This window comes from Chiloscyllium plagiosum, unplaced genomic scaffold (genome assembly GCF_037043375.1).
Source record: "Chiloscyllium plagiosum isolate Xiang-an unplaced genomic scaffold, Cpla_swu_hap1 HiC_scaffold_33, whole genome shotgun sequence".
Lineage (NCBI taxonomy): Eukaryota > Metazoa > Chordata > Chondrichthyes > Orectolobiformes > Hemiscylliidae > Chiloscyllium > Chiloscyllium plagiosum.
The window spans coordinates 11,229,031-11,369,456 of record NW_028270171.1 but is presented as its reverse complement, the minus strand read 5'-3'; the positions used below and the strand labels follow the sequence as shown (position 1 = coordinate 11,369,456).

General features: G+C 41.1%; 1 protein-coding gene across 1 annotated transcript; it reads left to right on the top strand.

The window, feature by feature from the left end:
- The first annotated feature begins 27,502 nt into the window (after positions 1 to 27,502).
- pold1 (polymerase (DNA directed), delta 1, catalytic subunit) lies at positions 27,503 to 137,390 on the top strand. The gene is made up of 27 exons (XM_043679658.2): positions 27,503 to 27,542; positions 33,252 to 33,453; positions 36,256 to 36,372; positions 42,331 to 42,471; positions 43,877 to 44,002; positions 46,889 to 47,057; positions 52,144 to 52,264; positions 56,365 to 56,494; positions 58,240 to 58,406; positions 62,577 to 62,681; positions 68,038 to 68,178; positions 69,843 to 69,953; positions 70,738 to 70,929; positions 72,343 to 72,431; positions 74,315 to 74,431; positions 75,318 to 75,431; positions 79,362 to 79,509; positions 100,452 to 100,547; positions 102,342 to 102,479; positions 106,235 to 106,410; positions 107,669 to 107,821; positions 113,355 to 113,457; positions 117,895 to 118,027; positions 118,751 to 118,864; positions 127,650 to 127,702; positions 129,700 to 129,797; positions 135,525 to 137,390. Exons 2-27 carry the CDS (start codon positions 33,258 to 33,260, stop codon positions 135,619 to 135,621), a joined length of 3,345 nt encoding a protein of 1,114 aa, XP_043535593.1. The 5' UTR covers positions 27,503 to 27,542; positions 33,252 to 33,257; the 3' UTR covers positions 135,622 to 137,390.
- The last annotated feature ends 3,036 nt before the right edge of the window (positions 137,391 to 140,426 follow it).

Here is a 140,426-nt window from a genome sequence, read left to right as displayed (position 1 = left end):
GTGTGAATAGCCTGACCATGTTCCTAGTTCATTGATTTGCATGTTTGTATGTAATCAGAAGGAACAATATACTTGCTGTAGAGGGAGTACACTGAAAGTTTACCAGACTGACTCCTGGGATGTTGGGATTGTCAACGAGGAGAGATTTCTGTTCGAGAGTTTAGAAGAATGAGACATGATTTCATTGAAATGTGGCCCCTAGCTGGGATGGGAGGCTGACTAGTAAGGGGAACAGTCTCAGAATAAAGAGTAAGCCACTTGTGGTTAGGGTGAGGAAGGACATTTTCACTCAGGGCAATGAATATTTGGAATTCTCCGTCTCCAGGAGCTGGGAAAGCTCAGTCATTTGTACAGCTTTCTAGATATTAAAGATATCAAGGGATATATGGTTAGTGTGGGAAAAATGGCATTGAGGCAGAAGATCAGTCATGATCTGGTTGAATGGCCTACTCCTGTGCCTTTTCCCCAACATTCTTAAACGTGTGATCTTTTATTAGATCGAGGTAAAGTTAAAGATTTTATTAATTCATCAAGGGATGTGGATGTGACTGGCTAGACCAGCATTTATTACCCATCTCTAATTGTCCAGAGGGTGATTGAGAGTCAACCACATTGTTGTGTGATCTGGAGTCACATGTAGGCCAGATCAGGTAAGGGTTAGTGAACCAGGTGGAGTCTTCCTGACAATTGACAATCATTTAATGGTCATCATTAGATTCCGAATTCTAGACATTCTTTGAATTCAAATTCTACCATCTGCTATGGCAGGATTCAATGCCAGATCTCCAGAATATCAGGGTCTCTGGGTTATAGTTAGCAATAATACCACTGGATTGTCACCTCCCCTGATATAACATATAATATTTGTTCAACATGCAAACTGAGAGAGTAGGAAAAATATCAGAAGAGAAGGTTTGTGATAATAACAGGACAAATTAAATTACACAAGTCTCAATAGTGCAGCTGGATAAGGTAAGACTCAAAATTTGATAAGCAGAGGAAAACAAGGAGGGCATCTGTACAAAATCCCGGAAGCATAACGCAGCAGGAAATCTTTCCTTTTCCAGTCAGCCATGCCCAGAATAAGACACAAACGCAGATAATAAATAAGGTCTGTCATAAGACAAGTAAATAAAAAGATGTAGTTAGATGAGAGGGGGTGTGAGTGTCAGCATGATTGATGTCTGAATGCAAGGTACAAGAAGTAGGAGGGACATTGGGGGGGGCGGGGGGGAGAGTAAAAACTCAATTAAAAAGAGGGCAAAGCACATGGTCCAAAATTATTGAACTCACTCTTGAGTTCAGAAGACTTTAACAAGCTGAGTTGAAAAGTGAATATTGAAAGAAACCTATGTCCCACTTGTAGTGCTTGTTTGAAATTTATTTAGGAAGATGTGGTCTCAAAGTGAGAGAGTTTTGCTGATCACTAGAAAGTGATGCCCTTGGACAGAGGTTGATCAAAGTCTTTTAGCATTTACTCCTTTCTTTCAGAAAGGTGAGCAGTTGCTCCCAACTAGAAAGGAAGAATTTGCAATTCGAAAGTACCCATCATCACCACTGGATTTCCTGAAGAGCTTCGACAGCCAGTTAGGACCTTTTTGAAGTGTAAACACTGTTACAGTTTAGGATAGCCAATTCATTTTGCATTGCATAAGCTCAACTGGAGCACTGTAGCCAGCCAAGGACAGAAAAGGCAGGCGGGAGCCTGGTGGAGAATTTGAAATAACAGGTGACACATGCAGACTGAATGAAGGTGTTCTCCCCATCTCTGACCTCGTGTGCAGCGAATGCAGCGTGCAAAACTGAAGGAAGTACAAGTAAATCACTTTGCTTGGAAGGATTGCTCAGGATGATGGATATTAACGAGCGAATAATGGAAAAGCTAGGGCAGGTATTGCATGTCTTGCCACACCTGCTAAATATGTAAAACATTTTCTGTTTATTTTTAATCCACTGAAGTATGTGCCTGGTACACTTTTAATGAATTGGAAATTTTCAGCCTTTACAACTCCGAAATGAGTCCATTAGGTTTTGGTTGAAGAGATCCTCTAAGTATTCCTTCTAATGAACACTGACTGCCTTTATGTCCTTGATCTGCATGATTGATAGAAACATGGAGAACAGGAGTAGGCCATTTGACCGTCTGAGCTTGCTACACCATTATGGTCATGGCTGGTCATCCAACTCAATAGCCTATTCCTGCTATCCTCCATCTCTTTTGATGCCTTTAGCCCCAAGTGCCTTGAAATCGTATAATGTTTTGGCCTCAACTGCTTTCTGTGGTAATGAATTCCACAGGTTCACTCACTCTGGGTGAAGAAATTTCTCCTCATCTGGTCCAAGTTACGTTTTACCAAAACCTCATTTAGCAGATGGAAGCCAGAGGTTAGTGCCATTGTATATCACCACTATCGCTCGCTGGATGGGAGTGGGGGTAACTTGCAATTTCCAGTTTATTACTTTCTGGCCTCTAGGAAATCCCAGGAATCATGTTGACCGATATTCCAACCCTCATTGACCACCTCTTTACGTTCTTATATTGCATAATTGGAAATATCCTCTGCATTCAGAAACCCATCTTACCCATTCTTGAAGGCATTAAGACCTTATTTATTATCTGCGTTTGTGTCTTATTCTGGGCATGGCTGACTGGAAAAGGAAAGATTTCCTGCTGCGTTATGCTTCCGGGATTTTGTACAGATGCCCTCCTTGTTTTCCTCTGCTTATCAAATTTTGAGTCTTACCTTATCCAGCTGCACAAAATGTTCTTTGTGTTTGTAAATGTTCTTTGTGTAGTCAAAATCCTATTATCTTGAAATCTAGGCTTACAAGTTCCAAAAGCCTTAAGCCTTTCTAATGACGAAGAATTCTAAAACTCAGTGTCAAACTGTGCAATCCCTGTTTGAATTTAGATCATAGATTCATCCAGCCCAGAAAAGGCTCTTCGGCTCATCAAGTCTACACTGACATAACTACCAATAAAGGCACACTAATTCTGATTTCCTGTCCTTGTCCTATAGGCTGAGGCACTTGAGGCTGTTTTCATTGGAGAAAAGAAGGTTTAGGGGTGACTTGATAGAGGTGTACAAGATGATTAGGGGTTTAGATAGGGTCGACAGTGAGAATCTTTTTCCACGTATGGAGTCAGCTATTACAAGGGGGCATAGCTTTAAATTAAGGGGGGGTAGGTATAGGACAGATGTTAGGGGTAGGTTCTTTACTCAGCGAGTCGTGAGTTCGTGGAATGCCCTGCCAGTAGCAGTGGTGGACTCTCCCTCATTATGGACATTTAAGCAGGCATTGGATAGGCATATGGAGGATAGTGGGCTAGTGTAGGTTAGGTGGGCTTGGATCGGCGCAACATCGAGGGCCGAAGGGCCTGTACTGCGCTGTATTCTTCTGTGTTCTATGTTCTATCATTGAATGTTATAATATTTGAAGTGCTCATGCAAATATTTTTCAAGGGTTTTGAGGTTTCAGGCCTCCACTACCTCCCCAGGCAGTGATTCCAAATTCCCACCACCCATTGGGTGTAAAGGCTTTTTTTCAAATTCCTTCTGAATCTCCTGCCCCGTAGCCTAAAACTGTGCCCTCTTATGATTGACCCCTCAACCAAAGGGAACAGCTGCTCTCTACTCATCCTGTTCATATCCCTCTTAATCTGATACACCTCAATCATGTCCCCCCTCAGTCTTCTCTACTGTAAAGAAAATAACCCAAGTCTATCTAGTCTCAACTTGTAGCTCAATTTCTCAATCCCACATAACATCCTGGCGAACCTCCTGTGTACCCCCTCTATTCTCCCTGTAGTGAGGCACACAGAACTCCAGATGGCCTGACTAATGCCCTGTACAACTCCATAATCTGGTGTGTGTGCTTTTTAACTGTATAACTCCAACATTACCTCCTTGCTCTTATACTGTAAGCTATGACTGATGAAAACAAGTGTCCTGTATGCCTTCTTAACTATCCTATTCACATGTTCTGCTGACTTCAGGGATCTGTGAATAATTACCCTGAGATTTCTCTCTTCCTCCTAATCTACCCAGTGATCTGCCATTTATTCAATAGTCCCTCATCTTGTTTCTTCTTCCAAAGTGCATCTTCTCGCATTTATCAGGGTTAGATATCATCTGCCACTGGTATGCCTATCTGATCAACCCATCTATTATTGCCTTGTAACCTACAACCATGCTATTAACCAATCTACTAATCTTGGTGCCATCTGTAAATTTGCTTAACATTCCCTCCCCTCTCCCCTCTCTGTATCATTTATGTATATAACAAACAATAAGGGTCCCAGTACTGATCCTTGTGGTACATTGCTGGACTTCAGACTCCAGTCACTCGAACAGCCTTCTACCACTAACCTTTGTGACCTAATACTAAGGCAGTTTCTAAACCATCTCACCAAGTTTCCCTGAATTCCATGTGCTTTAACCTTCTCAATCAATCTCTCATGTGGGATCTTCTCAAAGGCTTTGCTGAGATCCATATAAGCTACATCAACTGAACTTCCCTCATCTGTACACTTGATCACATTTTCAAAAAATTCTAACAAATTTGTTAGGCATGACCTCTGACAAAGTCATGCTGACTATCTTTAATTAACCCATGCCTTATCAAGTGGGTATTAATTCGCTCCTTCAGAATTTTCTCCGATAGTTTCCCAAGCACTGATGTGAGCCTCACCCGTCTATGATTTCCTGGTTCATCTCCATCATTCTTCTTAAATGGTGGATTCACATTAGCTGTCCTCCAGGCCTCTGGCACTTAGAGTCATAGAGATTTTCAACACGGAAACAGACTCTTCAGTCTAATTTGTCCATGCTGACCAGATATCCTAAAATTAATCTAATCTCGTTTGCCAACATTTGACCCATATCCCTCTTAAATCCTTTCAATTCGTATACCCATCCACTACTTGTGTAATAACAGACCATGGCCACAATTGTTGTCATCATTATTAGTCTTTAGATGACTATAATATAACTATTTTGACTTTCTAACTCTACGCCACCAGTAAATTTATTGAGACAAATTAGCTCATGGCTGGAATTGTTCTGGCTCCCTTCATAATTGTTCTTTCTAGACATAATTCTCAGAAGTGAGGAATGGGGGTGAGTTTGCCTTTAGTTATTCCATTCAGAATTTTTTTATGCGTGTGAAATGGAGAAATTGTGGTTGTATTACTGGAAGAAGGGAAATTCCCTCTGGGACCTGATCCAAAGGTTTTGTAATGAGAAATGTAAGCTTTAAGGAACAGCCAAGGGTTCCAGAGGATTCTGTCTCTTAGCCGGGTGCAAATGGTGTCAACGTAAATAAGAGTCAAGTGTTTGACATTAGAAGTTACCACTTCCCCGGCAACAGATTTTCTTTAGATAATTTTGCCACCCCCTGCTATCTCCCACCCCTCTGGCTGACTGCAATGTTTTTTAAGAATTGCTTTTACACAGCACCTTTAACAATCTCCGGCTTAGCTAATGCACTTTACAGCCAATAAAGTATTCTTGAAAAGTTGTAATTAGGACAGGTGGGAGCCAACTTATAGACAGCAAGATCCCACAAACCAGGAGCTGACGACAACCCAGGTAATCTTGTTCTCCAGTTTTGTTAATGTTGACCAGGCCAGCGAAGAGGACACAATTTCAAAATATTGACAATTGGATCTTTCATGCTTGTCTGAGAGGGCATATGGCTTTAATTAACTTTTCATCCAAAAGAATTCACAGTCTGAAAATATAGGGTAAGCCATTCAGGACTGAGATGAAGAATTTTTTCACTCAGAGTTGTGAACCTGTGGAATTTTCTATCACAGGAAGCTGTTGGGCCAATTTGTTAGATATATTCAAGAGAGAGCTGGACATGGCCCTTGCGGCTAAAGGGATCTGGGGAGAAAGGGGGAGTGGGATACTGACATTGCATGATCAGCCATAATCATACTGAATGGTGGTGCAGGCTCGAAGGACTGAATGGCCTACTCCACCTATTTCTATGCTTCTATGAAAGATGTGCTGAACTGGAGGTCAACCTCAAATATTCTGTCTAAAATTCCCTGCAAGGGATGTAACTAGCTGACTCAAAAGTGAGAGGGCTACCCCCTGAGTCACAGCTGACACCATTGCAATCATTGCACTCCCTGTCACTGTGAGCCAGTTGGCAGAGCATGTTGTCTTTGCACTTCGCAGCTTGAGCTGTGAGCTCCAGGGTTGATGTGATTCCCTGGGCTGCCCTCTGTCGCACTTCCCAACCACTACAGAAACTTGATGACTAGGTCATCAGGACTGTGCTCAACTTAGCTCCGCCTGCAACTTGTCTCTGTCACTTTGCAAAAGTGGGGAGGGAACGAGGAGGGCTGTCATCTGCACTACAGCCAGCAGCAGGGATCCGAGAAGGGATACTTACGGGATAGAGATTTGATTTGGATAACTGACCTTCCACACCCTCAGCCCCATTGTCCTCAAATAAACCATGACTTCAATGGAGCTGTCTATTGGACAAGGGGTTTTACATGTGGTAATACAGTTATAGAGAGTTACAGTAAAGAAAAATGCCCTTCAGCCCATTGTGCCCATTGCCGGCCAGAGACAACTGCTTAACTATTCTAATCCCATTTTCCACCATTTGGCCTGTGGCCTTGTAAGTCAAAAAGTGTGGCGCTGGAAAAGCGCAGCAGGTCAGGCAGCATCCAAGGAACAGGAGAATCGATGTTTCGAGTACTGCATTCCTGATGAAGGGCTTATGCCCCGAACATCGACTCTCCTGCTGCTCCTTGGCTGCTACCCTGACCTGCTGCGCTTTATGAGCGTCACACTTTTCGACTCTGATCTCCAACATCTGCAGCCTTCACTTTCTCCATTGTCTTGTAAGCCTTGGCATTGTAAATGTACATATAAATACTACTCAAATGTTATGACTGTGCTTCTGCCTCTACCAACTTGATGGGCAGTGAGTTCCAGATTCCCACCACTTTCTGGGTGATAAGGTTTCTCTTCACACCTAAACTGTCTGCCTCTTACCATAATTTCTGTGCCCTCTGGTCATTGAAAGAAATATTCATTTATTTGTCACATATCTAGAAGATAGTGAGAAATGTTTTGTCATTGCAATCCAGTGCTATTTTGAGTTACAATAAGGATAAAAAAGAAATTAGTTAAATAAGAGTTCATCTTCAGTTCAAATTGGGGTCTCAAGCACAGCTTCTGGGCTTCTGCACTGTCTCTGCAAGGTGTCCTGGTCCTCGAGTCCAGTTCTGTGAGCAGCAATGATGATGTGTTGCTCCAGGAGACCCAGGTTCTGCTGCCACCTCCACCTTGCTGACATTTACCAAGAGTCGAGGCTCTGGGCCTGCCACCACTAGGTGTCCCCACTCTGGGCACTGAGGCCACTAGGAGTCCAGACTCTGGGCCTAGCATTACTAGGAGAGCCTGGTCTGGGCCTACTGCTGCTGGGAGTCCAGACTCTGGGCACCGCCACCTGTGGATCCACGCTGCCAATGTTGCAGCCATTGCCCTGCCAATAGTGCTTCAGCCTTGAAGATAAAGAAAGAAGAGGAAAAGTACAAAGGGAAAACAATGCTGCTGGTCTGAAGTGGGCAAGCCCCAATGATCCTGAACAGTACCTACGAGGCTGGCACCATCTTGCAATGATTGCTTCATCAAAGGGAATAGTTTCTTCCTGTCTAACCTATCTATGCTGCTCCTAATTTTATACATCATGTCTGCTCTCAATCTCCTCTGTTCTAAGGAAAACAGCCCTGTCTGAAAACATGTGCACAAATTGCTGGAGAAACTCAGCACATCTGGCACCATCTGTGGAGAGAGAAACTGAGATAATGCTTCAGCTCCAGTGATCCTTCTTCAGAAATAGCTAGGAAAAGGTTGGTTTTTAAGCTTGAGTTGAGGTGGGGAGCTAGGGGACAGGTGAATGATGCTTGGAGATGGAGCCCAGAGAGAGAGAACAACAAATGGGCGGACAAGAAAAGGGTAAAGGTCAGCCTGGAGGTATCAATAGCTGCTAATGGGGACCATTAGTAGCTGACAATGAGTTGGTTGAGGTAGCAGCCCATGCGATGACAAGGTCTGGTGGGTAGGGATATGGGAGAAGGTGCTCATGCCCTAAACTTACTGAGCTGATAGAGCCCTGAAGGCTGCAGGGTCTCCAAGCGGAAATTGAGATGTGGTTACCTCTAGAACAGACTGATAAGATGCAGATTGGGTGGCTGCTTTGCAGAACGTTTATGTTCTGGCCACAAAAATGATTCTGAGATTCTAATTGCCAGCATATCAACACACCACCGTGTTCCCTGGCCAATATCTCTGTCTCGGGCTTGCTGCGATGCTTCACTGAAGCAGCTCATTTTGCGCTTGGGGATCCTGCAGCCTTCTGGACTCAAAATCAAATTCAATCATTTTAGGGCCTGAGCACCTTCTCCCATGTCCTTACCCTATGCCAGACATGAGATACAGTGAAAAGTATCTTATAGATAAATAAATAATTCCTTCAGTGGCTAGGGGTCACAGATTTATGTTAAGACGCAACAGTTTAGGTGTAGTGTGAGAAAATCGTGTCATGACATGGGCTGCAACCACAAATGACCCATTGTCAACTACTAATGGTTCCCATAGCAGCTATTGATTCTCCCAGGCTGACCTTTACTCATTCCTTTGTCAACTGTTTTTCTCTCTTCCTGGGCTCCATCTCCACCAATCATTTCTCTAGCAATTTCTGTTCTGGTTTCTGATTTCCAGCATCTGCAGTCCTTTATATTTGTTGGTTTTATTTGGGTTTCGGTTTTGCACAGTCTGCCTAATTCCTCTTCATAACTGAAACTGTCCAGCCAAGGTAGCATTCTGGTGAATCACATCTGCACCCTACCCAGTCCTGTCACATCCCTCCTATAATTTGGATTCTCGAACTGCACTCAGTACTCTAGCTGGGACCTAACCAATGTTGGGATTCAGCCTGTTTTTAAAAAAAAATTAGTCACTACAGTACAGAATCAAGCTATTTGGCCCATCGCACCAATCCAAAGAACATCTCACCCTGACTCACACCCACACCCTCATCCTATCCCTGTAACCCTGCATTCCCATGGTGAATCTACTTAGCCTACACATCCCTGGATGCTGTAACCAATTTAGCATGGCCAATCCACCTACAATGCACATCCTTGGACAGTGGGAGGAAACCAGAGCACCCAAAGGAAACTAATGTAGAGACGGGGAGAATGCATAAACATCACACAGATGGTGGAATCAAACCTCACCTGAGGGTGGAATCAAATCTGGATCCTTGGTGCTGTGAGGCAGCAGTGCTAACCACTGAACCAACATGTTTTGCAGTCCTGCACCACCATTTTGACTCCTCTGTTCATACTGGAATGCACTTGCCCTGAAGGTGTGAGGTGAAGGTGTGTAAGGGAAGAGTTAACTTTGTTTCTGCCATGCTTGGGCAGAGTGCCAAGGAGAAGGTGTGAGTTTACTGGTAAAGCAGAGAAGTTTCCGTAGCATGTGGGAACCTTGGCCAGGTGGGTATTAACTCTCACTGTAACTACTGGAATGTTTACTGAGGTAATGTGTCCCAATGCCAGTGATGGTTTAATTTTTTTTACTAGCATTTGATTTGCCTTCTATTCAACGGCAAATGAGCTATCTTATTTGTTCCCAACATTAGATTAATTTTGAAATCCTCTTTGAAAGTTTGTAGCAAATCCTCCGTCCCCGAAGCTATCTCCATAATTTGAGGAAGGATCTTTGGTAAAGGGGAGAGGAAAGGCCATTACAAGGTGAGAGGGAGGGAGTCACTAATGACTGACTTTCTGTCTGATGTTCTGTCACTTTGTCTCTGTCTCTGTCTCTCTCTCTCTCCAACAACTACATTCATGTTTATTACCAATACCACCACTTCAATGGCTTCTTACATCATGATACCATGACCAGTTTCCTCATCTTCCCTGCATTTCTTGTTCATGTCTACAAAAGCTGCAAGAACCTTGCTTAGCCAAATGTGAGGACTGGGACCCATCCATTGCTACTTTTTGAGTTCCTCTACCTGCCTCACTCATAATTGCACCCTCCTGTCTCTGACCATGGACCAAACCTGAAGTACCTAGCTGTAAGTGGTGTAACTCCTTCTTGCAACAAGTTGTCAAGATGCTTTTTCCCCACCCTGACATCACAGTATCTGAAGCTGGGACTCCAGCTCACAACTGTTCAGCTGCAGACAATTACTAAAGATGTGGTTGATTTGAATACACACTCGTGTCCACCAACACCCATGTGATGTAGCTACAACACATCACCTGCCTGGACATCTTTTATTGGGTTTAAGGTATCAAGAGACAACATATTCAATTTGTTGATATATTTTTGTCATGACTATTCATGCCATCAGTTTTATTTGCTTTAATTCACTTGGTATGAGAAGTCAATTGGAAAGTCCTTTAATCTGGGCAAGTCCCTCTGCTCAGGACTTATTGCCATGATCTCACTTGTTTAGACTGAACTTTTGGGACTTCTCCAAATTGAAAAACTGATCTGTATCCTGGAACCAGGGGAAGAACGCCAGTAATCCAATGTGGGTCAAAACACAGTGAGGTGGTAAGGAGCTGTTTTCTCAGATTTCTAGAAATGGTTATTAATAGACAATGGTTCCTTTTTAAAAGTGTGTAGTAGTCTTTTGTAGCCTTAGAAATCCAAAGTGAAAACTTGTTTTTATTCATTCACAGGATGAGGGCATCACTGGCTAGGCCAGCATTTATTGCCTATCAAAGAGGGTATTTAAGAGTCCGCCTTTGAGTCTGGAATCACATATCGACCAGACCAGCTAAGAATGGCAGTTTCCTTCCCTAAAGGGCATTATAGTGAACCAGATGAGTTTTTTTTCCCCCAACAATCGGCAATGGATTCATGGTCATCATTAGACTTTTAATTCGTGTTTTTTTTTAATTGAATTCTGATTCTGCCATTTGCCATGATAGTATTCGAACTCAGGTCCCTGGATTAAAGTTCAGTGATAATACCACTAGGCCATCACTTCCCCATTAATGTTGCCAATTGGGCAACAGTGCACAGCAAATTTGGAGATGACAAATGCTTTTGGCTCTTTATTAGCACAGTAGGTTAAAAAGTGAGATTGTTCCTCAGTTGGATTGGAAGAAAATAGCCTGTCATCTACAACATGTTTAGTATATCCACCCACATAATGGTAAACTGCAAAACAACTGGAAAAATAATCAAGAACAGAACCAATAAGCCGTACACATGATATAAAACAGAATATTGATGCATTTTTATGGTTGAATACATGTAAAGTTGGGTAACAAATACCTCAGAGTTGGATTATTGTGAAACAGATGTCCTTAAGTTGAGGGGAACAAGCAACAGAGGTTGGGGCTGGTGAGGAGGGGTGCAGGTGCTTTATGAGGATGAGACATTATAATTGCAGAAAGGAAGTTTTGATGTAGACTCATCTGCAAACTGTTATCATAGAACGGTTGCTTTTGGCCTGTTGTACATGTGTTAACTCTGTCAGACTAACTGTGCTAATTCCACACCCATGCTTTGTCTTCACATCTGCCTGCCAAGTACTTCCACATCAGATAATTACCCAATTCACGTCTGAATGCCTCAGTTGAAACTGCCTGCACCATACCTTTAGGCATCGTGTTCCAATACCTTTGTGAATTTTGAACACTTCTATCAAGTTTCTTCTTAACTTTCACTTTCATAAAGAGAATAACCCCAGCTTCTCCAACCTGCTTTGGGGACACAGAACTGGGGAGAGACACTTCAACTGCTTGAGTCTGTTCTGCCGTTCAGAGCAATTTAACCTGTACCTAAACTCCAAATAACCTTTTATTGAATAGATGTCTCCTCCTATAAATAGGGAAAAGTTGGATGATGTAAGGATTCATCTCACTAAGATGATGAAGTGGGCTACATGACAAAGAAGGAAAAAAAAGGAAGTTGGAGGAGAGGTAAAAGTCGAAGAAGAAAACAGAAGCTGCCTGGAACATAAAGAACATCTGCCATTTCTGTAAGAAGATTAAACATACCAGTGCTAAACTTTTTCTTAGTGATTCTTGCAATATGAAGGTGCTCGGTAGTACGGAACCGGAATATCACTAAAGAGGCATGTTGCCAGAGCTTTTCATTTTGTACTAATCAGAACAAACACAAGAATTCCAAATTTCAAAGCATCAGAGCAATTCTGTGGGGAAAAATGGTGCTGCTTGAAAAGTTGACTTTGTCAAGATGTTGACTGAAAGCAATAGGGGAATCTTTAGGCTCCCAAAGCTCCTGGGGATAGTCCTAAAAAGGCACATGGTTTGAACATATTCCTCTTACTAGCAAAGATTTGCCAATCCATTTCTCCTGCAGTATAAATTGTTATAATCTTTTGAAATTTGGCATTTTTGTATTTGTCCTGATCACTTCAAGACAAAAAAGTTTCAGGAATGTGTCTTTCTTGTTGTTAACAAACTTCAGATCTTAGGATATGAGCATCGCTGACGAAGCCAACAATTATTGACCATCCCTGGCTGTCCTGGGAACAGAAGGTCTTGGTAGACCAGCAATGAGTCAACCACGTTGCTGTGTGTAAAGTTACATACAGGACCAGAGCAGCTGAAGACAGCAAGTTGCCATCTCGAAAGAACATTCATAAACTAGGTATGTTATTGCGTCAATCTGTATATTTACGGTCATCATTAAAGATATTACCATGTACTTAACCTAATTTAAATAGCACAGTTACTGTGAAATTTGAATAATGTTGAGAGATCATTCACCCAAGCCTCCAGATGATTAAAATTCAAAAAAACCAAGGATGCTGGAAATCCAAAATTTCTGGAAATAAACAGCAGGTCTGGCAGCAACTGCAGAGAGAAAGCAGAGTTAACATGTTAGGTCCAGTGACTTTCCTTCAGAATTGAACCCGCCTTCAGCTCTGAAGTGGGGTCACTGGACCCAAAATGTTAACTCAGCTTTTTCTCCACAGATGCTTCCAGACCTCCAGCAATTTCTGATATTGCGTCCAGATTATTAGTCTGGTATCAGAGGTGCTATGTTATTGTACCTGGAGGCCACCTAGTTAACTCCTCCCTTTTGTTTAAAGTCGACTATCCCCACATAGTCCCAAACCCCACTCTTTTTCTTTTCTTCTAACCTACATATGAATGTGCTAATTATTCAGTTTTAAGGAAGTGTTGAAGTCAAAACATTAGTCTTCCTGTACTTTATGCTCCGTTCAGAAGAAAGGGAAACTTCCTCTTGAGTAGTCCTACAGGATTGGGATTGACTTGTTTCCATTCCAGTTCAATGGCTTCTGCCACAGCTGAAGAGTCCAATGCATGATCTGTAGATTCTGCCATTGCAAGGCAGGTGGTGTTTGAAGGATTGGATAGCCAGGTTGTTTGGCATTTTGCCCATTTTCTTTGTCACCTTGACTTTGCCTGTGCACCTTCTTGATGTGTTTGGTGTCTTCCTGAATCTTCTCAGTTTTCGCTGGCTCCGAGCCAGAGACAACTTCAAATCAAGTGGAAACGTTTGATCTCTTTTTAGGGATATTCTGAGGGCACCCTTAAAGCATTTCCATGGTCCTCCTGGAATTAGAGTCGAGAGTGTGTTGCTGGAAAAGTACAGCAGGTCAGACAGCATCCAAGGAGCAAGAGAATTGACATTTCAGGCATAAGCTCTTCATCAGGAATGAGGCTTGAGGGCCGGGAAGGCTGGGAGATAAATGGGAGGGCTCAGCCTCCCTGGCCCACAAGCCTCATCCCTGATGAAGGGCTTATGCCTGAAACATCAATTCTCCTGCTCCTTGGATGCTGCCTGACCTGCTACACTTTTCCAGCACCACACTCTCGACTCTGATCTCCAGCATCTGCAGTCCTCATTTTCTCCTCCTGGAATTATCCTGTGTTTGGGAATGTAGTATGAGGCATATAAATGATATAGGTTTCCTCTCCTCGAAGGAAGCTGGTTTTAAGTGATTAGAGCTTCAGTATTGGACATGGGATGCTGCTGTTGGACCCAGGGCTGTTGCATTTGGAAGACCTTGTCAATACATTATGACTGGTACTTCTCCACTACCACTACCTTTATATAGGATCTTCCATAGTCACTTGAGTTACTTTGAAATGTTGTCTCTATTATAATGTAGGAAACAAGTTAGCCAATTTGCACCTCAGCAAGCTCCCATAAAGCGATAATGAACAGATAATCTGTTTTCTTTGTTAATGCCGGTTAATAATATGACACTGGGGAGAACGTCCTGCCTGATTTTGAAATAGTTCAATTTTACACCCACCTATGAGGGCAGAAGTGACCTTGGTACAATATTACAGTTGAAAGACAGCACCCCTGTTAGGGCAGCACTCCCTCAGCACAGCATTAGTGAAAGAGCCAAGGTTTATTTTCCCTTGAATCTTTCGCTGGAGAGGACTGCAATTCGGCCAAGAACCCAACCTGCTGAATCACAAGTAACATCTCTATGCTTTCACTAACAGGCCTTGAAACTCTTCCTTCTCAGCAACCAATTCTCTGAACTCAGACTCTCGATTTCACAAGTGCAAACACCGCAATAATTCCCAGTTTTTCCTTTGGCAGGGGAGAAAAGTATAGGGTTTTTACTTTCAGTGGGAGAGCTTTCATTCGCGTTATGAATGGAGGACCAGCCCCAATTCCCGCAATGACTTTATGCTCTCGAGCAAAGACAAATACTTAGAAAATACAGAGCTAATAGAGCTGTAAAAGCAGTGGTGTAGTGGTAATGTCATTGGACCAATAATCCAGAACCCTAGGATGCTGGGGACATGGGTTTGAACTCTATCATGGTAGATGGTGAAAATTGAATTCTATAAAAACTGGCCTAAAAGTACATGTGAAAGCCCATTTGGTTCTTTTCCAGCCTTTAAGAAAGGAAATCTGCCTTCCTTAAGTAGCTGGCTTACATATGACACGAGTCCCATAGCAATGTTGAAATGGTCTGGCAAGCCACTCTTAACCTGGGCAATTAGCTGACCTAACCAATGACATCCACATCCCATAATTTTTTTTTTAATGGGGAAGAAATGCAAACAAAGGCTTAGAGGGTTAACTCCCGAGGGCAGGTTGCATTCATTTAGCTTGTATCTCCTTCATTTTAGCGTGTTGACAGTTGAGCTAAATAATTGCTTCAAATGATAAAAGGGTTTGATATAGATTAGGTAAAGTCAAAAGTTTGGAAAAGAAGAAGTAAAACATTAGGCCACACCGAGAGTATTGTGTGCAGTTCTGGAATCCGCATTACAGGAGGGATGTGATAATACTGGAGAGGGTAAAGAGAGGATTTACCAGGATGGTGCATGGGCTGGAGAGTTTTAGTTACAAAGAGAGATTGGATAGAATGAGGTGGTTTCCCTTGGAGCAGAGGATACTGGTGGAGGGGGGGGGGGGGGAGAGGTGGGAATCTTTGGGTCAAAGAGGTCTACAGCATGGGAACAGGCCCTTTGGCCTAACTTGCCCATGTTGCCAAGTTTTCACAATTTAACCAGTCCCATTTGCCTATATTTGATCCATATCTCTCTCTAACTGTATTATCCATGTATACTACTAAATGTTTCTTAATGATGAAATTGTAATTGTGGCCAACACTATCTCTCGCAGCCTGTTCCAGACACTCACCACCCTCTGTGTGAAAAAATTGTCTCTCTGGACTCTTTTGTATCACTCCCCTCTTTAAACTTATGCCCTTTACTTTTCGACTCTCCTACCATGGGGAAAAGCTGTCGGCTATCTACCTTATCAATGCCTTACATGATTTTATAGACCTCTATAAGGTCACCCCTTAGCTTCTTATACCCTAGGGGGGAAATGAAATCCCAACCTGTCCAACCTCACCTTATAACCCAAACCTTCCAGTCCAGGTAGCATTCTAGTAAATCTTCTCTGCACTTTTATTATAACCTTTCTGTAGCAGAGTGAGCAGAACTGCATGCAGTTCTCTTAAAAGTAGCCTTACCAACTGATTATAAAGCTGTAACAAGACATCCCAACTTCTATGCTCAGTGCTCTGACTGAAGAAAGCAAGCATGCTGTCAAACCCTTCTTCATCACCCTGTCCACCTGTGGCTGTAATGTCAAGGAGCTGTAAACCAGTAGCCTAGATCTATTTTATTTCTATAATAATCCCCAAGACTCTACCATTGATTGTCTAAGTCCTGCCCTGATATGTCGCACTGAAACTGGATTGAGATGTATAAAATAGAGTAGTGTGGATGGGGTGGACAGGAAGGAACTTCATCCCTCGTGAGAGGGATCAATGACCAGGGGGCATAGATTTGAGGTAAGGGGCAAGAGATTTAGAGGGGATATGAGGAAAAACCTATTCATCCAGAAGGTGGTGGGAATCTGGAGCTCACTGCCTATAAGGGTGGGAGAGGCAGAAACCCTCATCATGTTTACAAATTATTTAGATGGACACTTGAGATGCCAAGACATACAGGGTTGTGGGCCAAGTGCTGGAAAGTGGGATTAGCGTAGTTAAGTGGTTGTTGTTGACTGAGGCAGAAGTTGGGCTAAAGGGCCTTTGTTGGCATTGTCAACTTCTATGACTATATTTATCTGAGGGGGATGTACAGAATAAATGGGGTACAACATAATTGGAGTGAGACCATATGGGAGTCCCATATGGGACTCTAACCTCCAGCAGTGGGCCTTCAGTACAGAAACCTTGTACACTTTTGGAGAGACAGACAATGTTGCACCTTACCCAGGAGTGTCCCTTTTACAGTCAAAGTAGTGGACGAATCACCTTAAACTCAACAAATGAGTTTTCTAAAGCTTGGCATATGGATTTGCATTCACTAGATAAAATTAAATAATGCAGGTGTAAAATCAGGAGTAAAATCCAACCCCCCCCCAAAAAAAACAGTTATCAATCATCATTTAAAGCTGAGCCATATAAAACGGCATTAGGATACGTGACTAAGAGCCTAATGGATGAGGTAGATTTGAAAGAGAACCTTAAATAAGGATGGAAGCTTAGAGGGAATAGGGTCTGGCCATCCATGATGGGGTGATTAAAATTGGGGATGAGCAAGAGGCTGGAATCGGAGGAGCACAGAGAACTCTGAGGGTTTTTAGAAAAGAAAAGTTCTTTATTGGGACGAGGGCATTGCCAATTGCTAATGTTCTAGCTGAGTAGCTTGCCAAGCTTTCAGAGGACAGCTAAGAATTGAGAGTATTAGCTACAGAGTCTCATGTAAAGATGGCAAATTATAAAGGGTGTCAGTGAACCAGATGAGTTTTTGCAACAATCAATGATAGTCATCATAAATTGAATCCAAATTCTACCAGCTGCCAGTGTAGAATTTGAGCCCTTCTCTCAGAGCATTAGCTTTGACCGCTGAATTATTGGTCTAATGATATTACTGCTACTCCGCCAACTGGGACTGAAGGTGATTACAGAGGGGTGGGAAGAGTTGAGGTCAGGAAGGGATTCGAAATCAACGATGATCATTTTAACATTGAGGCATTACCAGAATGGGTGACAGTGCAGTGTAAGTCAGCGAATTCCAGAGGTATGGGTCAGCCGGGTATCAGAGTAGATTGGAGCTGAAAATGTGTTGCTGGAAAAGCGCAGCAGGTCAGGCAGCATCCAAGGAACAGGAGAATCGACATTTCGGGCATAAGCCCTTCTTCAGGAATGAGGAAAGTTTGTCCAGCAGGCTAAGATAAAAGGTAGGGAGGAGGGACTTGGGGGAGGGGCGTCGGAAATGTGATAGGTGGAAAGAGGTCAAGGTGAGGGTGATAGGTCAGACTGGGGTGGGGGCGGAGAGGTCGGGAAGAAGATTGCAGGTTAGGAAGGCGGTGCTGAATTCGATGGATTTGATTGAGACAGGGTGGGGGGAGGGGAAATGAGGAACCTGGTGAAATCCGAGAGTAGATTGTTGGTTTATTGAAATATCATCCTGGTAGCTGGTATTGAATTGTCATGTTACAGTAAAGCAGGTGGCTGTAATTCGTAACAGTCAATCATTAAAACAAAATTGTAGTGTAAAATAATAAAAGAATTGCCAGATTATAAACATTTAAATGCACAAATAATTACAAGTGCATTGTAAAATGCGCATCTCCTTAATTGACAAACAAAAATGAAAGGGCTCGTTCATTGATCATAAATTAGCGGGTTGACGTTTATGTATAATTTGAGTTTTGTGAAGTAGGGGATTGGGCTGTCTTGGAGTCTACACTTATTGTATCTTCTTGCAAAATTATGCCTTTTATCTTTCATTGATGAGGGCCAGGAACAGACAGCAGAGTTCTGGGTGACCTCAAGTCTGAATGGACACTTCTTATTGTCTAAATCAGCGGGACCAACAAATAATCCATTGTGAAACCTCTTCCAGAGAGGAAAGCAGACCGCACTGTTTTGGCTGTATTTGGCCAGGAGATGGAGCTTTCCCTTAAGCCATCTAGAATGCCTGCAGCTGCCACGCCTCCTTGAGCTTCATTTCGCAGTCAGCCGTTCAGCTGCTTCTTTGAAGCCTCAAACCCTGCGCAAACATCTGGGAAAACTTGTTTACAATTACTCAGAAATTTCCAACGGTTAGGATTTGAATAGCTGGGAGTGACAGGGACTTTCCAGAAATTCGAGTCTTGTGTTCCCAACCTACTCTTATTCAGCGAAGATTCCAGTCACAATTGTGAAATTAGTGACCTGAAGCAAAACAAAACTCAACGATGGCCAAGCTTTATCCTCCCCAGGGTCTCCTTCCTTCAACGTGTAGAGTGTCTGATAACTCTCTATTGGGTCCCTGAAAAGGAATCCAAGTCCTGTTCACTTTAGTCTTGAACTTGTTGACCTAAGTTGTTTTCTGATCTAGTAACGCCTAAATTTTAGTATTTTAATATGGTATTAGAATGTAGACATTTTCAATTCTCTCTATGTTGTGTAACCTTCTCCAGCCTCTCTGGGACCTCACTTGGCAATGCTGGCCACTTGCGCATCCTGCATCACCTTTCCTCCACCACTGACAGCTGTACGTTCAGCTATTTAGTCTCTAGGTCCCGGTGTGGTAGTGGCTATTCCATTAATAAAAAGTCACCATACAAATGCAAGTTGTTTTGTTTGTGTGACAAACGTACCTGAAATCTCTGTGGGGATCCCTAGCGGAATGCTCTGAATAAGCATTAACAGCATAAAGAAAGATAGTCCTGGTGACAGCATTGTTTTGTGTGTTCAATGAAGAGAGTGAGTCATAGCGGTCCTTTTCCCATCGACTGTAAATCTATTTATCTCTCAGTCAATGTTACTGATAAATCAAAAACCGAAAGAACTGCAGATGCTGTAAGTCAGAAACAAAAACAGAAGTAGCTGGAAAAGCTTAACCTGTCTGGCAGCAGAGTTCTGAGGAAGGGTCACCAGACCTGAAACGTTAACTTTGATTTCTCTTCACAGATGCTGCTAGACCCGCTGAGCTTTTTCAGCTCCTTCTGTTTTTGTCACTAAAAAAGCAGATTATCTGGTCGGGTTTGTGGGAGCTTGCTGTGCTGCCTCGTTTCCTCATTGTGACAAATAATCACAGTTCAAATCTTTTATTTTTGACAGTGATTGCTGAGATGCCCATTAACGATTGTTTGGGGGTCCAAACATGCATCCATTTTCAGTGCCATCTGTTGGCAGAGACAATCTTTTAGATTAGATTAGATGACTTTGAACCTGCACCACCATTCAATAAAACCACAGCTGATCTAATCTTTGCTTTAACTCCACATTATATCTGCTCTCCATAATCCTTGACTTGACCTATAGATTAAGAATCTGTTCTTCATAGTCATATTCAGTAAATCCTCATTCTGCCTGGAGTTGAGAATTTCAAATATTCTCCCTCTCCTCAATTGCCTCTTAAATTTGAAAACCAAGCCCATTGCATGAGGCATGTTCTTTGGGGGATCCAGAGGCAAATGAGGGAAATGATTTTTATCCTGTCGTGGGGCAAAGTGTGTAGGATCAGGGAGTCTGTCACTTAACCCCATCTGTGCCTCCAGTTGCTCCTAGACTGGGCAATGTGGGGACTTTCCCTTTCCCTTTCCCTTTCCCCCTTTTCCCCAGGGTCACCCTGATTGCCCAGTCAGGAACCTAGCTATCTGTCTTACTTTATATTTCTCTCTCTTTGTCTCTGTCTCTGTCTCTCTCAGCTCCCTTTCCATTCATTCACTCACTCCTTTTCTCCCTGATCTCCATCACCTGCATAAATACCACATTTTCCTAGCTGCCATTAGTTCTAAAGAAGGATCACTGAATGTAAGTTTGCTCATTGAGCTGGAAGGGGAAAGTGAGGGCTGCAGATGCTGGAGATCAGAGCTAAAAATGTGTTGCTGGAAAAGCGCAGCAGATCAGGCAGCATCCAAGGAGCAGGAGAATCGACGTTTCGGGCATAAGCCCTTCTTCAGGAATCACTTTCCTCATTTTACTGCTGGTCACACTTTCCTCATTTTATTCTTCCTGACCTCTCCGCCCCCACCCCACTCCAGCCTATCACCCTCACCTTGACCTCCCTCCACCTATCGCATTTCCAAAGCCCCTCCCCCAAGTCCCTCCTCCCTTCCTTTTATCCTAGCCTGCTGGCCACACTTTCCTCATTGAGCTGGAAGGCTTGTTTTCGATCGTTTCATCACTTTACTTAGTTAACATCATCAGTGACCAGCTTTCCTTGTGTTGGTGATGTCATTTCTTGTGATGATGTCATTTCCAGTTCTTTTTCTCAGAGAGTGGTAAACGGGGTCCAAGGAACCTAAACACATAAATAGCTTTATTCCTGACGAAGGGCTTTGCCCGAAACGTCGATTTCGCTGCTCGTTGGATGCTGCCTGAATTGCTGTGCTCTTCCAGCACCACTGATCCAGAATCTGGTTTCCAGCATCTGCAGTTATTGTTTTTTCCACATACGTAGAAAGCCTGTCACTAACACGAGTGCTTCACCGGAGGCTCACATGATATTACCTAGCGTAATGATGAAATGTCTGAAAACGAACCTTCCAGCTCAGCAAGTAAACTTGCATTCAGTGACCCTTCTTCAGAACCAATGGCACCTCAGTGGGGAAGGTCTTGGAGAGGTGCTCATCCTCACTGAGAATGTATTGCAGGCTGCGAAGAACATGGCATAGTTTTTTGGCTCATGGGCAGTCCTGGACAACAAAGGGTATCCTGTCAGTTGCCACTTGTGTCTGTCTCCTGAGAAGGTCATTCTTGCTGTGGCACCTTGGAACTGGGGGTCGATGAGTTGAGCATTGTATGGTGTAGACCTTTGCCAGGCCTCCACTTCTCATCTTTAAACAACTACCAAACCTCAAACAGATCATTGTTTGCAGCAAACTGCCCGGCTTTCGGGACGCCATACAACCCTATCATGGCAGACACTGTAATACATGTCAGAGTGTCAACATTACACGTGGGGACACCACCCATCATGTACGCAGCAGGTACTAATGTGACGCGGTCAATGTTGTCTATCTCATATGCTGCAGACAAGGATGCCCTGAGGCATGGTACATAAGACTATAAGAAATAGGAGTGGAAGTAAGGCCATTCGGCCCATCGAGTCCACTCTGCCATTCAATCATGGCTGATGGGCATTTCATCGCCATTTACCCGCACTCTCCCTGTATCCCTTAATTTCTTGCAAGATTAAGAATTTATCAATCTCTGCCTTGAAGACGTTTAACATCCCAGCCTCCACTGCGCTCCATGGCAATGAATTCCACAAGCCCATCACTCTCTGGCTGAAGAAATGTCTACTCATTTCTGTTCTAAATTGACCCCCTCTAATTCTAAAGTTGCCCACGAGTCCTCGTATCCCCGCCTGACAGAAACAATTTCCCAGTGTCCACCCTTTCTAAGCCATGCATTATCTTGTAAGTTTCCATTAGACCTCCCCTCAACCTTCTAAACCCTAATGAATACAATCCCAGGATCTTCAGCCGTTCATTGTATATTAGGTCTACCATTCCAGGGATCATCCGTGTGAATCTCTGCTGGACATGCTCCAGTGCCAGTATGTCCTTCCTGAGGTGTGGGGCCCAAAACTGGACACAGTATTCTAAATGGGGCCAAACCAGGGCTTTATAAAGTCTCAGTAGCATATCACTGCTTTTACATTCCAACCCATGGGTGAGACCAAGCAGAGGCTACGGCAACGATGAATGGACACAACAATCAACAGACAGGAGTGTTCCTGTCAGAGAAATTAGCTCAATAAAGCAGAGATCACAAAACACAGATCGAAGTGAAATTTACAAACAGCTTATTAACACAGCCATATCACGGAAAAGAAATTGACTAAGCTGAAACAGCACAGACAGTCTGTCCAGGTAGCTCAAACTCTCTTCCTCGAGCTGAAATCAAGCCAGGTTTTATAGGAAACTTGTACAATGATGCTAATTTAAAAATAGGGAAAGTACAATGTATTTGATAATTAAGTAATCCAGTTATGATGGTGATAACCACAGAGCAGTTATCAGAAGAATGTCCTGAATGTAGATATGATGAAGTATCCTGGCAACATCAATCAGTTTTTAATGGGATCAGGAGATTCCAGTTCTCTTCAAGGGTAGGTGAGAATGTCCCTTTCCTTGGCAGTAAGGTGTTTCCATTGTTTCTCCTGTGAGCGAGGTATTCTGGTGCCTCTCTGTCTGACCTGTCCTTTGTGTGGCCTTGGTATCACTGGGGTAAAAGAAAGACCTTAGGGCTTTGGGACAGCTGTGTTTATCGGATCTAGGAAGCTTATTGCCAGGTTGGCTTGGGAAGTGTATTCCCTGGTCTGTGAGTGCTATGGTAATGTCTGGTTTAGTCAATGAGGTAAAAACAATGACTGCAGATGCTGGAAACCAGATTCTGGATTAGTGGTGCTGGAAGAGCACAGCAATTCAGGCAGCATCCAAGGAGCAGCAAAATCGATGTTTCGGGCAAAAGCCCTTCATCAGGAATAAAGGCAGAGAGCCTGAAGCGTGGAGAGATAAGCTAGAGGAGGGTGGGGGTGGGGAGAAAGTAGCATAGAGTATAATAAGTGAGTGGGGGAGGGGATGAAGGTGATAGGTCAGGGAGGAGAGGGTGGAGTGGATAGATGGAAAAGGAGATAGGCAGGTAGGACAAGTCATGGGGACAGTGCTGAGCTGGAAGTTTGGAACTAGGGTGAGGTGGGGGAAGGGGAAATGAGGAAACTGTTGAAGTCCACATTGATGCCCTGGGGTTGAAGTGTTCCGAGGCGGAAGATGAGGCGTTCTTCCTCCAGGCGTCTGGTGGTGAGGGAGCGGCGGTGAAGGAGGCCCAGGACCTCCATGTCCTCAGCAGAGTGGGAGGGGGAGTCGAAATGTTGGGCCACGGGGCACTGTGGTTGATTGGTGCGGGTGTCCCGGAGATGTTCCCTAAAGTGCACTGCTAGGAGGCTGGACGCCTCCTATCCACTCCACCTTCACCTTCTCCTCCCTGACCTATCACCTTCATCCCCTCCCCCACTCACCTATTGTACTCTATGCTACTTTCTCCCCACCCCCACCCTCCCCTAGCTTATCTTTCCATGCTTCAGGCTCTCTGCCTTTATTCCTGATGAAGGGCTTTTGCCCGAAACGTCGATTTTGCTGCTCCTTGGATGCTGCCTGAACTGCTGTGCTTTTCCAGCACCACTAATCCAGAATCTGGTTTAGTCAATGCTGAGGCATTCTGGGTGTGTCATGTATGGTTTGGACAGGCTTGATTTCCTGTGTGCTCTGTGGCCATGCTGTAGGTAGGCAGGGTGGCAGATCTTTTCCCACAGTTCCCTCCCAATTGGAGAACATTTCAGCAGTCCGGGACATTCGACCTCGGACCTTTAGGTGACCATCCTCCAAGGCAGACTTTGGGACAGGCAATAAAGCAAAGTGGCTGAGCAGAGGCTGATTGCCAAGTTCAGGACACATGGGGATGGCCTCAACCGGGACCTTGGATTCTTGTCCCACTGTCTGTCTGTGTCTGTCTGTGTCTGTCTGTCTGTCTGTCTCTCTCTCTCTCAGACCCTCTCTTTAACAAAAACTCTGTCTCATATGCACACTCACACACGCACCCTCTCACAGACTTATACGCCTTTATACTCGCATACACACTCTCTCACACACACATAAGTTTATGGGGCGAATTGCAGAATTACATTTTATTTTGTTCAAAAACTGCATGAATCCACATAAGATTCTGTAAATCCTGTTTTTAGAAATAGAATCAGTCTGAACATTGAGGCACAGACAGTCTCACACAGGGCACCTCATACCTTCAATGCATTATCTGAGACGACATGGCACCTAATGTTAAAGTTCAGTTGAAAATTAAAAAAAAAATTATTAGATTTACATATGAAAGAACTGAAACCAACATGGTCATTCTAAGAGATAAGAGACTTAGAGTCATAGAGACGAACAGCACGGAATCAGACCCTTTGGTCCAACTCGTCCAGGCCGACCAGATATTCCAATCCAATCTAGTCCCACCTGCCAGAATGCGGCCCTTCCTATTCACATACCCATCCAGATGCCTTTTAAATGTTTCAATTGTAAAACAATCCAGGTCTTCTGGATGTAGGTTTGCTCGCTGAGCTGGAAGATTTGTTGTCACCATACTAGATAATCTCTTCAGTGAGGCTCTGGATGAGACACTGGTGATGTAGCCCAAGCATAAAAATAGAAAGCAGGCTACATCACTAGTGCTTCATCTGGAGGCTCACTGAAGATGTTACCTAGTATGGTGATGGATTGTCTGAAAATAACCTCCCAGCTCAGTAAGCAAACCTGCATCCAGAACCTCAACTTGAGCTACACATCTTCTCAAAACTCACTAATCCAGGTCTTTTTTTCAATATATCATTTCAGTTGCATGACACTATAAACTTTTTCTATAAATTCTGTGTCTTACTATCTTATACTCCACAACCACTTGATGAAGGAGCTGCGCTCCGAAAGCTAGTGCTTCCAAGTAAAGTTGGACTATAACCTGGTGTTGTGTGATTTTTAACTTTATACACCCAAGTCCTACATTGGCACTTCCAAATCATCTTAATAATATCCTTCCTATAATAAAATGACTGGAAATGGACACAATACTTCAGAATGGGCCTCACAAAAGTCCTGTACAACCTCAACATAACATACCAACTCCTATACTCAAAGGTCCGAGCAATGAAGGCAAGTGTGCAAAATGTGTTCTTAATCATCTTTTCTACATTGACGCAGACTTCAAAGACTTATATATCTGAACCCCAAGTCTCTCCATAACACTACGCAAAGGCCTAGTTTTCATTGTATAAGTCCTGTCTTTGTTTATTTTGCAATAATTTATTGTTTATTTTGCAATAGCTCACATCTGTCCAAATTAAACTCCATCTACGACTCTTCAGCCCACTGACCCAAGTGACCAAGATCTGTTTGTAATCTTAGATAATCTTCTTCACTGTTCACCATAACCACCAATGGATGTAGGTTTGCTTGCTGAACTGGACGGTTCATGTTAAGATGTTTCGTCAATATACTAGGTAACATCTTAAGTGAGCCTCGGGACAAAGCATTGCTGATGATTCCTGCCTTCTAATTATACATTTGGGTTTCTTTGGGTTGGTGATGTCATTTCCTGTTCTTTTTCTCAGGGGGGTGGTAAATTGGGTCCAAGTTGATGTGTTTGTTGATAAGAGTTGCAGTTGGAATGCTATGCTTCTAGGAATTCTCATGCGTGGATATAACATGTATTTGTGCACAGCTTGTTCTACAATCCTAGAACAAGCCAAACACAGACATGCACGAGAATTCCTAGAAGCATAGCATTCCAACCGGAACACTATCAACAAACGCATTGACTTGGACCCAATTTACCACCCCCCTGAGAAAAAGAACAGGAAATGACATCACCATAGTAAATGACACCACCACAGGAAATGACATCACCAACCCAAAGAAACCCAAACGCATAAATAGAAGGCAGGAATCATCAGCAATGCTTTGTTCCGAGGCTCACTTAAGATGTTACCTAGGAGAAAGTGAGGACTGCGGATGCTGGAGATCAGAGCTGAAAATGTGTTGCTGGAAAAGCGCAGCAGGTCAGGCAGCATCCAAGGAACAGGAGAATCGACGTTTCGGGCATAAGCCCTTCTTCATGAATCCTGAAGAAGGGCTTATGCCCGAAACGTCGATTGTCCTGTTCCTTGGATGCTGCCTGACCTGCTGCGCTTTTCCAGCAACACATTTTCAGATAAGATGTTACCTAGTATGGTGACGAAACATCTGAATATGAATCTTCCAACTCAGTGAGCAAACCTATATCCAGAACATCAACCTCAAAACTCGATAACCACCAGTTCTGGTGTCATCTGCAAACTTACTAACCATGCCTTCTATATTCTGATCTAAATCATTCATATAAATGACAAACAAAAGTAGACTTAGTAATGATCCCTGTGGAACATTGCAGGTCACAGGCCTCAATTAGAGCCATAGAGTCCTGGGGATGTACAGCGCGGAAACAGACTCTTTGGTCTAATTCATCCATGCCCAATATAGGAAACATTGTTAAATTTGAAAGGGTTCAGAAAAGATTTACAAAGAGGTTGCCGAGGTTGGAGGATTTGTGGATATAAAATTATAAGGAGCGTGAATAGGGTGAATATTCGAGATCTTTTTCCCAGGCTGGGGGTGTCCATAACTAGAGGACATGGGTTTAAGATGCACTGAGAAAGATTTAAAAGGGACCTAAGGGGCAGAATTTTCACGCAGAGGCTGGTGCATGTATAGAATGAGCCGCTAGAGGAAGTGGTGGAAACAAAAAAAAAGCCGCAGATGTGGGAATCCAAAGCAGATAAGCAGGAAGCTGGAAGAACACAGCAAACCAGGCAGCATTAGGCGATGGAGAAGTCAACGTTTCTGATATAACCCTTCTTCAGGAAGTGGTGGAAGCTGGCACGATTACAACATTTAAAGGACATCTGGTTGGGTACATGAATAGGATGGGTTTAGATTAAAGGGCTTTTGCCTGAAACGTCGATTTTCCTGCTCCTCGGATGCTGCCTGACCTGCTGTGCTTTTCCAGCACCACTCTAATCTTGACTCTGATCTCCAGCATCTGCAGTACCCACTTTTGCTTTAGAAGGAAATGAGCCGAATGCTGGCAAATGGGAGTTGAGTAATTTAGGATATCTGGTCAATATGAACACGTCTTCTTCCCTGCTCTTTGATTCGATGTGTATTGCTAGTTGCAGTCAATGAAAACTGGGTTTCCTGTCAACCAATCAGCATCACCTAACCTCCGCCACTGAGGATACCATACCATGCTCCTATTAGCCAATCGGGGGTGCCAGATGTCAGCCAATGAAAATGCATCCTTGCGCATTCCCCCAGCCAATCAGTCATTCGACACCCGACTGCGAATGCGGGCCAATCATTGAGCTGGGCTGCCGTTGCCGCGGTAACCGGAGTGGGCGGGGCTGACCTTAGGGGGTGTCGGTGGCGGGAGATTGAGGGGAGAAGCGGCGCGAGCGAGAGTCTGAGGTAAAGGTGTTGGAGCCTGAGGCCTAACCCAGGGCAGAGGTCCATAGGCTCACCGCGGCCTTTGTTTAAAATCTGCGAGCAGCTGGAAGCCCATTTAGGGGGAAAGAGAGAAAAAGGGGAGGCGGGTCAGAAATTGAAGCCCCGGTTTTTGGTGAATGTTCTTCCCTACACCTCAAAGGGAAAGCTTTCCCTTCGCACACGGTCAGGGACCAGCAGCGGTGATCCGTTACACCCTCCCGGGTTCTGGACCGAGCAGACTGAGCCTCGGATGAGCCTGAGGTGTGTGGTCCTGCAGAGCACAGCCCCGAAACTCCCACTCCCCTCAGTGCATGAATTCCCCCAGTGCTTCTCCCCCCGCCACGCCGGTAATCAACTCTACTCCTCAACTCCCTTGCCAGAGTTACCCTCTGCCAGAATGCTCACCCTCCTCCTCACCTGGTCTCTTCGCCCACCCCCCACGTCTAACTCCTTCCCCGCCCACCCTAACTCCCTCCCCACCCCGACCCTGACTAACCTTCCCAACCCCCTCTCCTTGTCAAGTTCCCCCCACCACTGTCGCTCCCCCCCCACCCCGTTCCTGCCTGTCCCCCACCCCGTCCATCCCTGCCTGTCCCCCACCACGTCCCTGCCTGTCCCACCCCACCCTGTCCCCCGTCCAACGCCCACCTGCCCACCCCACCCTGCCCAATGCCCACATGCCCACCCCACCCCGTCCTTCGCCCACACACCTGCCCACCCTGTCCCCCACCCAACGCCCACCCCGTCCCCTGCCCAACACCCACCTGCCCACCCCACCCTGCCCACATGCCCACCCCACCCTGTCCTTCGCCCACACACCTGCCCACCCTGTCCCCTGCCAACCCCGCTCCGTCCCCCGCCCAAAGCCCCCCACCCCGTCCCCTGCCCACCCCCACCCCGCCCAACCCCCACCCCGTCCCCTGCCCAACCCCCACCCGCCCCACCTTCCCCCGACCAACCCCCACTCCCCCGACCAACCCCCACTCCCCCACCCTCCCCCAACCAACCCCCACTCCCCCACCCCGTTCCCCCGACCAACCCCCACTCCCCCACCCCGTTCCCCCGACCAACCCCCACTCCCCCACCCCGTTCCCCCGACCAACCCCCACCCCGTTCCCCCGACCAACCCCCACCCCGTTCCCCCGACCAACCCCCACCCCACCCTGTCCCCCGACCAACCCCCACCCCACCCTGTCCCCCGACCAACCCCCACCCCACCCTGTCCCCCGACCAACCCCCACCCCACCCTGTCCCCCGACCAACCCCCACCCCACCCTGTCCCCCGACCAACCCCCACTCCCCCGACCAACCCCCACTCCCCCACCCTCCCCCGACCAACCCCCACTCCCCCACCCCGTTCCCCCGACCAACCCCCACTCCCCCACCCCGTTCCCCCGACCAACCCCCACTCCCCCACCCCGTTCCCCCGACCAACCCCCACCCCGTTCCCCCGACCAACCCCCACCCCGTTCCCCCGACCAACCCCCACCCCGTTCCCCCGACCAACCCCCACCCCGTTCCCCCGACCAACCCCCACCCCGTTCCCCCGACCAACCCCCACCCCGTTCCCCCGACCAACCCCCACCCCGTTCCCCCGACCAACCCCCACCCCGTTCCCCCGACCAACCCCCACCCCGTTCCCCCGACCAACCCCCACCCCGTTCCCCCGACCAACCCCCACCCCGTTCCCCCGACCAACCCCCACCCCGTTCCCCCGACCAACCCCCACCCCACCCCGTCCCCCGCCCAACCCCCACCCCACCCCGTCCCCCGCCCAACCCCCACCCCACCCCGTCCCCCGCCCAACCCCCACCCCACCCCGTCCCCCGCCCAACCCCCACCCCACCCCGTCCCCCGCCCAACCCCCACCCCACCCCGTCCCCCGCCCCACCCCACCCCGTCCCCCGCCCAACCCCCACCCCACCCCGCCCAACCCCCACCCCACCCCGTCCCCCGCCCAACCCCCACCCCACCCCGTCCCCCGACCAACCCCCACCCAACCCCCACCCCACCCCACCCCGTCTCCCGCCTAACCCCCACCCCACCCCACCCCGTCCCCCGCCTAACCCCCACCCCACCCCGTCCCCCGCCTAACCCCCACCCCACCCCACCCCGTCCCCCGCCTAACCCCCACCCCACCCCACCCCGTCCCCCGCCTAACCCCCACCCCACCCCACCCCGTCCCCCGCCTAACCCCCACCCCACCCCACCCCGTCCCCCGCCTAACCCCCACCCCACCCCACCCCACCCCACCCCACCCCACCCTGTCCCCCGCCGAACCCCCACTGTTGTATATCTCTCAGAAGATAGGCTGGAGTATTTGGACTTGCTTCCAGTGGAGTTTAGATGAGTGAGGGATAACTTGATTGAAGTGTATGAGATTCTGAATGACTGACAAGCTGGAGGTGCAAATAATATTTCCTTTTGTTGGTCAAATCAGAACTGGAGACACTTGAAATTATGGGGTCACCCTTTCAGGGCAGATGAGAAGAATTCTTTTTCTCTGGGATGCAACTTGAGAAATCTCTACCTCATTAAATATGTTTACGATAAGTGGATGGATTCTTGTTAGACAAGAGAATCAAGGTTATCAGAGGTAGATGTCAATGTAGAATTGAAAACAAACAGATTAAACACGATCATAGTGAATGGTGGAATAGACTCAAAGGGCAGAATGGTCTACTTCTGCACCTATTTTGCATGTTAAAATGGTGCCTCTGCTTAAAATCTGAAAGCTGGTACCTCTGACAATGCACCACTCCCTCAGCACTGCAGTGGGAATGTGGTCTGAAGGAAGCTTGAGCTTACAAAATTCTGACTTGGGAAAGAGTGCTACTTGGTCACAGTTGCTGTTGATCAGAGCAAAATGGAACAGAAAGCAAGAACCATGCCCAGCTATGACCTGTGGTTATTCTACAGCAATGCGGTAAATGTAAACTTGGGACATGAATGCAGTAACAAGACAAAGTCTGTACAAGAATACAATAGCACATATAGTATGGAAACAGACCCTTTGGTCCAACTAGTCCACACCGACCATGGCCCATATCCCTCTAAACCTGATCCAAATGTCTTTTCAATGTTGTAACTATACCTGCATCCACCACTTCCTCTGACAGTTCATTCCACATACGAACTACTTTCTGTGTAAACAAAATGTTGTTCATATCCTTTTTAAACTCTGTAAGGTAGCCCCTCAACCTCCTGTACTCCAGTGATAGAAGTCCCAGTCTATCGAGCCCATCTTTATAACTCAAGCCCTCTATTCCAAGCAACATTCCAAGCAAAATCTTTTCTGAATCCCCTCCAATTTAATATCCTTCCTATAGCAGGGTGACCAGAACTGTGTATAGTACTCCAGAAGAAGCCTCTCAAATGTTCTCAACATGACATCCTAGATTTGAAGACTCTAAGTAATGAAAGCAAGTGTGCTAAATGCCACCTTAACCACTGTGTACCTCTGACACAAATTTCAAAGAATTACATACCTAAACTCCTAGGTTTCTCTGTTCTACAACATTACCCAAGGCCCTACCATTAATTGTTTTAGTCCTGTCCTTGTTTGTTTTACCAAAGTGCAATACCTCCCATTTATCCAAATAAAACTCCCATGTTTCACTCCTCAGTCCATTGACTCAATTGATCAATATCTGTTTGTACGCTTACACAGTCCACTACACCACCGATTTTGGTGTCATCTGCAAACCTACTAACCATGTCTCCCAAATTCTCATCCAAAATGTTTACGTAAATAACCAACAAAAGTGGACCCACTACCAGTCCCTGTAGAACCCTGCTGGTCACTGGCCTTTAGTCCAAAAAACATCCTTCCACCATCACCCACTGTCTCTTACCATCTAGCCAATTTTGTATCCAATTATCAAGCTCTCCCCGAATCACATGTTATGCTGTATCATCAATGGAGTCCTTTATCTCATAGCAAGTCATTTGAGATGAGTTGAAAGCAAACCTTTAGTTATTTGGGGAAGCCCAAACTCAGTCTGTGATTTATGTGTTTGGTCAAGCATGGGTTGTCAGTTTAGGAAATGTATGCTTGGGCATATTTTTGTACAGATTTTGTATATATGAGTGAGACTATGGTAACTATGATAATCAGTCACTGCTCCTCCATGTAATAATTTCCTTCAGAAATCGCCATTAGAACAATCCCAGTGTTTTACACAGCCTGTTCACGTCTGAAAAGATACAAGTAATTATTGTATCTTCAATTCTGTGAAAATCATGAATATGTTTTAAGGGCCCAAATATAACTTAATATTGATTGGTTAGTGAGTAATACCGATTTGTTGTGGCATTGTCCTAGAGAAAGCAACGGGAGCTATAGGGACCCCAAGCTCTTATGTTTGAACTGTTGGCTTTTTTTGCAAAGGATGGTTCCAGTCAATAAATGTTACTTCTAACCTTAAGTTGGTTCTTAGTGTGACTGTTGGCACACTTAGGATTATTGAGGAGAAAGTGAGGTCTGCAGATGCTGGAGATCAGAGCTGAAAATGTGTTGCTGCAACACATTTTCAACACTTAGGATTATTGGGCAAGTTGCTCTATCACAGCAGCACAGCAAACATCAGAACGTTTTTATTCTTTTGTGGGATGTGGATGTTGCTGATGAGGCATCCTTAATTGTCTTTGTAATGAGTGGTATGCTGGGTCATTTCAGAGTGATTTAGGCCAAACCAATCAACGATATCGGGTTTTCTTGCCTAAGGAACATTAATGAATCACATGAGGTTTTACACTTGATGGCAATTTCATAGTCACCATTACTGAATCTAGCCTTAAATCCTTCAATGAATTCAGATTTGTTAACTGAATTTAAATTCCACCAGCTGCTATAATGGAATTTGAGCCCATATCCAAACATAATTTTTAAAAATCCAAACCTCCACAGTTCTGAAGAAGCGTCACTGGACCCAAAACATTAACTCTGCAATCTGTCCACAGATGCTTCCAGACCAGCTGAGTTTTACCAGCAATTTGTTTTTTTTCCAAACAGAAATGGGCTGGGCCTCTGTATTTCTTCTCTCTCCTGCTCCATCTACTCCCCTTCCTACAGTATATGGTGTTGGATGGCAGCATTCTGCAGTACAGGAAGTCTCAAATAAAATGAAAATATGCTGGTGGGCATCATGTGGGGAGAGAAACAGCTAAATTTTCAGAACAGTGACTCTTTCAACAGAACTGAGGAAATATACAAATATAAAAGTTTGTCAGTGGAAGAATCTGATAGGAAAATCACTTCTGCAGGGTAGCTGAGATGTATTCTATTCCTGTGTCAAGATTGCAAGGTAACCAAATGGCTCAGGTTGTACTTACAAAATTGCTGTTCAGGGTAAACATATCATATTTAGAAATATAAGCAGTTACCACTCTTTTCTCCAGTTATGCTTGTTTGAAATTAGCATTCTTGTGTTTGAGCTAAGGACTGCTATATGAAGTCAGTGACTTGACAATTCAGTGCCCCTTTTATTACTGTAAGTCTTTGTGCTTATGCAGGCTAGAACATCAAGATGAAGCATACTACATTACAACAGTGACAACACTTCAATGAGCATAATTGGCTGTAAGACATTTTGGTCAGGAATGGCAGTATATAAATGCAACATCTTTTTAATGCACCCGATGGCTGTAGAGCTCAATGAGATAACCAGTAATGTACTTTGATCTTAACAGAAAAAAATGCAGTCTGCAAGAAATAAGGCACCTGGTGGCACTGTCGATGGAAATCGGGCACAGGCGAAGAGGCTCCGTGGAGATTGGGATGATGATGGCCCATCGCAGTTTGAAGAAGAGCTGGCATATCTTGATGAAGTGGAGGCAGAAATGGCAATGGATGCCAAGGAAATGCAAACATCACATGATATGGTTCCAATTGGTAGGTGGCAGATTGCTTTTGATGTGAATAATTGGAGTCTGACAGACAGGCCTGCAGAGAGGCTGGGACTGGAACCTGGACTTTCTGGCCTAGAGATTAGAGAAACTATCACTGCACTACCAGAGCCTAACTGGGGGTAAGAGATGGATTGCAATGATTAATCAATAACTATTACTGTATCATGTGCTAACTAGGATGGTTGAAGTTGAGTGAAATGGGTGCTTTTTCATATCTAACCACTCCTACAAATGGGGAATTTTGTTTGATTTTAAAATATTTTTCTTTTCATTTTCCACCCCTCTTCTGAACACCAACACTTTCTGACATAGTTTCCTGAGCATTGACAGATCCTCTTTTACCCAAGTGTCTTCTAGAAATATAAGCTTCAATAATGAATGATCCAAGATCATTTGATTGTAGGGTGTGAGTGGGTGGTGTCCTCCTCTGAACTGTGTAAATTTTCTGAGTGGTACAGAATCAAGTTCATCGATAGAAATGCTGTCTGAGCTAATCACCGGCTCTAATTGTAGAAGTCTTACTGTTCCCTTTGTTGAAATCAGATATCACATCACAAAGTAGATGTTGGAATTGGGACCTTCACCTGATTTGGAGTCTCGGGTTGATAACACAATCCACTGCAGATGACCTCTGGATTCAGTGGTCAACAGATCCCAAGTCCCTTATATTTGAACTCTAATTTAATAAAAATGTTTCAAGGGATGTTAAAATTGCTGGAAAGTCAGCACTTTTTGTCCATCCCTATTTGCCTTGGAGCTGTAGCCGTTTCATAATTGCATGACTGTAGGTGTGGAGGCATACCAAGTTAAGGAAAGCAAATATTCTTCCATAAAGGATATTAGTTAACAAAATGGATTTTATGACAATCAGTGATAGTTTCAGTGATGGTGATCTTGAAACCAGTTTTATATTCAAGGCTTTATTAATTGAATTTAAATTCCACCACCTGCTGTGGTGGAATTGAATCCATTTACCTGTGCTTGACCTCTCGTTTACTAGTCCAGTCCTTCTCCATTTCAAGTGACTTGCTGCCCACTACCTACTTAGTGTAGCTCAGTAGATCCTATGTGCTGATCCCATGCTGAGCTGGTGACAGAGCAACTAGATATAGAGTCCAAAGAGTCAAGCAAATTATTGTATCTTGGATGTTGTTGAATCTCACTGAGTAATGTTGTGGCTGAATATATTCAGATGAATGGTGAATTTTCCATCACATTCTGTACTTGTGACTTGTTGATAATGCACAGGCTTTGAGTACTCAGGAATTGTTCTCCCCTTGTTGTCACAATGTCAAGTGCTGATTCAGTTAAGGTTTTGGTTATTGAGGACCTCCTGAATGTTGATGGTGGAGGCCTCTGATGGTGGTGTAAGTCTAGTTTAAGGACAATTGTCTGCGCATGATGGTCACTACCTACCGATATGTGATGTGGATTTTATCTGCTACTTGTCAGCCCAAACCTGGAGTTTCTTAGAACCTGTAGTAACTGGCAAGAGTTTTCTTTGTTATCAGAGGAGTTGTGAATGAATTGAACACCCAAGTCATTGTCAAATTTCCCCAGTCTAGAGCTTATGACCAACAAAGTTTAAACTACAGGACTTGCATCCGTTTAATGATGCAAATTGGGAAGTGTGCTACATTACACTTGACTAGTGGATTTTTGTGTTCAACTTAAATGAAACTCACCTGGATCCGAATCGTTTGATTCTAGGTAAAAACCTGATCCATCTGCTTTTAGCTCGAAGTTTGACTGTCCTAATGTATTTCCATCTCTATTGTTGTGTAGTTCGCAACCAGAAGAAAGGATTTTTGACAGAAAATTTTGTTCAGCATCCTCGGTCAGAGAATTCCAAAAAAGTGGATGAGAGATTTATAGTTTAACAAGCTAAGCCATCAAATGACTTAATTATTTTTTGATGCTTGCGAAACAACTTTAGTCACTAGGCATCAGTCTTTTAAGCACCTTTAACCTCAGTTTATATATTGTAGTCATGTAAATATGCTTTGTATAAAGAAACCACCCCCCCCCCCCGATTAAAAAGTGTTTTTTTTCCAAATTATTTCTTTCAGAATAAATGTAAAATATAATCCTAAAATAATTTTTCACTGCAGCTTTAATGACTCATGACTGTGGGCTTTGTTATAATTAATATCAATCTTCTACACCCAGAAGATAAACGCATCTTCAATCCCTCTCAGGCAGGTTGTCCTCTTGACCGGTCGAGAGGATAATGCTTGAATACAAATAGCTTCCAGTGCCACTTGAGTTCCGATCTTTGGGGCGGACTGCAGAATTCAGCTGGTTCACTCTTTGGGCCAGAAGTAACAATAAATTGGTCAGGCTTTCCCTTTTTCCTGCGACTGAATGTTGTTAAAGGCAGACACTGAGTGGTATGATGAAAGGATTCAGGATTAATTATGTTAGCGTTTGTGATCTGATAGTTCATTGTAATTCAGTATAAGGGCTTATGTCTGAAAAATAATCACTTGGGCAAGGTATCAAAAGTGGCTTCGACCCTGAGTGCGTAAGTGGTACCTTCAAAGAAGAGGGAAGAAAATTGAAAGATTGAAAATTGTTTAAGGTCACAAATTGTGGCAGATGAATTTGAACTGGTTGCCAGTGCTCTCCAGTGAAATTTATACAACACTAGAGGGAATAAAATGGATAAATTTCTTTTAAACTGTGCCCTGTATTTTGGTTATTTTGCTTATCTGGTGGCTGAGTACAAATTGTTTAATTGTGGATCATCTATCATGCTAAAAGGTGTCTTTTTTTTCCCTTTCAGGAAATTTGTTTTCTTCCAAGATTACGAACAACAAGTGGCAGCGTCCCCCTGTACCCAAAATTGACCCACAGGTCGATAATATCGCCTTCCAGCAGGTGGAGCTGGAGTACTATGTAGGTAAGTGGTGGGACCGAGAATTGGAGAAGATTAGGGTTGTGTTGTCAGCAGACCACCACTACCACTATTGGACTTTGTGACAAAGTATCAAAATTTTACCCAAAAGCTTTTGAGGCCAAGTGGTTAAGTGAACATTTTAAAACTGAGATGGGTGGGTAATTGTCAGACAAGGTTAAATGTTGCAGAATCTGGTTTTTGGAGAAAGTTTAACGGGGTGATGGAGCTGGGACGCAGATAACAGTTTAATTGAGCGATGGAATGAGTACAATGGGTTGAGTGGCCTCAAGTTTAATCATAGATGGTTCTTTTGTAACCATCAGAAAAAGTTGAGGAAAAAAGGTTATTTGGTCTGTCAAGCTTATCCCTATAATATTTCAAGTTGGCCGACTAAGCATCCAAGTTCATCCTGCACTTCTGTTGTCCTTTTAATCCCAGCATATTTGTGATGATCTACTAGATGTCTGAAAAATATTTTTTCTTAGTGTAGTAGTATTCTCTCTCATTAATTTAGCAGATCACGGGCGGCACTGTGGCACAGTGGTTAGCAATGCTGCCTCACAGCGCCAAAGACCCGGGTTCAATTCCCGCCTCAGGCAACTCTCTGTGTGGAGTTTGCACATTCTCCCCATGTCTGTGTGGGTTTCCTCCGGGTGCTCTGGTTTCCTCCCACAATCCAAAAACGTGCAGGTTAGCTGAATTAGCCATGCTAAATTGCCCTTAGTGTTAGGTAAAGGGGTAAATGTAGAGGAATGGGTCTGGGTGGGTTACGCTTCGGCGGGTCGGTGTGGACTTGTTGGGCCGAAGGGCCTGTTTCCACACTAAGTAATCTAAGTAATCTAATCTAATATCCTGGGGTAGCCATCTCTGTGCAATTTAATATCATAATTTAGGAAATCATCTGTTGATGGTATTTGTAGATGCTCGCTATGTACAAATTTTAAAATTGAACAACATCAGCTTATAGTCCAACAGATTTAATTGGAAGCACTAGCTTTTGGAGCGCTGCTCCTTCATCAGTGGTTGTGGGGTTGTGTGATTTTTAAATTTGTACACCCCAGTCCAACACCAGCATCTCCAAATTATGTACAAATTGGTTGCTCTGCTTCCTCCATTACAGCATTTAGAAAATGTGTAATTTCTGTGCATATACAACCTATTCTGCATGATTCTGCATGCTGTTCTTTGAGTCTTTTAGCATTTTTGTATGCGTTCCTTCTGAATGTGACACTCATCCTTCTGTGGGTTTTGTTGCCTCTTTATCTCCAGGGCAACAGAACTGTTGCAGTTCACAAGGAGACATGTGACTTATCATTTTTGCACTGGTTCTCAAGCATTTTCATTTATTGCCACACTCCTGCCTTTTCCCTGTAACCCTGCACATTAGATGATAATTTAAATATAAACAATGCCCTCTTGAAGGCCTTAATTGAAACTACCTACAACATGTATCTAACGTCAATTTTTTTATTCATTTGTGGGATGCGGGGTGTCACTGGCTGGCCAGCATTTATTGCCTGCCCCTAGTTGCCGTTGAGAAGGATGTGGTGAGTTGCCTTTTTGAACCATTGCAGTCCACCGACTGTGGGTTGACCCACAATGCTGTTAGGGAGGAAATTCCAGGATTCTGGCCCATTTACAGTGAAGGAATGGTGATATATTTCCAAATTTCTTTATTACCTCTTCAAATATCTCCTCCAAGTTAATGAGGTATCATTTTCTCTTAAATCCATGCTGGCTGTTCCAAATTATGTCACGTTTTTCATCAGGCTGCTAGTTTTTCCCGAATAATGGTTTCTTGCCATTTCCCCACCACTGAAGTTAAAATGACTGGTCTGTAATTGCTGGGCCTATCCTTGTAACTTTTTTTTGAACAAAGGTGTAATATTTTGTAATTCTCTCAACCTTCAGCACCACCCTGTAATCTAGGGAAAATTGAAAGATTATTGACAGTGCATCTGCAATTTCCATACTGACTTTCTTTGATATTCTTGGATGCATCTCATCTGGTCCCAGTGTCTTATCAACTTTTAAGTGCCAACAGTTCATTCATGCCTGCAATTTATCAATTTTAAACTTTCCGAGTGACAGAGTTTCCTCCTCTGTCAATATTGTCTGGGCGGCGTCTGTCTCATTGGTAAAGACAAATGCAATGCACTCATTTAACATCTTAGCCATGTCTCTTGCCGCCACTGGTTAATCTTTTTTGGTCCATAAAGAGTCCAACTCCTCATTTTCCCACCCGTTAACTATTGGTTTGCTTTTAGAAAGCTTGGGATTTCCCTTTAGCTGTTAGCTACCAGTCATTTTTCACAATCCCTCTTTTCTTCTCTGATTTGCATTTTCACCTCCCACCCGAACCTTCTGTATTCAGCTTGGTTCTTAATTGTACTTACTAGCCAGCACCTGTCACCAGCACATGTTTTCTTCTTCAACTTTATTTCTATCTGCTTTGTCATCTAACAGGCTAAGGATTTATTTGTGCCAACTTTCCCTTTTGAGGGAATATACTTTGAACTGCCCAAAACAATCTGTTTGGTAGCTCATTGTTCAGCTACTGTTTTTCCAACCAAACATTGGTTCTAGCCTATCTGTCCCAACTCTCTTTGTTCCAATTGGCACTCTCCCTGGTGTGTGACCTTTAAACTCTATGACACAGATCATCTGGCTAAGGAATTTGGAAGTCGTCTTCTCATTAAACACAAGCCACGTACTCATTGGTCTCAAAACATAGGCATGTTTGACTTCTGTAAATGTCTTTTAAGCATTGTAACTGTACCCGCATCCACCAATTCCTCTGGAAGTTCGTTCCACACATGAACCACTCTTTGTGTAAAAAAAAAAAAAGCCCTCATGTCTTTTTAAAATTGTTCTCCTCTCGCCTTAAAATTATGTCTCCTAGTCTTGAAATCCCTCACCTGAGGGAAAAGACACCTGCAATTCATCTTATCTATACCCCTCATGATTTTATAAACCTCTGTTCTGGTAAATCTTTTCTGAATCCTCTCTGGCTTAATGATACCATTCCCTCAACAGCATAACAAGAACTGTACACAATTCTCCAGAAACTGATCAGGTGTACCTTAAAATTCTGTGGGAAGCTAGGGAAGTGAGTGCTGAGCCCCTTGCTGAGATATTTGTATTGTCAATAGTCACAGGTGAGGTGCTAGAAGACTGGAGGTTGGCTAACATGATGCCACTATTTTAAAAAAGTAGTAAGGACAAGCTAGGGAACTATAGACCTGTCAGCCTGAGGTCGGTGGTGGACAAGTTGTTGGAGGGAATTCTGAGGGACAGGATTTACATTTATTTGGAAAGGCAAGACTGATTAGGGGAAGTCATTTGTGAATGGGAAATCATGTCTCACAAACTTGATTGAGTTTTTTGAAGAAGTAAATAAGAGGATTGATGAGGGCAGAGTGGTGGACATGATCTATATGGAGTTCAGTAAGGCATTCGACAAGGTTCCCCATGGGAGACTGGTTAGCAAGGTTAGATCTCTCAGACTGCAGGGAGAACTAGCCATTTGGATACAGAACTGGCTCAAAGGTAGAAGACAGAAAGGTGGTGGAGGGTTATTTTTCAGACTGGAGGCCTATGACCACAAGGATTGGTGCTGGGTCATTTGGTCATTTATTTAAATGATTTGGATGTGAGCATAAGAGGTGCAGTTAGTAAATTTGCAGATGACACCAAAATTGGAGGTGTAGTGGTCAGTGAAGAAGGCTACCTCAGATTACAATGGGATCTTGATCAGATGAGTCAATGGGCTTAGGAGTATCAGATGGGGTTTAATTTAGATAAATGCGAGGTGTTGCGTTTTGGGAAAGCAAATCTTAGCAGGACTTATACACTTAATGATAAGGATCTCAGGAGTGCTGCTGAACAAAGAGACCTTGGAATGCAGGTTCATAGCTCCTTGAAAGTAGAGTTGCAGATAGATAGGATAGTTAAGAAGGGGTTTGGTATGCTTTTTTTAAATTCGTCAGAGCATTGCGTACAGGAGTCGGGAGGTCATGTTGCGGCTTTTCAGGACATTGGTTAGGCCACTTTTTGAATATTGCATGCGTTTCTGGTCTCCTTCCCATCGGAAGGATGTTGTGAAACTTGGAAGGGTTCGGAAAAGATTTACAAGGATGTTGTCAGGATTGGAGGATTTGACCTATAGGGAGAAGTTGAATAGGCTCGGTCTGTTTACTCTGGAGTGTTGGAGGCTGAGGGGTGACCTTATTGAGGTTGTAAAATCATGATGGGTAGGATAAATAGACAAGGTCTTTTCCCTGGGGTGTGGGAGTCCAGAACTAGAGGGCATAGGTTTAGGTGAGAGGGGAAAGATATAAAAAAGACCTAAGGGGCAACGTTTTCACGGAGAGAGTGGTGCATGTATGGAATGAGCTGGTACAATTGCAACATTGAAAAGGCATTTGGATGGGAATATGAATAGGAAGGGTTTGAAGGGATATGGGCCGGTTGCTGGCAGGTGGGACGAGATTAAGTTGGGATACCTGGTCGGCATGGATGAGTTTCTGTGCTGTACATCTCTATGACTCGAAGAGGCTTGCCAACATCCCATGCAACCTCAACATGACGTCCCAACTCCTAACCTCCTCCTCAGTGTAACTCTCCTCTACCCTGTCGGTTTCAACCATTCTGCTTTTCTTCCTTACCTTACACTTTGTATGAGGTTAAAAAAAACTTTAAATCTCTTTGTTCCTTTTGTGACCATTGTGCAGCCAATGAAATATTTTTGGAGTATGGTCGCTGTTAAAATGCTGGAAACTTAGATGCCAATTTGTTAGCAACAAGCTTCCCAAAGCAGCAAATAAGCTGACCTTAGGGGGAAGAATGTAGTGCTTTGGTAACTTGACATTGTCATAGAGATGCACAGCATGGAAACAGACTATTCGGTCCATCTTGTTCATTCCGACAAGATATCCTAAGTTCATCTAGTCCCATTTGCTAGCACCTGGCCCACATCCCTCTAAACCCTTCTTATTCATATACACATCCAGATGCCTTGAAATATAATTGTTACAGCCTCCACCACTTCCTCTGGGGCACCACTCTTTGCATGAAAAAGTTGTCCCTTACATCCCTTTGAAATCTTTCCCCTCTCACTGTAAACCTATGCCCTCTAGTTCTGGACCACCAACCCCAGGGAAAGGACCTTGTCTATGGACCCTATCCCATACCCCCTGTGATTTTATAAACCTCTATAAGGTCACCCCTCAGCCTCCGACCCTCCAGGGAAAACAGCCCCAGCCTATTCAACCTCTCCCTATAGCTCAAACCTTCCACTCTGGCAATATCCTTGTAAATCCTTTCCGGACCCTTTCAAGTTTCGCAACATCCTTCTGATAAGGAGACCAGAATTGCGCACAGTATTCCAACAGTAGCCTAACCAATGCACTGACCTCCCAATTCCTTTATTCGATGCTTTGACCAAATACCACCTTCGCTATCCTACCTACCTGCCACTCCACTTCCAAGGGACTATGAACCTGCACTCCAAGCTCTCTTTGTTCAGCAGCACTCCCCAGGACCTTACCATTAAGTGTTTAAGTCCTGCCCTGATTTGCCTTATCTAGTGGTCCAGGCTAATGTCCTAAGAAGTTAGGTTCAAATCCCACGGCAGTTTGTGGAATTTAAATTTAATTTCAATATTGAAAAAAAAAGTGCTGGTACCAGTGATGGTGACCATGAAATTATCATCAATTGTTCTAAAAATGCATCTGGCTTTTTTCGTCCTTAATGGATCATCCTTATCTGGTCTTCCCCATGATTTACTCAAGACCTGCAGCAATGTTATTGACTCTTAACTACTCTGTGAAATGTCCCAGCAAACCACTCAGGGCAAAGGCTGTGAGAGAAGAACAATTGCTGGCTTTGCCAGTGACACACTCATCCTAATAAAGAATAAAGGAAAAAAAACTGGTAATAACAGTTTCATTTTTCTTGAAGGTTCTCATGTTGCTGGAATGCCTGGGAGTAAACAGGGACCAGTTCCTGTTACTCGTATGTTTGGAATTACGATGGAAGGGAATAGTGTCTGCTGCCACGTGCATGGATTCATGCCTTACTTCTATGTTAAGGCACCACCTGGTGAGATTTTGCAAACTCTTACAATACTGGGGATGGTTTATCTTTTATCAAGATGGGTGATGGTGCTGTGCTCATTCCATTTTAGTTTACTCTTTTCCACACCAAGTACTGCCCATTCAGTTATAACATGAGAGCTGCTATATAATGTTCATTCTGATTGTCCTTGCAATACATTTTAACCCTGAGCTCAGAATGCTACCAGTATAAATCTATTAAATTTCCCAAATAAGTTATCTTTTTGTTTTGGTTGGTGAGATTGCCTATTTTCTTTCTCTGTTATAGATTTTTGTTTTATTCAGCTTCTAATGAGAACATAAATAGGGCCAAAAGTTGGCTTTTTAATCCTTTGAGGTTGACTTTTTTATCTGAAAGACCAGATTTCATCATCTAGATACCCCTTGATTTCTTTAATGCTTTTAAAAATATGATATCTGTCTTGAGTTACTCAATGGCTGAGAATCCATCAATCTGTGTTGGAAAATTACAAAGGTTTATGATTTTTGAGTGAAGAAATTTCTCTTCATCTCAGCCCTAATTAGCTGATCTCTTATTCTGAGATTATGATCCTGATTCTAGACTCCAACCAAACTTAACATGTACCCTGTTGAGCCTCTTAAGAATTTTGTGTCACTGAGCCTGTCAGTTTCTTTAATTCTAGAGGGCATAGATCTAATGAAACCTTGGGGCAGAGGAAAATGGGACACTGTGACAGTCCCTCAAGCACTTGCCATTTGTGTTTGTATTCAGGTTAATTTAGTAGAATTCTAGAGTTTTATTTTGTTCTCCTTTTCAGTTTGGACCTCTGTTCCTCATGTTGCATTGTGTTGGCCTGGGAGATTAACTTAAAAAGGAGTGTTTATACAATAATACAGCATTGAAGGAGGCCATTTGGCCCATTGAATCTGCACTGGTACATTTGAAGAGTAGCCCCATCAAGTTGCACTCACCATTTTTTCCACATGCCTCTACAATTTTTTTTCACTCCAGTATTTATTGAAACTGTTACAGAATCTGTTTTTGTCATTCCATTCTCATGAAGCTAGTAAAGACAAATTATTGTGCATCTCTTTTTACTCTGAGAATGTGGCACTTTCGGAGAAAACTTCCAAAGACATTGAGAGTCTGTGTGACTTTGTGTTAATCATTGGGAAAACTGCAGCCAATTACATGGGAAAGACTCGAACATTGACATGGTTGAGACTTACGCAAGTTTTTTTTTTAACCTGAATGTTCAGTGGCACAGTTACAAAGACTGCACTCCACCCTGACACAAATTTGCAGTGCCATTTTGATTAAAAAGTGGTTGAGACCTCTTATGGTGATATGCCTTACAGCTCTAGAACTTCTTGCTACATCTGTGAGACTGTTTTGTTTTAGTAACCAAGGAATACAATTTTTCTAACAGGATTCGGTTCAGAACAGCTCCATGATTTTCAACGGGAATTGAACACAATTGTGATTAAGGACATGAGATCAAATAAGGACAACATTTCTCAAGCAGTTTTGGCAGTTGATATCTGTATGAAGGAGAGTAAGTACTGAATTCAATAGTGTGGCTCCCTGCAGTTCTTTCCGTATAATGACAGGGGAACCAGAACAAAGGCCAATGTTTACGTTGAGAAGTGCCATAATAGTTGAAAGTAGTAGGAGAGATTATGAGGCAAATCAGAAGCTCTTTAAGAACCTGTAAGTTGTTGCTGGAATAGGAAGTTATGATACTTTAGTTTTCAGGGAAGAAGATTCTAGCAAGAGATTTGAACACTTGAATTAGGAGCAGTCATAACCCACTTGGTCCCTCAAGTCTGCTATTCAGTGAAATCATGGTTGATCTTATTATTCTATACTCCTGCCTCTCCCTGACAATCTTTCACTTTATTGTTGGTCAAGAAACTATCCATGTCTGCTTTACAAATATTCAAATACTGTGCATCCACCTCCTTTTCAGGAAGAGTGTTCCAATGACTAAAGGACTGTCTGAGAAAATAATTCTTCCTATCGTTAATGGGTGACTCCTTATTTTGGAACATATCCCAAATGCTTTCTGTCAAGACCACTCATGACTTGGTCTGTTTCAATCAAGTTGCTTTTCACTGTTCTGAACTCTAGCAGATACAAGCCTAGTCTGTGCAACTTTTCCTCATGAGATAACCTGTTCGTTTCAATTTTTAATTTTGTAAACCTCCTCTCCACTGCTTTCAGTGCCATGCCATTTCTAAGTAAGGAGATCATATTGTATTCTACTGATCTCACACATGCTCCTGTAAAACTGAAGCATAACCTCCTACTTGTGTATTCAATTCTTATTTCATTAAGCAGTGACTCTCACACTAGGACACACTGATCCATTTGCAATCTCTCACCATTTAGATAATATGCTTCTTTCTTAGTCTTCCTGCTAAATAGACTTCACATTTTCTGACAATGTGTGCATTTGCCAGATCTTTACTTAGACATTTAGCTTTCTATATTTGTAGCCTCCTTATGCCCACTTCACAACTCACTTGCCTACCTATCTTTGTGTTGTCAGCAAATTTAGCAACTGTGCCTTCTGTTCTTTCATCCAAGTCATTTATATAAATTCTAATAGCTGAGGCCCCAACACTGATCCTCATTACACACTACTCAGCATTTTGGCACCCAAAAGATAATCAATTTACACCAACTCTGTTTCCTTTAAGCTAAACAAGCTTCTGCCATACCATGAGTTTTTGTTTTCTGCCATAGCTTTTGATGTGATACTGAATCGGATGCTTTCTGGAAATTGAGGTATAGTGCATTCACTGGTTCCCTTCATCCACAGTGTATGTTACTTCCTCAGAGAACTCCAATAAATTAGTTAAATATGATTTCACCTTCACAAAGCTATGTTGACTGCATGACAATCTTTCTAAGTGCCCTACTATAATGTCATACTGTAATACCTTCTGGCATTTTCCCAATGTCAGATGATAAGGTAACTGGCCTATAGTTTCTTGTTTTGTTGTCTTCCCTTTTTGAATACGTGAGTCAATTTTGTTACTTTTAAATCTAATGGAATCTTTCATAAATCTAGGCAAATTTGGAAAATTAAAATATACACATTAAAATTGACTAGTGAAATAGTTAATACCCCAGACTGAATTCCCAACAGGATTGGGGATTTGTCAGCCTGCAGCTTCGGTACCATCTCGCTGGCAATTTTAATATTTTATCCCCTCCCTCCAGGTTGACAGCTTTTTCTGTGATGTTGTTTTATTCCAATGCAAAATACCTGAACAATTCATACACCAGTTCCTTATTTCCCCAGGCTAATTTAATAGGGCTGACACTCTAGCTATTTTATGTTTTAAATATCTATAAAAACTTAACTGTTTTTATATTTTTTGTTGATTTTCTCTCAGCCTTTAATTTTTCCCTCATTCTTAGCTGTTCTTTACATTCTGTACAATTTTCTGACTTGCCACCTGTCTTTGCATAATTATAAGTTTAATACACTTTTTTTAAAGCTAACAATGAATGGTGGGCTGTACCTTGGAATTTCTCTTTCTCATTAAAATGTACCCTGTGCATTCTGAAATATCGCTTTAAGTATCTGCCATAGTGTCTGAGTTCTATCCCTTAACCTCACTTGCTGATTTGCTTTTGTTAGCTTTGCTTTCATGTCCTCATAATTGCTCTTCATTAAAATACTCGTCTTGGACTCTATCTTTTCTTCCTCAAACTGAATGTAAAATTCAGTTTACACTATGATTGATACTACCTTGGGACACCATCACTGAGGTTGTTAATTATTCCTATCCTGTTGTAAAATACCAAATCTAGTATAGCTTGCACGCTGTTTGGCTGTAGAAAATATTGTTCTAAGGAACTATCTCAAAAATATTCTGTGCCCACCTCATCTTGGCTACTTTTGCTCATTTAATTTTTCCAGACTAAATGGATTTTAAAATTCCCATGATTATCATTTCGCCTTGCTGTCAAGATCCAAAATTTTTTTCTTGATCTGGTTACAGTTGGAGGGTGTGTGCACCACTCCCACAAATGATTTGCCATTATCATTTCTCATCACTATTCAAACTGCTCCTATGTAAGGTTCCCTGAAATTAGATCAACCCTATTGTTTGATATAAGTGAGGGCTACAATAACCATGTCACAATTGACCTGAACACTCCTGGGTTAGGACAAGGGCAAGTTTTTGATTCCCAGTCATTATCCTTAAGGCTGCTGGTAAGAGTGTCTTTGACTGTCCAGAGAGCACACCACACTCCTCTCCTATGCAGTCATACTGTCTGGATTTACATGGGAGAGTGTCAACTTGGACAAGATACCTGCCATTTCCAAAACAGGGTTAACTATATTAAGGAGAGGCAATGAGAAAATTATTGTTTCAATTTCCTAAGGTTATGCTTTCAGCAGGTAAATGATATGTAATTACAGATATGTATGGTTATGGAGGAAATACTAAGACACCGTTTCTGAAGATTACGATGGCGCTACCTCGTTTAATCGCTCCTGCTAAGCGCCTGCTGGAGCAAGGATTCCGCTTTGGTTCAATTCCGATGTGTAATTATCAGTCATATGAGGCCAACATAGACTTTGAAATCAGGTACTTGCTGTTCCTTTGTGTTCAAACAATTGTATAACAAAAGGCTTGCATTTATGTACCTTCTTTCACAACCTCAAGGCATCTGAAAGTGAGCACAACTGATGAACCACTTCTGCAATGTAGTGAATGCTTTAATTTATGCAACATGGCAAGCAATTTGCATATAGCAACCTCTGTCAAGCAGTTGTGAGAAAAAAAACAGGTTTTTTGGGGAGGGTGTTGTTGGTTGAAAAATAAATATTGACCAAGACATTAGGGAAACCTCCCCTTCTCTTTGAGTAGTGCTTTTGAATCTTTTATAGTCACCTGAGAGAGTACATGCGCTTTGGTTAAATGGTTGAACTTAAAGACACCACCTCTGAGAGGATAGTGCTCTCTCATATAACAGTGTGAGCATAGACATATGTGTTCATGTCTCTGGATTGGGACTGGAATCACAGCTGCCTAATCCTGGCGACGATGCTAGCAATTAAACAATGGCGAAGGAATGAGTAGTCACCACTTTTTTTTTTAAGATAAAACTTCTGTACTTTTGGGGATGGAAAGGTAATAATCTAAACCTGTTTGAAATGTGCTTTGTTTTATTGCTTGTAATTTTGTTTTTGACATTGGGGCTGTCTGTGAGCTTCGGAATGGCTCAGGTGACAAAGTGGGTGCAGTCACTACTGTTTATACTATCTGTGCTTAGCGTAGTCAACTGCTTACATTTTTAAACAGTGCTAACCATGTGCCCTGACCATAATTGATTATATATTACACCCATAGTGTAATGCTGACTACCTCAGGTCTTCAAGAAGCTTTTCTTATCTCATTAATTCTCTATTTTCTCATCAATAAACCTCTGTTGGTATCAACTTTGCGCAACGTTTAATTTGCTGGCTTCTTTGTCCTATTCAGTTGGGTGATTGCCCTGCCTTGAAGTACAGTATATGTAAAGTAGTATTGGTATTGCACAGGAGGTATGCAATGATCATCTCCAGCAAGAGATCACTCCTTGATGTTCAACACCGTATGAATTGTTGAATCCCCTTGAGATTACCATTGATCAGAAAAGAACTGAAACAGCCATATACATACTGTGGCTACTACAGCCAGATAGAATCTAGGAATTCAGTGACGAGTAACTTAATCCTAGACTCTGTCCACCATTGACAAGGCACCTACCAAGAATGTGATGGAATATGCTGCACTCATCTGGATGCGTGCAGCTCCAACAACCTCCCAGAAGTTGGACACCGTCCAAAACAAAGTAACCCTCCCACCATCATGAACTGCCTTCACCATCAAACCACAGTGGTGGCAATATATATCGTTTTCAAGCAGCACTGTAGGGATGCAGTAAGATTCTTTGGAGAACGCCTTCTGAATCTGATGTTTACCATTTGGAAGAAGGAGGCCAGCACACACCCAAAGATGTACAGGTTAGGTGGATTGTGCATGCTAAATTGCTAGTGATCACTGATTTGTGGACTGGATGGGTTAACTATGGTAATTGGGGCGGGGATTACAGGACGAGGCCGAGATGCTCTTCAGAGGGTTTATGCACACTTGATGGACCAAATGCTCTCTACCTGCAGGATATGGATTCCATGATACCTGCAAATTTCCCCTTCAAATCATCCACCACCCTGACTTGGAGCTATATTGCCATTGCATCACTATTGCTGGGATAAAATTCTTGGAACTCCTAATAGGACTCGGGATATTCCTACATTGCATGGACCTCAGTGATTGAAGAAGGCATAATTCTCCAGGACAGTCAGGGGTAATAAATGCGGACCCAGCCAGCAATGAGACCTTTATCAATTGGGTCAATAGGCTGAGTGTCAGATGGAGTTTAATTTGGGTAAATGTGAGGTATTGCATTTTGGTAATAGAAACCAAGTACAAGACTTATACAATTAATGGCAGGTCCAGGGTAGTGTTGTAGAACAGAGACACCTAGGGGGTTCAGGCACATAATTCTTTGAAATTTGCAACACAGGTAGACAGGGTGGTTAAGGACTTTTGTATGCTTGCCTTCGTTGCTTAGACCTTTGACTATAGGATTTGGGATGTCATGCTGAGGTTGTGGAAGTTGTTGGTAGCCTCTTCTGGCGTATTGTGTGCAGTTCTGGTAACCCTGCTAGAGGAAGGATGTTACTAAACTGGAGAGGATTCAGAAAATATTTGCCAGGAATGGAGGATTTGAGATATTAAAATAGAGTGGGATTTCTTTCACTGGAGTGTAGGAGGTTGAGAAGTGACCTTTATAGAGGTTTATAGCACCATGATGAAGTGAATGACGAGGGTCTTTTCCCTTGAGTGGGGGAATTCAAATCTAAGTGGCATACTTTTAAAGTGAGAGGAGAAAGACTTAAAAGGGATCTAAGGGACACCTCTCTTACACAGATTGGTTTGTGCGTGGAATGAACTGCCAGAGAGAGTGGTGGATGCAGGTACAGTTACAATGTTTAAAAGTTTTTGTTGCAAACATTTCGTCCCCTGTCTAGGTGACATCCTCAGTGCTTGGGAGCCTCCTGTGAAGCGCTTCTGTGGTGTTTCCTCCGGCATTTATAGTGGCCTGTCCCTGCCGCTTCCGGTTGTCAGTTTCAGCTGTCCGCTGTAGTGGCCGGTATATTGGGTCCAGGTCGATGTGTTTGTTGATGGAGTTTGTGGATGAGTGCCAGGCTTCTAGGAATTCCCTGGCTGTTCTTTGTTTCGCTTGCCCTATAATGGTAGTGTTGTCTTAGTCAAATTCATGTTGCTTGTCGTCTGCGTGTGTGGCTACTAAGGATAGCTGGTCGTGTCGTTTCGTGGCTAGTTGATGTTCATGGATGCAGATCGTTAGCTGTCTTCCTGTTTGTCCTATATAGTGTTTTGTGCAGTCCTTGCATGGGATTTTGTACACTACATTAGTTTTGCTCATGCTGGGTATCGGGCCTTTCGTTCTGGTGAGTTGTTGTCTGAGAGTGGCTGTTGGTTTGTGTGCTGTTATAAGTCCTAGTGGTCGCAGTAGTCTGGCTGTCATTTCAGAGATGTTATTGATGTATGGTAGTGTGGCTAGTCCTTTGGGTTGCGGCATGTCCTCGTTCTGTTGTCTTTCCCTTAGGCATCTGTTGATGAAATTGCGCGGAAACGGATTCGCCAAAAACGGATACCCACGCAATTTCATCAACAGATGCCTAAGGGAAAGACAACAGAACGAGGACATGCCGCAACTCAAAGGACTAGCCACACTACCATACATCAATAACATCTCTGAAATGACAGCCAGACTACTGCGACCACTAGGACTTATAACAGCACACAAACCAACAGCCACTCTCAGACGACAACTCACCAGAATGAAGGACCCAATACCCAGCATGAGCAAAACTAATGTAGTGTACAAAATCCCATGCAAGGACTGCACAAAACACTATATAGGACAAACAGGAAGACAGCTAACGATCCGCATCCATGAACATCAACTAGCCACGAAACGACACGACCAGCTATCCCTAGTAGCCCCACACGCAGACGACAAGCAACATGAATTTGACTGGGACAACACTACCATTATAGGGCAAGCGAAACAAAGAACAGCCAGGGAATTCCTAGAAGCTTAGCACTCATCCACAAACTCCATCAACAAACACATAGACCTGGACCCAATATACCAGCCACTACAGCTGAAACTGACAACCGGAAGCGGCAGGGACAGGCCACTATAAATGCCGGAGGAAACACCACAGAAGCGCTTCACAGGAGGCTCCCAAGCACTGAGGATGTCACCTAGACAGGGGACGAAACGTTTGCAACAAAAACTTCCAGCTCGGCGAACAGAACCACAGCAACGAGCACCCGAGCTACAAATCTTCTCACAAACTTTGAACAATGTTTAAAAGATAGTTAGATAAGTTCATGAATAGTTAAAGTTTGGAAGGATATGGGCCAAGCGCAGGCCAATGGGATGAGTTTAGTTTGGGAACATGGTTGATGTGGACTGGTTGGATTGAAGCATCTGTTTCAGTGCTGTATGACTCTAATGCCTACATATCCTTGAATGAGTAAAAAATGACTGTTCAGTTGTGTTGTCCGTTCCCCTTTTTTTAATGGAAGTCTGTAAGTGGCAGTGACTTCTGTATGTGCAAGGTCACTGCGTTGAAATGCGGATTGGCAAAAGCAGGTCTTGCAGGTGGCAGTGCAGCTTAAAAGAAATGTTGGCTGTCATTTTTCTGTTCCTTGTTCTCACCTAAAATTGTCTATTTATCAGTTTTGCAGAGGTGTTGCGCAGAGGAAACTTCAGGCATGCTGCACCAAGCCATCTTTTGAAAGAGACAGATTTATAGAAATGTACAGCACGGAAACTGACCCTTCAGTCCAACTCGTCCATGCTGACCAGATATCCCAACCCAATCTAGTCCCACCTGCCAGCACCCACCCCATATCCCTCTAAACCCTTTCGATTCATATACCCATCCAGATGCCTTTTAAATGTTGCAATTGTACCAGCCTCCACCACTTCCTCTGGCAGCTCATTCCATACACATAGCACCCTCTGAGTGAAAAAGTTGCCTGTTAGGTTTCTTTTATATCTTTCCCCTCTCACCTTAAACCTATGCCGTCTAGTTCTGGACTCCCCGACCCCAGGGAAAAGACTTTGTCTATTTATCCTATCCATGCCCCTCATGATTTTATAAACCTCTATGAGGTCACCCCTCAGCCTCTGACGTTCCAGGGAAAACAGCCATAGCCGATTCAACCTCTCCCTATAGGTCAAATCTTCCAATCCTGGCAAGATCCTTGTAAATCTTTTCTGAACCCTTTCAAGTTACACAATATCTTTCTGATAGGAAGGAGGCCAGAATTGCATGCGATATTCCAACGACATATTGGTGTCATTTGGTTTTACCACCATTGGTGGGCCAATGACATGAATACAAACATATTTTCTGCAATTGAATGGGACCGTACTTAGTGTTCTTCAGGCATGATGGTGCTTTTGGTAGAATTTGGTCAGTTCTGAACTCCATGTGTGCTGATGTGCAGAAGATTAAAAAGGTTGAGTATAATTTGTGATCACCTCTTGCATTTTTCTGCCCTCCCTGCAATACTTTTGTAGATTCATGGTGGACAGTGATGTGGTTGGCTGCAATTGGATTGAACTACTGGCTGGAAAGTACTTGTTAAGAGAAGAACAAATAACAGGAAACTCAACTACTACAAGGGACAATCCCAGAAAGGTATGCTTATCTAAAGGCTAATTCGTTGAGAGTGTGTTGCTGGAAAAGCACAGCAGGTCAGGGTGCATCCGAGAAGCAGGGGAATCAACGTTTCGGGCATAAGCCCTTCATCAGGAACTGAAACGTCGATTTTCCTGCTCCTTGTATGCTACCTGACCTGTTGTGCTTTTTCCAGCAACACACTCTCAACTCTGATCTCCAGCATCTCCAGTTCTCACTTTCTCCTAAAGGCTAATTAGATTGAATATTTAGATGTGTGGAATGGAAGTAATCTTTTTTAAAAGCTTGTATTTTTCTTACAAGGTGCAGTTATTCCTGGAAGGATAGGGCTTGATGTTCATAACCTCACTCCCTGTCTCGAATATTACTTTGCCAAACTTGGAAAGCTGAATAATGCTTATCTACCATAAATATTCTGGAAATGCAACATGTTTTGAATGTGACTTAATAAGCATCTGCCTATCACTTGGCATCACGCTAATTTTTGCGTGATGCCAAATGATAGGCAGATGCTTATTAAATATTTCTGCACAACAATATTCAGAAGAACTCTGATTTATAAAGCAGTATTTTGCATTTTGGTTTGTTTTCTCTTACAGCTTTCAGAATTTTTAATTATTCCTTATTTAACAAAAAGCATGGTTGACAAAGAGAGGTGTGCATTATTTGTCCTTCTCCCACTTTTCCCTTCCTACAGGTGTTCACTCTTCTATTTATTTGTGCCAATTTTCCTCTGGAACTTCACTTTGATGAATGATTGTTCATTACTCATGAGAATGGTCAATCATGGAACATAGAAACAGACCCTTCGATCCAATTTGTCTGCACTGACTAGACATCCCAATGTGACCTAGTCCCATTTGCCAACATTTGGCCCATATCCCTCTCAACTCTTCGTACTCGTGTACCCATCCAGATGCCTTTTAAATATTGTAATTGTACCCATCTTCACCACTTCCTCTGGCAGTTCATTCCATACACGCAGCACCCTCTGTGTGAAAAGGTTGCCCCTCAGATCCTTTTAAAATCTTTCCCTTCTCATCTTAAACCTATCCCCTCTAGTTTTGGACTCTCCCATCCTCGGTTAAAAAAAACCTTGGCTAGTCACCATATCCATGCCCCTAATGATTTTATAAGCCTCTATAAGGTCACCCCTCGGCATTGGTCAAAAGTGGATTGTTATGGATTAAGACTGACAGTGTTGCAAAGACAGAAATGTTAAAAGAGGCAACAATTATCATCCGCGTTGTACCTTGACGCTATAGAAGATTAATAGTGCAGAAAAAGACCCTTCATCCCATCCCGTCCCAAAAAAGTAACCTGACTTTCATTGCAAGCATTATGTAAGGAGCTGTTTGAACAAGCAATTATTTAAGTGACTCTAGATGAATTGGAGCAAAAGGGTTGTCTATTTAGATGGAGCTTTGGTGACAGCAAGAACTTGATTGGTCAAAGGGCTAGTGATCAGTCATTAATGTTTAAAGTCACTTGTTTGCCAACAGGCATGTGATTGGATCTCTGCTAACTGAATAATTTGGGACTGTGAACAAGATTGTGAAAGTGTTTGATCTCTTCCAACACAGTCTGCAGTCAAAACATGAGGAGAGCCACTTTATCTTGCCTTCAGCTGTTACTGTAAGATGTGATTTTTAACTGATAAGTCAGAAACTATTTAAATGAATCAGCCACCCTATGCCCGTTGCAAATCAGTGAAAGTGTAGTATTGATGGCAAGCTGTCTTGACTATGTAGAATGTAACAGTTTTCCATTCTGTTTGTTCCTATTGTTCATATATGTTCACTTCCCAGATCAGTAACAATCTAGGCTCCCAATTCCACCCTTGACCCTTTTCCTTGATGTCACTTTTTCTGCAGGAAGTGCTGGAGGTCTTAGAAAATATAAACGTAGGTAAATCTTCAGGACTTGAACAAGTGTATCCCAAGATGTGGGAAGTTAAGAAAGAAACTGCAATGATCCTAGCAGAAATATTTGTACCATCTATAACCACAGATATGATGCTACAGGATTGGAGGGTTTCTAATGTTGTGCACTTATTTAAGAAAGGCTGTAAGCAAAGCTTGGGGAACTATAGATCTGAGTCTACCATTGGTGGTGGGTAAATTGTTGCTGGTGATTCTGAAAGATAGGATTTGTATGCACTTTTAGAGGCAAGGACTGAGGAGGGTTTTGTGCGAGGAAAGTAGTGTCTCACAACCTTAATTGAGTTTTTTGAAGAAGTAACCAAAAAAAGATGAGAGCAGAGTGGTAGACTTTTGGATAAATGTGCGGTATTGCATTTTGGTAAAACAAACAAGGTCAAGATTTATGCAGTAAGTGGTAGGGCTCTGGCTATTGTTGTAGAACAGAGACCTGGAAGTTCAAGTGTGTAATTCTTTGAGGTTGTCAAGAAGGCATATAGCATATTTGCCTTCTTGCTCAGACATTTGAGTGTAGGAGTTGGGATGTCATGTTAAATAGAATGGTGGTGAGACCTCTTCTGGAGTACTTTGTGTAGTTCTGGCTGCCCTGCTGCAGAAAGGATATTATTAAGTTAGAGAGGGTTCAGAAAAGATTGTTGGGAGTGTGGTGTTTGAGTTATAAGGATAGGCTGGGACATGTTTAGACTGGAATGTAGGAGGTGTCCTTTTAGAGGTTTAAAAGATCATGAGGGGCATAGATAAGGTGAATAGCAAGGATATTTTCCCTATCGTGGGTGAGTTCAAAAAGCTAGACACATGTTTAAGTTGAGAGGAGAAGGTTTTAAAAAGGGCATGAGGGGCAATGTTTTTACAGAGAGTGGTTTGTGTGTGGAATAAACTGCCAGAGGGAGTGGTTGGTACGTGTAATTACAACATTTAAAAGACTTTTACATAAGTTCATGAACAGGAAGGTTTGGAGGGATATGGGCCAAATGCAGGTAAGTGGAGCTAATTTAGTTTGGGAACATGGTAGGCCTGGATTAGTTGTACAGAAGGGTCTGTTTCTATGCTATTTGACTCTGTCACTCTGGTTGTGCTGCTGTGAGGTACCTTGGAAACATTGGGTTTAGCAACAGTCCAAAGAGGTTAGGCCCCCAACTGGTGCCACCAGTTCCCTCAGAATGAACTAAAAATTGAACCTAAGACTGTTGTGGTCTGTAGTGACTGCAATTGATGTTTCTTCTAATTTCTCCCTGTTACTCACATTGTGTGGTCTTCAAGATTGGCGGACAACCTGTTTGTCCCCTGCATGGAATGTTAAAAATCACTTTATGGAATATTAAGGGGAGATGCTGATGTAATGGTTTTATCACTAGGCTAGTAATCTGGAGACCCAGGTCATATTTGAATCTCACTGAATTCAAATTCAGTGACTAAAATCTGGAATTAAATGTATAATGATGGCCATGAAACCATTGTTAATTGTAATGAAAAACCCATCTTGTTCACTAATGTAATTTAGGAAAAGAAGCTGCCATCCTTACCTGGTTTGGCTTACATTTGACTCCAGACCCATAGTAATGTGGTTGACTCTGAATTAGGGTTGAGGGTGGACAATGAATGCTAGCCTGGCCAGTGACTCCCACATCCTGTGAATGAATTAAAAAAATCCTGACCCCAATGTGGCTGTAGTTTAGTGAGAATGTTGGTCGTGGTGTGTATTATTTACTGAATGCATTAAGGTATCTTTGTTGGCATCAGTCAAACCTGTGATTGTCATTGACTTGAACAAGGCAGCAAGTGCATGGGAACATCAATTTGAAAGTTCTCATTGAGGCTCTCACCAGGACACACACACATGTGCATCAGCTGAACTTAGAAATAAATTGCTGTTCTTACATTGTCACTGAATCAAATGCTAGAACTTTACACCAAATCTCACTTGACCATACAGATTACACTTCCCTCCACCAGTTCCCTCAGTATGAACTAAAAATTGAATCCAAGACTTAAAAAGGTAGCAGCCTTTCAATATCTTTGTGATACTTTAACATGGGTAGTCATTACTGGCTTTGCCAGTGACTCCTGAATCCTGAAATTATATTAAAAGGAAATATTGCTCATTGAGCATTGCATTTGTAAGTTGAGTATTTCTTTTTTTATTTCTGCTATTCCACACAGGTAACACTGGCGCAGATTGAGGTGGATGTTGCCTGGACGGATTTCATCAGTCACCCTGCTGAAGGAGAGTGGCAGAAAATCCCTCCACTTCGAGTGTTGAGCTTTGACATAGAATGTGCTGGCAGAAAGGGTATGTTTAATAAAACCTACCATACCATTTTCGCTTTTGTTTAGAAGCTTATTTAAAAGATTGGGATCAGCCTGAAAACCATCATGTATGTTCGTCCAGGTGCTAAAATAAACTCATTCCATTGGAAGAAAAAAATGCCATATTTAACATGTTCTCAAATGTGCGTTTTTTTCCTGAATTTCCTTCCCTTCTTTCATACTATTGAGTGCATCAGTAGTTCTTGAGTACTGATGTGAACTTTTTTGTGTATAAACCCAGACACTATATGCTGGAAGACACACTATTGTTGGGAGATTCTGAAGCTTGTCCTTACCTTACGATCACTAAAGTGCTATTTGCAGCATAGGTGAGAAATAAGAAACTTAAATGACTTTTCCATTCCCAATCTTTCCAGATCCAGTGCTAATGTGACCAATTATAGTCCACCATCCCCATCTTTGCACACCATCCTGACGAGATTCACTCACCCAGCATATACTTGGTTTGAACCTGATCAGTATGACTAAGTACTTTTGAATACACATTTGCATGAGGGGAAGAAGGAAGGTCAGGTGATGGAATTAAATCCCGTAACTTTCAAAATGTTTATAACAAAGAACTGGCACAGACACACTGGACTGAATAAACTCTGTTTGTGCCTTTACCAAGAAATACCCACATGGAAAGAACAGAGGCTTTGTGTGATGTGCAACATAAAGAAAAAAATGATTTGCATGACAGAGTCTGTCTCACTTGGACAGTTTGTTTCATTGTGTGCATAAGGATGCTTCTGTTATGTGCAACTTGCCATGATTAAAAATGTGTAAAATGGTCCTTGTGTTAGGAAGGGAAAAAATAAAAGATAAAAATAAAAAATGAAAGGTGGGAAGCTGAAGTTATGGAGTTATGTCAAATCCCTCCTCTGGCTCAATTTCTGATTTTCTGTGGTCCCCATGTGATGTGGACCAAACTCTAGCTGATGGGAAAAACATTTGACTTTCTTCCAAGCATTTGCCAGCAGAGTGCTGCACTACCTGGATAATTTAAACACCAATTTGTGTGTGTGTACACTTCCTTGGAGGTTGGTCCCTTATCCATCAGTCAACATCTTCCACCAGCACTGTTGTAGGATCTTGTTCTTTTGTTTTTGGACTGTCAGGGGAATAACTGGGCTGTTATCGGAAAGTGCTGAGATTGAAGTTTTGGCATCACCTCTTGAATATTGGAGCAGGCTTGAGGGGGCGTATGGTCTTCTGCTCTTGTAAGGCAGGTGCACCTCTGCATGAACAAAATGAACTCAAAAGTGACATCCAGAAAGGAAAGTGTTTCCGCCGTTTGATGTGTGCTGAAAAATTATTTCATTTCTAGAGAGGAACGGTGAAGGCAGTAGAAAGAGATCTTTGGTTTGTTGGAGGTTGGATGATGGACGTAACAGGTTGTCAGCAGCTAAGTTAGAGAGAATGTGAGAGAGTGATGCGAGACAGGCTAGCATGGCACTCCTTGACAGCGAATCTCCTGGCAGGTATAGCTACAAGCTGAAATAGCATCTGATTTGCAGCATTCTCCGTCACTGGATCGTACACTGCTGTTCCATCTCTCGAAGCACATAGGTGATTTGTGAGAACCCAAGAAAAATTTCATGGACTTATTTAGAAAATATATGCCTTGCAGATCAACTTGCTTGCTCTTGTTCCTCTTTATGGATCTAAGATTAAACATAACAAATAATTTTTTTGTTTCTCTTTAAACTTTTGCTTTTTTTAAAGGTGTTTTTCCAGAGGCTGACAAAGACCCTGTAATACAGATTGCTAACATGATGCTGCGACAGGGCGAAAAGGACCCCTTCATCCGTAATGTCTTCACTCTTCGATCTTGTGCAAGCATTGTGGGGTCACAGGTTCTGTGCTTTGAGAAGGAGAATGAGCTGCTAAAGGTATTAACACTGAGGTGGGAGAAGATGGGGCTTATGTACTTGTGCAGCATCAGGATTGGGGAACTGAATCTTTAGAGATTTATGTTCAGATTTTACAGTTCTGTAATGCCTTTGATTCTACTGGGCCAGGTCCCAAGGTGCAGTTCCCCCTGTTAAGGATTGAGTTACTGCTTTATTCAACCTGTTATTGCTGAAATCATAAAGTAACTCTCATCATTGTATGTTTAACTATTATAAATTTAATTGTATAAACAAATGGCACAATTTTGATTGAATTTTTTCACTTTTCCTGTAAAGGCTTTGACGTTCACCATAGCACAGCTTCCAAAGCATCAGCTAAATCATACTGTCCTATCAACCATTATTATCACATGAATTATAATAATCTAATTAGCTACCTCACAACATCTTATGGCCACATGTGGAATTTCCAGCAGATGTCACTGCCTAGCAGCATGAATTCTAAGTAATGTTTTCTCTGAAAGAATAACTAGAATGGTCCTTCTTCATATTCCAAAGGGATTAACTTTTAAAGTGCAGCAACCAACATAGAGTTATAACATTTTTACAGTATGAAAAGAGACCTTTTCATTCACTGTAAATGTATCAGTCATCAAGCACCTAACCACTTCTGTCCCATTTTCCAGCACTTAGCCCATAGCCTTGTATGTATGGCACCTCAAGGGATCATCGAAATACTTATTAAATACTGTGATGGTTCCTGCCCCAGCACCCTTTCATTCAGTGAGTTCCAGGAACCCATCACCTTTCTTCTTTAAATCCTCTCTAGACCACCTCCCCTTACCTTGCACCCCAGTTATTGATTCTTTTACTAATGGAAAGAGTTTCTTCCTAGCTATCTCATCTATGCCCTGTGAAGAAAATGTACACAGGAGCTTCCACAAACAGCAATGAGATAATTATCAGATCTGTTTTGGTGAAATGATTGAGGCTTAAATCTTGCGATGTTGGGGAGGAGTCTCCTGCTCTTCTTTGAATACTGCTATGGTATGTTTTACATCTAGTAGACAGTGGCCCAAGGTTAGGCCATTATCCAGAAAGCCACACCTCTAACAATGCAGCCAGTCATCAGCACTGCACTGGTGTGGTGGCCTGAATTCTTCGCTGAGGTCATTGGAGTGAAACTTAAACCCACAAACTTGTGACTCTAACAAGAGTGAGCTATTGCAGCTGACACTGTAAAGAGCAGAACAGTTATAGCTAATTCAGTGCTGTGCATTGAACCTGATATTTTTGAATTAGCACTGCACCTGGTGATGTCTTTACACTCAAAGCTTTGAGGTGGTAATGGAGGGACGGGGCTTACACGTTTTGCTCTTTTCAACTTTGGTGCTGTCCTGTAGAATGAGGTTTGCACTTAAGTTTTCTTGATGACATATATTTTTTAAAATCGTGCTGATGGAGAACTGATTAGTCCCCCAAGGGGCAGATTTTAATAGTGTGCATTCTTGAACAAAGATAAATTTATGTAAAAATATTTTTTTATTTTTGCGGTTTTGTGTCTCAAATTGCTCCACTTTTAGATTCAACCAGCCAGTATGATAATCAGTCATAATTACTTGATTGGGTGGGGGGGAGGTGTTCTACGCTTCACTGAATGTACATAACCTCACCCTTGGCACTTTTGTTCCACTCGGGGGAGGGGGTAAAACTGGCCTCTTTCTTGGTGGTCAATATGTTTTTGTTTCTGTTACTTTTTTTCTTGCTTCAGAATGCATGTTAATATAATTGTTGTAGCTGTGGACCAACAATCCAGAGAATATAATTTCAAGTCTCACCTTGGCAAGTAGTGAAATTGAATTCAGTATATCCAGTAATTTGTGTCCCATCACTGCATGTAAAATATGGCCATGACGCTCGGTGGATTCTGCATTAATTCTCTTCAAGGAAGGAAGTCATCCATTCCTGCTGGGTCTCACTTACAGTGTCCAAACTACATGATCAACTGCTGAACTGGCATCATAAGCATTTGTAAAGTAAAGTATCAGCAATAAATGTAACCTTGCTCATTTTGATCATGTTCTGATATAAAATCACAAAATGGAGAATAATTTTGTTTTGACCATAGCTTCACCCCTAGCAACCTATTTCCTTATAGCTTCCAGTAACCAACTGCACTGATTCTAACGTCACAGTAATTCAGCTTGATTCAAAAGGCAAGGCAGGTTAATGAACGCATTGTTTTTTCTATAGAAACGAGAACTGACTTTGAGGTTGAGTTAGGAATAAGTTTAGTTTACAACAGAAATGCCATTCTTCCATGTTTTAAATTTGAATCAAGGATTACTCAAATGAATTAGCAGCAAAACACCATCTGATGTGATGTTGAACTACATAAGACCTCGTCTCACCTGGTTTGAATTCAGGTGGTTTTGGCGATAAAGAGGCATCCTACTTTTGCCGACTGTCCTTTGGCATCCATTGGAAGTTGCCACACTTTAGTGCCAGAGTGAAAGGTTGTGCACATGGTCGTTAACTTTAGATTCAATGTCATTTGTGGTTAAAAGCTTGCTGTTGCCTGTTCAGACTTCTTTGCAAGAGCGAGCTACCACCTTGCTGTTTGGTTCCTGTGGATCCAAATGCCAACAGTGGTCATTGAGAATGTGGAACTTGCTACCACATAGAATGATTGAGGTGAATATCATAGATGCTTTTAAGGGGAAGCTTGATAAATACTCAGTCAAGAAAAGAAGGTTAATGCTATTATGGTGAATTAGAGTAGGGTGGGAGGTGGCTTATTTGGAGCCTAAATTGTCATGGAGCAGTCAGTTGCCATTGGGCTTAATGGCATGTTTCTGATCTGTGAAATTCTACGTAGAACAAGAATATATAAATAAAATGTTTTAATTTAATCAAAAGTTTTAATTACTGCCTTCATTATGCTCTTTTATTTGTTAATTTGATAGGTTAGTTTCACTGTGAGATCACTTCAGCATTACTGCACAGTATTATGCTTTAGTGGGTTTGAGTTATTTACTCTTTCCTGTTAGGCTCTAGGGACACCACTTTTTATTCCCCAGCTGAGAAACTGTGCAGTAAGATGACCTGTGATCTGCAAGTCAGGTGGTTTGGTGACTCTGTCTGTCCCCGACCTTCCTCTTGATTGAAATCTCCTGTTTAAAAAAATTGTACCCACATGCTAACACAAAATAGCTCCGTACTTTTGAAATGACTTTTCAATATCACCAGCCTCCGCAGCAATATGGCCAGATGTGTATCTGGTGCCTTTCGTTGTCTGAGATAACAGTTTTAAATAGAGGCCATACTGCGTTCATAGAGCAACACAAATGACTCAAATGCTTGAATGCTTTTGTAATAACAGTCATGTGTATTTCTCTATATTAGACGAGTTGACTGATAATTCAGTACATTTTAGCATGGAAAGGGTCACACAGATGTTCTGACATTGGACTAGGCGTTGATCTCCGCTTTCTGTCAGTGGTGAGACTATGAAACACATCCTTTAGTGAGCTGTGATTATGTACAACAAAAGCAGAAGAATGCTAGAAAGGCTGTGCAAGAGTAGGAACATAAGCAGACCATTAAACTCCTTGAGCTTTTAACACTGTTTAGCTGAATTAGATCGTGATTGGTCTTTTTCTAAATTCCACTCGCCTGTTTTAGTTCCATCTCCCTTGCATAACCAAAAAAAACCCTCAATCTCAGTTGTGAAATGTCCAAACAGCCACCTTCAACCCAATCAACTGTAACAGCATTTTGGGGAAGGGTCCTGAGCATTTCCTGAAACATTAATTAGTCTGTCCTCTCCACACCTGTTCTACTCGATTTTGGTATTTTGAATGCTTTGTTTTTGTTTCACAAATTCCAGCATGCATAATCTTTTGTTTTATGGAAGATGCTGATAAAAGTCTTAGCACGTTAGGTAGCGTATACGTAGAGAGAGAGAGAGAGAGAGAAAGACAGAGCATTGGCAAAAGGTTACAGACCGGAAATGTTCACTCTGTTTCACTCTCTACATAGATGCTTGGCTAATCTGCTGCATTTTTCCCAAGATTTTCTATTTTATGACATATTTCCTGCATCTGTAGCATTCAGCTCTTTGATTATTCTTTGTTGATTTTACAGTGTAGAATAGTTGTTATTTATGTTTATATTACAAAAGCTTATTTAAATTAACATCCTTTCTAGGCTTGGTCAGAGTTTATCAGAGTGGCTGATCCTGACATAATTACTGGGTACAACATTCAGAACTTTGACTTACCATATCTGATTAACCGGGCACAAGCACTCAAGGTAAGTATGACAGCCCGTTATGGACAAATGTTCTGTTTTTGTGTGTTTAGTAGGGGTTTCAAGTGGGCATCTTATTATGAACACTGATTTTGCATGGCAAGTCAGGCTTTCTTGGTTTTGCAGCAGTTAATGTTTTGCATCCAATATTTCTGCAGCATTGCAACTTAAAAAAGGGAGCTGAATAAAGCAACTGAAAACAGGCTTCTTGGAGCCTGGCTGAACAATTGTAAATGGTATTTGATTCAACTTCAACATTAAAAGTTGGAATTGTGGACGATCACTGCTGTTCTTGGGATAACTGATTATCAATGTTGGAAGTTCTGTTTCTTTTCTCTGCAAGTCCTTCTTCCTTAACTTATAAAGGTTTATACTGTTGCTAACATTTGTTCGATGAGTTACAGTACAAGGTTTTGCTCTTTGATTCTTTGGCTAATCAATTAACTTGACCTTGCTTGTACATAAATGAAATTTTTTTCTGTAATTGTTTCCAATTAAAATGTAATGAAAGTATCAAATGGGCAGAACATTGACGACCTCCTGTTTTGGGGTGGGCATTGTTTGTTTGTTATATCTTCCCAGTCCACTGACACTTTCTCAAGACAATAAATGAGTTCTGAGATGAATAATTTAGGGATAAACTGGATGAACACACAACTAAACAGGTGCAGGAAAGGATACTAATAGATGAGGTAACCTGGAAGGAGTGGCGTACAAACACAAGTTAGCAACAGTTGGGCTGTGCGACCACGTTTGTGCAGAATATTTCACGTATCGAAACCAGGGTAACGAACCAGGCCAGGTGTTAGAATTAGAGGTAGGTGAGCACTTTGGGGATAGTGACCATAATTCGGTGATTTTTACTCTCGTGATGGAGAGGGATAAGTGTGTACTACAGGGCAAGAGTTATAGCTGGGGTCAGGGAAATTATGATGCGGTGAGGCATGACTTAGGATGTGTGGCTTGGAAAAGTAGACTCCAAGGCAAGAGTGTAAATGATATGTGGAGCTTGTTCAAGGAGCAACTATTGAGTGTCCTTGATAATTATGTACCTGTCAGGCAGGGAGGAAAGGGTCGTGCGAGGGAGCCGTGGTTTAATAAGGAATTGGAATCCCTTGTTAAATGGAAGAGGGCGGCCTATCTCAAGATGAGACGTGAAGGTTCAATTGGGGCGATTGAGAGTTATAGGGTAGCCAGGAAGGACCTGAAGAGAGAGCTAAGAGCAGCAAGGAGGGGACATGAAAGGTCCTTAGTCGGTAGGATTAGGGAAAACCCTAAGGCTTTCTATAGGTATGTTAGGAATAAAAGAATGACTAGGGTAGGAATAGGTCCAGTCAAGGATAGTAGTGGGAAGTTGCGTGTGGAGGCGGAAGAGATTGGGGAGACACTGAATGAATACTTTTCTTCAGTATTTACTCAGGAACAGGGCATTGTCGTCGATGTGAATACTGAGTCACAAATAAGTAGAATGGATGGCTTTGAGGTATGTAGAGAAGAGGTGTTGGAAATCCTGGAAAAGGTGAAAATAGGTAAGTCCCCTGGGCCTGATGGCATTTATCCTAGGATTCTCTGGGAAGCAAGGGAGGAGATTGCAGAGCCATTGGCCTTGATTTTTATGTCCTCTTTGTCTACAGGAGTAGTGCCAGAAGACTGGAGGATAGCAAATGTGGTTCCCTTGTTCAAAAAGGGGAGTAGGGATAACCCTAGTAACTATAGGCCGGTGAGTCTCACTTCTGTTGTGGGCAAAGTCTTAGAGAGAATTGTAAGGGATAGGATTTATGCACATCTGGATAGGAATAATGTGATCAAGGATAGTCAGCATGGTTTTGTGAAGGGCAGGTCGTGCCTCACAAACCTTATTGAATTCTTTGAAAAGGTGACGAAGGAGGTTGATGAGGGGAAAGCGGTAGATGGATATGGATTTTAGTAAGGCGTTTGATAAGGTTCCCCATGGTAGGCTACTGCAGAAAATACGGAGATATGGCATTGAGGGTGAGTTGGAGGTTTGGATTAGGAATTGGCTGGATGGAAGAAGACAGAGGGTAGTAGTTGATGGCAAAGTTTCTTCATGGAGTGCCGTCACTAGCGGTGTTCCGCAAGGATCTGTTTTGGGACCATTGCTGTTTGTCATTTTTATAAATGACCTGGAAGAGGGGTTAGAAGGTTGGGTGAGCAAGTTTGCGGATGATACGAAAGTCGGAGGAGTTGTTGACAGTGAGGAAGGATGTGGCAGGTTACAGCAGGATATAGAGAAGCTGCAGAGCTGGGCAGAAAGGTGGCAAATGGAATTCAATGTAACTAAGTGTGAGGTGATTCACTTTGGGAAGAATAACAAAAAGATGGGGTACTGGGCTAATGGTCGGATACTTGGTAGTGTGGATGAGCAGAGGGATCTTGGTGTCCATGTACACAGATCTCTGAAAGTTGCCACCCAGGTAAATAGTGCGGTGAGGAAGGCATATGGCGTACTGGCTTTTATTGGTAGAGGAATTGAGTTCCGGAGTCCTGAGGTCATGATGCAGTTGTATAAGACTCTGGTGCGGCCGCATCTGGAATATTGTGTGCAGTTTTGGTCGCTATACTATAGGAAGGATGTGGAGGCACTGGAACGAGTGCAGAGGAGGTTTACCAGGATGTTGCCTGGTATGGAAGGAAGATCGTATGAGGAAATACTGAGACACTTGGGGCTGTTTTCATTAGAGAAAAGAAGGTTTAGGGGTGACTTGATTGAGGTGTACAAGATGATTAGGGGGTTAGATAGGGTTGACAGTGTGAACCTTTTCCCGCGTATGGAGTCGGGTATTACAAGGGGGCATAGCTTTAAATTAAGGGGGGGTAGATATAGGACTGAAGTTAGGGGTAGGTTCTTCACTCAGCGAGTCGTAAGTTCATGGAATGCCCTGCCAGTAGCAGTGGTGGACTCTCCCTCATTATGGGCATTTAAGCGGGCATTGGATAGGTATATGGAGGATAGTGGGTTAGTATAGGTTAGGTGGGCTTGGATCGGCGCAACATCGAGGGCCAAAGGGCCTGTACTGCGCTGTATTCTTCTATGTTCTATGTATACGAGAATGTCTTGGTTTTCTTTCCCATACCCCTCACTCTGGATGGACTAGAGAGAAGGTAGTCAATTAAGTCTCTGCCATTGTTATTCTTAAAAAGCTACCAGGCAAGATTCTAACACTTTGAAGACTACTGGAAAGATCTTCTGAAATGTACCAGGGTGGAGAAAACTGAGAAGCTGGGATTGCTGTCCTTAGAACAGAGAAGATTAAGAGGAGGTTTGAAAGAGGTGCTCAAAGTCAGGAGGGGTTTTAAAAAGAATAAGTATGGAGAGGTAACTTTGAGTGACAGACTGGAAGATGCAAAATAAAATTACTTGCGAAAGAACCCGATAATATGAGGAAACTTTGTACGTGGCTAGTTGTTGTGATCCGGAATACACTATCTAAAAGAGTGTTAGAAGCATATTCACGGCAGAATTTGTTAAAATTTGATGAAAAATTGCAGGGCCTATGTATATAGCACGACAGCACCAGAGACCCGGGTTCAATTCCCGCCTAAGGCGACTGTCTGTGTGGAGTTTGCACATTCTCCCTGTGTCTGCGTGGGTTTCCTCCGGGTGCTCCGGTTTCCTCCCACAATCCAAAGATGTGCAGGTCAGGTGAATTGGCCATGCTAAATTGCCCGTAGTGTTAGGTAAGGGGTAAATGTAGGGGTATGGGTGGGTTGTGCTTCGGCGGGGCGGTGTGGACTTGTTGGGCTGAAGGGCCTGTTTCCACACTGTAAGTAATCTAATCTAATCTAATATTCTAAGGTGCTGGCATGTGCACTTTGGGTCGAATTATGGTTTTCTGTGTTCTATGATTCTATAGTGTTGCCTGTGCAACTCGGTGATTCTTGTCTCTTGACTGGGTTTTGAATGCTTTTTTCTGACTGAGATTAGAAATTTAGTGAGTGCGCCACCAGGTAGATTTAGACAGCAACGAATCAGTAGTCTGATACCTATCCGAAATAGCTCATTCTGAGCTGAGATCAGCTTTTGATCTTTAAGAGTGTCACATCTGAGCCCAAAAGTGGTATTGCTGATATGGTATCCATGAATTGAAATTACACAGGCCCTGTATAGTTTTGCTCATTCAGCCATTCAAATATTTTTCACCAAAATTTATTTTCTAAGGAAAGAAAGTGAAGAAATGAAACATTTCTATTGCATGTTAAATTATATTCTTGCTGTCTCTGAGGTCAGTCAGATTGCAATTGGAAGAACATAACTTTCAGTCTTAGACCAACAGAATTCAGTCATTTGGCGATTGGTTAAAATTTAACATTAATGATTTGGGTGATGGAACTGAATGCAGTATCTCCAAATTTGTAGGTGATGCTAAGCTGGGTTTCAGTGTATGCTGTGAGGAGGATGCTAAGATGCTGCAGGGTGACTTGGGTAGACTGGTTGAGTGGGAAAATACTTGGCAAATGCAATATAACATGGATGACTATAAGGTTGTCTATATTGGTTGCAAAAACAGGAAGCCAGAATTATCTGAATGTTGGCAGTTTAGAAAAAGATGAGGCGCAATGATATCTGGGTGTCATGGTAGAACAGTTGTTGAAAGGTGACGTGCAGGTTTGGCAGGTCGTGAGGATAGCTAATGCCATGCTGGCTTTCATAGTGGGAGGATTTGAGTATCAGAGTAAGGATGTCTTGTTGCAGTTACACAGGGCCTTGGTGAGGCCACATATTGAGTATGTGTGCAGTTTTGGTCTCCCAGTCTGAGGAAGGACATTCTTGCTATTGAGGGAGCCCAATGGAGGGTCACCAGACTGATTCCCCAGAATAGCAGGACTGACATATGGGGAAAGGCTGGATTGATTGGGCTTACACTTGCTGGAATTTAGAAGTATGAGGTGGGATCTCATAGAAACGTAAAATCCTGATGGAACTGGACAGGTTAGATGCGAGATGAATACTCTGATGTTGGTGAAGTCCAGAACTAGGGGGTCGAAGTCTAAAAATAAGGGGTAAGCCATTCAGGATGGAGATGAGGAAGACTTTTTTCACTCAGGAAGCTGTGAACCTGTGGAATTCTCTCCCACAGGAGGCTATTGGGGCCAGTTCAATTAGATATATTCAAGATGAAGTTGGGTGTGGCCCTAGCGGCTAAAGGGATTGAGGGCTTTGAAGAGAAAGTGAGAATGGGATACCGAAATTGCATGATCAGTTGAATGGCCTACTCCTGCACCTATTTTTTAATTTCCGACTGCATGCATGATCAAGAACACCAACACCATTCTTTTGGCTATCCTTATGATTTACAGCCTTTTTGAAACAATAAGACTAACTTACATAATTTTTCAGGTGACAACTTTTCCATTCCTGGGTCGTATTCCCAGCATTAAGTCTGTAATCCGAGATTCCTCATTTCAGTCCCGGCAGATGGGCCGCAGAGAGAATAAAGTGATCAACATTGAGGGAAGAGTGCAGTTTGATCTCCTACAGGTGTGTAAAGTGAATAGATTTTGCAGCATTAATCATCATGACAAATCCACTTCTACGATAAGTTGTGTTTTTTAATGATTTGTTTGTTCACCTGCTGTTAAGATACCAGATTTAACCTAGATTTTTCTCAGGAGACCACTGGCATGTTAAGTGAGCTGTTCTACTTGGACTTCCAAAAAGCATTTGATAACGAACCACTTGAGAGGTTATTAGCAACATTTGGACAATGTGCATTCAGGCATCTTTGTGATCTAAGCTTGATAGTTGGTTGTCAGCAAGGAGATGGAATATCAATTAAATGTTTTTTGATTGGTAGGATGAGGCAAGCCATGTTCTCCAGAAAACTGTATTGGGGCCTCATCTTTTCACCATATTATTGACCAGGATGAAGGAATAAATAATCACATGTCCAAGTTTGCAGATAACTCTTAAACATTTGAACTATTGTAAATGTGTGGATTTGAGAAGGAAATTAGAAAGGGACAAAGATAGACTGAAGAGGCAAGCTGTAACAGAAGTAGTACAATGTGGAGACACACAAGATCAATCCCTTGACTTTAAGGAAAATGGGAATATTTTCTTAATAGTGCAAGACTAGATGATCTGGAGAAGTAGACAAAGGATGCAGATTCTCTTGGATTCTAGTGGATTGTTGGCCTTCATTTCAAAGAAATTGTAATTCAAAAGTGAGGAGCTGATCCTTCAGAGCCTTGGCTCAGACTCCTTCTGGAAACGGGAGAATACTGAGAGACCAGAATTATGCCTTAGCCTAAGGGTAGTTCAGTGATTAGCACTGCTGCATCACAGCGCCAGTGACCCAGGTTCAATTCCAGTCTCAGGCGACTGTCTGCATCGGTTTCCTCTGAATTCTCCAGTTTCCTCCAACAAAATGTGCAAATTAGGTGAATTGGCCAATACTAAATTGCCCGAAGTGTTGGGTGCATTAGTCAGAGGGAAATGTGTCTAGGTGGGTTACTCTTCAAAGGGTCAATGTGGACTTGCTGGGCTGAAGGGCCTGTTTCCACACTATAGGGAATCTAATCTAATCTAAAAGATTACACTGAGGTCAGGTTGCATAAATGTGACCTGTAGACCCTTGAACACAGGCAATTATATGGTAATCCAATCAAGGAGTTTAAAATAATTGCTAGATTCAGTAGGGTAGCTTTCTAATTGCTCAATGGTCTATTTAGAAACTAAGATTTTCTCTTGGTGGGTGACAAGACCATTGAGCAATTAGAAAGCAGTTTCTCTCGCATTCTTAATTCCAGTGCAGACTTGAGAATTTGAATGGCCCGTTTCCTGCTTTTGAAACCAGTACAGGGCCTTACCTGTAATTATAATCCACACGGATACTTCACTTTAGTATTGACAGAGTTCTGCGTTGTTGAAGGTACCATCTTTCAAATGAAACATGAAACTGAGGTATCTGACCTCTCAGAAGATCCCAAGGCACTGTTCAAATAATTGAATTATCCTAGTGTCTGAACCAACATTATTTCTCTATAAACATCACCAAAAGATAAGTCAAGTAACTTGACATTCATCTCATTACTGATGTTGCTTATGAAATACCAATGACTATACTTCAAAATAAGCTGTTTTAAATAGTGGATTGCTGATTGTTTCTTAGAACTAACTTCCGTAACTTTTGTTTTGGTTAGGTGTTGCTACGGGACTACAAACTGCGATCATACACTTTGAATGCAGTGAGCTTCCATTTCCTGCAGGAGCAGAAGGAAGACGTTCAGCACTCGATCATCTCAGACCTGCAGGTATCCAGTAGTTGGACGTATACGTTGCTGAGTAGGGGAAAAGAAGTGTGCTTTCTTTCTTCGTAGGTTAACTTGATTCTTGAATTTCTTGAATCTTGCGATATTGGGAGGTTCAGGAGAACGCAGAGTTCCTAAATAGCTAACTAACTCAGTTTCAGAACAGACTAGTGTCAGATTTCATTTCAGATAATTTTATAAACAACATTCTGGCATTCATCCCAATAGATTTATTACTTTTTAAAGCTATTTCTTTGCTGAGCTACAAGGAATAGACTCCTGACTGGAAAAGTATCAAGAGATAAGTGGCATCTGTGGGTTTTTTGAGATGCAACCTTTAAATATTTTGCATGAAGGGAAGCTTGTACTTCCAGTCACATGAAAACTTGCACACAAACCATATATTCCTGGACATCTTGCATCACACAGCAATCACAGTTAAGCAATAGAGAGAAAGTGTTACAATAAGTGAGAAGCGTTCTGCCTAACATGTAGATTTGCAATTGCCAGCCTTTCTAAAACATTTTAATCAATTTTATTGATTAAGGGCTGATTTCTCAGTCGAATAATCAGCTTGATTTTAGATTTTAGCTAAATTGAAAATAATTTTTAATTGTAATTTCATCTATTGAAGTGATTCTGGACCAACTTTAAATCTTTTAAAATCTGAAATTTACTATCTGGGTAGTTACCTCATCTGTACTGCATTCTCTATTCCATTGTCACATCTGTTTGTTTTTGTTCTCTACCTTGTCCATCTTCTGACCATTGTTCTTTTTTGCTTTAGAATGGTAATGAGCAAACACGAAGGCGATTAGCTGTCTACTGCCTGAAGGATGCCTACCTGCCCCTGCGGCTTTTGGAAAAATTGATGTGTGTAATTAACTATATGGAAATGGCCAGAGTGACAGGAGTACCCCTACCCTACCTCCTGTCACGAGGACAGCAAATCAAAGTGGTCTCTCAGTTGCTCCGACAGGTCAGAACCAAGTTGATTTTTTTTAAAATTGTCATTGGTTAGCTGCAGATGAGTGAAGCAGTGAATGTGACACAACTTCTGCTTGACACATAGAACTTCTCCAATTTCTGGTTCCCAGCAGTAATTGAACAATAGTTTTTGTATTTGGAGGGAAGAATGTGAACTGTGGCAACCGTTATTTTGACAAGGTGAAACTGGCTGAGTATTCTAATTATAGGTGTGGTAAAAATAAATCAGATAGGTGCTGGTTGGTAGAGTGACTTTCATCTTTGAAGTCAGTATAAATTCAGCCCAGACTCGCTAAAGATGGCCCTATCTGCCTTTTGGCTGTAAATAAATTCAGTTTGGTGCAGCAGGATGTGCTGTTGAGAGATTGATTAGTAAGGTATAATTTTGGATTATTGGATCATTAATTGGCAACTAACTTAATGCTGAACCAAAGAGCAAAATTGGAAACTGTGGTATTACTCAGCACTAACATGCTAAAATAGAGGAGTTTGTTAATCCTTCTCAATCTGTCTATAGTCTTTGGCACAGTTAACAACACAATCCTGTTTCAACCCTTCACATCTGTCATCTAGCTGGGTATGATTGTCCTTGTTTGGTTCCTTTATAAACATTGTCACGCCCAGCTAATCAACTGATGTGGCCTGTCTTTCTGCTATTATCTGTTGTCCCTTGACCCTTTCCAGGTGACGTCTACCTGCGGCCCTTTGATGGTATTATCCAAAAACACAAAATCAATTTGGTTATGTATAATGTTGATATCTAAATTTACCTCAACACCATCTCTCTTGATCCTTCCACAGTCTCCGACTTGTTTCACTGTTTGACTGACATCTAGTACTAACAGCAGAGTTTTCGACTGCTTAAATTACTGAGCCTCTGACTATATATCCACTGTATCACAAAGTTCATTTATTTCGAGTTTTGTAGCATTGTCCAAATTTGCTACCTCAGTTCATCTGCTGGTGAAAACCTTCTCTATCAAACAGATGAGAAAGTTTTACAATTTGAAAAGTACTAAATAAATACAGCAATTGTGAAAATAAGTAAAATTGCCAGAGTCTTACTAAACTATATGGCTGGTCTTTCATTAGAGAGATGACTGTTGGTGGTTTAGCATGAGGGTTGCTGTGCCTTAGACAAGAAGAGAGGCTGAGAAGGTGAATCCTTCAAACTGTTTTGTAATGCTAAGGTGATCAGGTTGCAAATAGAGTTGTTAACAAAAAATGTATTTAGGCATTTCATGCAAGTGCAAGTCTGTAAAGAGGCAAAAGTAATGCAGGCTCTTGTGAACTCAACCTATGATGTTTCAGTCCACAGAATACAGCAACTGTTTGAAATGAGTTGCAAAACCTCTCATGAATTGTTAAAGTAAAATGTGATGCTGTATTAATCTTAATTTTCTAGGCAATGAAGCATGACTTGGTGATGCCTGTGGTCAAAACAGAGGGTGGAGAGGACTACACTGGCGCCACTGTCATTGAGCCAGTTAAAGGGTAACGGCTAGGTTATTCAATGTTTGAAGTAATCTGCCACTTGGCTGAACATGGGGTGATTCTGCATTGGAATCCTGGCACATTACTTCGCTGTTTACTTCTATTCTTTCCACACTCGTTAACACAACCTCCTTTAGTCTTTTCTGTTTGTAGTGTTCAACCTTTTAAAGCCATGTTTTGGCATCTCCTCATTGCTGCTGAATGATCTTTTAATTACACTAGTGTTCTCTATTTAATTTCAGCAACTTCTTATTAATGACTGTTTTATTGTTTGTCTGCATGGAACACTCACTAGCTCTTTAATTGGTTGTCTGTGCAGATAAAATGTTCTTTTCCCCTCGGGCTAAGAACTTTGAGTAAATGATGTGACTAGGAGAATATATTTCCTATGCAACTGCCTTCCTAAGATCTTTTTCTTAATCAATAGCTTCAGTTGCTGAAGAGAACAGGGAGGAATGGGTATAAACCTGAGTTTTCAAGTTACTAACTGATATTAGTAGATGGTTTTTGCTTCCACTGGCAATCAAAGACTATCATATTATGCCATAAAACTCATTTTATTTGAGGGAGGCTTAAAATTTTTCTGAAACGTAATGCCAAATGATGATCAGTAATTTTCTATTGTGCCCTTACCCATGCAGCCTGCAGAACCATTCACCAATTTGGGTTCTTGATATTGAATTTTAAAGTTGTTTATCCCTTTTGCTTGCATACATTGTTAGAGTGATCCCCACTGGAGTGTCATTTTGCATGAGATCAGAAATTTCTTGTTTTTTATTCTTTTATGGAGTGGGAACACTTTTTTTTAGACCAGTGTTTGTTATCTGTCCCTAATTACACATATGTGGATGGTGATGAGCTGTGCCTTGGCCAGCTGTGTTCCATGTAGTGTGGGTACTTTGACTATGTTATTAGGAAGTGAACTCGAGGATTTTGGTAATTAGATTAGATTACTTAGTGTGGAAACAGGCCCTTTGACCCAACAAGTCCACACCTGCCCGCAGAAGCGTAATCCACCCAGACCCATTCCCCTACATTTACCCCTTCACCTCACGCTACGGGCAACTTACATGGCCAATTCACCTAACCTTCATGTTTTTGGATTGTGGGAGGAAACCGGAGCACCTGGAGGAAACCCACTCAGACACTGGGAGAATGTGCAAACTCCACACACACAGTCGTCTGAGGCGGGAATTGAATCCAGGTCTCTTGCACTGTGAGGCAGCAGTGCTAACCACTGTGCCATCGTGCCACCCAGTGACTTTGGGGGAACTGCAATACAGTTCCAAGTCAGAATATGTTATTTTCAGGGAAACTTGCTTCTCTGCACCTGCTTCACTTGTCCTCGATGGTAGAGGTAGCATGTTTGGAAGGTAGTGTCAAAGCAACTTGCTGAGGGTTGGGTGAAAATCATGAGGCCAGTCGTAACACTTTACCTTATCTGTGAATGTGCTTGGATTAGTGTTAAATTTGAAACTTACCTGAACTGTGTCTGAGCTATAGCCAGCTAAGACGTGGTAGGAGCTTCGACAATGTATGTTATTCCATATGTGATATCAAGTGAATTATTGTTGACTGTTGTAATTCATGTGCCTGGTCTTCATAAGGCCAGGGATGAAATTCAAAGTCATGTTTCTCCTGTACCATGTGAGCCTTAATAATTTCTTTTCATTTTGAACATTAAATAAATGTTACATATTCTTTCCCCTGTAACTCATACGTGTATGGCTTTGCCCTTGACCTGTATTCTGCTGGAGAGTACATTGAACAGGGTGTCTCTCTGTCTCTCTTATTCCCTGTCTATTCTGTAGAAGTTTGTGTTCTAAAGGCTGCACAACATTCTGTACTTCACAAAGAGTAATTTTTGCTTTCTATTCCAACAGGTATTATGATATCCCCATTACAACTCTTGATTTTTCCTCACTGTATCCATCTATAATGATGGCACATAACCTCTGTTACACAACACTGCTGAAGCCAGGTGCTGTGGAAAAGTACAAGTGAGTTGTGTGGCTTTTCAAAAATTGGTTATATTTAGGTGATGAGTATTCAAGTGATTGAGTTGCAATCTTAGTTGCTTTAGGGACATTACTGTTTTGCCGAACCATCCAGTCTGCTAGTCTAATCAGAATTAGGTGAGATTTGCCATATCTCCTTCTCGCTAGCCCCCTCCAATTTTTTCCATGACCCCATCCCACACTGCTCTCTCCATCACACCCTCTCCACCTGCCCCTGTCTCGCCCACCCAGCCCTCTTTCTCCAACCGCAACACCCCACCTGTTCTCCCCTCTCCCCCAACAGGCCCCCTCTTCACCAATCACAAACCCCTCTTTCACCCCCTCCCCTTCCCCACTTGCGTTCCCACCTGCTCCCACTCTCCCTCCACACTCGCACCTTTCTTGCTCTCTCATATCTCACCCTCTCCCCTTCACATTCTCCCAATTCTCTTTTACCTCCTGTCTCACCACACCCTACCCACCCCTGGTCTACCCCCTCCTGCTCCTTCCGCCAATCTCCTCCCAGCCTGCCCATACTCTTCCTTGATGGCTAGAAGATACACCAGAAGGTACAGTTCTCAGTTGCTATATCTCTTTATCGAGTGCTCTCTGGAAATGGCTAACTTGGCCAAGACCAGATCAAACTAGTTTATCTTTTTCAGCTGCACTGCAAGTAGTGTACTTTTCTAGTAATACTGAGCAGTCCATTCAACTTGCTGTATCTTTTTAATCTTGAAGTCATAAGCATGTTGGAAGCTTAGGAACCCTAGCTGGTGGAACCAAAACACATGTGGAATGGTAACTTATAATAGAGGCTCGCTTTTCCTTAATGAAAGACAGTATTCATTTTATGGCTTTATCCTCGACACTCTACCTTTTCCCTTTCAAGTTTTTCTTCAGACCAATTCATTAAGACTCCAACAGGTGACCAATTTGTCAAAGCTTCAGTGCGAAAGGGTCTTCTTCCAGAAATCTTGGAAAATCTTCTGTCTGCAAGGAAAAGGTGAGTATGGTAATGTTTGGTCATTGGAACAGTATTTGTTAATTCATCAGCTGTAATTATTGGACTTTGTTCAGTTAATTGGTCAAAATTTGCTTTTATTGGCCTGGGCAATTGACAAAAGAGCTCGAGGCAAGTTGAGGTTTTTTTTAATGGTGAACTGCTATCTAGAATGCACTGCCTGAACAAGAAGATTGATTTCTGGGAGGAAAGGGTCAGTCTGGGTGAGGTTGAGTGGAATTGAGTAAAAGAATGAGAAGTGATCCCATTGAATAAAATGCTTTAAGAAGGCTTGACAGAATTTCTAATGTTTCCCTTGGCTTCTAAGTGTAGACTTGGAGTCAGGATAAGATGCCACCCATTTAAGAATAAGAATCTGAAAGATTTTTTCAATTGGAGTTATCTATCCAAGATGGCTGTGAACGTTCACTGGTTGAATATGTTAAGATGAAGAGAGACTTTTGGTTGTTATGGGAATTAAGGGATATCTGGATACTGCAGAAAGTGAAATGAAGGTAAAAGGTCAGCTATGATTATAACACATGATGGATCAGGTTCAAGGTTGTATGGATTATTCTTCCTTCTATTTTTATGATGTGTGGTAGAAGCAGACTTGAGAAAATGTTCTAAAATCTTGAGTACATATTGAAAGAGAGAAATTGTAACATCCTTGGGAAAAGAGCACGATAATGAGACTAAATGAATAAAGAAGTGCAATTAAAAGAACTAAATCAGCATAAACAAGATATTAGTTTATGAGTTGCGTTTGCTTCATCAGACTTCATTTTAATTGCACTTCTACTTTATTTCATGACCATCCCTATTGTTCCATAAAACTTTCCTTGCTGATGCTACAGGTTGGAAATGTGTCTCAAGCCTCTGTTAATTATGCCTTCTGATGAATGCTGAGAAAGCGGAACATGTGGGTTTTGGATGGCCAATATTCTCTCAGAACACAGCACAGAAAGAGGCCATTCAGTTTATCATGTCTGCACTAGTTCTCTGAAGGAATAATTTGCCTAGTGCCACTTCCTGTTTTCTCCATATCCATGCACAGGACTACATGGTCGAAATGCAGACAGGGTGTTTCAGATGACTGGGAAGTCTGGAACCAGGGGGTCACAACTCAAGGATATAGGGAACACCATTTGGGACTGAAATGAGGTTAAATTTCTTCAGCCAGAGAGTGGTGAACCTGTGGAATTCCGTGCCATGGAAATGATCATATTGAATGATCAAAGTCCACCCATTTTCTCTGTTGCACTGTTTCATATCCATGTTGCTACTGTCCCAGTTATTCGCTGAGCTCAAACCTTACTCATGAATCTTTTGTGCAACACTTCATCAAATGTCTTTTGAAAGTCCACGTACACCACATCAACAGCTTTACTTCCTATGGCCCTCTCTGTTACTTCACTTTTAAAAAATCTCTCAAATTATTTAGACACAGTTTGCCCATAGCTAATCCATGCTGGCTTTCCTTCATTATGCTACATTTGCCCAATTGACCTAAGTTTTGATCTAAAGATAGCTAAGACACCTCACTGCTTTTGTGCATTAGAATGGTATGCCTCCCTGGCTAAGATCTGCATTAACCTTGTATCCCTCCTGGTAGTTGATTTAGCACTGGTAAATACTTGAAGCGACCAGCTAGACAAACGCTCTGTTGGAACGAGTGGACCAATCTTGGATCATGATGTTGGAAATAGTGGTGCTGGAAAAACACAGCAGGCCAAGCAGCATCCGAGGAGCAGGAGAATCGGCGTTTCGGGCATAATCCTTCTTCAGGCTTATTCCCGAAACATCGATTCTCCTGCTCCTCGTATGCTGCCTGGCCTGCTGTGTTTTTCTAGCACCATATTTTTCAACTCTGGTTTCCAGCATCTGCAGTCCTCACTTTCTCCTCCATAGGAAATAGTACACAAGATTAGAGTTGGCAAGATAATTTGAGGAAGAGATTGAATTGAATGTATTGTCACATGTACCGAAGCACAGTGAAAAGCTTTGTCTTGCGAGCAATACCAGCAGATCACATTGTTAAGTAGCATAGATAAGTAAATAATAGGTAAACAGCGGCAAAAACCAAAACATAGGTACAGGTGAATGTTAAGAGTTTGAGAGTCCATTCAGTATTCTAGGGTAGAAACTGTTACAAAACCGGTTGGTGCGTGTTCAGGCTTCTGTACCTTCTCCCCAATGGTAGAGCTTGTAGAAAAACATTGGCAGGCTGCGATGGATCTTTGAGAATGCTGGCAGCCTTTCCTTGACAGCGGGCCTTGTAGATAGCTTCTGTAGATGGGAGGTTGGCCTTTGTGATTGTCCAGGCCGAGTTCACCACACTCTGTAACTGTCTTTGATCTTGAATGGTACAGTTGCCATACCAGGTAGTGATACATCCAGACAGAATGCTCTCGATGGTGCTCCTATAAAAATTGGCAAGGGTATTCGCCATCATGCCAAATTTCCTCAGCTGCCTGAGGAAGAAGAGACCTTGTTGGGCCTTTGTAACCAGTGCGTCCACATGAAGAGTCCAAGAAAGCTTGTTATGGATGACCACTTCCAGGAGTTTGACACTCTCCACTTGTTCCACTTCTGTGCTGTTAATGTGTAGGGGAGCATGAGTAACATCCCATCGAAGGTCAATAATGATTTCCTTAGTCTTGCCGATATTAACAAATTAAATTAAATTATCATGGACAGGTACTGGGAAAGGCTAATGGAAAGCTGGCTTTTATATCTGGACAGCTGGAATAGAAAGAGGTTGAAGTTATGCTTCAGCTGTGCAAAACCCTGATTAGACTATCCTATAGAGATTACTGTAAACAGTTTTGCACCCACAGCCTGCTAAGAGGTATGAAACACTTTTTACATAAAGGATGGTAGAAGTTTCAAACTCTTGCTACAAAAATCAATTAACGTGAGATCAATGGCTCATTTTCAAATTGACATTGATAGATTTTTTTTGAGAGGCAAAGATGTGTCTACAGTGTCAGCTCACAAATTATTCATGATTTCATTAACTGGTGGAACAGCTTTGGGAAGCTGAATGACTTGCTCTTAGTCCTATGTTCAGTCACAGATTTTTTATCTTTGTTACTCTGGAGAGAAGGTCTTGTGGCATGGTGGTCATGACCCAGCCTCCTCGGCCATAACTCTACAGTGAAGACCAACCCCAGGAAATGCCGCCATATTGTAGCCAAACAGGCTGAGTATTAGTGTGTGAATACTTCCAACACATGACGATGCATGTGGTAAGAGTGGGAGAGACTCCTGGTCAGCATGTGTTGGAAAGAAGATTGAAACCTCTGTCACAACTCGTAGTTTTGGAATTGCAACCTGCATATTGCCATAGCACTTTGAGTTTTTTGGGGGTTCAGTGTGGATCAGATTTTTGCCAACAACATGGGACTTGTTCCCCATTCTGGCAAGACTGGATTAGGGACTTGCCTCCGTCCATGTTAGAAGGCGTGACACTGTGGCTCTGATCTATCTTTGGGCAGGGGACTCAAGAAGTAGTAGTTACTGTGAAAAGGGTTAGTATATCTTGCACCAGACGTGAGTGTCAAATAGTCAGGTCAGGAATTGTCTATGCCTGGTATGGAATGAATCAGCATCTGTTTCTCTCTCAAATTGTTATAACAATAACCTTGCACAAGATTGGGTTTTTTGACCATGCAAGTCATTTTATTGGCTGCTTGGGTGATTTTATAGAACATTCAATTGTGCTATAAATGTCACATTTTCATATATTTGAGACATACCTATTGTGCAATGATTTGCCCAAAAAGAATGGGCAGCATTTACAGCCTGCTGACCTGAGATTAGATTCAAATGATGGGTTAGCGTTAGAAGGGCCCTGATCTTTATGGCATTTATACTCTGACAAATGAAGTAACATATTTTCAATGTCATTCTACCCCCTCCCAATTCAAGGGCAAAGGCAGAACTAAAGAAAGAGACGGATCCATTCAAACAAAAGGTTCTTGATGGTCGTCAACTTGCCCTGAAAGTGAGTGCAAATTCAGTGTATGGTTTCACTGGAGCACAGGTCGGCAAGCTACCTTGCCTGGAAATATCACAGGTGAGCTTTGGTGTTGTGTTCTCATTCTGCCTTTCACCACCTGCTCCTGCCTCCTTTCATAACTTCCCAAACAAAAGCCTGCAGAGTGACTACTTTCAATTTTTCCTTGCTTTCTAAACACGTGCATATTAGGTAAGATTTACTTCTACCGGGCTATTTGACTGAGAAGCAAATGGATTTTAGTTTTATTTGTAGGAGAGTTTTCATGCTTTTTACGTTTTCAAAAGTTGAGAGTTGATTTTAGGTACAAAGAGTCCAGGAATTGATGGTTTCTCATAAGCTACCTATCATAAGTGAGGGCATTATGTTTGTGGAGCTGGACCAATGAGTTGGTTGAAATTATGCTTGATGGCTTGCAAAATTAAGCTAAATCCAATCCAAAACTGCATAAAACCAATCATAAACATTGGATTGGCACCAAAACACCACTAATGGTCTAGTAACCTTCAAGCATGTTGAGTTCAAGTGTAGCTCAGTTGTGACCCAATGCTTCAAGAAGGAGCCACCCTATTGTCATCCAATCGTGGGAGTTAGGATTTACCTAAATTGTGACAGCCCAAGAAAAAATGAAGAGTAAGTGAAGTACTGCTGTGGCTTCATCACTACATTTTGTATGTTTGAAAGACAAAGCAATATCTCTTATATTTGTACTAAAGCTTGGTGTGCATTCGAGCTAACTTTCCCTGTGCTAATTAGTTCTTAATCTAAATTATACTGAGGTGTTAGGGACTTACTACACTTTTGGAAAGGGGAAATAAATCAAAGGAATAATCTTGTACACCTTATCTCAATCAGCTATAAGACAGTTTGACAGATCTATATGAGACAAGTTGTCCAGTATTTTTCTCTTGACATGAAAGTTGCATGACTTCAGTGAGGAGATGATGAGCAGAGCTGTGGGAACGTAATATTTCGGTATTTTACATAATTGTGAAATAGAACTAAAATAATACTGGAACTTGCTTCCAAGAACTTTTCTGAATTACAAATGAGTAAAGCTCTCAGACTAAAAAGGAGACGTTCTGTTTTACTGATACAGTAACACTAATGGGAGCCATGTTTAAATGTTAAATGTCTTAAAAACAACTTCTCACCAAGAAGAGATTATACACAACAGATTTTTTAAAATGGTTGTAACAAATGGGTGTATCCGTATATGGGTAATATGTCTTAATATGTATAGCCAACCAAGCTGTATGTAGTCAGAAGACTGCAGTTGTGTGATGAGTCTTGTCACTATGTTCTCAGAAGGGAGACTGTGGTTAAGCTTTGCAGGAAGTTGTGTTGAGCAGGATAAGATGTTGTAAATCAATTTGTCAGCAGCATCTTTGCTCACCCTCCTCTGCTTTCCTCAAGAAGTGTCTCTCTGATTGTTCCTACTGCTTCAGAAATAGGAGGTGCTGAAGTTGCTTCATGTCTTCTGTCCTTTACTTGAAGATAGTAACATCACCGTGCATTAGTGTTGTGTCTTTTGACATAATAAAATTAGGCACTTGACAAGAGCATGGTCCAAAAGAAAAGGGGAATGGAGAAAGGTGGATGACAAAACGTTTGGTCAGAGATGTGTATTTTCAGGAACATTTTGGAGGAGGAGAAAGGTGTATTTTTAGAAAGGGAATTTGGTAGCCTCGAGCTGAGGCAGCTGCAGCCATGATTGTCAGTGAAGCAAAGTAAATCAGTCATGTGCAAGAGGCAGAATTGGCAGGTTGTAGTGCTACAGGAGGTTAGAGATTGTGGGATTTGAGCATAAGTTTGAGAATTTTATTATTCTCTTTGGGTCTGCTTTCACAAGCGCTTGTGCTATTAGCACTCTGTCACAACTGAGCCCCAGTCCTGTGTTTGACCAGGATACTTTCAAGAAAGATCGTGATCAGCAGTGGGAATCAAGCTGATTTTAACTGTGGGTCACTAAGACCAGTTTTTGTGCTCCGGTGTCTCCTGTGGCCAAGGTAAACTAATTCTATAAAGCCAGAGAACAAGTTTGGCCCATATTTACAATGGATTGAGGGGCATCAGTTCAGTTAACGGCTAGAAGAGTAGCAACAACTTAGATTCGTTGAGACATTATAAAATTTATAAAATAATGAGGGGCATAGATAAGGAGAATAGCAAAAATCTCTTTTCCTACGGTCGGGGAGCTGGGAACTAGAGGTCGTAGGTTTAAGGTGAGGGGCAAAGATTTAAAAGGTACCTGAGGGGCACCTTTCTCACACAAGGTGGTGCATATATAGAATGAACTGCCAGAGAAAGTGGTGGATGCAGTTACAATATTTAAAAGACATATGGCCAGGGACTTGGAGAGGAAAGGTTTAGAGAGATTTGGCCAAACATAGGCAAATGGGCCTAATTTAGTTTGTGAAACCTGGTTAGCATGGACGAGTTGGACTACAGGGTCTGTTTCCTTGCTGTATGACTCTGAATAAGACTCAGTGCAAGTTATGGTGCAGACAACAAGGCTTTGAGCATGTTTAAGTTAACATAAGGTGGAAAATAGGAGGTTGGCCGTGGCAGTAATGAAATAGTTGAACCTATAGATAAGGAAAACCTGGATCGTGACATCAGATGAATTGAAGCAGGGGTAGTGTTGAGTGCTGTTATGAAGGTGGAAATAGTTGGTCTTAGTGTGGATATCTGGTCACAAGAGCACCTCAGTGTCAAACATAATACAGTATCAAGGTTGCAGATTGGTTCATTTGATGTAGAGAGTGGTGCAGTGGATGGCAAGAGAGCTGGCATTGTTCTTCTGAGGGCAGAGATGTTTAGTCAGAAGCTTAAAACACATGTTCCAAATTGAGAACTGCACAGAGGCCAGTGTCCTGTCACCAAGTGCCCGTTTGATAATTAGTGCACAGTACACTAGCTGTGGCCAGCCAGCTCACAGTCAGTCCTCAGTTGAGATTCTAATCTCCTAGTTATATATATTTTTTCCTCTGATGCTCCTTTTTTTTTTATTTTTCTTCTTTTTTGTTTTTCCCCCACACACTATCACCTGACAGCGGTAGTGCTTATTTTTCCCTAGCACCCATATCGGGTGTGTGCAGGTGTAGGACATCTGGTTATATTGGTCAGAAAGGGCTTTCCTGATTGGTGCCGGTTAACAACCTCAATTGTAAACCTTGTAGTTAATGAGGTCCACCTGGTTCCAACCACTATACAAATGATGAAAGATTTTCACAGAGGAGAAGTGAGGGCAGTTGTGACACAATGGTATTGTCCCTCACTCTTGGCCAGGAGACCCAAGTTCAAGTCCAGTTGTGCCAGAGGTGTGTAATAACATCTCTGAAGAGGTTGACCAAGGAAATTACGGAGTACGTAGACTGTTGTGGTGCAATGCTAGTGTCCTTACCTCTGAGTGAGACTCACCTGCTGCAGAGGTTGAACAAGCTGTTAAGAAAATATCTTTAAGATACATAGCAGTCCAGTAAAAATGAGAAAGAGTAGAGAGAGAAACTTTCTGCTGGCAGGAGGGGCACTAACCAGAAGACCTGGGTTTAATATAATTGACAGTCTTATGGACAGTGGAGCAGAGGGAAGTTGAGGGCACAAAAAATGCACATCAGGTTGTTAACTGATCTGGTAAAGGAGATGGCGGAGATGTCATATATTAAAAAAAGTGACAAGTTTCTTCTCATCTGTCTTCTAGCTTTCCATTGTTGTTCCATGTCAGTGGGGTTTGTCATCCAGCACCATTTAAAGTTTAGTTACATAATAGTCATGAAGGAGATATAAATTCAGGTGGCTGCCTATCTGGACATTGCTGGCTTGTGTAAGATCTTGGACAAGGTGGGGAAAGGAAACTGATACATTTTCATCTGAGCCTTGTAAATTGTGCAAGATATTGTTTTCAAACATCTCATTGTGATAAGTGACTAGCCTTGCAATGAGTGGTTGAAAAATAATTGATCTTGATCTACAGACAAGATAGCCATGATGTAAGCACAATTACTTCTGTTTTCCTCATGCCCTTGTTTGAAAAGATTTGGAAATCCAATACAGTTTTGCTTTATGTGGACTTAAGAAAATAAAGACAGAAACCCTCCTTGCAAAGTAATTTAACTGATTAGCCAAAGTTGTGAATACTAAGCATTTGGACCTCTGGCATACTTACAGGGCTAGTCTTATCCCAGGGGATAACTGCAGTCATGCGATATGAGATGTTTATAACAGATAAGTGGGTTTATAACTGTCAAAATAACATTTCGACACTTACATGTTAGTTGGTTAGACTTTAACTCTTCATTGATTGTTGGTGAACCTTGTTGGATGAAGTCTAGTGGCTTGATTTTATTCTTTTAGTCAAGTACTGAACTTGATTGTATAATTTATTTCAAGGAGTATGTGGTAAAATGTCTACTCTGAAACTAGTGACTATTGGTTGGAACTTTAGGTTAATATTGAAGACCGGGATCTTGCCTTAAGATATATGTAATAAAACAAATAGCACAGATCTGATTTGGCTAATCCTCAGAAGTTTTTTTTTCTCTAGCTCGAAAGGCCCATCCTACTTTGAATTCATAGTTATTTTGAGTTTTTCAGGCGTTTGTTGCTTCAGGTAAGGATTCAGGTCTCGAATAGGTTTGAGAGTGTAGGAATTATCGTGGTTCCATTTGCCAGTGGACTTGCCAGTTGATGTTGATTTCTGTAGGCCCCAGGGAGGGCATCAAATGACATCTAATTAAAACTTCCAATAGTTTGAGGCAGGGAAGGATTACCTTGGTTAAATATGCCTATTTATCTATGTTGCATACACTTGCTTTCTCCAGGGTACAGCACTGAAGTCTGCTGCAAAAACACGTTGTATTGTCATATGTAATTCACTTAAAGATCATGATCAGTGCTGTGTAGTTAAAGTTAGAATGGCATAAATAAAGCATTTTTGTATTGGTCTTTGGTATAAGACTTCGATTGGAATACTGAATTAAATTTTGGTTTCTTTGTTCAATTGGCAATATAAAAGTTTTGACAATGTTTCAGAAAGTGTAAGAATGATACCCAGCTTAGAAACATCTTAGCTATCAGATTTTTCGTAGCCAGCCAGGAGAATCAGATAGAGATGTTTAACATAACAAAGGAACTAGATTGGACCAATATAGATTAATTTTTTCATTTAAAGAACTCATAAAAGACAAAGAGCCATGTCTTTAACTTGCACAAGGGTAGAACTAGATTAGCTGTCAGGCGGTTCATTGACCTATGAAACAAGCTTGTGCAGTGGATGCAGATTTGCTGCGTGCGCCATGAGACATGAGCCTGTTCCTGGCCGGGAAAGAGGTCACAGTGCACATAAAGGTTGGAAGAATACTAGATATTAATCATAGTCAATCATTATTAAGTCTTCTCTTTCTGTAGATTACTGGTTGTGCATTCTTCTCGAGCTATTTCGATTCCTAAAGGAAATTGCTGCAAAAGTAAAATCTGACTCCAAAGGTCTTCACTCTAAACTCCTGAATCATCTTCAGTCCGGACACGTTTTTTTTTCGTACATCTTCCACAGGCATCATCTTTCCCCTAACAATTGTAGGAAGTAGACTGCAGTGTGACTGCCCCTTTAATCTCAACTCACTTAGCCAAACAGGTATTTATGTATGGTAATGCAGATGCTGGAATTCTGAAATTAAAAATAATATTCTGGAAGTACTCAGTTTTAGCAGCGTCTGTGGAGAAAGAAGCCATCGAGTGACTGAAATTTTTGTTGAAGCCTGCTGTACATGATTTCGATTCTGGAAGGTTGAGTGAAGTTTATTCGAAGTTGAGACTCACCAGGTTTGAATCCCATGGTTCTTTACTGTATTAGCAGCTTTTTAAAGCTCCTTTCTGCACTGTCAGGTTGTTCTACAAGACTTATTTTGCAATCTTTCATGCTTGCACAAATCATTTTCATTTCTCATTTTTGGTCATTTTTTCTAGAAAGATTTTAAAATTTACTAGAGTTTAATTTTGTTTCTCCACATCCTTTTTTTCTGTTGTTGTGAACCTTTTTTTTTCTCCTCACGAGTTTTCTCCCTTCCTCTCTCGACTGCACTGATATTCACTGGCTCAATTCCATAGACAAGAGAGACCCTGACTTCTTGCAAATGCAGCCATTGTTCATGATTTGAATTTATTGTATTGAAGGTTTTTTACTACTTGTGATGATTGCAGTTGAACTTAATTTTTTCCTCACTCATCAGCTGCGCTATCACTTCTGATAAGGATCAGAAAATAGATTTCAGGAATTGAATAATTATCTTCCCAGTCTTTTCTGACTCGTGGATGTTGGTGCCAGTTACAACTTTCTATTTGCCTCTTTGTCAGATTGGCTAACATAGTGCAGAGAGGCAATTGGGCCTGGGACTTCCTTGCTCTTTGTGGCTCAGCTGTTTACTGTGTTAATCAACTCAGCTGTTAGGAAGCTGTATTTATTTTAATTGAAAACTGTAATTTTCTCCTTACAGGTTGCAAATAGTATTCCCTGCTTTTTGTATGGGTGGTGGTTGGTGTAGTTTTATCCATCATAGTTTGAAGTAAAGCTAGAAGGACAGTTTTGCAGAGAAAGCCCACTGCAGTTGTGAGGAGGAAGTTTTTTTTTCTGATAAATACAGAGTAGAAAATCACAACAGGCATCTCCAGTGTGGGAATTGAACCCAAACAATTGGAATCCACTGCATTGCAAACCAGCAGTCCAACCAACTGAGCTAACCAACTTTCTCTAGGTTTAATGACACACTCAGAAGAAATCTTAAATGAGCAACCCCTTATTCTGAAAAGGAATCCCTTCTAGATTCCCCACATGAGGAAACATCTCAAAATCTACCTTGTCAAGCCCCCTTAGGATCTTTGATGTTTCAGTACAATTGCCTTTCATTTTACTGATCGCCAATAAGCATATGTTCAACCTGTGCAACCTTATGTCATAAGATGATCATCTTCGTAAACAGCCTAGTAAATCTTTTTCTAAACTGTCATCAAAGCATTGTATTGCAGATCAGCAGTGTACGCTGATCGTGTGGTCTCACAAGTGTCCTCTGCAGTATTGTAAGACTTCCTTTCTTTTGTATTTCATTCCCCATGCAATAAAGGCAAGCATTCCAGTTCCGTGGTTGTATACTAACTTGTTCATGTATGAGACCCTGGAACCCCTCAACAGCAACATTCTACAATTATGCTCTTATTTAAATAATATTCTGCTTTTCTGTTCTTCTAGGCAACCTTATTTTATTCACATTATACTGTGTCTGCCAAATTTTTTCTCATTCTCAACCTGGCTACAGTCATTCCATAACACATTGGTTGCATACTTGTGCAACTCATCGTTATAGAAAAATCGTGCTTTATAAACAATGCTTTAAGTGGTGGCATTGTAATCCCGTTACAGCGAATGTGTGTTGACAAAACAAGCATTATAACAGAACAACCTGTATATCTATTTGCAGATACTCCCCTCACAATTTGTTTCCCCAAATTTCCAGCATCAGTAAATTAACTGCAAATATTTCGAGTCAATGCTCAGATATTTAGATGTTGATTATAGAAGCATTGGCTGGAATACTGTGGCAATACACACCTGTTACATTTTGAATAAGCATCCACATGATGATTTTTGGGGCTGGCTTGATTTAACTTCTCATCCAAAAGTTAGCTCCTCTGACAGTGCAGCACTCTCTCTCTGCTACTTCAGGTCTTGAAGTGGAACTTCAGATTACAACCTGACTCACTGGCAGTGGTAATACTAATTAAACCATGTCTGTTGACTGCTGTTAAACAACTTCACTGACTCCTTGTAATGGAAGTTGTATGGACTTTTCAAAGGTTTATCACAAATTGGCATGTAGGAGATTCTTTACATTTAAAGTAGTTGTATTAGAGGAAATGCGGTTGCAGGGATGGATCGAAGATCAGAAAGTAATGGACGTAATGTCCTGTACCCAATGAAAGTGAATGTGAATAGCATCCTGTGCTGGCACAAGTTAGGTACCTTTTGCAGGTTGGACCAAAGCACTTCAGTGCCAACTAATTTCTACTGAAGTGGGCTTGCTGTTACTTTGGCAATAGGGTAGCTAATTTATGTGCAGACAACCTCCATCTACGATTGGAAAGAGTACGGATTCTTTTCAGTTAGTACTAAACTGAAGTGTTTGGTCTAATCCTGCAATGGGTCTTGTATCCACAACAATCTGTCTTTGATGCAAGTGCTTCTCTTTCAACCACCTTTCTCGAGTCTGATCTTATTCCCATAGTGCTTGCCATGAGTCTTGGTCTTAGTAGACACGTCAAAGCTTGTATTGTTTTGTGGTGTGTTACCTATTATTGTACACATTATTTTAAGTTCCATACCTCTCTCTCCTATTTTTCCCTTTTTGTTCTATTTGTGTGGTTATATCTCTGAAGAGCCTTGGGAGTTTTATTTTTTTTCCCTCTATGACTTACATTTCAACAGGACTAATAATTAATTCACTCTTTCCTTGAATGTCACTTCAGAACAACTTTTGCTGCGACTCAACAGTCAGTGGAGGCTGCTTTGATCCTGAACAGGTTGCTTGAGACACCAGTTATTGATGATTTAACAAACCCTAACTGCGCACTTGCAGCTGATGATTGGGAAAGAGATGGCTGATGTAAGACAAGGTTACAAAAAGAAAATTATGCAATTTGGGAGCAGATTAATGAGGTTATGTTGTAAGTCCTTTCATGTACAAGGTGGCGGGGGGGGGGGGGGGGTGGGTTGGGGGGGTGGGGGGGGGAGTTGGTGGCGGCTCTGCTGTGGTAGAGATGCTGCAAGGAATGTGGCTGCTATGAGTGTGTAATTTAGTTTTAGTACAAACAGGCCTCAGGAAACGGACAGTTTCCAGCTTTCCTGTGGTAAAGTCTTGCTTCCTGCGTGATACAAATCTGCTGGTATTAGTGCTACACAGTTGGGCTTGGGCTTCTGTTTTGCTGTTGCAAAATGGATTGCAAAATTGATTTGAATTTCAGTTGAAATCATTTTCCTTTGTGTTCTCAGCTCTGCACTCACCTGACCTGACTCTTGCTGGGTGCATGAACCCATGTCCCAATGGCCATATGGTAGTTGGCTCAAGTGGATCATCTGTATATGTGTTTAAGTGCTTTTTGATTACAGAGAGCATTGTTGATCCTCCTGTTACTTGATGTTTGCACATGTATAGTTGTCAGATCTCTGTTGTTATTGTAGCCAAGCATGTACTTGCAGTCACCAGGCACTTTGCAGACTTTCTTTCAGCAGTGGTGACGGTACAACAAAGAACAGTCTGAAAATCTAATTTATTTTTTCAGTCCCTGATGCAGACATTTTGAGTGATTAAAAGCAAAATACTGCGGATGCTGGAAATCTAAAACAAAAGAAGAATGCTGGGGGAAGCTCAGTATGTCTGACAGCATCTATGGAGAGAGAAACAGAGTTAATCTTTTGAATCAGATCTGTTCTGGAGAAGTCATATTGGACTTGATGTTAACTTTATTTTGCCACAGAAGCTGCCAGAAATTTGGGGGTCAGCTTTAGTATTGTCATCACAAATAAGATCACTAAAATGTTAATGCCTCACTGGGAAATGAGGAAATTCCTCTTCATGCTGGAAGTGCTGGAAATCAAGCCTCGCTATTACTAAAGTTGTCATAAAACTTGATTTTACGAAAGTATGCAAAATTCTTTATTATACCTGCCTTTTAGACCCAGCTTAACAGAAAACACAGACCGGGTTTATGTAATTAACAATGATTACTATTTATTACAGATAATACACTAGCTGCAGATAAACAATTATGAACCACTGACACACAACTCTACCAGTTAATAACTAATCCTTTCATAAAACTCCCCAATCCACACACGGGCCGACTCAGGCAGAAAAGAGATCATGGTTTCACGAGTGGAAGGCAAGATTGGGTAAGCAGTTCAAAGCCTCTGTCCATAGTGTTCGCTGAAATGATCCTTTTGGCTTATCAGGCCCAACTCTTTAACTGCCTTTCTCCAGGTCCATTCACTTGCAGGAGACAGATCAATTGCTTCACAATTGTAATGCCTGTGACTTATTGGTTAAGTGCCATAGCTCAGAGCAATTGATGAGGGGAAATAAAATGGCTTTCTTCAGACATGGTGTTTCCTTCACTGCCAAGAGCAGGACAGTTCTCTACTTTTCAGAAGACTGATCGGTTCTCACTGAGCATTCATCCACAAGCTGCTCAGCTACCTCGAGCCAGTCACATTGGCAGGCAGAAAGTGTTTGTAGTCGACAGTGGGTCACCATTCCCCAGACCATTACTTGTTTTTGACATTTTTCATACATGTGCTGGCTCCAACTTGACCACCATCTCTCCTCTCCCCACCGTGTCCCCCAAAAAAACTGTTTGAGCAAACCAGTGAAAACAGCATTTATAATGACTGTTGGGTAACTTACTTTTAAAAATTGCAGTAATCCTTTCCATGGGCCTTGCTTTTTAATACCAATCCTTTTTGTATTTCAGTCCTCAATCAAAAATAATGAAAAATTAAAAGATATAGTCTTTATAAAGCTAACTCAGTCTGGGGATCAACAGGTGATGTAAACTCTTCTAAACTGTTTACTGAGCCTCTGCGAAGTGTTAATATGAAATTGCTGTTTTCTTAACAACAGCTAACCTTTTTGCTGTTGTGAAAGAGGTTGTTAATTTAAAGCCAGTTCATATCAACTTAATAAGTAGTTTTGTGATATTCGCTCATAGAACTGGGCACTCAGTGTTATGCATTCCTTTTAGCCATTAGGCATTTGTTAGTATGGACTGGATTGATTGTTCTGCTCATGGTATTAAGCTTCAGCTGTATTTGTTGCTTTGTTTTCTCCCCCTCCTGAAGGTAACAGAAGCAAACGTTCAGATTCAAGAATGCCAGATTAAATAACTATTCTTCAAGTTACTCGTAAAGTTAACTTACGATGCACAAAATAAATTCTTAAGAACATACTCTTTTTATAACTACATTTTAAGAAGTCAAATTATTGTAGCAAAATGGCTGTGTAACTAGTTTTGGCTATAAACTTAAAGTGCTTAGGCAAAAAAATTCTTTAAAATTCCTTTTCAGGTTTGTTATTTCAATAAATCAACCACCTGATGAAGGAACAGCGCTCTGAAAACTAGTGCTTCCTGTCAGACTATAGTCTGGTGTGTGATTTTTAACCTTGTACACCCCAGTCCAACACCAGAACCTCCAAATCATCACTAAATCTGTGAATGTGAAATATATATTATTTTAATCACAGTCCTCAAAGTTGATGTGTCCAGTCATTCTAACACAGTTGCTTGTTTCTCCCAGAGCCAAGATGTGGAGTTATTGAGAACCTTCCTTAGTAATTACACTTATTGTGAAAATTATGGGTGCACTGCTGAAAATGCAAATGTAAAGCATGAACCCTCAACCATCTAGTTGCTATCTCTTCTGAGAACAACTAACTCAGCGTCTGTCTGTCTCTATAAAGTAGTACTGCACCTCTGTATAACACAAGAAATAGGAGCAGAGTGAGACCATTTTGACCCTATCCACCATTCACTTAGTAAAACCTAATCTTTTACTTTAACTTCACTTTTTTGCCTGATTCCCATATCCTTTGATTTCCTGAATGATCAAAAATTTCCTAATTGATGTTTCATCACTTTAAAGATGCTATGTTCTGTTTTCTAACAATCGATAGTTTCATGGTCATTATTAATGAAACTAGCTTTATATTCCAATTTTACTCATTGATGATGGGATTTGAGCATAAGTTCTTACATTGCTAGTCCACTATATCATGTCTCCCTCTGTATAAGATCATGACATCATAAAACTTCAGAAAATTTTAGGTTAGTTCCTTATGCCATTAGAAAGGCTTTCCATATGACATAAGAGCAGAAATAGTCCATTCAACCCATCAAATCTGCTCTGCCATTTACTAAGATCACAGCTGATTTGATTATTCTCAGCTCCACTTCCTTGCCTTTTGTACCCATAACCCTTGATCTCTTTACCCATTAAATATCTGTTTATCTCAGTCTTGAATATACATAATCCACCTTCTACAGTGTTCTGTGGTAAACAATTCCACAGATTAGTTATCCTCTGCAAAAGGAAATTCCTCCTCACCTCTGTCCTGACTGGTTGTCCCCTCACTGAGATTGTGTCCTGTGGGTCCTAGACTTTCCCACAAGGGGAAGCAACCTCTGTCTGCTGTGTCAGTCTCCAAAATACCCTTCTACATTTCAGTCAGGTTACATTTTATTATACTAAACTCCAATGAGTACAGGTACTCTCTAGTCAATCTTCCCTAAGACAATCTTCCCATGTAGTTATCTACGCTTCAACACATGTGCATTGCGAACTTGGTTTAGATCTTATTGTATTTCTGAGCTCACCAAATATTTTACCATTTCAGAGACGTGCTGTCTTTCACTCCAAACACTTCAGCCAAGTTCCTTGTGGAACATTTGTGAGAAACCTGGCAACAATGGGAATAGATGGCAAAATACTGTATTTAATAAATTCTATGCTCAGTATAAGCTCTAAAGTTGAACCTTTTTTCCCTCAAAACAAAAGCTGTGAAACAAGATTGCTTGTGATGCCAGTTGTACTCAACAATGCGTTGGAGTCATTATAAGGAATGGTCAATAAGTTAGCTTTAAACAACAAAATTCAATCTGGGATGCATGCCATTTTTCAACAAAGGTGGTTAGATAACACTGAACAGTGTGAAAACCCAACTAATCTTTCACTCATCTGCTGCAAGTCTTCAGAGACACAGTCCTGGATGAATTGATTCAGGAGGACTCACCTGTTCCAGAATTTTGTCATCACATCTCTGAACAGGTTGCTTTTAAAATTAATCCTGGATGAGTATGGGCTAATGTGGTGGAATGGGAGTTTCCCTGCCTCTGAGCCAAGAGATGTGGGTTCAAGTCACACCTATTCTAGAGGTGTGCAACAACATCTCTGAATAGGTTGACTAGAAAATGTCTTCTGGATGAGTGGAAGGCTCTTGTGGTGTAGTTTTAGTGTCACTACCTCTGAGCAATAATGTTCAGGTTCAATTTCCACCTACCGTAAAGGTATGTCATAATTTATACAAATAGGTTGATTTAAACAACTTCTTGGATGGATGGAGGGGGACTTTTGGGGTGCAATAATGGTGTCCTCCCCTCTGGTACGTGGAAATCTTGGGTTTAAGTCACACTTGTTCCAGGGGTGTACAATAACATCTCTGAACAGGTTGATTAGAAAATATTCCCGCTGAATGAATCAGACTAAACTACTAGGGATTAAATCAGGTGGTGTGCACAGTTTAGTATCAGATCACAAACTTCTGGAAAGTTTCTGCATGAAATTGTTTTCTTAAAACAGTTAATCTTTGTGACCAGGTTGCTGCTTTGAGGCTAGCTCATATCAAATAATAGGTAGTTTTGTAACGTACCCCTGTAGTACTGGGAACTCCCTTTAGCTTTTGGCACTCTGTCATTCTGGATTGTTTCAATTGCATACTTCATCTTGCCTTCTCTCTTTCCCTCCTCTTTTGAAGGCAGTAACAGAAGCTGATCTTCATCCCAAGGTGCCAATATCTATATAAATAGTCATTCAAATCATACATCCTCATCTGTATCATTTCTGTCCATTGTACACAACAGTATTGGTCCCCGGATAGCACGACTGACTTCTGCCCTGTTGTCTAGGACCTTTTATCTTTTAATGTGCGTCTTTCTGCAAGATCCCTGTTTGTTCAGAGGGATTGGAAAAGATCTGCAGACTAATTTGTCAGTTTGCACTCCGTAACTCCTCTCATTCAGTTCAGAAGGTACCAATTCAGTATTTGTATGCAGTGATTGAGAGGGAATGAACTTAGGCGAATAATTAGACTTGAATGTAAGAGGGTTGATCATTAAGTTTGTATATGATACAAAAATTGGTGGATTGCTAATTAGTGAGGAGGATAGCCTTAGACCACAGGAGGATATAAATGGGCTGATCGGTGGCAAATGGAATTCAATCCAGATAAGTGTGAGATAATGTACTTGGGTAGGACAAACAAGACAAAGGAGTACATGATAAATGGTAGGACCCTGGGAAACCTCAAGGATTACCAGTTTGTCAAGATAACTGAAACCAAAAGAACTGTGGATGCTAGAAATCAGAAGCAAAAATAGAAATTGCTGGAAAAGCTCAGCAGGTCTGGCAGCATCTCATAGAGTCAAGAGGTGTCCAGCACGGAAACAGGCCTTTCTGTCCAACTCATCCATGCCGAACAAATATCCCAACCCAATCTGCCAGCACTCAGCTCATCTTCCTCCAAACCCTTCCAGATGCCTTTTAAATGTTGCAATTGTACTCCTCACTTCCTCTGGCAAAACATTCCATATACATACCACACTCTGAGTGAGAAAGTTGCCCCTTAGGTCTCTTTTATATCTTTCCCCCCTCACCCTAAACCTATGCCGTCTAGTTATGCTATGGAGAGAAATCAGAGTAAACTTTTTGGCAGTGACCCTTCCTCAAGTTCTGAGCTTTTCCAGAATTTTCTGTTTTTGTTTCTCAAGGTAGCTGGACAGGTGGATAAAGTGGTTAAGTTAGCTTTATTAGCTGAGGCATAGAGTTTAAAAGCAGGGAGGAGATGCTGGAACTGTGTAAAACATTGGTTATACTAAAGTATTGTGTGCAGTTCTTGAATCCACACTGTCAGAAAGATGTGATTGCACTAGAGAGTATGCAGAAGAGATTTATCAGGATAGTGCCTGGATTGGAGACTTTCAGTATGAAGAGAGATTGGATAGATTGGGGTCCTTTTCTTTGGAGCAGAGGGGTTGCGGGGTGGTGTTGGTGGCATGATTGAGAGGCCAAGACAGGAAGAAACCTTTCCTCTTGATGCAGGGAGCATTGACTGGGCTCATAGTTTTAAGGTAAGCAGCAGAACGTTAAGAGGGGATGTGAGGAAAATGTTTTTCACCTAGTGTGGTGGGAATCTGGAACTCACTGCTAAAAGGGGTGGTAGGGAAAGAAATCTATAACATGTAAGTGTTTAGGTGTATACTTGCAATGCATGTCTGTGGACCAAGTGCTGCAAGATGAGATTAGAATAGTTAGTTAATTGTTTTCATCTGTTGAAGGTCCTTCCTGTGTGCTGTAGACCTCTATGACTAATTGTTTTTCCTTCCAGAGAACGATGGAATTGTACAACATAAAGTGAAGTTATTTGGGCCCATTCTTTGTGCTGGCTTTTTTGCTGGAATTGCCCAAAATCTTATTCAAACTTATTTATAAATTGTGAGCCTCAATGCCTAGGCTAGAATTTCTTGCTCATCCCTAATTGCCCTTGATCCAGGTGGTGGTGAGTTGCCTTTTTGAATTGCTGCAAACCACATGGTGTATGCACACCTACAGTCTAGTTATGAGAGAGTTCCAGGGTTTTGACCCAGTGAGAGTGAAGCAGTTCTAATTTAGGTTGCTGTGTAACTTGAAGGGTGGTGGTCTCATCTGTTTGTTGCCTTTGTTTTCCTGGGTGGTTGAGGTTGTGGGTTTGGAGGTGCTACTGAAGGAGTTTTGGTGAATTGTTGCAGTGCATCTTTGACATATTGCTTCCTCATTAGCTCCGAACCTACCTTTGGTTTAGGGAATCATCTCACTTTTTTTCATTGAATCCAATGGTTTCTACTTTAAAATCTCCTTATAGCAAAACTTTTTATGCACCAAAGAGTATTTGTTTCCTAATACAGATTCTTCCCCTTGTGTTGAAAATCTCCTTTCTGATTAATTCTATCAAAATCTTCCTTAATTTAAACAACTTTTCTTATATATAACTTCTCTTAGCTATCTTTGTGCCATTAGGAATGCTTTTTATCTCTGTCCTTGTTACCATGGTATCTAATCAACAGATACATTCCTGGATTTGTGAGAAATAAATTTGAAAGAGAAAAGTTTTTTCATTTGTTGAGTCTGATCCTTCCAACAAAACAATGTCCAGTTTGTTCCCTCTCTATCTAGTCCCAATTTAGTTTTCAGTAAATTCACTGTGTTGTGTTCCTAACATGAGAAACTTTAGAATATCTTGCTGGCCCGGAAAGGTCATTGGGTGATAATACCCTGATAATCATTGGGAATTGATTTTTCTCAGCTTTGCCCATCTCTTTCTTCCATTGCTGCAGAAAATCTGGTTACTGTCCTGTTTCAGGAAATAACTTGTCTCCATCTATTGTGGAAGTAGAATGCTGATGATATACAAGAAGTGCATCAGTATCTCTAAAGAAAGAGGATCTTAACATTTCAGACGCATGTACCTGATCAAAACTTAATACTTCTTAATAAGAAAAGATTTTAGTAAAGTTGGGAAAACTAGAGAAAAGAGGAAGGAAGGAAATTAACAGATACTTCAATCACAGTGAATGAGAAGAATGACTTGCAAAGTGCCAATTACTGCCCAATTAGTTTCTTTCCAGTCACAAAGTCATGGAAGGAATCTTCAGTAGTGCACACAGTTCTGTTTCTGCCAGAGCTGCAGTCTTTCTTTCATCTGGACAAACAGAAGTACACTTGCTGCTGTATTAAGATGTTCTTGAGTGCTTCACAGGAATGTTATCATACAAAACTTTGAAACCTGACACTTGGGAGATATTGAAGCTGTTGGTCAAAGAGGTAGGTCAGCATCAAGTTGCGTGATTTGAAAGTGAAATTTAGGCTCAAAACAGTGCTGAGTTAGGAGATGCTTATGGCATTGGTATATAAGCTTTAATCAGAAATAGTTGTTTGGTCATGCTGCAGATAGTGCATGTTGCGGCCTTGGACTTGGGTTTTTTTCCTGATTTAGTTATTCTCCTTGCAGACTAAATAAAGGGACCTCTGTGTTCTGAAGTGTTCTAGCAGCAAGTAACTGAGAGACTGTACAGTAATGTGGTCCTAAATCTTTATCTCTATCACTTTAGGACCATCTGTTGATGGTTGAGGCAGTGGGAGCAGCTGGTTTTCTTTTGTCTTAAAGAAAAAATATTTTCAAACTGAATTTTGAGGAGGATAGCACAACTTTGCCGTATTTTCTGCTGCACTGTGGGATGTGGGCATCTACTCGCAACTAGGAGAAAGTGAGGACTGCAGATGCTGGAGATCAGAGTCGAAGCGTGTGGTGCTGGAAAAGCACACCAGGTCAGGCAGAATCTGAGGAGCAGGAGAATTAACGTTTCGAGGATATAAACTCCAGATTCCTGATGAAGAGCTTATGCTGGAAATGTCGATTCTCCTGCTTCTTGGATGCTGCCTGACCGCCTGTGCTTTTTCAGCACTGCACTCTTTGAATCTATTCACAACTGTTCACTTCCCTTTCTTGGTCACAATGCAATACACAGGTGCTGACTGGAAGCCAATAGAAGAAGGTAAATCAGATTGAGCGCTGAAGTAGTGCTGTCTTCTGTACCATTCATTATTTTCTCCTGGAGTTTTAAATGATTAAGGAAGATGGTTAGGAAAAAGAGGAAAAAAAAGTTTTTTAAAAAAACTGATCCCAACCCGGACTGAGTATCGAAGTCTTCTCAGTTTGTTGATTCAGAGACTTCAAATTTAATGGAGTTTAGAATCTTAACCCGTCCACAGCGGGGGGTAGGATAGTTCAGTTGTTTAGCTGGCTAGTTTACAATACAGAAAAATGCTAACAACGCGGGTTCAGTTCCCTTTTATTGATTTTACTTTCTGGTGATTTAAGGCTAACAGATCCAGTAGCTCCCTGCTTTCTCTTTCACTCCCTTCTTAAATAATGCACCATTTAATAGCTTTCTTCATCACTAGGGTCCTGATGGACTTCATCCTAGGGGCTTTGAAAGGCTTGATTCAGGGACAGTCCCATTAATTTGGAAGATAGAAAATGTAACTCTTTTGTTCAAAAAGGAAGGAAGACAGAAAGCAGGAAACTGTATGTCAGTTAGCTTAATATCTGTCATAGGGAAATTTTGGAAGCTTTTATTGCATTCGTTAAATCAGCAAAGTTAGACAAATTCAAAGTAGTTAGGCAGAGTTAACATGATTTTCTGAAAGGGAAATTGTGCTTAATTAATCTGAGTGTCTTTTGTGGGAGTAACATGTTCTACAGATAAAGAGGAATCAATGAATGTGCTGTATAGAGATTTCCAGAAAATATTTGATAAGATGCCACATCAAAGGAAAATAAAACCTCAGTGGAGCAGGTAACGCATTGGCATGGCTAGAGGATTGGCTGGCTAACAGAATGTAGAATATCTTTGTAAATGGGTCTTTTCCAAGTTAGCAAGATTAAGTAAGTAGTGTGTGAAAGAGATTGGTGCTGGTTGTCAGCTGTTTGTAAATGATTTGGATGAAGAGATGGAAGATATGGTTGCCAAATTTGCAAATGACATGAATATAGATGGGGAAGTAAGTTGTGAAAATGACACAAGATTACAAAAAGATAATATATTGATCGGGGAAAGATTTGGCAAATAAAGCATAATATAGGAATGTATAAAATTCCTGATTTTGGCAGGAAAGTAATTAAAGGAAGCATGTTATCTAACAGAGAAAGATTGTGGAGCTTCAAGATGCAGAGGGATCTGGGTGTCTTTGTGCATGAATTGCAAAAGATTGGTATGCAGGTACAACAGGAAACTAGGAAAGCTGATAGATGCTGTTGTTTACCGCAAGGGGAATTGAATTCATAAGTCACCAGGTTTTGCATCAATTAGGGTGTTTGTGAGACAGGATGTAGAGTACTGTATGCAGTATTGGTCATCTTATTTAATAATAATTTAATAAACTGCAATGGAGGCAGTTCAGAGAAGCCTTGAGAAATTGAGCCTCAGTGCATATTGGGAATCCTGTAGTCTCTGGAACTCAGCATTTAAGTTCAATAGGTCTAGAACCTGATTCTGTCCTTTTTTTAAAAAATCCACCCTGCATCCAGTTGACATGGGTTGCTTTTAACATAGCCAACCCATTTTCACCACTCCAATGCCTGTTATCATATTACATGGTCTACTTTAAGCACAGACTACCCATTTTCTGCTACCCTGAGCTCTCACTATCATGTCAGCTTCTCTTCTGTCATCTGCCATCCTTAATCTCTTCATTTGCGCGTATCCTTTCATCTTTCTTTTTTTAAACTGGGTCCCATCTCTTCTTTTCCCCAGCCCCCATAAATGCCAGTTTTTCTTAGCTGTTTCAGTTCTGATGAAGAGCCAGACTTGAAACATTAACTCTGCTTTGCTCACGCACATGCTGCTGCACCTGGTTTTCACCAGCAATTTCTGTAGATCTCCAACTTCTGCAATCTGTGGTTTATTTTACTAGATCAATACCTGGAATGGACAGATTGTCTGATGAGGAAAGGTTGGGCAACTTAGGCTTGTTATCTGCTGGAGTTTAGAAGAGTAAGAAGTGACCTGATTGAAAGATTTAAAATCCTGAGTCGTGTTATGGACCAGGCCAGACACCCTCAAAAATATTTTAAGGTAGCCTAGACCCTAACTTTATCTGATTTTAAAGGCAGGTGTGATGTAACTGGTCAAATCATCTGGCTTTGTGTGGTCATTTAAATGCAACAGTTGAAACATGAATAAAAGAAAAATGAATTTTAATAACAACTGTTGGAAAACTTAACTGACCCAATACAGTAGCTATTACTAATTAACTGTTCCAATACAATAACAGCCCATAATTATACCCCTTGGCAAAAAGGTAAATTCAAACACATCCTTACAGGCAGAAGGGAAAAACATCCATAGAGATTTCAGAAGATAGTCAGAGGAATTCTTTATTGAAGCTTGCAACTCTCCTGCAATCTCGCATCTTGTGACTGCTACAGCTAAACCAAATAAGAAAAAACTTGACCTGGAAGAACTGGCCACTCCCCTTCCATTCTTAAACTAAACTGTTTGACATCTCTGCCTTTATGACCTCTCTTCAAAAAAAAAAGGACAAGATAACCTTTTTAAAATGACAGTATTGTCACAGTATCCTTGGTAAAATACATGCCGAGCAGGTGTTTCCTCTTGTGGGAGAACTGAGAACCAGAGTCTGTGTTTAAAAATCTTGGGTCACCCATTTTTCTCAGCGGGTCATGATTCTTTGGAACTCTTTCAGAAAAGATGGAAGCAGAGTCCTCGAATATTCCTAAGGCAGAGATACATAAAATTTTGTTAGGCAAAGATTGAAAAATTATCAAGCATGGATAGGAATATGGTTTGAGATTACAATCAAATCGCCTTGATCTTGTTGGCAGTGCAGGTTTGAGGGGCTAAATGGCTTGCTTCTGATTCAATAGTTCGTATATATTTCTGTAATCAGGTAATGAGTTACAATGCGAGTTATACCTTTCTTCCCAATTTTATATTTATGAATTTCAAATAGCATTTCTCTAATTTCTAAGCCAAAATCATTTATGCTAAATGAAAAACAACAGTATTTCCAACACCAACCAGTGTGGGACACCACTTCTCATTTTCTGTCTGTTTGAGAAATTTTCCATAATACCTACCTTCAGTTTCAGTTTTGTGGTCACCTTTAGATCACTTGTGTTACTTGGTCTCTGACTCCATATATTTTGGTCATACGTTTTTTGCACAAGACAGCTAATCAAAACATTTCTGAGAGTTCACGTATGCTGCATACTTGGCATTGCTCTTTGCTCTTGTCCTTTTCAAAATGCGTAAGTTAAAAACATATCAGAAATGAAATCATTATAAATCAGCTTTGATTAGGTGCAAGTTTGGGGAGGATGATAGTGCAGCAGCAGAGAAAGTTTTATTTTCCATCTTAACGTTCAAGTTATGAGTGCTTACTATTGATACTTGATATCCAAGATGGAGTGTATAATATTCCCCAGCACATCTTATATCTTAATGATTTAAAAAACAAACTCTAATTTTAAATCTGGTTATCCTTTGTCAACTGTTCATTTCTCGGAGTAATTCACGCTCTTATCATGCAAAGGAATTTAAAGCTGAATGCTAACATTTTTTTCCAGAGCGTTACTGGATTTGGTCGACAAATGATTGAGAAAACTAAGCAGCTTGTTGAATCAAAGTACACCATTGCAAATGGCTACAAAGCAGATGCTAAGGTAAGAATTGGTCCATTTTCTACCTAAAGGACCGCAATGCTAACATGTGCATCAGGAACATTGTAGTTGGGACATGATATTCTCTTGGAAAAGACTACCTTTAACCATCTAGTCAATTCAGGTATTTGCATATTTTAAATTCACCACAGCCTCAGCTTCCTCCCTCACCTTCCACTGTTAAAGTGGAGTAAACATATTAGTTACCACACATTCATCCTTTGCATTACTTTCTTGTTGCAACAGAGCCTGGAAGAATGCATTGTCACTGTAATGCCACAATGCTAGTTGCAACATTACAAAAAAACTCTCTCTAGTTAGATGATCAATTAGATAACTTACCCATATCAGATTTTAAAAAAAACTACCCATCAGAATTAGCTCAATTATCATCACAACCTAAATAAGGGTGCAATAATTGGTTAAATTACTCACCTACTAGTTAACCTAATATTTAAAATATAAATGCTTATTGCCCTAAATGAAACAGGCATGCAAACAAACACCCTTCAGGGAAGGAGGGAAGAATTAGATTTCCTCACAAAGATTGGTTTTTGAAGGCAAAAAGGTAAAGTAGGGATGTCTGGTTTGTGTTGTCAAGTCACTAATCATGTGTGTTCGACACTAAAGTCTTGCAGACACAGCTTGCTCAGGAAATACAATGGCGAGATATTCTTTTAATCCTAATTTGAATATAACACAAAGCATTTTGATGATACGGAGTAAAAACATTATTTGGTACAGAACCAAATCAAAAAGACTAGAAGGCCCTTTGTTAAATTGTTGTTTCTGTTGACTAAGACAACTTTTTCTACTCACTCATACTCCCTGCTCCTTTACTGAGCTGATCAGGAGGGCATTCTTTTCAGAAATGGAGGAGATTAACTGCATGTCTTACTGCAAGCAAGCTTACACCCAATTCAATTGGTTCTTAGCTGGCTTTCCTCCAACTTAGCTAGATAAAACAAGAGCTTTCCAAGGCAATTCATGATCAAAAACATCCCCAATAGGATCTACAACAAGGAGAAAGTGAGGACTACGGATGCTGGAGAGTCGAAAGATCTGGTGCTGGAAAGGAACAGCAAATCATGCAACATCTGAGGAGTAGGAAAGTTGATGTTTCGGGCATAAGCCTTATAACAAAGCAAGCATTTATGACCAGCCATGTGGTTTCTTGGATACTTTATTTTTAAAAAATTGCGAATGTCTGCAATGAAGTTTTAATGACCTCCTTTAAAGGAACCACTCCAGATATTTCCACGAGACTTGAAATAAATTATTTTTTCAACAGTCCTTCAAAACTTAAGTCCTCAAAGCAATATTAAATATAGGGTGTCCTTGAACATTAGCAATCTTCTGCTGGATGTATTCTAACTTACTGTTAAATTCTCAAATTGTAGGACTTGAGGCCTATCCAGGCAATCAGTTTGAAAAGTTGGAGGTTACAGAGTTTACTCGTGTGAATTATGTTATGCAGCTTTCAACAATCTTATCTGCTACCAGTTCTTATTCAGGTAACTAGGTTGTTACCTCCAATAATAGAATGAGAATTGCACAGTAAGAAGGAAGAAGTATGAAAGCAGTTCGTGCAACAACAGCAAAGGAGAGGAGGGGGAAAAAGTGGGGAGGAAAACAATTACTGTAAAGGGCAGGAAGAATAAGAAAGTGGGGATTGACAAATCAGTAGTATAACACAGGACCTTCTTTGGCTTGGTGCTGCAGCATTTTATATATCTACTGTATCATCAGAGGGATTTTTTTCTGTTTTATTCTAGTTCCTAATTTATTTTTAATTAGGTAATTTACGGTGATACGGATTCTGTCATGTGTAAACTGGGAGCCGAGACTGTGGAAGAAAGCATGGCTTTGGGTCGGGAGGCAGCCGAATGGGTTTCAAGTCACTTCACTCCTCCCATTAAACTGGAGTTTGAAAAGGTAAATGGAAAATCTAGTATGAAGTTTTGTTGAACTTGATTTGGTAAAATGGAAGAGAGGAGTCTAAGAATATAATGGATTTGGGTCCATCCCAGTTTAAATGCAGATTCTTAGAGATTTGTCCTTTGGGTGTGCAGACTCGATTTCCTCTATTTCGCAGTTTATGACCAAATTTGGATCCATTTTTAAAAAGAGGTTTAGATTGATTTCACTCAATGCCAAATCAAATATAAAACTTAATTCAGTATTATAGATATGGTCCTTGAGCTGTTTTGCACTTACAGCTTAAAATAGGGTAGACATTTATGCTTGTTTGACATTCATAAAGTTCTTTCATAAAACTATTGAGATTCTTTTAAATTTGAAGTAATTTCATTTATTGATACATTTTAAAAAATGTCAAACATGAAAATAATAATACTAGTTCAAAAATCTAATTTTTCTTTCCCTCTGCCGAAGTCATACCTTTTTCTTCTTTGAAGTGTAGCTCATGCTTTAGTGGCCACAATTTGAGGAGAAAGTTTTTGTTAGTTAAGAATCTCTTATGACATCAGCATATGTATGTGCCAGTTTCTGTCAGCCGTGGCATGATTGTTAACATAGTTCTTTTGAGTCAAAAGCATTTGAGTTTAAATTCCACTCTCGGTGCCTAAAGTTATCACCTGGTATGATACTGAGAGAGTGATGCACCAATGATGTCTCGACCAAAGTGCAGAACCTTTAAACAGATAGCTGACTGGGCCCTTGGTGGGGATGTAGGAGGGAGTATCCCGTATGGAAAGGAGAAATGGAGCAGGCATGATCTCATTGAAACAGAATGTTTTCAGGGCTCAAAACGATAGATGCAAGAAGTTTATCTTCTGATGGGGGTGGCAGGACGAGAGAGAGAGCAGTGTTTCTCAGTCTATAACCAGTAGGCACAATATCAGAATAAAGGGCAGGCCATTTCGGATTTAGATGAGAGGAATTTTTTTCAATTAACGTAGTGAATCTTTGGAATTGTCTGCACATGGAGCTTTGGTTTGGAGGGGGGGGGGGGTGCGGAATTCAGTGTTGAATATTTTTAAGATCAGTAGACTCCTCTACATTAAAAACATGAAGGGAAACTGATACTGCAAAAGAATAGTGTTGAAGTAGAATATCTGCCATGAACCCATTAAATGATAGAGTAGACTTGAAAGGGCTAAATGGTCTTTTGCTCCTTTTGCTTATGCCAAGGACCATTTAGCCCATTTTGAAGAAAAAAAATTAGAGTTCTATCTGATCTCCTAGCCACTATTTATCCCTTATTGACATAAAGCATTCTTACTGATGTGTGCAACACTTTACTGCATTCAAATTGGCTGTCATATATGATTGCGCTTCACAATGTTTAACTGACTTTGTGATGTCCTGAGTTCACGATAGACACTATCTAAATGCATGAGTTTTCTTAAAATTTAGTTGTTCAAATAGATCATGCCATGAAATCTTAAGGGCTAAATACAAGACTTGAATTCAAGTTTCCATGAACATACTGATGTCTGTTATCAATGCTGTGAAGAGCCCATTCCAAAACATGATCTAAAATGTCAAACAGAACAGGCAAGTAAATAAGGAATACAGGTATACAAGTATACATGTCTTGACCTTCCAAAAGCTGAATTGCACTGTCTCTGCAGTTAGGTCAGGTGCATTATTGAAACAATGCAATACATTTATATGGAGTTTTATTTTTAATATAAATGCTCCAGTGCACTTCATTAGGAAGAAAGAGAGTGGGAAGAACTCAATTGAAGAGATGGGTTTTAAGACCCTGAAGTATGAAAGAGATGAAGAGGTAAAAGGAAATCAGAGAGAGGCCCAAGCAGCTGACAATTCAGCAAGGTTGCATAGAAGATTACCGAATTGAAAGTACAGTGTCTGGAGGGAAGTGGTTGAAGGTGAATGCGTGAATTTATGAGACCATACAAGGATTTACAGAGAAGGATTTTAAAACTGGAGAACAGGAGTGCAGATAAGGTATTGTTTGGAGTAAGATGCGTGCTTCAGAATTTTGGATACGTGTGAGGAGTGTTGTATAGAAGACCAACAAGGAAAAGGTTGGAGTAGTCAGATCTAGATGTAAAAAGGCATTAAAGATTTGGTTGGGCAGAAGTGTTGCGCATCCACTTTGGGCCCTCTGTAAAACTTGAGAACGTCCAAAACTCTGTTATCTGTGCCCTAACTTGTACTGAATCAACTTGTTGACCTACATTGGCTTCTACTTAAGCACTTAGTAAGTTTGCAGATGACACCAAAATTGGAGGTGTAGTGGACAGCGAAGAGAGTTACCTCGGATTACAACAGGATCTAGACCAGATGGGCCAATGGGCTGAGAAGTGGCAGATGGAATTTAATTCACATAAATGTGCGGTGCTGCATTTTAGGAAAGCAAATCATAGCAGGACTTATACACTTAATGGTAAGGTCTTGGGGAGTGTTGCTGAACAAAGAAACCTTGGAATGCAGGTTCATAGCTCCTTGAAAGTGGAGTCGCAGGTAGATAGGATAGTGAAGAAGGCGTTTGGTATACTTTCCTTTGTTGGTCAGAGTATTGAGTACAGGAGTTGGGAGATCATGTTGCGGCTGTACAAGACATTGGTTAGGCCACTGTTGGAATATTGTGTGCAATTCTGGTCTTCCTATCGGAAAGATGTTGTGAAACTTGAAAGAGTTCAGAAAAGATTTACAAGGATGTTGCCAGGGTTGGAGGATCTGAGCTACGAGAAGCTGAACAGGCTGGGGCTGTTTTCCCTGGAGCATCGGAGGCTGAGAGGTGACCTTATAGAGGTTTACAAAATTGAGGGGCATGGATAGGATAAATAGACAAAGTCTTTTCCCTGGGGTCGGGGAGTCCAGAACTAGATGGCATAGGTTTAGGGTGAGAAGGGAAAGATATAAAAGAGACCTAAGGGGCAACTTTTTCATGCAGAGGGTGGTACGTGTAAGGATTGAGCTGCCGGAGGATGTGGTGGAGGCTGGTACAATTGCAACATTTAAGAGGCATTTGGATGGATATATATGAATAGGAAGGGTTTGGAGGGATATGGGCCGGGCGCTGGCAGGTGGGACTAGATTGGGTTGGGATATCTGGTCTGCATGGATGGGTTGGACCGAAGGGTCTATATCCATGTTGTACATCTCTATGACTCTATCTCTGTTTTAAAACACTCATCCTTTGCATCTCTCTACTTTCCTAACTTCTCCAGCCCTACAATCTTCAGATATTTCCATATTTCTAACTCTCGCCTGTTGAGCACCCCTTATTTTTAATCATACAATCTTTGCTAAGTTCTAGAAATTGTTTCCTAAACCTGTCCATCTCTCTACCTTTCATTCTGGTTTTAAGATTGCCATTAAAACCCTATTGCTGACCAAACTTTTGATCATCTACACTCCTTGGAAAGCTCCTTATATGACTTGGTGTCAAATTGTGTCCATTAATACTCCTGTAAAACACCGTGGAGTATTTCAAGATGCTGCATAAATATATGTTGTTGCTCGTTTTTATGAGGTCTGAGCTTGTTCGTGACATAAGACCCTAGTTCAAATGTCTGATTCAGGCTGAAGTAATGTCTGGGAAAGGGAAAGGAGGAATTGGTGTCAGTGAATGTCGTGTTTGTAGTGTGTCAAAGATGATAAGATTGATCCTTCCATAGGAGAAATTAGTATGGCTAACCCTTTCCCTTTTGGCAGATGGTGACAGATCATATTTCTACAAATCTATATTTTAGGTGTATTTCCCATATCTGCTGATCAACAAGAAGCGCTACGCTGGATTGTATTTTTCCTCCAACCCAAATACCCATGATAAGATGGATTGCAAGGGTATAGAGACGGTGAGAAGGGATAATTGCCCACTGGTAGCCAACCTGATCAATACTTGTCTTCAGAAGATTTTAATTGACAGGTAGTTATGAAACTGTCTTATTTTCTATTTTAATCAATCTCAGTTTGGAAGATTTACTTCTCCGCTGATTTTGGTTATGCTGGTTGTATACACTAATGAAATATGAGACCTGAAGAAAGGATCAATTGAAGATTGATAAGATAGTCATTAGACACATTATCCTTTTATCTACAAATATGAAGATTGAATCCACTGCAGAAGGCTGGATGGGGATGCAGTAATCCTATATTAAATTTTATATAATTAGAAATTGAGAGAGCTTCCAAACAACGCAGTTTTAAAAAATATTTTCCTAAGAAATTAGAACTGGTTCTCGTTCATTCCTTAAATCTGTGCTTCATTCAGCCAAATGCTGACACTTTGGTTAAATTTTGAAGTTGGTGTTTGATCAGAATGTTGCATTAGCTTGATTAGATTAGATTAGATTCCCTGCAGTGTGGAAACAGGCCCATCAGCCCAACAAGTCCACACCGACCCTCCGAAGAGTAACCCACCAGACCCATTTCCCTCCGACTAAAGCACCTAACACTATGGGCAATTTAGTATGTGTAGTTCACCTGACCTGCACATCTTTGGACTGAGGGAGGAAACCGGAGCACCAAAGGAAACCCATGCAGACATGGGGAGAATGTGCAAACTCCACACAGTCACCCGAGGCTGGGATAGAACCTGGGACCCTGGTGCTGTGAGGCAGCAGTGCTAACCACTGAGCCACCGTGTCGTCCATGGATAAGATAAAACAGGTTTTCTTAGTTTGTGTATGCTAAGTCTTCAGTGGCCTTTTAAAAATCTCTTGGCAGTTAGGGTATAAAACAATCTGATTAGACCTGAAAACCCAAATTAATCTGAACCATAATTAGCTCTATGATTGATATTCAGAATGTTAAGCGGTAAGCGATGCCTGCAATTAATGACCCAAAGCTTTGAACAAGCTTGCTATTTCAGAAAGATTTGGAAGGTTTTGCAATGCTTAAGGTATCTCTATCACTGCAGAGTTTGGTCGGATTTTGTCCTTCTACTCTTGTCCTGCCCCCAACCAAGAGATAGACACTACCAGAGATGTTTGTGACTCAGAGTGCCACCATATTGCCTGAAAGAGATGCCTGAATGGGGATTAACAAGCAAAACATGGAACAGACTCCAAAGGCCAAACGGCATATTCCTGAGCTTTAATTTATATGTTTCTAATTCATCAATTTGTTAAAAGGGGCAAAATACATTGCAGGGTTTCATTGGCTATGCTTTTACTCTGTAAAAGGGATCCATCAGGAGCAGTTGAGCATGCAAAAGAGGTTATCTCCGATTTGCTGTGTAATAGGATCGACACCTCACAACTTGTGATTACAAAGGAGCTCACAAGGACGGCTGATGAGTATGCAGGGAAACAGGCCCATGTGGAGCTAGCAGAAAGGTAAGTTGATCTCTGTCTTCTCTTAAGATTTCTCTTCCTCTTGCCCCCCTCCGCCTTCCACACCCACTCTTTCATTACCAGTTCTCTTCCAAATTTAAAGATTTGCTAGAATCTGGTTTCACAAGTGTTGGCAATCCTCTGGTACCTCACTAAAGTAGCCTTTATTAATGTATGAAGCTACATGGAAATTGCCAGCAGGCCTGTGCAGGCAGCCAAATCCAGTTCAGTTCAATAATAGCATCCATCTGCATATCTTTCTCACCAGGAAGTGTTAAGGCGTAAGAATAATGCTCTTATTTTCTCCCGAGCCACAGTGAAATCGTCCTGCATGAGAACAGCAAATTCGGTGCTGCTCATCTGCTCAAAACTTGATGCCTGGTATGATTGTCAGTTGTGACTCAGTGAATGGCGCTCTTGCTTCTGAGTCAGACAGTTGTGACTTCAAGTCCCACCCAAGGGACTTGAGCCGAGCCCATCATCTAAGCTAATATTTCATTGTGTTATGGGGGCATGCTGCATTGTTGGAGGTGCTGCCATCTGGATAAGAAGTCGAACTGAATCTTCATCGACTGTCTCCTGTGCACTCAATAGATCCCATGGTACTCTGAAGGGGAGCAAGGGAGTTTATCCGTTAAACTGACGTCACAGATTATTTGGCCACTGTCATGACTGATTTTGGAACCTAGTTCCATACAAACTAGTTTCCATCTTCTTCTCTCAACAGTGACTTACTACTCTTGGGGAAAAAAAAATACTACAATGAATTCTGGAACATTCTTAGGTTATTTGTGCAAAAGTTCTTTCCTTTTCGTTTCTGAAGTAACTTCAGAGCTTGAATTGATCCTTAAGTGATTCAAGCAAGTGTTGATTTCCTGAGTACATTTTCTTACCTGAAGAAATGCTTTGAAGATTTCTGAAGTGACTGTGAAAATAACTGCTGAAATCTAGTTGTCTGAAGAGTGGTCCTGTATGTATATGTGAGGAATTGAGTGTGTTGGAGAGTGGAATGCCTTTGGATGCTTTGGAATGAATTTCTATTGGGCTTTGAACCTCCTACCAAGTTATCAAAATTATATTTTCATTTTGAAAAGTTCAGGCAGATTTTGTTAATACTGCAGTACAGAGTGGGAATACTCATTTGGAAATGTGTTATGTTTTGTTTCCAATGAGGAGTCGGAATCGTTGACCTGTGTCTTGCAGGAAATGTGAAAATAGCAACTTGAGGCTGGGCCACACTGCAGCTGCAAGACCAGAAGTCGTTGCGCAAAATACAAAAAAAAAGTTGCTTTGAGATAAAATTGCTCAGATTTCCTGTGACTGAAGCGACCTTTAATATTTTTTTAATATCAAGCCACGCTTGACGATGGTGAGAGGGAGGGAAAAATTGAAATATCCATGCCTATATTTGTAGAGAAAATATATTCAAATAGAAAGGCTTGTATGATTCCTTAACGCATCTCTCCAATCTACTTCCAAGTATATTAGACACAATATAATGCTTTAAATCTCAGTAACTGTTGCATTGACAAACATGATGACCAGTTACATATAGTAAGTCACCACATACAGTAATGGCCAGTGTTTCATGGCCACTGTGTGCACTATCTTTAAGGTTGCATTGGAGCAAGGCTTCTTCACTAGCTCTTCCAAAACCAGCAGTTTCTGCTTTTGGGAAATATAAAGACAACATGTGCACTGGTGAACCATCCGCTGTAAATTTTTCAAGTTTCAAATGTATTCCAATCTGGACATGCATTGCCATTCTTTGAATGTTGCTGGGTCAAAATTCTGAAACTCCCCCCCCAAATCTCTCAGTTCCTGGTTGGGTGGAGAGTGCATAAACTGTGACACTTAAGGTTTAACAGTTGTGTGGGATGAGTTGGATGGACTGGAATGTCTTTCCTATCTGTCTTTGTTCATAAATTTGGGAAGTTAATACAGAGAATGGCAAAATTAACAGCTGGCACAGTGGTCTAAATGATCTATTTTGTTCCCTGTATTTCTTTAGTTTTGTTTTAGAAAAGGTTTGATACCATTGGTAAAGGTTTCCCCAATCAAAGAACAGAATGCATATCAGCATTCTATGTAGATCTGTTGAAGCAATGCACTCATCCTCACTCGCAGAGGCGGTGGGGGGGGTTGCATGGATGCAGTTCAGTGATTATGTTGATATAAAATTTAAAAAAAAAGGTGCAGAGGTCACGCATCGTTAATAGCCTTGCCCAATCTCAACGCCCTTGCTCTTTTCTGCTCATGCCTGATGCAGGTGTTCGGGCAATAATGTCTTATTTTAGAATTATTCAGACCCACGCAAAGGATTATGGGACTTTCCTTTACACAGTTGTGGCTTCTTTGTGGGTAGTGGGTGATCGTTGTAATCAAGACTAATCTATTTTTAGTGTCATTGACACTGTTCAATTTTTTCTCTCTTTTGTTCTCACATAATCGCAAGGTTTATTTTAAGGTTCAATTTGAATGAGATTCCCTTCAGTCTATGACTTGCAAAGTAGATTTAGGGCGCTTCCTCACACTTTGTATTTGAATGAGCCACCAACCTAGGGGAACATTTCTAAAACTTCAAAGCTGTTGTTGCTTTAGAGTGCCCATTGCATTCCTTTGTGTCTAACCAAATCTCTTGAATTTCTGACTTTTGCTAGAATGTGCTTCAAAAAGATCTTGTTGCAAGTCACCTCAGGTGTAAGCTTTTCCTCATTTACTATTCCAAATACATTTTCTGTCATTAAGAATTGAACTAAGTTTTCTTTTTGTTTCCTCTGCATTCTCACTCCCAATTCCATTTCCCTCATCATGGTGTCTTAGTAACCGCTCTAGATGAAACCGTGTAGCTTGGTACAGACCTGGAATTGAATCTTATACTCTCTGTTAGGTTTAACTTCGAGTTTAATTTTATTAATGCAAGCCAAGACTATGTTCTGAAGAAGAGTCGCTGAAACATTAGCTCTGCGTTTTCTCCACTGATGCAGTCAGATCTGCTGAGTTTTCCCAGCAATTTCTGGTTTTATTCTGATTTCCAGTATCTGCAGTTTTTTTTTGTTATTTTTGTTTACTGCAACTAGAATACTGCTCCTGACTACAGTGCTACTCTTCCTGTTGGAAAGATGGTTGGATTGATGCATTATGCCTCCCAGGTTTGATGAGCCTGATTGCTGCTCTCGTTCATACTGCTATGGGATTGGGGGGGGAGGCGAAGAAGAGAAGATATTACATTAACTGCTGTGTAGCTTCCTGCTTTCTGTTTTCCTCCTTTTTGAATAAAGAGTTCCATTTGCTATCTTCTAATCTGATGGTTTGACCCCAAATCAAGGGAGTTTTGGAAATTAAAGCTAATGCATCAATTCTTTGAGGTGGTAACAAGCACATTAGACCACGGAGAGCCAGTGGACGTGTTCTATTTAGTTTAGCATAAGGTCTTTGACAAGGTGCCACACACGTAGCTGCTAAATAAGATAAGAGCCCATGGTGGTTCGGGCTACAATAGTGGCATGGATAGAAATTGGATGACTGGCAGAAGGTAGAGAATAGAAATCAGGATGGCAACTAGTCAAGTCTGCAGGGGAGCAGTGTTGGGATGATGACTATTTGCGTTATACATTAACGGTCTGGACGAAGAAACTAAGGGCATTTTTGCTAAGTTTGCAAATGACACAAAGATAGGTGGAGAGGCAGGTAGTATTGAGGAGCAAGGAGGTGCAGAAGGACTTGGACAGGCTAAGCAAAAAGGCAAAGAAGTGGCAGATGGAACACATTGTGGGAAAGTGTAGGGTTATGCATTTTGGTAGGAAGAATAGAGGTGTGTGGACTTTTCTAAATGGGGAAAGGGGAAGTTGGACGTCCTATTTCAGGATTCTCTTAAGATGAATATACAGCTTCATTGGCATGTAGGGAGGCAAATGTAATGGTGGCATTCATTTCAAGAGGGCTAGAATACAAGAGCAGAGATGCACTACTGAAGCTATATAAGGCTCTGGTCAGACCACGTTTGAAATATTGAGAACAGTTTTGGGCTCAGTATCTGGAAGGATGTGTTGGAGGGAGCCTAGAGGAGATTTACAAGAATGATCCTGGAGTTGAAGGGCTTGTCACACAGTTGAGGACTCTATGGTTTGTACTCAATGGAGATTAGGAGGAGGATGGTGGGGATCTCATTGAAATTTACAGAACACTGAGAGATCCGGATCGAATGCATGTGGAGAAGATATTTTGACCAGTAGAAGAAAATAGGACCTGAGGGCACAGTTCATAGTGAAAGGGACAACTGTTTAGAACTGAAATGAGTTTCTCCCAGCAGAGGATGGTGAATCTGGAACTTGCTGCTGCAGTGTTGGTCAAGTCAGTGAGCGTATTTAAGACCGTGATAGGTTTTTGATTAGTAGGGAGATTAAGAGTTACGGGTTGAAGGCAAGAGAATGGGGTTAGAAAAGTATCAGCCATGATAGAGTGGTGGAGCAAACTTGATGGGCCGAATGGCCTAATTCTGCTCCTATATCTTATGGTCCGTTATCTCACTAACCACTATTTTACGTCCCTCAGATGAAGTCCTTCTGGATCTGGAGACATGTTAGTCTGTAGCTTCAGTAATTTGTTCAGTAGAGTTTCCTTGTGATTGTGATTTTTTTCAGCGTTTCTCCTTCCCTTCCATTTCCTGATTTATCCCTGTTTCTGGTATACTACTTATATCCTCAGTATAAGCGTTTTCAGGGACTTCCTTACAAATAATTGTATCTGGCAACCAAGTTCTGTTCCACAGTCCCTAGGATCCAGTTACGGATCATTGTACAAAATGCAGTCTTGTCTTCACCTAATACTGAGACCTCCACTTTTAAATCAGTGAGGATGAAGAGCTATTTAGTAACAAAAGAAAATATCTGTAGTTTTCATTTAATTCAAATAACATAATATTGAAATACTCATTATCTTGACCATTGAAATGCAGTTGTGCCATTAAATATAGAATATATATCTTCACACCATTTTCTGCAACTCTAGACTGTGTGAGGAGCTCACGTTCAACCAATTAATCTGCAATTACTTCATAAATTGTCAAACTGGAGTCTCTCACGTATGCAGACGTAATCTTATTTTCATCAGCTTGGCAATCATACTTTGTAAAGGCATTGTTGTGCTTGGCATTATTCTTGGAATGAAAATGTTTTCACTTGTAATAATGTTGATTGAAGCATTTTTTTCTGGTCACTATGTTTGTTCCACCATAATGGAGTGTTATCGAGCCTAGTAATTACCAAGTCCCCAGAGTTCAATTGGTGAATCACAATTTTTTTTTTTATTTGTGGGATTTGGGTGTCACTGGCTGGCCAGCATTGATAGCCCATCCCTGTTTACCCTTGAGAAGGTGGTGAGCTGCCTTCTTGAATCTGATTTAATGAATTGATTAAATCAATTCAGTTAATTCAATTGATTTAATATTTGAAATAATTGACTGGAATTAACAAATACTCGACTGGAAAATTTTTTGCAACTATGTGTTTGATCCATTCTTATCTATGCCATACAGGATGCGAAAGCGAGATGCAGGCAGCGCACCGAATCTTGGAGACCGGGTACCCTATGTCATCATCCGTGCTGCAAAAGGTGTAGCAGCCTACATGAAGTCTGAGGTAGAAATGTTTAATTTTATTTCAAAATTTGCTTGCCGCTGACTAAGTCTTATCTGTTACCAATTTGTAGATTTTCCTCTGAGCTTAAATGCTTTCACCTTGATTGATTACGTCTCTTTGGTAATGGAGACCTATGATAGTTTTGGGTATGGAATTCCAGGATTATGGCGATTAACAATAAGAATGGAAGGTATTTTTTATTTCCTGAGGTCCCAAAGTACTTCCAGCCAATCATTTACATTCAAACCTAAATCACCATTGTAATGCAGGAAATAGTTTGCCGCATACACTGGGCAAGATCCAATTAAAAAGTAATAGGGTGATGACCAGATAATCTGTTTTACTGGTGTTGGCAGTAGAGGAATGTTAATTATTGTTCAGTTCAATTTTAGAGAGATCTTTAAGGTGATAGTGTTCCCACAATGCTGCTACTTTATCTTGATTGTAGAGATTGCAGGTAAGTTGGTGCTAATATATTCACCTATATGAGTTGGTGGTGTGCATTTCACTGGTGTGTGGTGCTTTGTAATTGCTGCAGTATGTAGATATAGGTACAGAGGCAGATACAGGGACTGATAAACAAAATTCTAGATGCTGATATGTTATAGGAAGTGTTGTAGCTGTACCTCTCCAGCCAAGTGGCAAGTATGCAATCTAATTCTTGAGCATTGGAGGTTTTGTGTGATGAGCAGATGAGGTGATTGCTGTGGAATGTCTAGCTTGTGCCTTGTTCTTACACTTAAGGTGCATTAGTTATTTTTAATCTTTATGTTGTCCGGTTGTCATTTTGTCCTTTTTTTTTAAATTTCATTTTCTAATTCCACAGCTTTTTGACATTGGGAAATGCAGAGGGAGCTGCAAGCAAAGCAGGCAATTGTGGAAACTATATAAAGTGTACCCAGAGTAATTGACTTTTTTAAGTATGCAAGTCATTTTCGTTTTCCCCTGGGAGTAGGGTTCCATGGTTCCAGAAGTATGTTTTCAACAGTTGATGGGTGCTTATCCATAGAGGACTTTGCAGCGTGCTTGGTCCTCACTTGTTCAAGTTGATATACGTGCCATATTTTTCATCAGAGGCTGACAGATGGCAGGCAGGTATTTTGCCTCATTTTTCCCCACCCATGCTTATATTTCACCTATGAACAATAGTTCCCTTTGCAATAGAGAGGCTAGGTAAAATTATTTCAATATGATCATCCTGTAGTGCTCCATCCGCATTGCTAATGAGGGCAGTAGAGTCAATCACCTAAACATGCAGTCTAAGATTTTATCCTGTTTCCACCTGTCCACCTTTTCAAAAAGAAACATAATAGTATTTAGAGTGCACGCTAGAGAAGTTGAAATTAATGACAGTGTCTTCTGAGAGCGTTTTTGGGAACCCTCCCCATTGTGGTATCAGCTACGCAGTGCTTGGGGAAGTGAGCCTTTGAGCACTTGTTCTCTTTTCTCAGTTTTGTGAAAGTATTTCCTTATTTTCTGAACATGTTTAATTAATCGCTTAACTTCCTCAGCTCAAAGAGAAAGTTCAGTGGTTTTGGTGTTGGTGTTGTTGTATCAGGTGTGTTTCCCATCCTACAATAGTACAGGGGGATGCACATAATAATTGAACCTAATAAGGCAAAGTATCTGCACCCAGCAAGCAAACCACAAAGGAACTGTTGTTTGTTGTCCACTGCAACAAGCTAGGACCTATGACAAAGAAATGAGCAATTTTTGAATTAGTAGTTCTGTCTGCTTTGCCCTATTTGATCCTCATGCTCAGTTTTCAGAAGAATGGCCATCCTCTGGAATTTTTCACTTCCCAATTCATACTTACATTAGTTACTCGGTGAGCTTGCCAGTCAATCTCGTACTGAGGGTTTATGTCAATTGGTAGCTGGATTGAGACAACGGAAATTCCTTCATTCCTTTCACACAAAACCTTCCCAAACTTTTTTAAAAAGAAATGTATTTAACAGCTGCTTAAGGATTTGTGCAGAAGAATCACAACGGTATGGTATTATTGCAACACAATTATGTTCGTTACGGACTTTTAAAGGTTTAATTTCATAACCTTTCTGAGCTGTTGAGAGAAGAACATTCATGTTGTGAAAAATGTTATCATAATTACAATGAGATAAAAATACAATAGACAGGGTGGTTAAGAAAGTGTTTGGCTTGTTTGGCTTCATTGCTCAGACATCTGAGTATAGGAATTGGGACATCACATTGAGGTTCTACAGAACATTGGTAACGCCTCTTTGGAGTACTGTGTGAGGTCTGGTTGCCCTGCTATAGGAAAGATAATAAATTGGAGGAGGGTCAGAAAAGATTTACCATGATGTTGATGGGAATGAGGGTTTAAGTTAGAAAAATAGGCTGGATAGCCTGGGGTGACTTTTACTGGAATGTAGGAGGTTGAGGGGTGACCATATAGAGGTTTATAAAATCATAATGAGTATAAGGTGAGGTGAATAGCAAGGATCTTTTCCTGAGGGTGGGGGAGTTCAAAAGTGAAGGGCATATTTTTTAGGCGAGGGGAAAGTTTTAAAAAGAACATGAGGGACCCTTTTTTACCCAGAGCATGGTCTGTGTGTGGAATGAACTGCCAGTGAAAGTTGTGGATGCAGCTACAGTTACAACATTTAAAAGACATTTGGATAAGGACATGAATAGGAAAGGTTTGGACAGATATAGGCCAGATGCAGGCAAATGGGACTAGTTTAGTTTGGGAGCATGATGGGTGTGGACTAGTTGGACCAAAGGGTCTGTGTCCAATCTATGATTCTATGACTCTATCTGTGTAGATAGAGCTATTCTTATTTGGGTAGAAATTAGCCCAAGTGTCTTTTGGGCTTGGTGGGGATGGGGATTCCATCCTAGGATCTCCTTTCTGGCATCTCCTGCTGGACAGTGTGTACGTAAGCTAAAGATAAGATCATAAGACCTAGGAACAAGGGGGTAGGCCATTTGGGCCTTCAAACTTTCGCTTCCATTCAGTAGAATCATGGCTGGTTCTTCTGAAAATGTGATATTGGTCTTGCTCCTTTAACCCACAATAGTGGCATGTAATGAATTACAAGAATTTGCAACTACAGGTGGCTGTCAAAGGACAATTTATTTCTGATTTGGTGGTTTGTAACTTGAGGAATTTTGAGGTGATGATACTGTTCAGGTTTGTTGATAGAACTGACAGACAAGGTGTTGAAATAACATTTCTGAATTGTTGCAGTGTAGCTTTTTTTAATTAGAATCCCTATAGTGTGGGAAAAGGCCCTTCGGCCCAACAAGTCTACACCACCCCTCCGAAGAGTAACCCACCCCATGCACACGGACCCTTGCACCGTTTATCTTGCAGTTTGAACAAAAGGGGCCATAGTTGGCTGATACGAACCAAGTGATTACTAAGATCATTAACAGTGCACTGATTGAGTTTTATTCTGGATGGCACCCCACTTCGAGTATCACTGTTACAATTGTACTTTTCTCGGCAAGGGGTGGTGAATATTATGAAGTCTTGTGTGTGACAGAGAGACCCTGAAAGTCCAGAATTAAGTTAACTGCTAAATACTTGAGCACCATCTGCATTGCTACTCTCAAAAGCTGTCTGCAAATTTATTGCCATTGTGGATCTCGTCCTCTGCACCAGCCTTTAAGTAGAAATCATTTAGTGAAGGAGGTTCTGTGGGTCCTGAACTAGTCTGTTCTATTCGGTTGGACAATGAACTTTGAATCTATTCTAGAGCCAGTTAATTTTCCCAACTAGTTCTTATTCCCTTACTATTAACCCCATGATAATTCTCAATGACGCTACCCTCTTCACCCAAGATGATGGTGTACAACCCCCCCCTCATTCTTTGGAATTCTTGGCTCCTGTCTGTCAAGCCGATGTCAGAAGAGTCATCGGTATTGTTGTGGGGCTGGTGGGACTGAACTTTTTCATGAGGTTGAGAGAAGGTCTGAATATATCAAGATGTGAAGGAGGGAAAAGAACAGTCAGCAGCTGAGGGAACGAGGATAAGCATGTGTGGTGGAGTGAAAGGGGGGTTGCGCAGTAAACAAGTAAATGCTGATCATGAAATAATAATTACAGCTGTTATTTTTGAAAATGGTTTTCTGTAAAACACTGGACATTACACCATTAACTTCAACTTTATGACATTTATACTCTTAACAGAATATGGCTACTGTTGTCATAAAAAAGTGAGGTGATTTAGTGTCCCTTTACTATCCTGCATTACAAGGGAATAGTTGGATATTAGGAACTTTGCACATTTCTGAAGAAGATTGGAAGTCCCAACCAGAAATGTGGAGACTGTTCATAGTTTTAAAAAAATTGGAGTAGTTGCTTCTTCCCAAGAATTGGCCAATGATTTATTTTATTTCAAGCTCTCTGTTGTAGAATTTTCTTTCCAATTTATTATGATCCTTTATTCCTTCCCATTTCTCTCCCTCAAGGATCCAATCTATGTTTTGGAGAACAACATTCCAATTGATACGCAGTATTATCTGGAGCAGCAACTTGCAAAACCATTACTGCGAATTTTCGAGCCCATCTTAGGCGAGACAAAGGCCGAAGCTGTGCTCCTGAGTGAGTGAACTTAAACCTTGGAATTATTAGTATTATTGGCCATATCTTTCTGGCATAGAATTATGTTCAGTGTCAAGTGTTTTATTCATTGTTAGAAATGAACCACCAAACATAAATGGTTTAGTGTGAATCTGAAGCATATACATCCTTATTTTGATTGTTGATTTAAGCCTGTTTTCTTTTATAATCCCTACCCTCTGCAGAAGTGCTAAGACAGTTATGCCCTTGATGATTTTTTTTCTTCTACTTGCTTTCCTTGGATGACACCTAATGTGAAATCAAGGAAACCCATCTTTTTGTTCCTAAAGGCACTAAGTAATGTTGGATGTGGTTTATGGTACACACTGTACCTGGTTCAGGTAGTTCCTTTTGTTTGTGAGCTCAGATACTGTCTATTATCAAGCTGTTCAACTGAGGAGTTGAAGTCTAACTTAATCTGTTCTTATGTGGAATTCACATATGGTCACTTCCACTGAAATTATGTAGATTGGTCAAAAGTAGGAACAATGACTTTAAAAATTTTTTGCCTTGAGCACTTGCACATAAAGAAGCAAATGCTGCTCATCCAGCTAATTCACTGTAGACTGGGTTTGTGTATTTAGCCGCAACTTTTAAGGAAAGATGTTCATAAATGAAGATTGTATTTGGAAGAAGCTCGCTGTAGGTACTCCTGACTAAGTTTTTGAGGGTGTTGATTTCAACGGTAATTGTTTTTTATTCTAGAGGGAGAACACACAAGATGCAAGACTGTACTGACATCAAAGGTGGGTGGGCTCATGGCCTTTGCAAAGAAAAGAAGCACATGCATAGGATGCAAAGCTGTGCTTAATGATAATGGTAAGGGAGCGTAAGTAATTGATTTCTAAAAAAGACCTTGGTGTTTTGTGTCTCTGAGACCTGTTAAATCTTATCTCAGTGGTCTTTCTCCCCTTGGACCGTTTTGGATGGTATAATATGAAGGTTGTCCCCTCTACTGTAAAGAAGTTGAAAAGTACAGTACAACTATCCATCTTTTTAGATGGTGAATTGACAGTTTGGTATAATGTGGGGGTCCTTCAATTAGAGGAGAACATCTCTGGATGCATGTGAACTTGGGTGGTAGAGTGGGAAGCGAGTCCAAGTTCTTCATCCATTAATTAATCTTATTGTCTTCTGCCTAAATCAAATCCTATTTTAGACCTGCATATTACAACTTTAAAAGATTACAGATGCTGGACAGTAATTTAAAAATATAGGATCAGGGAGGGACTGGAGCTATCAGACTTTCTTTTTATAGAGGTGGATTTTGAATGAGGGAGTCCTAAAATCAAGGTTTTGAAGTATGAGTCATCAGTCAGACTTCCAAAAGTTGTTAGTTGAATTGATTTTAATTATCTGATAACAAGTAGACAAAGTGAGTACTTTTTGATGCATTCAACTCCAGAATGTGCTGAATGGCATGCAACCTCCACAAACAATCTGTTAGTAGGTTATTAAAGGTTGCCTTACTTTATCTTCTCTAAAGGTTGAGGAGTTCTGCTTTTTGTAGCCGTTGCTCGAAATTTAGTCCCTTGATTGAAGAATCAACAATGTCCCCTTTCTGCATAACTTGCAGGATTTGGTCCGTGTGCAAATGTATCAAGGCCTGGACAATATCCAGGTTTGGACTAATAAGTGATAAGTAACATTTATGCCACAAAATGCCAGGAAATTAACATCTTCAATAAGAGACAACCTAAGCATCTCCTCCTGATACTCAGTGGCATTACCATTACTGACTTGCTCACTGTAAGCATCCTGGAGTGCCATTAACCACAACCTGAACTGGACTAGCTATATAAATACTGTGTCTACAACAGAGGTCAGAGGCTAAGAATCTCGCAGTGAGTAACTCACAGCCTGACTCCCCAGAGCTTGTCTACCATCTACAAGGCACAAATCAGAAGTGTGATGGAATACATTCCACTTGCCTGGATGAGTGCAGCTCCAACAACATTCAAGAAGCTTGACACAATCCAGGATAAAACAGCCCACTTGATTGGCATTGTATTCACAAACATCTGCTTCCTTCACTAGTAGCAGTGTATACTATCTACAAGATGTATTGCAGAAATTCACTCAAGGTCCTTAGACAACATCTTCTGAATCCAGGACCATGACCATTTAGAATGATGAGGGCAGACGATGCATGGGAGTACCACTACTCACAAGCTCCCATCCAAGCCACTTTGAAATAAGTTGCCTTTGCTTCAGTTGCTGGATCAAAATCCTAGAACTCCTTCCTGAACAGCATTGTGGGGCTACCTTCAGCAGTTCAAGAAGGCAGTTCACCACCACCAACTTGAGGACAGCAATGAATGGGCAGTAATTGCAGGCCTAACCAGTGATGCCCACATACCATGAATGTGTTTTTAAAAAATCTCCTTGTGCCAGTGTGACAAGTACTTAACCCAGAGTTGAATTGAAGAACGTTGTTACTTCAGTTTGATGACTTAATTGCTGACTGGTGCTCTGTCGTAGCTGTGGCTAATGTTGAGCCTCCATGATCTCTCCAGACCCCTGTTTATTTAGTGTCACTTAATAAATAACAAGAAACTAAGCTTAAATGCAATATCCCTGGATTTCTATTTTTTTCTGCAACCAAAAAAAATCACAGTCCCGGCATAAGGCAAATGTCATCTGTGCATATTTAATTTCAAGGTAATATTCTGAAATTATTATGTTGACAATTAAGGAAATTTTCAGAAACCCTGCCAGATGTAGCTTTGGAAGTGTTAGAATCAATGGTGTGTATAGTGAACGATTGGTGTCAGGAAAGAAATGGAATAAGTAGATCACAGAACAAAAGATAGATCAGTGGTTTTCCTTGACTTGTCTCATTCTAGCATCAATTATAATCAGTAACCAGGATGTCGATTGCCTGATCACTGCTTCATGGATTTGGCAAGTACATGTTACATTGTGGCAGCTAATAAATGCAGTATGTGTTTATCAATGATCTTCCTCACAAAGGTTATAACTACATTGATGGTTGAGTATTTGTGCTATGAAGAAAATGACATTATCCATGAATTTGGTTCTCTGAACTTGAATTTTTGTATTTTGAAAAATTTATACATCAAACAGCCCAGCCATCTTGACCCATTGGCACTCAGTGTACTGAGCTGTTTCTGCAGAGTACTGTGCAATGCTACTGTGAAGTTCAGGTATTAGTGATGTTCAACAATAATGTTTCGACTACCTTTTAATGACTCAACTGAGTACTAATACAAAGTGTGTATATGTATGGATGCATGTTTGGTTGATGGCAGGATTGAGCTGAGCTGCAAAGTTTGCTTATCTCCAATATGGTTGCACTATCATTGTTCCTTATTAACTTGTATATGACAGAATACCACTTGGATGAGTTATCAGAAAGTGCCATTGCTCATTGAACTGTTTTCGGGGCGAGAGGTGCCTTTAGAAATAGAGAGGGATAAGTGAATAAATTTTAGAATAAAATAATAGGTCTGCAGAATGGGACTGTCTGTGTAGCTGTTTTGGGAGTCAGTACAGACATGATGGGTTGAATGGCTTTCTGTACTGTAAATTGTATGATTCTATTAAATGGCGAGCGGTATATTCTTGTAAGAGTTGTTTTACCCCTACTGCCAAATTTGCCTCCCCTGCTTGAGCCCTCAAGCCTCCCAAACAGTCAGTCTGGAGTTTCCCTTATTCGAGAATAGAATGCTTATAACCCAAAGCCTCCTTCGGTCTCCCTCTCATTTCCCGTGGTGAGAGCAGAGACTTGACCAGTTCCTCATTCTTTTCCAGTATCACTCAGCCTCTTCCTGACACCACATCATGGGATTAAAAGTGGAGGGGGTGCAAGTGTGAGCAGAGGGGGCTTTCTATTTTTAAAAATTAGCGATGGCGATTATGTTTTCTGTGGGAATCTGTGAACTACTGTTTTTGCTGATGTTTTACTAAACACAATCTAATTTTAACTATCTTTATGGCTTGCCATTTGGTGTGCCACGCAACATAAGGAACCTGCACCTGACATTTTTCTTTGTATACTTTTCTGCCCTTCCGATCTTTTCTGTTGTTTTCTATCTTCATTACTTTTTCCTGATCTATTTTCTTTCTCTTTGTCCTTTGTTTTTATCTTGTTGTTCAAGATACATTTCAATCTCTTCAAAAATAATATGTACAGTCACATTATATAGATTTTTAAAATTTGTTCATCGGATGTGAGTGTCACCAGCCAGGCCAGCATTTATTGCTCAATCTTCATTGCCCTGGAGCTGCCTTCATGAGTCACAGCAGACCTTTGGTTGTGGTTCACCCACAGTACTGCTTGGGAGGAGTTCTCCGATCTGGTCGGTGAAGGACTGTGAAGTGACAGTAAGGGTAAGGCAATATAATTCCAAGTCAGGATGTGTGGAGCTTACAGGTCCTTGTCTTTGTAGGTGATAGAGGCACAGGTTTGGAAGGTGTGGTTGAAAGAGACTTGGTGAGTTACTGCAGTGCATCTTGTAGGTGGTGCACATTGTAGTTAGTGTGCATTGATGGAGAATGGAGTGATGTTTGGAGATGATGGTTGGAATGCCAGTCAAGTGGGCTGTTTTGTCTGAGATGGTGTTAAACACCACTTCCTCGATTCTCTCTTGTCAGAGCATGGGCATTGCCTGGCATTAGTGAGATGCAAATGTTACTTACCATTTATCAGCTCAAGACTCTGGATGTCCAGATCTTGCTTCAAAAGGACACCACCACCTTCAGTAGCTAAGGAGTCATGAATGGTGCTGTACATAGTGCAAACATCCTCATTTCTGACATCATGATGGAAGAAGGTCATAGATGTAGCAGCTGAAGAAATTTGGCCTTAGGAATCTATCATTCGGAACTTTTGCATTGATATCGTGCAGCTGAGATTATTGACTTCCAGCACCAACTTTCTTTGTCCTGAGCACAACTCTAACCAGGCAAAAGTGAGGACTGCAAGTGCTGGAGATCAGAGTCAAGAGTGTAGTGCTGGAAAAGCACAGCAGATCAGGCAGCATCCAAGGAGCAGGAGAATCAAAGTTTAGGGCAAAAGCCCTTTATAGGATCAAACCAAGCAGTTTTCTCTGAGTCCCATTGACTTCTGTTTTGCTAGGGCTCCTTGATGCCAGAGTCAAATATTGCCATGATATCAAGGGTTGTTATGCAGGCCTCATCTTTGGAGTTTGGCATTTTTTTGTCCAGGTTTGGACGAAGGCTGTAATGAGTTCAGGAGCTGAGGGGTCCTGCTGGAATCCAAACTAATTGTCAGAGAGCTGGTCATTCTGTTGCAGCTGTCACTTGGTAGCATTATTGACAACCCTTCAGACACTTTATTAGTGATTGAAGGTAAACTGAGGGCAGTATTTGGCCAGATTGAACTTTGTCTTGTTTTTTTTGTGAACAAGGCATACCCGGACAACTTCCCACAATATTAGATAAATGTCAGTGTTGTAACTAATGTGGAACATCTTGGCTAGGGGTCACTAGTCCTTGAGCACATGCCTTCAGTATTATTGCTAAAATATTGTCAGGACCCATGGCTTTTATATAGTGCCTTCAGCTATTTCTTGATACCATATATGGTGTATAGGATTGACTGATGCCTGGTAACTGAGCTGCTGGGGACCTAAGAATAAGATCAAGATGGATCATCCACTTGGCACTTCTATTTGAAGATGGCTACAAACACTTCTTCGGTTCTCTTTTGCACAAACATACTGGACCTTCTCATTGTCGAGGATGTTGAGAATTGTGGAGTCATCTCTGGTTAGTCAGAAATTGTCCTTCACCACTCTCAGTTGGATTTGGGAGGTATGCAGAACTTAGATCTGATTCATTGATTGTGAGATTACTTTGCCCTCTCTATTGGCATGTAAGTGGTCCTATAATGGCACCTCACTTTCAGGTATGCCTGATGCTGCACTTGACATGTCCTCATTGAACCAGGGTTGATCTTCTGGTGCCAGTGGATGGGATATACACCAGCTCATGAAGTTACACATTTTGATTGAATGTAGCTCTGCAGCTTCCACAATACCTCCTGGATATTCAGTTTTAAGTTGTTAGGTCTGTTCAAAAGCTGTTCCACTTCGGACTCTGGTAGTGCCACACAATACAATGGAGACCATCCTTAATGTGGAGGTGGGATTTTCCGTAATGACTGTCAGTGGTCAGCCCTATCATAGGCTGACACATCTGTGCTGAGTAGATTGTTGAGGGCAGTGCCAGATATGTTTTTCTAGACCCAGTCTAACAGCTGTGTCCTTTAGGGCTCTGTCAATAATGGTGCTGCTAAGTCATTCTTGGTGATGGATACTGAAATTCCCCATCCAGAATACATTCGGCAGTCTTGTCACCAGTAGTGCTTCTTCTAAATAGTGTTCCATGTGGAGGAGTACTGATTCATCAGCTGAGATGTGGGCAATAAGTGGTAATCAGGAGTTTTGTTTTGCCCTTGTATGACCTGATGTCATGAGATTTTATGGTATCTGGAGTTGATGTTGAAGTCTCCATGGTCAACTCTTTCCCAATTGTATATCATTGTACTGTTTCCTTGGGTGGCTGTGTTTTGCTGTTGGGGCAGGGTGTATCAGGGATGGTATTGGTGGTACCTGGGTCATTGTTTGTAAGGTACATTTCCATGAGTAAGATGCCTCATGTCATGTAATTGCTGAACAGTTTTGGAGGATAGCTATTTCAATTTTGGCACAATCCCTGGATGTTACAAGGAGAACTTTGCAGGGTTGAGAGAGCTATTTTCTCTGTTGTCATTTCCATGTCTAGGTCAATACAAGATGGTCTATCTGGCCTAACTTATTTTCTTTAGATCTTGTAGCAATTTTGATGAACTGAGTGGCTTGCTAGGCCATTTTCTCTTTTAGGAATGTTAAGAGACATTGATGTCAGTCTAGAGTCACATGTAAGCCAGGCAAGGTAAGGATGGAAGATTTCCTTTCTTAAAAGATATTGATAATCCAGATGGGTTTTTATGACAATGGTTACCATAAGGCTAGCTTTTAGTTCCAGATTCATAGAAATGTACAGCACCGAAACAGACCCTTCAGTCCAACTCATCCATGCCGACCAGATATCCTAATCTAATCTAGTCCCATTTGCAGAACTTGGCCATATCTCTCTAAACTTTCCTATTCATATACCCATCCAGATGCCTCCTTTTAAATTTTGTAATTGTACTAGCCTCCACCACTTCCTCTGGCAGCTCATTCCATACACGCATCATGCTCTGCGTGAAAAAGTTTCCACTAAGGTCCCTTTTATATCTTTCCCCTCTCACCCTAAACCTATGCCCTCCTAGTTCTGGTCTCCACCACCCCAGGGTAAAGACCTTGTCTGTTTACCCTATCCATGCCCCTCATGATTTTATAACCCTCTATAAGATCACCCCTCAGCCTCCGATGCTTCAGGGAAAACAGCCCCATGCGAATCATGTACTCAGAAAATTAACCTGGGGTGCTCTCTATGTTACTAGTCTTGCAGCATTACCACTATGCCATCGCTGCCTCCTACTTTGTGTATGTAAATCCATATCCTGCCCATTGTTATTTATAATATGCTGCATTTCCGTGAATCGCTTTTCTGAGCTAATAGAGGACAGGATGGGGCAGATGCTTATGGCAATTTCTACTGGCTGGAGTGTCTAGAAATAGGGATCATTGTCTGAGTCTAAAAGCTTTAACTTGTAGGTCTGGATAAGGAGAATGTTTTTAATTCAGGGAATTGTGGATATTTGAAATTTGCCAGGTTAGTGTGGTGCTTGGTCTTTGGGCATGTTCAAGGCTGAAAGATATAGATTTTAGGACTGAAGGAAATTGAAGGATATGAGGATAGCACTGGAAATGGAGTTCAGGTAAAAGGTCATTTGGAATCTTGTAAAATGATAGTTCAGGCTCAAGAATCCCTCTGGTCTACTCTCTTCCTATTCCTTATATTTTAAATATATATAAAGGCAATAGATGCTGGAATCTTGCCTGAGTTTACCTTTTAATTTACTTAGTCTTGGTTGGCACAACAACCTTCCCTGATTTGTTGTGCATGCTTATGATGGGGTAGTGATTAAGCTTGGAGATGCTGGCTGATTAAGAGAAAGTCTTAAAATGAAATGATGTAACGCTGAATTTACTGCATTGTCACTTATTCTCAGCTATGAAATTAGACCCTATAATCCACTATCTTCAGTTGTGAACGTATTACTGATTGTCCTGATCAACAAAAAGCTTGTGTTGTACCTATTTTATGAAATGGTCAGAGCTAAAGCTAAACAGAAAACTGGTATGATCATCAAGGGAAACAAAGACAAAGAACTGAACCAGACTAAATACTTAAACAGGGGTAGGTTAAAGACTGGAAAATCTATGGTGAGTGACTGACTTGACTTCACTAAAATTTTCCATCATTTACAAGGTACCAAGTTAGAAGAGTGGTGAAGCATGTTCCACTTACCTGAATAATTACCGTTCAGCACTCAAAACATTTGACAAAGGACAAAGTGGCCTCTTGATGGATACCACTTTAAACATGTACTCACTTCAGCATCAACATACTCTGGCTGCAATGCATATCACATATAAGATGAAATACAGTAAGTTGACACAGCTTCTTCAGTAACACTTCTCAAACTTGTGATCTCTACCACCTGGAATGATAAGAACAGCAAGCCCAAAGGAACACCACCACCTGTCTAAGCTTTACACCATCCTGATTTGGAAATGTGTGGATGTTTGTTCATTGCTGGGTCAAAACCCTAGAATTCCTTGCTGAACAACCTACAATGTACCTTCGCTGTATGGATTGCAGAGGTACAAAATGCACCTAGGGATAGGCAATAAATGCTGGATTTAACCAGATCCCAAGGAATAAAATGGAGCTCAAAACACAAGCATTGCTACTTGAGCCAAAAATAATTTAATGTTTGGGAGAGGAGTACCGTCTTAGTTATCCAAGATTTTCTCACTTTGTTTATAAGATGTGTGTTTTAGCATTTTTCTTTAAGATTTTGAAGAATCGGGACTATTACACTACAAGAGGAAGTTAATAGCTCTATTAACTGCACTGAGCAGAGAATGTGTCCTACCATTTCTCTGTTCACTGTCTCCTTTTCTAACTGTATCTTAAATATATGCAATTGTTGTAAATTATGAAATCAAAAGCAAAGAATGCTGGGAATGTTCAGCAGATCAGGCAGCACCTGTGGATGGAGAAAGGTAATATTTCAGATTGCTGATCTTGCATCATAATTCTAAAATTGTTTAATTATCTACTGCATATAAGTGGTAGTTAAGACCTGGAACATGGCTCTGGCAGCCTCATGGGATTTTAAATAAATTTCAAAACTAGGTGATATATTTTTGTCTGATTTTGGACATAACGGATTGCAGAACGAACAGGAATAGAGATACAGATCAACCTTGTTTAATTCCTAAAGAGAGTTGAATGGCCTATCCCTATTCCTGTTTACAAATGCTATTTGTAAAAGACATTGTCCTAATCACAGTTTGTGTGCAAGTTTCAAGCCTTTATAGCATCTCTTTTTAATTATGCACTGTTCAGGTGGAAGAAGACTTCAAATTTAATCTAATCTTAACCTTCTTTTCCTCAGGTGCTGTGTGCAGTTACTGCAAATGTCGTCAGTCAGAGTTGTACCAGAAAGAGGTATTTTTAAAATTTACATAGTTTATGTTTAGTTTGGCGAATATATCATCTGCTAATTCTCTGAAATTAGTAAAGGGCATTAAATACTTGAAAAGAAAAGATTACAAAGTTATGAGGGGGAAAAGAACAGGAGATTAGGACAGTAATATAAAACCAAGAAATGCAGATGCTGGAAATATGAGACAAATCCAGAAATTGCTGGCGAAACTGATTCTGATGAAGGGTCACTGGAGCCACAACAGTGACCCTATTTTCTCTCCACAGATGCTGCCAGACTTGCTGAGTTTCTCCGGCAAGTTTTTATTATAGGAGATTAAGACTAATTGGATAGCTCTTTGAAAGAACCAGTTGTGGTATGCTGCACTGAATGGCCTCTCTCTATGCTATGTCAATCTGTAACATGGTCATTCATTTTTATCTTGAGCTTATAATTTGAAAAATTTGTTCATGGATTTCTGCATTGCTGGCAAGACTGGTACTTAAGCACTTAAGAGACAAGCACATTGGTATAGGTCTGGAGTTGCATGTAGTCCAGGTAAGGACAACAGATTACCTTCCCTAAAGGACATTAGTAAATGAGATGAGTTTTTACGGTGATCAATAGTAGTCATATTAGACCATCTTTTATTCTAGATTTTGCTGAATTCAATTTTTGCGGTCTGCCGCAATCAGATTTGAATCCAAGTCACCACAGCATGAGCCGAGGGTTCTAGTTTACTATTTCAGTGACATTGCCACTGTGCTATTGGAAAGAAACAAATAAAAATTATTTTAAACTGGCCTTTGAGTGCAGAATTGGTTATTTGTTATTTCTGAGCTGGTGTATTGAAAGCAGAGGAATGAATGGTGAGTTAGTGATATGGAGTACCAGCAAGTATTTGAGAGTTTGCAACACTGCAGTCCACTTGAAAGGTTCAAGTGACACTGTCAACAAGAACAAACCTTGAAACGGGGTGCGTATCACATTAATTGCCAGGTTGAATTATTGTTTTCAATTCACCTCAGACCTTTTAACTAATAATCCTATTTTCAGTAAAGTTGTGTCAAGGTTACATACATTATTTTCCTCCAGAGACTGTATTTTTGCTAAACCTAACTCTACAAGGAGTCAGAACTTCATGAGAGTAAATGTTTTGCACGTGGAAGCGTTGTTAATGGATTGACTGTCTTGCTGTCAAAAAAGAGTAGGATGAGGAAGTGAATGGTAGACAAGTTAGCATTTGAACGATAAGACTCTAATAAAGGATCTTGATCCTTCCATGTTTAAATTGATTTTATATTGCTTCATTTTTCAAACTAACAGGTGATCGAGTTGAGAGGATGTTACAGACACTTAACCTGCAATCATTGTGACAGATGACAGGATTAGATTGAATTGGAAATTTTGTCATAGCAATTTTTAATGGTTAGCTTGTAAGTGTAATGAAATGATGAATAGTAAAATTTGAACACAAGAACTGTGTGCCCTGTGCACAATTTATAATGTACCAGTTGTTTGCAGGCGCAAAGCACAGATCATTCAAGATGAGGTAAAATGTGGTTACAAGTGAGTAATTGTACCAGAGTGCCTATATGTTATTCACATCCCATTTTAATGTCATATATTGTGCTCTTGTTTGTGTATTTCCATAGTTTCAATAATGTGCATAAATATATATTAGAAAATGGAAATGTTGATCAATAATTTTGGCCTCCTAACAGTAGTCTCTTTGCAATGAGAAAGTTGACTTGAAATGTTCCCAAATGTGAGATTTTAGTGTGTGTGTGTATATATATATATATATATATATATATATATATAAAAATAAAATTAATAGATAAGCCACCATTTGCCATTTTCCTCTTATTACTCCTAATAAGATTATGCTTTTTTTGCATTGAAAAGCAAGCTATGTAAATCTGCTTAACTGCAAAGCTTGGATTTATGTAGGTGTAACTTCACTCTGTATTGCTATTACCTGTTCTGTTCCTTGTAAACCTATTTTCTGTTTTTCCAGGTATCTCAACTGAAACTATTGGAGGAGAAGTTCTCACGCTTGTGGACTCAGTGCCAGCGATGTCAGGGTAGTTTGCATGAGGATGTGCTTTGTACCAGGTAAGGAAACATCTTTCCAATCTCACTGATGGTTTTCCTCCTTACAAAGCTACTGTTTAGCTGACCCCAGTTCTGACTTTTGAGTTTGTTCCTAATTGGGCCTTAGACCTATAGAAGTTCTAAACCTTGCTTCATCTTCCAATCCTCTGTTAACTGCAAGCTTTCAAATCCCAAGCTTGGCTTCCCTTGCACGTATGTTTCGTATTTCAGTCTTCACTCTTGGTCATTTCACTTGCAGTGGTTTCTTATATTTTCATTCCTCATCCCATAACTCCACATTGCTTCAGGGCTAATGCTGAATTTGTACTTTTGTACAAATTTGTACTTTTATTTGTACTTTTGTTCCATTTTTCAAGAAGTGATGATTCTGGATGAATAATTTGTTGTTTTAAAGCACTTGCCTTTTTCATTGTCTACACTAATTCTCCTCCCTCCTGCACTGAAGGTTTGCTGTGACATGGGTACTCAGATGCCTGTCCTCAGTTACTTTTCGGCACAGTGGATTGTATTCATTAATGCCTTTCTCATGTTGGTCCAGCCTGATCACAACTTTATCTACTATGTAGTTCTGGAAAAACTCCTTAACGTTAAGTCACAACTACAGTGTTAATATGCAGGCACAAGATTGTAAATGAAGCTGAAGGCTAATTACTATGCAAAATCAAATAATCTACTACTGGAAAGGTCTTTGAAGGATCTTTGCTGTGTTATTGTGTGGGCCAACAGAGATTTGTGTCAAACTCTTTAGGAATCTTAAGATATGAGGAAACTATCTGGATCCTGGGTTCGTATGCTTAAAATTCCAAATAATGAGATGAGTGACGCTTGAAATTGGACGAGAAAATATCTCGCAAAATGTAACATCCTGAAAATGATGTTTAAGTATTTCTGCCATTTGATCTGATCTGAAAAGCAACAGAAGTCGCTTCTCAACAGAAAGCAACAGAAACATCATAAACTATTTAAAAAGTAGACAATATAGTTGGTTTATCAAGCCAGGGAAAATACTAGAGTATATAATAAATGGTTTGAGGAGCAACTGAATATTCATAAGGCATGTAGGTTGAGAAATGTGGTTAGATATGTAAAAGCAGTTTTGAATAATTTTTGTTATATTCCCAAACTTGATTTTATGGTGGTGTATTAGTAAAAATTCATTCATTCCTAATTTCAATATTAACAATCGTGAATTCTGACATTTTTCTGGCACGTCACATGTGATGTTGCACATATTATAAGCTGTTTGGGTTAGGCATGAGTACAATGTCATTTCGGTACTAAATTTAATGGAGAGTTGCTTTGAGGTTATTTGTGTTTGCCATTTGTAATGCTTAATTGGTTGTGGTTGTATCTCATGAAGGTACTGGGGCACTTATTTTACAGAGTATTAGTGTATGTTTTAATAATGTTTGAAATGGAAATAAATTTTCTAAATTCTCTTGGTTTCTTGCTTTTCTTTCACCAAATTCAAAATGCTGAAATTCGAACTTAGGAAAAAAAAAAATCAGGTTTTAATTTTGATAGTGTACAAGATGATTAGGGGGTTAGATAGGGTTGACAGTGTGAACCTTTTCCCGCGTATGGAGTCGGGTATTACAAGGGGGCATAGCTTTAAATTAAGGGGGGGGTAGATATAGGACTGAAGTTAGGGGTAGGTTCTTCACTCAGCGAGTCGTAAGTTCATGGAATGCCCTGCCAGTAGCAGTGGTGGACTCTCCCTCTTTATGGGCATTTAAGCGGGCATTGGATAGGTATATGGAGGATAGTGGGTTAGTATAGGTTAGGTGGGCTTGGATCGGCGCAACATCGAGGGCCAAAGGGCCTGTACTGCGCTGTATTCTTCTATGTTCTATAATGAACAATTTTAATGTACCGTAAGTTATTCAATATTGACCTTATAATAGAGTCAGACTAAATGGTTTGTCTAATAATTTTGCATTTTCCTCTATGTACTGTACTTACCTTGCCAGATACTCACCTTCCCTCCACTCCCAACTTCCAAACTCGCTAGCTGTTTTAATGTTCTCACTAAGATGAGCTATCATAACTTAGAGTGGTAGTCTCAGCTCTGAGATAATTGGGTACGTGAGAAAGATTCATGATTGTTGAGTGCGCTTTGGCTTAAGATTGACATTTATTAAGCCTTCATAGCCAATGAGCTTGATTTATATTTCCAGACAAGTTTCTGTGATGCTTGTAAATCAAAGTGCTGTTTAATTTTCTGTAACATAGTAATATCCAGTGGAAGGGTGAGATTTGTGTACTGTACTTAAAACAAAAACATGAGATCGAATGCAGCTTCGTATTCAGTGCTTCAAGGTAATGATAAATGCGTTTTGTAAGTCGATGTTTTGCTTTCTGCTGAACAATGTAAACCATATTCCTAACAGTGCAGCAATGACTCAGGGTCATCTGAAGAAGTTATGTCGGACAGAAACATCCTGGTTTGACTCTGAGCTGTTGTGAACTGACTTAGTGTAGTGCTACAGTTTGCTTCAACTCAAGTGATGGGAAAGGACTACGTGTATGTATAAAGCACCTTTCAGATTAACAGCAAGTTGTGTTATTTTGGGAACCTATGAGCTGCCACGTTTTCTACATTAAACAGTGACTTCAGCTGCTGGAAGTATGAAACTAAAATACTTTGGGATATTTTGCAAACATGAGAGGTGCTTTATACATACACATAGTCCTTTCCCATCACTTGAGTTGAAGCAAATTGTAGCACTACACTGACAGCTCACTGCTGTTCTTTGATTGTTCAGTGAAATCTTCTAAGTCCTAACGAAAAAATAAGTGTGATATTGGTTAAGCATCTCATCCAAAGAACTACACCTCTCAACGGAGCACCTCTCTTTCAATTCTACACTGGAGGATCAACCCTAGATTTTGTGCTCATGTCTTTGGATTGGGGCTTGAACGTGCAACCATCTGACTCAAAAGTGCCAGTGAGCCATAGCCAGCACCTAAGTTCAGAGTATGGAATATTATTGGTCTAGAATTCCTTAAACATGATCCTGGTGAATTAAAATTATCTTGAAGTCATATTGAAATGACTTAAAAGGTAGTTTAGGAATAAACTATTTTCCTTTCACAGCCTCCAAACTTCCCACAGTGCTTTATAATGTACTAATAAAGTATAATGAATGTTACAGTAGAGGGTATACCTCAAAATTATCTCTGGCTGTAAAATGCTTCAAAAATTCCTGAGATTGTGAAAAATCCTGTACAGATGAGAACTTCCTTGCACGACGTGAATGTTCTCATTACACTTATTTTTGAATAAATCATTATTAATTTAAAAAGAGTTCAGTGATGTGAAAAGGTGCACTCTCCCACACTTTTGGGACTGGGAGTTTTATGCAGACATGTTGGAGTCAGACAGCACTCACCACAATGCTTTATGATCTGAAGGAGGAAGTGAAAGTGTGGTGGTTAAGATTTAGACTTTATTTACAAGTTTTTTTGCTGATCCACTGCACCCCACCCCCTTTCCCACTTATCACCTTCAGTACACTTTAAATGTGGATTTATATTTTGCCTTGTCTGAGAGCATGAAATTTCTTGCTTCCCTTTCCCATTCTGTTATTTCTTCTGCATACACACTTTGTCAGGCCAGACAGTCTGTCCTCCTTCAAACCTGTATTCTAATTTTAGTTAACAACAGAATTCAATGTTGACTTTTCAGCTGATTTTTCCAAGCCCTTTAACAAGAGTGTTATCAAAAAGATAGTTGTTGTGAAACTGCAAGATGTTCAGACAAATGACTAGAAATCTAATTGAAGAGGTACATTTTACGGTAGGCATTATAGAGGGAGAGGCAGAACAGTTTTGAGAAGGAAATTAGTGTGATCAAGGCTGAGGCAGCTAAAGGCATATGTTCCATTGTACTATAAGGAATATCAGATGAGAAATAAAAGGAGATCAACCTCATTGTGAAGAAGTGGAGAGGTATGTTGATGCTGGAAATTTTCTAGTTATATGTTGTATATGCTGCATATCTCAGTCATAGAAGCATGAATTAGGGACAGGAGTAGGTCTTTCAGTTCTTCAAATCTGCTGCTCCAGGATCATGGCTGATCTGATTGTGGCTTCAACTCCACATTCTGTCTATATCTCATAACCATTGACTGCCTTGGTAGTCAGAAATGTGTGTTCACATTTGATTTAAGATATTCACTGCCTCTGCTTCCATTGATCTTTGGTGCAGAGAGTTCCAAAGACTCAAATCTCTGAGAGAAAAAGTTGCACCGCATCTTCATCTGAAATGCTTTTTTTTTTAAATTTTGTTCCCTAGTTTTGGACTCTTCCACAAGGGAAAGCATCCTTTCAGTAATCATCCTGTCAGGCCCTCTAAGGTTCTTAGCTGTCTCAGTAGATCACTTCTTAAACTCCAGTGGATGCCGACCCACTTGTCCAACTATTCCTTATAAGATAACCCTGTCATCCCAGGAAGCAGTTGAGCGAGTCTTGTCTGGACTGCATCTTGTGCATTTATATCCTGTCTTACATAAGACCAAAACTGTACATTGTGCTCCAAATGTGGTCTAATCAGTACCTTGTATAACTGGCAAAATATCCCTACCATTATATTCGATTCCTCTTGCAATAAATGATGTTTATTTGTCATCCGAATCTCTTGGTCTGCCTGCATGTGAACTCTTGATTCACATACCAGGAGGCCTAAATCTGTGTGTCTTGGAGATCTTCAATCTCTCTTCATTTAAATAATAGGCTACTATTCTATTCCTGTCAAAGTGGTCAAGTTCACAGTTTCAACTTTAGTCTCAACTTTAGTCTCTGTCTACTAAATTTTTGCTCGCTCATTTAACCCATCTATATTTCATTGTCCCTTTTGTCCTTTTCACAACTTTCTTTTCTTTTGTGCCATCAACAACTTTAGCAACCGTATTTTCGATTCCTTCATCTGAATATAAATTAGAAATCATGGAGGGCATTATATCTGATCAAATTTGATTTGATTTATTACTGTCACATGTACCAAGGTACAGTGAAGAGTGTTGTTTTACATGCTTTACAGACAGATTGTCCTTCACAAGTGCATCAGGGTTGCACCTGCCGAGAAGGTGCAGAGAGAGATCAACATTAACAGTAAAGAGGTCCTTAGTTTGGAAACACTTACTATTGGAATAGTCATTTTAACAAGGTACTGGATCTCCAGGCACCCATGGAAACATTACTGTTAAAACAGAAACAGTGAAAATTGGATGTTATTATTTTTGCTGTGACTGCATTGTGAAGTGTGGACAGTAAGGCAACGCTGTATGGTCTTGTACAAGCAAGTTATGTCCTTTATTTCTAAGAATCATTGCCATGTTTTTGTTATCCTAGCAGATTGGTTGAGCCTCTCTTGAACAAAAGACCTGATTTTTCCACTTGTTCTGAGGCTGAAACTTGAGGAACCATCAACATATATCACTCCTGAATCTGAGTAATTATCTTTCCGAGACAGTGTTAAGAATATGAAACTCACTACCGTAGAGTGTGTTTCAAGTAAACAGCCTCAGTGCATCAGAGGGGAAGCTAGATAAGTACACGAGGGAGAAAGGAGTAGCATGGTATATTAATTGAAATAGGTAAAGTCAAGGTGTGAAGTGGTTTGTGTGAAGTACGAACACTGCCATGACCCTGCTGGGATGAACAGTTTGTTTCTGTGCTGTAAATTCTGTGTAACATCTTTACGTTTTCTTCTTCTTTTTTCATTAGTCGGGATTGCCCCATATTCTACATGCGGAAGAAGGTGCAGAAGGACCTTGGTGACCAGGAGAAAGTAATGATGCGATTTGGACCAGCCACTTGGTGATGAAAGAGCACATATTGGGGGTCGTGCAGGGAAAGGCGTATTTTTTAAATCAATGACTGGAAATGTTTCTTCATGGGATGCAGAAACTAATTGTTTCTGACCACCGACACTGCCATTTGGAGAGATGCCTATCAGATGTTGTGAAATTGTAAGCTCCATGTTTGCTTTCTGATTGTAAGCATCTTTCATACTGAGCAGGTACTCATTCATGGCCTGACTTCTTAAACTGAGCATCTGAAGAGCCACTTTATCAACAGCAAGTGTGATTATTTTTTTGTTACCGAATGTGGTTGCCTTAATCTTTGGGAAGGAATCGGCAAAGGAAGGGAAGGTATAATGGATGCAGAATTTGAAAAATTCATTGGATGTTCTGCAAAATATACCACTGCCATTGAAACACCTTTTAATATGCTAGCAGGTGACATTTGGATTTCCTATATACTAAATCCACTGCTGTATCAAAAGGCTAAGAAATATTTTTGATAGCAGCTTTATTAGTTGACTCACTCGACCAGCAGCTTGATTGAAGTGCACATGATGTGGATGATATAAGTACAAATGGGGTTATGGATTTTGTGTTATTCTTAGGAGCTTCTCTTGGATTTTGTTGATTCTTATTGTATCATTACTAAGTTCAGTAGCTACAAGGACATTTGAATTTCTGGATTAGCTGCAAGATTTTCTCTCATTCCCAGACATTTAAAACATCACCACCTTCTGCTGATCATCTCCTTTATATTAGGTGACTGGAGTTGAAGGAAGTGAAATTGGGAACGGTTTGGGGCACTGTATGTTGTATATATTCTCCACCAATCAAAGTAATCCTCATCCATTCTCTTGCAAATACCTGTGAATCACGTGATATGGGTACAGGACAAAAGAATAGCACTAAATATTAAGTTTCAATTACTTCACATCCTTTCGCTCACAGTTATATTTTTTAAGTTGTCATGTCCAATCAGATTTTGAAGGGTCTTTTACAGGTTTTGTCAGCTGAACCAGAAGATAACTAATCTTGGACTAGATGACAAATGGAATTTCTATATCTCTGACTCTGCCAAATCAATTCTGAATGTTTGAGAATGTTGGATAGCTAACCTGTACAACAATGTTTGGAGCTGGTACCAAAGTGCTGAGATTGCATTCAGTTTGTATTGCATTAGCTTTAGAATGAGCTGACTTTGGAGAGGGATGCCTTTCTCTACTGATGCCACTTTTTTTGTAACCAGTGTTTCAGTGTACAATTCCAGTCATGATCATTCTGGTAACACTCCAAGATAACTAGCCTGTGTGTACAGTAATCCGTATTGGGGCTCAAGAGTGACCCTTCCCCTTCCAGTTAAACTTGTCCCATTTGTCACCTGGATGACGGGTTTATCCACAGGTAACGATCAGCAAAAGAAACCACCTTGAATTTAGCCGTACATTACTGAAGTCTTATTCTGATTTCTAGTGTAACTAATATTGGCTGACAAAGTACATCAAAACTGACCCCTCTGGTCTGATCTGATTTGGCACAATATCAGCTGTTGTGTTTACCTACAGAGCTGCAAAAATCCTATTTAACATTCTACCATTCAACCTCATTCCAAATTTTCAGTTACATCTATCTGTATGCCAAAGCTTGATGATAGCTATTTCATTATTCACTGACAGGTGGAATTTATTTGGAGTTTCATCAAGTAAGACTTTGTACAAATCTTTTTTATATAACCATATGTTTTTTGAATGATGACTTTTGTATTTGAGAAATAAAAGTGCCAATTTTGTGACAAAGAGTCATGCTCATTTATTCTAGTTACTACCAGTGTCTTTCTTGCTTGGACTGTTTTCCCAGAATTCCAGCTCCTTTACTAACACGTTTAATGAATGGTGGATGGTGTTGATCAAACTTCGATGAACAACACCAATTTATTTTTATCCCCTTCCTTGTTCTGTATTTGATGGAAAAGGTGCTATCTAATGGTCATTTATGGCACAAAAGGAGGCCATTTGGTTTCATACCAACTATGAAGTAATCCAGTTAATTCCACCCCCACACTCCTCCTAGCAGTCCTGCAAGTTTATTTTCTTCAAGTTCCTTTCCAAATCCTTTTAACTTAATTGTTTCCCTCTTTGTGGGCAACAATATCCAAGTCGTTGCCACTCACTGCATAAAAGGGTTCTTCCTCTCATTCCCTTTGCATTTCTTGCCAGCAGTCTTAAAAATGTGACTGGATCTTTTGTGCAGTCAGCCTCGGGATTTTCTAATCTAGTTGATTCACTAGTGTGATTGGATTCTGATGTGGCGAATCTCATCCATAACAAAACCAATTAAGCCAGCTAAAAGAAACCAGAGGGAACATATTTGTGTTCTGCATTCTATTTTTGCCCCTCTTTCTGTCATTTTGGTGGAGGGGACAACATAATGACTTCTTTGCTAGCAACCTCCTTTACAAAGAACAATGCAACACAGAGACAGGCCCTTTGGACCACCAAGCCTGTGCTGACACATTTTGCCTTTCCAAACTAAAACTGTCTTCACTTACAAGATTTTGTATCCTTTTATTCCCTTCCTATTCATCCATTCGTCCAGGTGTTGCTTGAATGCTGCTATTGTGTCTGCTTCCATCACCACCTCTGGCAGTGAACTCCAGGCACACTCCATCCTTTGTGTGAAAAACTTAGCTCACACATCTATTTTAAATGCTCCCCCACTTTGGACCTCTGTCCCCTCCACACTTGTCTAAATAGCTGTTCTTCATCTCTGAACATGCATGATATTTGACTGTGGCAGGACAGGAAACATGTTAGTTGAATTCCATTTTGTTTAGACATGTGTACAATCTTCAGGCTCTAGATAGCAGTTAGATTCAAGTAGCTTAGTTATGTATTTTTTTTCCTCCTCATTCGAAAGCGATGCTGCCATTTATAGTGTCCATTTGACTTGCTGGTTGAAATCAGCTTGAGGATTCAACCAGAAATTTTAGATATGCAAAGTGATTCCAAATACTTCACTGCTTATTTTGATTCTGGTTTGACCATTAACATTTTTATTTCTATTTGCTGATCTGCTTGGAATAGATTTAGACTTTCCATTACTGCAGTTGTTTTTATTTAATAGTCATGCTTTCATTGGTTTCTCCAAATACTTTTACCCATTTCCAAGCAATTCATTGAAGGACTAATCTTTATCTATTGGATGAAGTACAGAACGTGAAAGGAATAAAAATTAAGGCTGCTCATCTAGGTAATGTGCACATGATGAACAATGAAATATATTGTTAACTAATTTCCTTATGATCTTGAGGTGCAATGAGTACTATCCCACTCTCTGAACCAGAAACTCCATGTTCAAGTCCCTGTTCAGGATCTAATGGCCTTCGAAGCTGGGTTAATGATGCGGCTAAGCAGATCGATTATCAGTTGTAAATCCTTGCATTACATCCATAGCAAGAGTGTTTCCTGGTCAGCCATGCCTGAAGTAGAGTAGCACCCATCTGGTCACAGGTTGGCGACTCATTCCTATCTATTCTATCCAGATCTAAGCTACCATCTCTTAACCTTTTCGTCAAGGAGTGCAGTCCAAACTTGTCCCATTTATCCTTATAATTAAAATATGTCATCCGTGGAGCTATTTCTTGTAAATCCCTTCTTTACTGTCTCCATTGTGCGCACACTCCTATAGAGCAGTGCCCAGAGCTGTAACTGCCTTGGTCTTGTGGAATAGACTAGCATTCTAGAATTGGCCATCCAAAAACATGCTGGAATAATGCACCAATTTAGTCAAATACAACTTGTTGCACACCAAGCACCAAAATAAACTAGCTTAAGCAGTCCCAAATTAATAGGTCAGAAATGCTTTTGTACTAATAGATTCAATAATTAACAACAATAGAGCATCGAGCAATAAAGGAGGAAGAGCTTCTGCAAATCACCCTATACTCAACCATGGTAAGTCCAGCACGTGTGTTTGCAAGAAATTATGCTAAAGTGTTTACATGTGATTTTGACCAAAAATACCAAGTGAATGGCCTCTTGAAGTTGTCACCATCATGGACAACAATGCCCAGGCAACCTGGTTCACGCTACACAGAACAAACTGCACGTCTGATGCTTCAGAGCTGTGAACCAAACTAGATCCCCATCTTGCCAACACTGCAAGTGATTTCTGCTGAAACCATGGTGTTGGCACCTAATGTAGAATAATACCCACGTATGTCATTAACAAAAAGCAAGATTAATCAATTTGGCCAATTTCCACAGTACCAGCTTGCTGCTAGTGATGTGATGGTTATGTAAAGTGTCATCAAGCACTATTTACTAACAAAAAGCAAATACCTGTTCCACTGAGACCACTTGACTCTAGACCATGAATACAAAGTAAGTGAGAGATCAGTGATTGATTGCCCGTGGGATCAAGGCCACATTTGGCAGAGGATGGCACCGAGGAATCCACACAAAACTGAAGTCATTGTGATTGTTTTCCCATGACTGGAACAGGAATGGAACTGTTTGCTTCTGATACTACAACCTAGGGTTCCAGTCTCAAGACCTCTAATGATGCAGTAGCCTCCAAGAAGCATCAAGACTTGGGATGATAAGGCATATATGGCATTTGTGTTATACAGTGTCAAACAATGCTGATCACCTACCATTGATATAGCTGATACCTCCACCATTAGCATCCAAAGATTTCTGCATTAGTCAGATGTTTAACAGTGCCAACCATATTAAAACTGCCCACAAGAACCAGGATCCATGTGATATTAAACCTTTAGCATCGACGACTCCAATTAGGAATATAAATGGAATGCTTACTGAGT

Bases quoted from the DNA above. Each gene is read 5' to 3' on its own strand.
- pold1 (XM_043679658.2), top strand. From the start codon at position 33,258: ATGCAGTCTGCAAGAAATAAGGCACCTGGTGGCACTGTCGATGGAAAT. The intron at 33,454-36,255 runs GTAGGTGGCAGA...TTTCCCTTTCAG, and splicing joins ACATGATATGGTTCCAATTG to GAAATTTGTTTTCTTCCAAG. The intron at 102,480-106,234 runs GTAAATGGAAAA...TCTATATTTTAG, and splicing joins TTAAACTGGAGTTTGAAAAG to GTGTATTTCCCATATCTGCT.